This window comes from Thermobia domestica, chromosome 8 (assembly GCF_964235325.1).
Source record: "Thermobia domestica chromosome 8, izTheDome1.hap1.1, whole genome shotgun sequence".
Lineage (NCBI taxonomy): Eukaryota > Metazoa > Arthropoda > Insecta > Zygentoma > Lepismatidae > Thermobia > Thermobia domestica.
In genome coordinates this window covers 250,460,278-250,601,055 of record NC_137461.1, presented here as the reverse complement: position 1 = coordinate 250,601,055, position 140,778 = coordinate 250,460,278, and the positions used below count along the sequence as shown (strand labels likewise).

General features: G+C 35.5%; 1 protein-coding gene across 2 annotated transcripts; it reads right to left on the bottom strand.

Moving 5' to 3' along the window:
- Positions 1 to 27,239: 27,239 nt before the first annotated feature.
- Positions 27,240 to 85,702, bottom strand: Archease (protein archease). Of its 2 annotated transcripts, XM_081769601.1 has the most exons (4): positions 85,457 to 85,690; positions 58,582 to 58,606; positions 36,072 to 36,276; positions 27,240 to 27,615 (listed from the first exon to the last, which is right to left on the bottom strand). In XM_081769601.1, exons 1-4 carry the CDS (start codon positions 85,506 to 85,508, stop codon positions 27,436 to 27,438), a joined length of 462 nt encoding a protein of 153 aa, XP_081625727.1. In that variant the 5' UTR covers positions 85,509 to 85,690; the 3' UTR covers positions 27,240 to 27,435. The 2 variants fall into 2 exon arrangements, with proteins under 2 accessions (XP_081625727.1, XP_081625728.1); XM_081769602.1 differs by lacking the exon at positions 58,582 to 58,606 and having other exon boundaries at positions 85,457 to 85,702.
- Between the last annotated feature and the right edge of the window lie 55,076 nt (positions 85,703 to 140,778).

Below are 140,778 nucleotides of genomic sequence, written 5' to 3'. Positions count from 1 at the left end.
AAGATAAACAGGTAATAATGTCAGACTTTCTTGATGGTTTGCGAAGTTTTCCGAACTCGCTAATAGAGGGAGGATATGGGTGAGTTTCGTTAGAAAAAAATGTTGTAACGTCAGGTTGCCTAATCTGACTCGCCACATACAATTTGCATAATATATTTGCGTCCTTTCTCAGGACTGTTGTTTGCATTTGAAGTTTAGATTTCCTCTGTCATTCTGTTGTTAAATAACACTAAATTACACCTTTTAATTACTGTATGAATTTATGTTTTCCCTTCAATCAACCTCTCTTGTACAAAATTTTCATACAGACATCTTCCAAGATTCCTGGCTTCTCTGACCGACTTCTCTGCATCTTTTGTTGCACATATTTTGCTAACTGCTGTTGTTAATATATCTTCTTCAAATGGGTTACTATAGTTTCTAAAGGAAGCTACAACATCTAAAACGTGTTCTTTATATCTCTTTGCAAAAGCTTTGCTGCTTTCCTTATGCTGTACGTCATTTTCATCACCTGCATCTTCTTCACCATCGAAAACTGAAAACTGTTCTTCAAAGTCAGATATCATTTTTACAACATTTGGCCCTGCAACCATCCATTTCAAAAGTGCAGCAGGTTTGTCAAAAAGTCCTATTGCTCCACCAATTCCTTTAACTTGTTTGTTATTTTGCTCATGCAAATAGTCATCCGCCATTGCTCTTCTGGCTTATGAATTTGCCTTTCATAAATTCTTTATATATAAACGGATGGCGCATCTCCAGTTCTTTCAGTGTTTTGATGAAAACTGGCAACCAGCGGGCATAGTTTGTGTGATCTAAAACAAACATCCAGGGACATATATCTTCCAGAATAGTTTTGAATTGTACAAAATTTCCTTCACGCACACTTTGTAAGAAAGAGAGCAATAGAATCTGTAGTTCCATAGTTATTGACCAGAAAATAAATCGCGGAGATTCTTCATTGCGTAGATTACACCATTCGTTAAAATTTAAATATGACAATCCCTTGAGAGACATTGATATATTTATATGCTTCTTATGCTTCTGTTTTCAAAATATATAGTGCAACCAGTTACTTGGTGAGCATAGCGAGCGCGCTTGACATGAGAGGACGATAGAAGCGATTCAGCTCGTCCAGTTGGTGTTACTCTAGCATCAACTAATATATCAGTCCATGAGATTACTGAGATTACTTAAACATGAGATTACTTAAAAACACATAGTTAACACTTAACTACAATAATACCTTTGGATTTACTTATAAGGTCTGAACACGTCATTCAAAATTTTAAAAACGATTTTTTCGTTGTTATTACAGTAAAAAGCATGTTTAACCCTTTGGGGATTACGGCTTTTTGGGGTATTTTTTAGACTTTCAGTCAAGCAGCTACTGCATCGTCACAATTTATCCTAGATCATGGTTCATACCTCATTCTCTTCAGAATGGAACCGGCTTTCAAATGGTACCACTTGCATGCTCATACCATATACCAGGAGAGGGAAAAAATGATGTCAAAAGAAAATTTCGGAGGGGAATTTTTTTCACACTTTGGGCCCCTCTGGAACGGCCCTGTATGAACGTAGAGATCTAAAAAATATGATAAATAGTACTTGGTATACTGAATGTGTGTGCCAAATTTCAAGTTTCCATCTTGAATACTAAGGGCGGGAGAAATTTTATCAAGAATCCCCACAATGCCCCAACGCAAAACACGATGATCTCAGGTAAAAAATTTCCTGAGACATCTTTATTTACTCTAGGACTATAATCCGCCAATCATTCTCTTCAGAATAGAACTGCCTTTCAGGCGGTACCATTCACATGTCTCCATCATGTATCTAAGACGGGAAATTCCCGAAAAAGGGATTTTTTGGGTCTAAATATCCCTTTTTTCAACTTTTAGCCCCTCTGGACCCCCCTGTTTAACACAGAAATCTAAAAAAATATGTTAAATACTACTCGGGGGACTGAATGTTTGTGCACAATTTCAATCTTCTACGTGCAAAAATATGCCCGCCAAAAATATATATATACCGACAATGTTCCATATTCCCCTATACAGAAGTATATTTTGATAAAAATTCCCTGAGACATTCCTAATTACCCTAGGGTCATGTTTCATAATCATTCTCTTCAGAATAGAACTGCCTTTCAGGCGGTATGACTCACGTGTCTCCATCATGTGTCTAAGGCGGGAAAATCCCGAAAAAAGGGATTTTTGGGGTAAAAATATCCCTTTTTTCAACGCTTTGCCCCTCTGGATCCCCCTGTTTTAACTCAGAAATCTGAAAAGAAAATCTGGTAAATACTACTCGGTGGACTGAATGTTTGTGCAAAATTTTAATTTTCTACGTGCAAAAATATGCTCGCCAAAAATAATGAACATAAGCTTAATAAATGAAAATACATATTTTAGTATTATGACGTCATCACCTCCTATGTCTGGATGCAGGAAGGTGTGAAACCATACGTAGCTTGTTCTACAATGCCTCTGGAATTGAAAAAAAAAAAAAAAAACTGGACGAAAAAGCTCAAATAGGAGAGTTATAACGCAATGTACCATGAAACACCTGTATGGTACAATTTGTACCATGTGATCCCCAAAGGGTTAATTTTGCATTAAAATGGATGTAAATATGCCATAATTCTTTATATTTGTAAATCTATTACCTTAATATTTTTAAAAGCGCGTTATTTGAATTTAGCATGCCAATGAACATATAAACTGGCCCGAAGAACGGCAAAATTGGAGTATTTTCAGTTTGTGCCGCCATTTTGGACGCCATCTTGAATTCTGTCCGACGGGGTGATCATCGGTTTTGTGTCCCGGCGGATTTTCATTCAACATGTTATAATTAATAAATGTGCGAAGTTTCATACTGGTATCCAGAATAGAAATATTTTTGTGCCAAGCGACTGCACTATTAAAAAGAACGTGCCTTTTTCATACTTCTTACACAATAACCGTATGATCACACTTTCTAGATGATAACCTACGATGATTGCATACGTAAATACATCAAGAAACCGTATACTATGGACACACGGCTGTAGGAAGGGGCCGCGGTGGCTCAGTGGTAGAGCGTTTACTTCTGGTGCTTGGGGTCCCGGGTTCGGTCCCAGCCCCGCCAAGTGAACTTTGTGGTGGACAAACACCGTGTGCGTGGGTTTTCTCGGGGTTCTCCCACTTTCTTCATTTCATTCATTTCTCATTATCATCGTCTCCTTTAGCATAACCGGCATAACCGTGGGACGTAAAACTCAAAGATTTCATTTCTGTTTTTACGGCTGTAGGAGAAACAAATGCCTCGCGAGGAATAAGAATCATTTCTTGAAAATTATTCCTTCTTGAAAACAACACTTTGTGGCTCTATCATCATTAATTGTTTAAAAATATCATTAACTGTGTATAAGTTAAAAATATATCTGTGTATAAGACAGATAAATTCAACTTTCTTTTATTCAGCATACTCTCCTGAACGAGCATGACATAACTGCGATTTACTGTAACTATTGTGAAAACCTCCAACGTATATGGAGTGATCATCTCTACACTCTGGACAATTCTCTGTTTGAAGTCATCTGAAAGATATGTTGCAAAATGTGGTGGAGGCAACTGCTCATGTTAGTAACTGGCACATGGAAGGAGCATCGGGGTATTAATTCTGTGACATTTGTGATTAATATGACGCTTACTCTTATTTCCAAAATAAAATTTGGAGTTTTTATAAAGATTCACTATCATATTCTCCGCCCCCTAAGGCGCTGCCTTACCAAAATAGCAATACAGATTTCAAAAACATATACCTTTTTTCTTTCTACAACAACGCCACTTTTCACATTAATTGACCAGAAACAGTTTCTTCCCGTATGTTCCTGCTAAGGATATTTATGCTGAATTTTTATGTGAATTTTCGATGGTAGCTGTAGCCTCATATCAGAGACTGACACATGCAAGAAACATTGGAATATTAATTCTGTGAAATTTATGATTAATCTGACGCTCACTGGCATTTCCAGAATAAAAGTTGGAATTCATATAAAGATTCGCCATCATATGTTTCGTCCCGATGCTCCTCTCAGGTAGTGCGTTACCAAAATAACATCCTATTTTAAAATACACATATCTTTCTACTACAATAACAATAAATTTCACACTAATTGATCAAAAAATGCCTTTCTCTGGTAGTCCCTGCTAAGAATATTTATGGTGATTTTTATGTGATTTTTAGAAAGGGGAATGTAGTCTCATATCAGTCACTGGCACACGCAGGGACGTCGGAGCATTAATTCTGTGACATTTGTGATTAAGCTGGCGATTACTGAAGTTCCACAATATAAAATTTGGGATTTTGGTGACACTCCACCCACTACTTTTTTACGCCCCTTGCTACCCAAAATAGAAACCTTACCAAAAATAATGTTCCAGACGACTATACTAACATTGTGGATGAATGTTATTGTATGTTGTACCCAGTGATGTGCCGTAAACTATAATTTTACGTCTACGCGATTCTCTATTGTAATCTATACGTAATCTACATTACACCTTTTCCCGTGTAGACTATGTAGACAACCACTATCAAATGTAAGGAACAATTTCGTTGCTCGTTTGTTCATATTTCCTCATTCAGTTGTTTTGCTTCGGTGCAGCGAAAGATTAGGGAAACGACTAACATATAAAAAGTAGAGAGAATTATCTAATCTGTATGTTTAATCTGCTCTGCACATACCACTTCCTTAGATTTTCCACTTCGAGCACTGCTTTTATAATGAAATTTACAAAACTAATTCGCACCTGTGGGCTTTCAGTCTTGAATCTGCTGTATTTGAAAATTTTTTCTTGCATATTTTAAAAATGCATAATATTTTTCATTTTCCTTCATCAAGACGAAACTAAATATTCGAAAGTTACTATTCGCTGGTCTAGGCATTTTATTTTGTACGCAATTGCGCAAGGTAACGACAAAATAAAGCTCCTTTATTGTCCACGATGCCATATTAAATTACGTGTTGTTGACATATTCTACATAGTCTACGTTGTTTACATCGTCTACGCATAGTTGACACGTAAATGTAAACTATAGTTTTTTTACGCGTATACGCACATCTCTGGTTGTACCAATAATACTCATGTGCTGGAAATCCTCCAATAATCATTGGAGAAAACTGCTTCGAATCTCCCCTAAAGAAAATGAACTTTTGTGCTTACGCCCCAAAAGAGAAGCTAAATAATGACTTTCTCTCATATGCATGTTAGCTTGAGGAAGAGCATGATTAAAACAAGTGAATTATTATGGACGAATTGGTGGAATGAGACGGTGGAAGGAAACGGGAGAGTCACGAGAAAACCCACAAGCACGATGTTGTCCGTCTGAAGCTTACGTGCCTTGGGAACGAACCAGGTACCCCACCCATCAGATAGTTCAGTGGTCGAGTTCTCGGCTTCGATTCCCGGTGGAAGAGCCTTTGAAATTTTAAATGTCTTCGATGTATCTGTGTTTATGTCCCTCTCGTTCAAGGTTACTGGAAACAACTGTAAAACGAGTATAACTGAGTATAATAGAGACAAGTTGCGTGGATACTTTCGGTGCATCAGAAAAAAGTGGTCAGAGGCACCAGGTTCGAGTTAAGGGTTCGAATTACTTTTAACATCACTTCCACCTTCATATCCTTGAATGTATGTACGAGGTGTGGCAAGTAAATAACGAGACTGGTATCATAAATGTGATGTATTGCAAAGAAAGTTACAATTGACTGTTATCCTCTTCAATATACTCCCCTCCCCTATCTATACACCGCTGCATACGTGCCTTCCATTGTCCAAAGCAATGCTGTAGGATATCAGATGTCACACTGTTCAACAACTATGCCGTTTTTCGTTTCACCTCTTCCATAGACTGAAAATGTGTTCCCTTCAATGCACTTTTCACTTTCGAGAATAGATAAAAGTCATAGGGAGCCAGGTCTGGGTAATACGGAGGATGGTTGAGCACAGAAAAGCGCTTGGCTGCTAAAAACTGCTTCACGGAAAGGGCATTATGGGCAGGCGCATTGTCTTGATGGAGAATCCATGCACGTTCTTCCACAAATCCGGTCTCTTATTCCTTATTCATTCCCTCACCTAAATTAGAACTTTTTTGTAGTAGGGCTGATTCATCGTTTGAGTCTGAGGCACCTATTCAGTCATAATGATACCCCTGATAGCGAAAAAGAAAACGATGAGCATTGCCTTTACTTTGAACTTGCTCATTTGTGCTTTTTTTCATTCTTGGCGATGTGGGAGTCTTCCAGTGCAGGGATTGACGCTTTGTCTCGGGGTCATACTGGAAAATCCATGTTTCATCAATGTGATGACACGTGTAAGCAAGTCTGGTTCTGCTTTGAGTCGTTAAATGGCGTCACAGCAAATGCTCTTTCGAATGTCTTTTTGTTCCTGAGAGGTTTCTCGGGACAATTTTTGCACAAACTTCTGTCGTGTTTAAATTGTCATGCAAAATTTGTCTTACTGTCTCTTTGTTAATGTTCGTCATATCTGCGATCAATCGAATGCTCAGACGTCTGTCTTTCCGCACAAGTTCATTAGTTTTTTCAACATTTTCGTCCGTTCTTGAACTCAAAGGGCGGCCGGGTCGTTCATCATCTTCAACCTCCTTCCTACCTTCTGAAAAGCGTTTGTGCCATTCGAAAACTCCTGCACGTGACATAGCATTATCACCATACACCTCTTTTAACATTGCACAACATTTCGTCGGTGTTTTGTTTAATTTCATCAGAAATTTGATGTTAATGTGCTTGTCAACTTTACTGTTCACCATGATTCCGGCACTACTACAGAACAATTTCCTCTTCATGCAAGCCTGCAAAAAAAAAAAAAAAAAAAAAAAAGAAAGAAAGAAAAACTTTCAGAATCATGAAACACACAGTGAATGCTCATGAATGTTCAAGATAAACAACACATCATTAGCTACCTTCTCCCACGACCCTGAGCGAAGGAGGTGGGCAGTCTCGTTATTTAATTACCACACCTCGGATGTCTGCTTTTAAATTTAAATTTGAATTCACTTGGCTATATTTTATTTTGTCATGACCGAAATCAGTGCTTTATCGTTAATAAAATACTGGAATCGTAAACGTGTGCAATTTACTAAATACATGAGTGTTTTAAACTCTTATTTAATACAACAGTCTTAGAATAGTGGCTTTTGCACTCGTTTCGTAATTTAGGAATTTTGGGTTCGATTCTCGCTGAAGTATTTAAGGAAATTTTTATCATTTGCAATGGTGATACTTATGTATCATAACATAAAAAATATTCCATTTCTCTCGATCTTACAAGTTAGACTTAAAACGACTTTCTTCACAGGGGAAATATTAACAACATGACGTCACATGTCTACTATCTTGATTCGTACAGTTTGTGAACGTAACGTGTTTAGCAAATAATTCATGAATACATAAGGGTCATCCTTAGGGAATAATATGAATCACAAATGTGCCTAAAACGTTATTTTTTCATTGTGGAATTGTTTCTAACTTCTTCCGCTATTATTAGAAATAATAATAATAATATTTTCGTTCACCATTTCCGACGTTTCATATATCCGTTCATCCAAAATTTGTAAATAGGAACTATTCTTTTTTATATTTGTATATATATATTGTTAAATATCAATACAACGCATACACAATCCAAAATCTCTTACCCAAAGAAAGGGCGTTACTATGTATCGTAACAAAGCTGAAGACAAATCCTACTTAGTTTCTGTTAAGACATCCGATGTTTTGATTTTCATATTGTCCAGGATATGACATCTTTTCCCCCTTTTCCTTCCGGACACTAATTCTTCCAAAGTATCTCTTCTAAGGTAATTAATTCTAGACAAGGATCGAAACAATTTCTTTTCTTTTTTCCTATCAAGTTCAGTATACTTATTTGCATTGGAATAGGACGCAATATTGAGGTCTCAAATCTTCAGTAATAATAATAATAATAATAATAATAATAATAATAATAATAATAATAATAATAATAATAATAATAATAATAATAATATAGAAGACACATTCCGTATGAGGACAGATTGTATTAAAATCTGTAAAATCACCCCTAACATTAGGCAAAAGTTACAAAATAGTCGGGATTGAAGAAATGTATCCGTGTCACTAGGACAGCTACAACTAGCTAAATGTTAAACGAAACTTTTCCAGGCAAATTTCATGTACTGAACTCACGAGAGCCCTAAGAAATTTATTTTTAAGTAATGTTTATGCCGGCTAAGCTAAAGAAGAGTTGATGAGAGTGAATGAAATATTGGAATAGAGAAAGTGGGAGGAAGCAGAACCTCGAGAAAACCTACACACACGGCGTTTGTCGAGCACAATGACCACTGGACGGAAGCTGGCTGGAACCATTAAATTCACAACACTTCAGTGATACTACTACTACTACTACTACTACTACTACTACTACTACTACTACTAATAATAATAATAATAATAATAATAGTGGTATTAATTTTTTTAAAGTTGCCTATAAATTAGGCAAAACCTACAGAAAAGTAGGGATTTTCGGGAGGGGGGTCCGTACCTCTAAGACACGCCTCTGCAACTACCCGAATTTTAAACGGAAGAGTTCCACTAAAGTGTCATGTAGAAAGTATTCTACTGTACGTTTTAAGGAAAATAACTGAATATCGTTGAACAGTAAGGCAAATAATAAATAACTTTTAGGATATACAAAATAAATTACAAAACGTTTTGCTATAACACAGACCATAATAAATTCAATGAACTCTGAAATACAAAGTAGCAAAATAGCGTATAAGATTCAGTCTACAGAGCAATTGTTACTTAAAGAATGGGCATACACTATTTCGAGAATCGAGATAAGACGAGAAATGTTTATTGTACTTTTTGTCTCGTCTCAATTCTCATCTCCAAAGCGAGACGATAATTCGATTTACCCTTGTCCCGTCTTGAATGTAAAATATTAGTTCTCCTCCAGATTTTGTTTGTTTTGTTTTAGAAACGAGATGAGAAATTCCTCTTCTCGTGGACAACATAAAACAAAACCGAAATATTCTTGTTAAATGTCACGTTTCTGCTTGTAATGGTATGGCCTGAGCGATAATAAGCTCCTAACTTTTAATCTTCTACAAGCTGATTACTATTATTATTTTATTATTATTACTATTATTGTTCCTGAAGATGTGATAGTTCAAGTATTGAAACATCCGAGTATTCAAAATTTAAAAATAATAAAACGTGTGTCATCGCCGATCAATCGCCACCAAAAATTCTAAAGTAAAAAAATACTTGCCCGATGTGGATTCGATCCAGCTACCTTCATACTTCTAGTCGAGCGCCTTAGCCACTGAACCATTATCACTACGCATTAACTGATTCGTCTTTAGTGTGTTTACAGTAGGTTTCTTTGGCTCCGCTTACAAAGTTTTACATTATATTTCTTCGTTTCAAAACTTCTTTCGTATTTCTTTTATTATGATGTAAGTCAGTGGTCTTTGGCTTTATATTAATAACGTGAGTTGTTCTTAAACCTTTGGTCCACACGTTTGTTTCTTTTCCACAGCAAACTACAGATATGACAGATTTAATTCTCATACTCTGCATTTGTTTCAAAACATTCGCCATTACATGATCAAAGACTGTAATGTACGGCACTATATATCTTTATAGCCGTTTTTTCAAATTTAAACATAATGAACAAAGATTTGCTGTTTCTTTCGCATTTTCGGGGATCCCAAGTGTTTTAGATATCCTGTGATCTTATTGGCCGATACAGATAGGACAAAAAGAGTCATGACCAACATATAGCGGAAAGTAAAGACCAACTGCTGTCGGTCCTTGTACCCGAAAGCGTTAGCGCAATATGCTAGTCATGAAAATCGTTTTTGGCGTGGGTTCAAACCCTGCCCAAGGATTTTTTTAAATTTTCGTAGCACTTTTTTCATTAAAATAGGATTAAATATAATACTAAAAAAAGTTATTTATCGATTCTTTTTTAATGTTTCATAACACTTTTTTCATTAAAATAAACTTCCAGTTTTGCTGTACGGATCCATACTAAAACTAATAGTACAGGGTGTCCAATATACAATGCAACCCGGAGTTTGGGATAGTAGAACTTTTGAACCTGAAGAGATACACAAATAATGTTATACCACAATGAAGCCTTGTTCATGCATATGTTTTTAAACTAGGAAGCAAGGATTGAAATACACTAGGAACACACAGTGTTGCCAGATGTAACCAAAGGTGTAAATCTTTTTTTTTTTTTGGAAAACGTAAATTGATTCATAACTTATACGTATGGATGTTCTATCGTTAATTTTCAGCTTCTTTAGTTGGAGTAGCTTGGAAATTGGAGCAGAAAAAAAGAATTTTTCATTTCCACTGATAACTAATCGGATGAGGCCTCTGTAAGTGGGAACTAGGGAAATCGTAGTTTTCATAAATTAACACTCTGAATTGGAAACCCTGCTGATGTTTCAGTGCATCAAAAGGTGTGTTAAGGATCTGTCTACATTATGCAATTCCTGAAAGCAATGTAGAAACAACTTTCAAATTATCGTAATAAAATTTTTACTTACATGCACCCGGCAACACTGCTATTCATTTCTATGGCTCTATTTAAAACAAGAGGTATACAAGAACAATTCTCGAACTATTCAAGACCTGGAAACAAACATTCGCAGTTGCATTGAGAACATTAAAACTTCTAATCTTCGTAAAGTTGCTGCCAACATGGTGAAACGTGTGAACCAGTGTTTGAATCAAAACAGGGGACACTCCCAGAATCCGCAGTAGAGCTGGTCTCATTTGTGATAGTAGCAGTGTTTCCGGGTGCATGTAAGTAAACGTTTTATCATTATAATTTCAAAGTTTGTTTTTTATTGTTTTCAGGTATTGCATAATGTAGACAGATCCTTATCATACCTTTTGATACATTGAAACATCAGCAAAGTTGCCAATTCAGAGTGTTGATTTATGAAAACTACGATTTCCCTAGTTCCCCCTTACAGAGGCCTCATCCAATTAGTTATCAGTGGAAATGAAAACTCCTTTTTTTTTTTGCTACATAGTTTCCAAGCTATTCCAACTAAACAAACTGAAAATTAACGACAGAACATCCATACGTATTAGTTATGAGTCAATTTACATGTTTTGAAAAAAAAAAAAAAATGATTTACACCTTCGGTTACATCTGGCAACACTGTGTGGTTCCTAGTGTACTTCAATCGTTGATATCTAGTTTAAAAATGTATGCATGAACAAGGCTTCATTTTGGTATAACCATTATTCGTGTATCACCTCAGGTTCAAAAGTTCTACTATCCCAAACTCCGGGTTGCATTGTATATTGGATACCCTATAGTAGTAGTAGTAGTAATAGTAGTAAAAGTAATAATAATAATAATAGTTATAGTAGTAGTAGTAGGAACGGGTTAGAAGGCCCGCAGGGGTTGTTTAGGTTCTGTTTTCTTGCTGAAAGTTTTCTGTACAATTTTTTACATGACCAACTTAAAACAGCTGGCTACGGTAGCGCGCGAATACTGAAACTCATGGGATCGGCGTAAATGTGTTCCGTTTGATTACCTATTTCACAATCTGACACGGGGCCTTATGTATAACGGTTTCATTAGCGTTGTTTACTTTCGGGCAATAGGTATAAAAGTTTTATTTATTTATTTAATTATTTTTTTTACATGTTTTGGGTTACATTACACTCTGCAATTTTTACAAAACTGGTACGGAATAAGAAATTGAACAACAACAACACGAACATTAACAAGTCAAGTTAACTTGCAATTGCATTAAGAGGCCTTATCATTGCGAAATTAAAATACCGCTAATTTTACAGTAATTATGTGATATCTTCAAATAGATAAACGATAAACGAAAAGTGGAACAAGACCTCCCTAGACAATGTTATTTTGCATGATGTACCGTTATCAGGAGTCACCTACCTAACTTTCCTATGCAAGTTATTTACAAACGCGAAAATAAATGCCGATTTTCTAAATGGCTGGAAATCGAAAACAGACAAGTGCGTCGTGATAGCCGTATCTCAGTAAAATAATATTGTGTAGGGAGGTCTTGTTCCACTTTTCGATTATCTTTTATCTATTTGAAGATATCACCAGGGCCGTGCCGTGGGGGGCACGACGGCCCCGGGCGCCGAAGTAAGGGGGCGAAAAATTCGAGAGAGAAAAGGAAAAAGATAGGAAAAATTACTTAGGATATATGTATGGGGGCGCTGATTTTCCACGGCACGGCCCTGGATAGCACATAGGTACTGTAAAATTAGCGGTATTTTAATTTCACAGTGATGGGGCCTCGTAAGTTTCTTCAGTTAACATTAATGCTATTATGTTATCTGTTTCCTGCAATACAATGTAAATGTTATTTCTTTACCCATTACACAGATATATATACGAAGAGAGAGAGAGAGAGAGAGAGAGAGAGAGAGAACCAGCAGAGAGTAGGGATAAAAGAATTTATTCTTCATGTAAGAACACCGACAGTTATCCTTCCTCCTTCATCTCTCTCTCGCTCTCTCCGCTTTACAAGCACGCATTCTCTACTTTTTATACATACACAGCGCGGTAATTTGAAATCGAAACTGATTTTATTTTACATGTGGAGTTCTACAACTGAGATGTAGTGCAAACAAACCACTAATATTTCATGACTAATTCATGCCATGCAACCAAGTGCATTAATTTTGGTTGACAGTTGCGTGTGTAGACATGGTGAGTGTAGATAGGAGGTGCTAATCTGCGTCTTGATTTCAACACGGAACGAACATCAAGTTTTGTGCGCATCTGGTAAGACTGCTACAGAAAGTTTTCAAATGTTGCAAGTGTATGGGATCCGTGTATTTGCATGGCACATGAGTTTCACAGAGGGACGGGAGTTTATTGAAGACGACGAACATCCAAGCACCAAAGACAGTGAGAACACAGGAATTGGTGAAGGAAGTGAGAACGCTCATCACGGAAGGCTGAAATGCAACGCTGCGAATCCTTGATAGGAAGTTCCACGTGAATAAAAACCGCACGGTAAATAATAACCCACGATCTCAACAAGAGGAAGGTCTGTGGTCGTTTCGTGCCTCATTCCTTAACAAATGACCAATAAAGGGACAGGGTTGATCACTGCAAAGAACTTATAGCTACCGCCAATAGAGGCCGTAACTTCCTTCTGAATATCGTTACTGAGGATGACATATGGGTTTCTCAATATGACCTATCGACAGAACGTCACAGAGCAGAGTGGAAGTTTCCAAACTCTCCACAAGCCAAAAAACTGCGCCAGTCAAAATCCAAAATCTAGCTTTTGCTCATTTGTTTTCAATAGTGAGGACATTGTGGTTAAGGAATTTGAGGCTACAGAACAGTGAATGCTTCGTTTTCCGTCAGGTAGTAAAGCGGTTACTCCAACGTATCATACGTCTGAAGCCCGAATATTGGGGTGATATTCAGTGGCATATGCTCCATGACAATGCCCCAAGTCGCAAGGCAGTGATTGTGCAAGACTTTTTCACCAAAAAGAGGATCTGTATGTTGTGCCACCCCACTATTTACCATATCTGGCTCAGTTCGAATATTTCTATTTCCTTAACTTACGTCTGCAATCCAAGGTTCGTACTTTGATGACGCAACGGCCATCAAGAGTGCTACGACAAGAGTATTCAAAACCATTCCACAAACTTCAACATGTTAACTGTTATACTATATCGGACATATTTTTGTCTTTGATAAGATCGTGATATAATTATATTCGTCAGCATCAGAACAAAGGAAATCATGCCATTGTGTCTGAAAAATCTTCTTCGGTGGTTTCAATTCTTCACTACTTTATATATCTTTTTAAAAGCTTTTCCAAGGTCATGCTCAAGTTAAGAACACATGTAAGACAGCTTCGTTGCTTGCTTCCGAATTCTATACTGTTGTCATTTGTTAAAGAGCAATTGCCTCTCATTGACTAGTAAGAAAAACTAGAAAAAGACTAGTAAGAAGTCCTTCTATTCTTTATCCACTGTTAGCCCAACATTTACTTAAGATTCATCTGTATAAAATATCGGTAAACCCATTGCTCGAAACTGATTGATTTGCCTCAGATACTGATGCCGCCAGCGTATAATACACTACTGACGCATTGCTTACTGAATATCTTCCAGTGTCTCGTAGCGATGGCCTCGCATCTGTTCCTTCACAAAACCGAAAAGATGCTAGTCGGAGGGTGTCATGTCGGGGCTGTAGGGAGGATGTGGAAGTGTTTCCCACCCAAATCTGATCTGCTCCATAGTAGCACGTGCAGTATGCGAATGCGCATTATGCCGTTGAAGGATGATGATCTTTCCAGGACGTTTATCACGCAAGGCACGACCGAGCTTCAAAAGTGTCTGGATGTAGCGGGAAGAATTTATGGTTTGTCCAGGCTCAAGAAAGTCAACCAGAATCCAACCGTGTGCATCCCAGAAGATGCTCTCCATAACTTTTTCCTACCGATTGCATTGTCTTTGCTTTCTTCTTCAGTGACGAATTCAAATGGTGCCATTCCATACTCTGTCATTTTGTTTCAGGTTCATAATGATGGAACCAGCTTTCATCTCCAGTCACAATACTCGTCAAAAAATCACCACTTTCATGTCGAAATCTCTGAAGAAGGGTTTGAGCAATGGTTAATCTCTTGACGTTTGTGGTCCTCGGTTAATAAACGTGGTACCCAACGGGCACAAACCTTCCGATAACCTCAGCTGTGAATCATTTCTTGCACCGCACTATGTCCAACATCAAGTTTGGCAGCGATTTCATTCACAGTAATACGCCATCTCCCCTAATCAGCTCATTAACCTTACCTTGCCGCGTTCCGTGGAAGCAGTTCGAGGGCACCCGCTGTGAGGCTCATCTTCGATACTCGTGTTTCCATCCTTAAAATGTTTCACCCACCTCCTAACACTGTTGGCACCTATGCACACATCTCCATGGGCAAGCTGCTGTCTGCGGTGAATTTCAGAAGCAGATTGTTGTTCTTTACGAAGAAATTCAATCACAGCACGCTGTCTAAACAAAACAGCTGCCCGCCATTTTGGAAATCCTGCCTGTGGTCACGTGCTAGCAACAGTGCCAATATGCGGAAAGAAAGAAAATTATAAAGGTCTGTAGATTGAGATGTTATACTTGGTTTCACTTACAACTAAAGATTACGGTTGTGAAAAAATGTTGCTCATGACTTTCGGTATGCCCCTCGAGTATATATATATATATATATATATATATATATATCAAGGAAAACGAGCGAAGGAAGTGAAATGTAAGATTGAGTAGAGTTGATGCAATGATTTTTACAGGTGTAGTTCAGGATTCGATTTTGCCACCATGCTTTCGTTAAGCAGTACAGGCCAAGAGGTACAATAGACTCGTGCTCGCATAGCATCAACAGTGAATACTCATCGGTATAGCACGACACTACATCAGTGACTTTAAAACAAACATTATAAGGAAAATAGCATTGGCCAGATTTGTCACTGCATTTCTTGTGGTCAGATGCGCGCGCTTTTGAAAGTTGACTCTCAACATTAAAATTCATAAAACCTAAATAAAGAAAGATATCAACCTGCGAATTGTTTTAAAAATAACTTCAATCATTTCTCAATATTTTTCTCGCTTTAAACCCCCATCTAACCTGAAAAATAATAATAATAAAAAAGTTTCTCACAAGTTAACTTTTTAAATACTGCATTGCAATAGTGCACGCAGTTTCTCTTACATCTTATTTTTCATTTTAAAATTCAAAAAGTATTTTTGAATGTAATCTTTTCCAACATTATCACACAATACGTAATAATAGCTGAATAAATTTCAACTTTGTATAGTTCCAAAATTATGACGTGATATACAGGGTGGCCCAAAAGTAAGTATACAGTACCATACTGATCAGTTTATTGCATTTTATGTAATTTCTTATTGTTATTCATCGGGTAGACTTAGTTCCTTTATTACTTGTTGTTAATGTGTTTTTACTTGTATCTTAAGCTCGTACGAGCTGAAACAAATAAGCCCATAAACTACAATGTTATACTTGATCAATGCAGGGCCACCCTGTATTTAACGCGACGTTAGAATTAGCCATTAGCAAGATTTCACTATTTCAATTTATTTCAATACTTGGAAATTCTTCTTGATATGAGAAAAACAGATAATTTTATAGAGAATACACTGTTCTACAATAATCTGTCCATATCTAGCAATATATATATATATATATATATATATATATATACAGTGGCGGATCTAAGGGGGGGCTATAGCCCCCCCCTTGACGCTCAGGTATACACTGGATAAAATGGGCTTCAATCCTGCTTTACACTGGGTAAAACGGCAAAATATGGTTTAGCCCCTCCCTTGATCATATCCTGGATATATATTTCTAAAAGTCAGGCTGTTTGGCAACAATGGGATAAGGACAAGCATTGCCATTTACTCCTGTGCTGCAATCTAAGTGTGAGACGCTCTATAGACAGCAGCATAATAGCATAGGCACGTCCTCCAACGTCATTCTTTGGTATTGCTTGCGAGTCTGGAAGTAATTCTTCGTATTGCCTACCCTGCCAAATGTTAAAACACAAAGACTGTGAAAAAGTGTGAAATTCTCTTACCATCATTGGAGATAATTTCTACTAAAACTAGTAAAAAAAAAAAAAAAAAAAAAATCTTTTACAACTTGTACTGACGTGTGTGCTTTATTGCGATATTCGGTTGTTTAACAGTGTAGTGATATACGTACTTGAATCTTGTGCAATGAATGGGAGGAAGGTATGCAATAGGAGTTTCTGATTGTTACAGAGAAAGCCAGAAGCCTATGAAATGGACGCAGGGTTGGGAGCTAAAGATAATTGTGACTACATAATTTCTGATCTCCGGCGATCTAATTTTGCTTCTCGAGCATTCGAAAATAAAAAAAAAATGATTGTGCAGAATGGTCGTCTAACTTCTCCACTTGATATTTCCACTAAAGTGAAAACACGTATTCGACATATTAATACTACAATTCATAGTTATGTGGTTATTCTTCTACAAACAAGTTACATACTATATTCTTTATTTCAAATGATAAGAATATTTGAAACAATGGAGGGTATAACGACATTAATAAAGTACACAAAGCTTTCAAAAACACAATGTCTTTCCCAATGTCTTCTGCAAGCAGTAATTATGAAAATAAATAAATAACCTTTTTGGTAAATTCAGACTTCATCATAACAAAAGGAGTGCATTCGTAACAACACAAATATTATGAAATGTTCCATTGATTTTTGTTTCTTGGACAAACATGAACATTTCAGAGGTCAAAATAAGAGTTCAAATTCTTCAAATAGAGGAAATTACGTATAGCTGCTAACACTAATTACCAAATTTGATCCATTATTACGCAACCATTAGAAAATTCTAATGTGTTCAGTGGATTATCTGATATAATTCAAAATGATGTAAGAGAATATGTTTCTAATGCGTTGCTTTCACATTTGTAAAACTAGTTTTGTTTCGATAATCCTAGATGAAGATACTGATTTAAGTAATTTTTCTCAGGTCTCTGGTGTATTTCATTGCGCAGGATGGTACAGCTGAGGAAAGACCAATGGGTTTCATTATTGTTTCTGAAAATCGTTAGCTCATGCCTTTCACAACATTCTCCATAGGGGTACATCTGTGCTCAAAAATTAGTAGCACAAAGTTATGATGGTGCGGTGGTTTTGTCGAGTCATTTGAATGGACTTCAGGCAAAAGTAAGAACGTCGTAACCTACTGCCATTTCTGTCTATTGTTTCGCTCACAAATTAAACCTTGTATTGTCTCAGGCGACCTCTAACATCAAAGACTTCAAATTGTTTTTCCTGACTAAATTGACTGTCAACATTTTTTCAAAGTTCTCAAAGAGAAGTCATGCATTGCATACTGAAATTAGAGCCGGCTGCCCAACGAGTCTACTACGCGCTGGAACTAAAAGTCTAGATTAGTTAATATTGTATTAGAATATCGCATGGACTTTATTTTATTATTTGTAAAAATGGCAGATTGTGAAAAATGAGACTACGAAGCATTAATGGCTACTCATGGGATTTGCTTCACTAAAAGACATAGGATTCAATTTTATATTGAAGATATTTTCAAGCATTTTTCCTCTCACTGATATGGTATTTTCGTTCGTGCAAAAGAAATCCGATAATGTTTGTTATTGTATTAGTAAAATAAAAGAACTAAAAGCTGGACTTGAGAAGAAAAAAAAAAAAAAAAAAACGTGGACAATTGAAAAATATTAGGATGTTAGTGAGTTAGAGAGAAAGAGGTTAAGATTACATGATCATCTTGATATTAAGATGCCTCATAAACAACAATTCGCAAGGCCGGGACAAACTTAGCAAAGTTTGCTTTTGCTTAACAGTATCTTGTAACTTCCTCAGAAGTAAGTAGTAGTATGTGCGCCTGTGACAGTACCATCCTTCTGACCCCACGAGTCCCACAAAAAATTGAGAGCATGATCTTACAGGAAGATTTTTGCGCGTTTGCCTTTTTGGGAGAGGTGAGGAGGAGCGTTTCTAATTTTTGCTCATCTCTTTTAAGTCTCAAGATCATATTGATAGATCCAATATTCGTCCCACAGCCATAATACGAGCAAAAGAAAAAAAATCCTCATCTGGCTCCAAAAGATTCAACTAGTGACTCGAAATGTCAGCCATGCTTGTATCTGAAGAGTCACGAAACGCGTAACCCAAAATGCTGACACCTCAGACACGTGTAATTCTTCATGAATTATTTTCTACACACTACCATTAACTGAGCCCACTTTCCTGGGTTTTCTAGGTTCAGCTTTTCGATTTTCCTCACTGTGTCGGCATCGTGTGTGACTGACGGACGTCCAAGCCTTGGCTCATCTGTAAGGGACATGTGACCTGTTTGGAAATTCCTCTTTTAATTCATGACAGTGTCATAGGATGGTCAATCACCAACATACACGAGATTAATTTCATCATGAATTTGCCGGGCACTGTAACCCTTCAAATACAGAAACTTAATACGCAAGGAGCTTCTATCTTCTCAATTTTGCACCTTACTGATAACTAGCGCCATCTGTAAAGAAAGTAAAAACATACATGAATAATATTCACTAAATCACACATATAAGGTCTAAAGTCTACACAGAGCAAGTTACATCAAAAAACACTCAATAACTTCTGGGAAATAATTAAAATTTTCCGATACCCCCTCGTACATGTTTTGGTACATTTTGTCCCGAATTCAGTTTCTGGTGAAGTTCATTGAGAAAGACAGAAAAAATATGTAAAAGATCACCTGCGCCATCTTGGAATTTATTCTTTGATTCCAAGAATAGCAGAATTGCTACATGTAAATTATACTTTCATCCTGTAATGAATTTCTGTTTACAAGTAATATTTGATTTTGCTTTAAAATTAGATTCTCTATTACTATACTTTTGTTGAATCCTGAATGAAGAACATAAGTAAAACTTGTTATAGCATTGTGTCAATTAGTCGTATGTAAGAATCTAAACTACCAATAATGAGAACAATTATTCGTGTGTTAGTTCGCAGCATATTTCAAAATGAAACGCAAACGTCCCTTCTCATACATTTCTTGTATGTGCCACATGAATGCATCAATAAATAAACGTTTTGCTTAGAAAATTTTAATGATGATTAAGAACTTTACAGCATTTATGTAGCATAAAATTAACAATGGATTTGTTTACGGTTATAAAGTGATTTTCCCGAATAGTCTCTGTAAGGAATATATATATATATATATATATATATATATATATATATATATATATATACGGATCACAAAGCATTATTCTACAAGTCAAAATAAAGCCATACATATATTGTATACCTTTCAAGTCCTCGTCTGGAAACACAAATTACACTATGTGGCAACGTCGCAAATAAAGAACCATAGATTAGATGTACCAATCTATCAAATAGTTATATCGATTCTTTCCAGATAGTAGCTAAAGTCGATATTGATTGACACTAGCATGACTTACTAGTGTAGCAATTGATTCAACTGTTTATTGTATTCGTAGAGTAAAGCTAATGGCTCTAAGCTAATCTGCGACGTTGCCACATTGTGAAATTTTGATTCTCCATAGCGGCCAAAGGAAGCGGTGGGCATACCAATATATAACATTTTCACTTTGTCGAGAATACCGATGTCTGCTACACACGCTTCCTCAGTATAATGAGAGAAGCGAATTTACGACTGACAAGGCTTACGGACATTATGTGTTTGCTTCTGTTTCATAAATACATACGAAATTAAATGTGCTAACATGTAGTGGATGTCACCAGACCCCGTTCGGCCGAAACTCATTGGAGAAAAACGTGATATAGACTGCGTTCATGTTTCTACTATCTGAGGAAAATTTTAATGTGTTGTATCAAATTTATGTAAGTAATACAGACGATGCAAGTTTACAAAATATGGAAGCAGTGTTTACAATATTTCATTCAGTGTACTATATAATATTTCATTTTCATATCAATCAATCCTATGACTTCTTCCAGATATAAATACGCGAATCTGATAATTACCAAATACGGTGTTCCCACTTACTTGGCGAGCAAGAATTCCCTGACTTTTCCAGGTTTCCCAGCTCACGATTTACAAATTTCCAGATCTAAGTATAATGTCAAAATTACATTTTTCCTGAATAAGGCGTTCTTTATCTACTATGCATGTACATGTAAACAGGGTGTGCAGATAGAGAAGTCTTGCATAACAAACAAACTTACTTCATTCCCCTATCAAATAGCAGGGCAAGAAAAAAAAAAGAAAGAAAAAAAAACGAGCTACAATTCTCAAGTATTCAAGTTTCTCCAAGTGAACAAGAGAAACAAGAACAAAAGCAAGTGCAATTTTTGAATGATAACAGTGTTCACATTGATATCCGTTTGAGACTTGATAGAGCTTTGCACGTATAATAACGATCATAAACTTCTAGAACTCTGTTGCTAGGTCGTAATGCCTATAAAGGTGCACCAAACTGTGCACCAAACTATGGCGTCCAAACACCGAAACTGATTGTTTTATCTTTATTGTCAGTGAAAGCAGTGCTCTGAAACATTTTTCAAGTGAAAATATTAAACCATTTGTTCCAGTTGCAAGACTAGCCATCTCTTTCAGGCATTTATTATTATATGAAAAATGCCTGCTGTAGCGATATAAACGTTTAAAATAATGAGTTTTGGAAAGTAAAAGTCCATGCTTAAAACACACAGACTTTTCCAGGTTTTTCCCAGATTCTCATGAAATTCCCTGATTATTCCAGAATTTCTTACAAGTAAGCTGAATTCCATGACTTTTCCAGGTTTTCCAGGTCGGTAGGAATCCTAAAATATCTGCAAGAGTGCAAAATCCACCTATCTGCATATTGAGGTGTTTTGCGTGTATTTTTTCTTTGCAACGGACCTTTCGAGATTTGCACGTAGTTTTCTGCGATTACTGTTTTTCTCAATGCAACATGGTTACACAAAATGCGTTGCTTATCAAAGAAGTTCAAATGAGTGACCTTCCCAGACTTTTCTGAAGGTTTGGATTCTGGGTCGAAATAATGAAGCTAGGAACGTAGTTACCACACATAACAACTCTATGGAAGAAACGCAGAAATTCGGTTTACGTTCTAGGTGACATTTCCAATAACGACACATCTAAACCCAATTGCATTTCGATGGCTGACTTGGTCAAACGATCTAAGGCATTATACTGGCTATCGGAAGACTCTCGCGGATTTGGATCCCACTTAGGGCAGGGATAATACGTAACAGGGGTTCCCATCCCTCCAACAGCTTGGGCGCAAATATAACATTCTCCCGCCTCTCAAAATGTACCTTACTGTTTTCTAATTTCTATTCTCCAATTTGATTGTATAATTTTTAATTAAAAGTTATGCTCTCCTCCCCCCTAATATTCTCATGGCGTAACGTGCGCTACAAAATTCACCTGTGAGTATTCATGTTACGTATTATCCTTTTACCTATCATTAATTACTATTACTAATTTCTCATCGTCTTTTTAGCGTAAAGGGCAGAAACATGGGATATAAATACAACAAAATACAATATCGACTGCACTTGTCGTTATTGTGGAATTTCCTAGGTAGTAATTCTTCGGTCCTCTCGTAACATGGAGTCGATAGTATTAAGGTTACTATGTTTTGACACCATGTCCTATTGAAGGCATATCGCTTACAAAATTTCTTTTGTTTCTTGAAAACTCGTGAACATCAAAGAGCACTATCTATAAGGTCCTTTTATGTATGTTACCAGGCGGTCTTCTTCACTCTGAATCAAAATAAAATGGCTGCCTTTTACTCCTGCTTTATATCTACGTTAAGAACCATAGTGGACTACTTCACAAGCACATGCAAACAATTATAGACATATTACTATATCGCTACACGAATATACATTAGATTTTCTCCATCCATTTACTTTCTATAGAAGCAGTATGTATATTTACTGAAGATGTAAGAAAACTAAAACAAACGCTGCTGTTATCAGATTTAAGATTTGCTTTTTGCTTTTGTCCTGTCTCAAACCATAACACTGTTGTGTACAATCAATATATGAATACCGCTTACATTATATATATGCGCGCATGTTGCATCATAAACATTGAAATTTTACAAAATAAGATAAATAATAACTTTTTGATTAGTTACACAAAAGTTAATAAGAAAATTTGAATATAATAAAATATAAGCATCATATTACATAATTTCTCACGAAGATAATTTAGAATTTCTTTATTTAAATGACAAGTATAGCAGGGCAAATTAAACATAAGATAAAGTGAAAGGTTCATACAAAATAAAGTAATGAGTTTTATTTCAGTTAATCTCTTCCATCAAGCCAATGAGTTTTCCTACTATTACTCCGACACTGCTTGGCTAGTAATATTTAGGACAATGGTAGTATACAAAACAAATATAAATGCAGGTTCTGTCGGGTTGGATCAAATTTCGGTTGAAGTAATTCTGTTTCTTCTTTGATCTGTTCCAGCAATTTTCTTTTAATTGGGGCTGAAGCCTGTTCGGATTTCGGGGGGTTTGGATTATCCGGGAAATAATATTACGTACTTATTTCGTCATTGAATTTGCGGTAAAACAACGACTGAGGTTAGACAGGGTGGCCCAGTGGTCGAAAGGGCAGTGACCTTGACTGGCGGGTGTACACTCATGTCCAAAATGATTGTCGCATATCTATAACTGTCTTCTTGTAAGAATATAATTAGATAATGATTTTGAATAAGCATTAAGTCTAAAAATGTTAAAACCTTAAAAAAACTAAATTTGTGTGATTAAATCTTTTTTTTTTTTTCATTTTCCAGCTGTAGTTTTTTTTTTCTCCTGAGAACGTGTTCGGATTTGCCGGGTTTTCGGATTTGAGGGGTTGTACTGTATATATATATATATATATGGGTGATTCCACGAAAAAGGGAAATTTTCTGTCACGGGCATTTCTTCAAACTACTACTAGAAAGAATCACCTCATTTTTATTTTGTTTGGTAGTAACCGTCACAAAGTAGGTATGCCATGCATAACAGTTTGCAAATATAACACGAAACATACGTAAAAAAATAATTATTACCCAATTTCTCAACACCGTGGGCTGTCACAGACTACAGTTGACTGATTTTAATCAATAAATTACAACTAAAGTCGCAAATCAAACATCATTTAATGGTAATTAAATGCAAGAGAACACTTCAATGTTTCGGTTTTGTGGAAAGTAAACCTTTATAACGATTATTTTCGGAAGCTTGACTATGCTTCGTTTCTATCACCTCTATTTCGTCTCAACTCCATGGCAATAGAAAAAAATATCATTGCTCTCAACAGATAGCATGGTCGTCCACATTGGCAACACCCACAAGAAGACAAGGCAGACATGTTTGACTGAAGAACAGAAAAAGTTGCGTGCATGTGTTAAAAGCTATAGGAAAAATATTTTTGTGTGTGGAAAGCAGGTGCGTATATTAATTGATACTCAACACCATGGTATTTATTACTGAATGTATTTGTATGGTATATACCTTCTTTCCCTTGAGGAACCTACGCCTTAACGTAGAAAATTCATACACAATTACTCACATGTACTGGTTAAAAAGTGGGCCGGTAAAGATAAATTATATTCGATTTTCTCAACTCCATGTCCATCTGAAAACTAAGGAATCCACGGTGTTGAGACAAGTTCACGGAGTTGATAATCCTATAGTGTTTGTTATGCTCATGCTCTTCCAAATATTTGTTCTTTCAATATATTGATAGAAATAAAGCTCGTTTATGGTCTAGTGACTAGTATGCTCGCCTTTCGTGCGTGGTTCTGGGTTTGTTTCCCGGTGGAAGCTCAAAAATTAAAGGTATTTACTTCGCACAGTGAGGCAATTGAAAAACTCATTTGAGTAGAAATGTACTGAAACCTGATCGCGTAGACCATCGCAACGGTCGTAGGAGCCGACACGCTGACCACGTGTCATTCACACTCAAAGGCCGGCTGGTGGGTTCTAGCCCATTTAAGGAGTGTTTTGCGGAAGTTCAGATTTGGGGCTGTTAGGTAGCCGGAGGTAAAACTTCAGTCAAGTCAAGATGGATGGTATCTGTTTTTAACCTATTGACGTCTTAATCTTATGATCAGCTAATTGTTTTCGTTTCAGGGATTGTCGAAAAGTCTGAGGGCAATGTAGGGACAGTCAATTTTATGACGCGGATCGGGAGGAATTTCTCCTGGCCTACTAAACCTGACGTTTAAAAAGCGTTGAAAGTTGTCATTCTGTGTAGACTAGAACAGCCCTTCCCTGTTTCCTCAAGACATTTCCTTCATTGGAGTGGAAAATGAGGGCTACTTAACAAAGAACATCGAATTATCCAAAGAAAACAGAAATGATGAGTGCCTTACACTGTCATTTAGTGTGCATTATACAGGGCGTTTCGAAACAATACCGACAACGTTTGGGAGGTGATTCCTAACACCAAGATAAGATAAAAAGTATAGACCAATCTGGGTGCACAAATGCTTCCTTTCGCAGTTATAGGCTGCCGAAAACATGAAAAAAAAAAAAAAAAAAAAAGAACTTTAAAGGTCCATAGCATAAAACTATGTTACCTACCGTAGTCGGGGCAGACTTCACTTAGGAACTAGTATGTGCGCTATCCAAATATCCATGTTTCAGAATCTTGCGGTATTTCCACAACAACTTTTATAGAAGTAGTTGGTGAGTACTTCAGATTATACGCCCGTAGCCAAACTCCCTCTATAAAAAGTGCTTCGTGAGTACCTCAGGATTCTGAAACATGGATATTTGAAAAGGGCACATATTAGTTCCTAAGTGAAGTCTTGACCCGACTACGGTAAGTCCCATAGTTTTGGAGTTATGGACCTTTAAAATTCATTTTTTTCATGTTTTCGGCAGCCTATAACTCCGAAAGGAAGCATTTGTGCACCCAGTTGTCTATACTTTTCGTCTTATCTTGGTGCCAGGAATCAGCTCCCAAACGATGTGTGTATTGTTTTGAAACACCTTGTATATATACCAAATATACAAGTACACTTACCAAATGTTTAAAAAGTATTGCACTTTCGACGTGTTGACTTGATCACACAGAGAAGACAGACGGTTTACATAAGCTCAGAAAACAAATGAAGTAGACAATAGACAGGTTTAGTGACTACTACGTCTGTTTCGTAAGCTTATGTGAAAAGTTTGTCCTCTCCATATGATAGTCAACATATTGAAAGCGCATTAATTTTTCAATATTCGATAAGTGTATGTGTATTTCTTTTTTTCTTATATGTATACTCAATTTTGGAACCTTCATTGTATATATATTCATATGTTTGCAGTATTTTCTGGAGTATTTTTGTATAACAAATTACGTGTCATCTAGTTTGTTAGAATTTTACACAACATAAGGAAAATAATTCTAACTTACAAAAATTATTGGAAAATTATTTCAATTTATATGTAAATTATAAGCTTAATCACTTATAAACAAAAACTTATCACCCAGATGTATCACGTTTCTCAACTCCACAGCAATTTCAACTCCGTGTTAACTAATCTCAACTCCGTAGCCTATGGTCTCAACTCCGTGGGTGCTGAAAAGTTTATTATTTTTTATTTACTACACCAATAACGATTCAGCTCTGCTGAACACCTAATTAACATGTACTTAGTAGTAGTAAGTGCATGTGATATTTTTATCGAAATAGGCGACCATCAACGGAACAAAAATTTTCCAAGTGAAAATTTCCCTTTTTCGTGGAATTACCCATATATATATATATTTTCTAAAAGTTTTATTTTATTTATTTATTTTGTTAAGGCTTTGTGGACCATTAAGCCCACTTAAGACTAATGTAAGCTTGCATTTTTCTGCTTAATGAATGACATAGCCGAAAATCAATTTCTACATCAAAGATTTTAGTGACACATTGTTCATGTGTTTATGGATTGAAAATTAACAATTTTTCAAAATCAGTACAAGTTAATCCCACAAACAGAAGTAAAAAAGCGAATCCACTCTAAAAATTGTCCCTGAGCATAGAAAGTATAGCCAATACTGAGCAAAAATGCTTCTGGACTACAAATATAGTCCCAGAAGTTGGATACTAGTTACGGGTTTGCTACAGGTATACCTAAGACATTGTGCAAACGCATTTTATTTATTTCTTGAAGTTTAGTTCTTGAAGTTTAGCGTCCCTTTTCAGTGTCGAAACCATATGAGACATGGACTCACAGTTTAAGGTGGAATCGGAACAACCTACCTTATTGCGTTCAAATTTTAATGTTTTCCCACCGGCAATTAAAAAAAAATGAAAAATGAAATCTTTGAGTTTTACGTCCCACGGTTATGCCGGTTAGGCTAAAGGAGACGGTGATGATGAGTAATGAATGAAATGGTGGAATGAAGAAAGTGGGAGGAAACGGGAGAGCCCCGAGAAAACCCACGCACACGGTGTTTGTCCACCACAAAGTTCACTTGGCGGGGGCTGGGATCGAACCCGAGACCCCAAGCAACAGAGGTGAACGCTCTACCATTGAGCCACCGCGGCCCCCGGCAATTAAATCGGATTTAGTAAAAAAGTTTCAATTTGCAATGAAAGAGAGCACTTCAAAATAATAATCAATCCTCAAATATAAATAAAGAATTTATTACTTCAACACGAAGTACATAGCACTTCGACAATTGTCAGTTTACGCGCAACTCTGTACAAATTTTGCACACACACACCTCTGGAACACACTTATGTATATACAATAAAAAACAGCAGTGTAGTTATGTATAGTACACAGTTCATATACACACAAACCAGAACCAATGGAAAGTCAAATATCAATGATAACAAACACTTCATGCTGGCCTTCGTTGTCGTGAACTTGCATGTTCGAATAGGTGATAGCCTTAACTTCTGATCCTTGGGGGTGCTTACTCAAATCAAATATCTCTCCATAACCTCGCGCTTTGATTCTAAAGTTGGCACGGTCAAACTCCAAGATCTGCACCTTCTGCAAACAAAAATAAGAAAAAGAAAAATTGTAACAAGCAAAACATGGTAATACATCAATGTTCGCATATTAACACATTAATTTATATAAAATATTGTTACCTATGTGGTGCATCAACGGTTATTAGTTTTCTACTATATATTCCTCAAATACAACTGTCTGCTTATTCGTGTAGCCCTCCGGCTTCCTAATTCTTTGCTTTTGTCTGTCTTTCTTCTTCTGTACAGTAAAAAGAGGGAGTTTAGTACTTTAAGTCGAAATTTAGTAGATAGTATGACTGTTTTACTTTTCTGAGAAGTGGTGAACTATATACAAAATTTTCATCTTCCTTGTAAAAACAGTGTTATTCAAATCCATCAATATTGAAGTGGTGGTTTAGTGAAGTGTGCTGAATCGAATGCTGTATAAATTACGATGCTGTGTGTTAAACTGAATGTTGTGGAAATTTCGGTGCAATGATAGTGTGTATAAGATTTTATTGTAGGCTGTATTACAATTTATGACTTAGTCTCATTGCTTATCTAAGCTACATTTATTAAGTAAAATTATGTAGGCACATGAGAGGATGTTTCAAATTAGCAAAAAACTGGTTACTTACCAATAAATCCTCTCGTGGGAAAAATAAATATTCTCTAAACTTATCTGAACAACAAATTAGTTCCTTCTTTAGTGGTAAGGTAACAAGAATTAAAAAAAAAAAAAAAAAAAAATCCACTAAATAAATACAATGTGTTTGAAAATAACACCGACAACGTTTGGGAGGTGATTCCTGACATCAAGATAAGACAAAAAGTATAGACCAACCTGGGTGCACAAATGCTTCCTTTCGGAGTTATAAGCGCCGAAAACATGAAAAATTGAACTTTAAAGATTTATAGCTCCAAAACTATGAGACCTACCATAGTCGGGTCAAGACCACTTACGAACTAATATGTGTACTATCCAAAAATATATGTTTCAGAATCCTAAGGTACTCACGTAGCAATTTTTGCAGAGGGAGTTTGGCTACGGGCGTATAACTTAAAGTACTCACTTACTACTTCTATAAAAATTATTGCGGAAGTACCACAGGATTCTGAAGCATGGATATTTGGATAGGGCATATATTAGTTCCTAAGTGAAGTCTTGATCCGACTACGGTAGGTCCCATAATACCCATCTATACTTTTTGTCTTATCTTGGTGTCAGGAATTACCTCCCAAACGTTGTCAGTGTTATTTTGAAACACCCTGTATAACGTGAGATGGGTACTAAAAACCACAAACAGAGCACAGTGCGAAAGAAAGAAATGAGTTGAAGGCAGCGTGGTGTTTATGTTACGTCACTATTGCCAGATCTAAAATATACATCAAAGGTAGGTAACCAAATATTATCAAAGTTGCCAAAATCCAGATTTAAAGCCGGTTTATAAGCACCCCGGACAAAAAATTAGTCACCCCAGCGCGAGAGCAAGGCTGCGTCGGCAAACAGGTACAGATAGCGTATTGGTCGAATCACATAGCCAAAGTGCATACACTGCCTCCAGGCGATCAGAGGGCATTACTGTGGAGTGACACAGAACCGATCGAAGCGGTGTGTGTGTGGCAAGATAGGGAAGAGCGCGGACGTGACGGAGTGGCAAAAAGGGGTAATCGTGTTTGGCCGTGCCCATGGCCACACAGTGATGGAAGGTGCCCGATTTGTTGGTGTTTCGCGGCGGACTGTTCAACGTGTCTACAAGTAGTGGTGTAACACACGTTGCCATGAAACACGACGCCAGAGCTGTGGTCGGAAAAAGATCCTCACAGATCGGGCCCGAAGACGGATTTCCAGGCTTGTGAATCGAAATTGCTTCCAAACCCGCCAGGAATTACTGCAGTCCATGAATGCAGGCCCAGTCCAACCTGTCAACGAAAGAACATTGCGACGGGAACTGCGGGAGTCGGGTACCTCGCAAAAGGCCACTGCTCACACATGCACAAAAAGTTGATCGTCTGCAGTGGGCCAATAATCATCAAACATGGACAGTAGCAGACTGGCGCCGTGTCATATGGTCTGACGAATCACGATTTTGCCTGTATTGGAATGACGCCCGACGTCGTGTCCACCGACAGCCACATGAAGCATTTCTTCCGCAGTGTATGGAAGGTCAGGTGCAGGCCGGAGGTGGGTCTGTCATGTTCTGGGGGTGTTTTTCGTACCATAGGGGTGGGTCCGCTCATTGAGGTGTCCACGAACATGAACCAGCACGTTTATTTGAACATCCTGGACGAGCAGGTGTTGCCCTTCAGTCACTTTCTTCGCAATGACTTTGCTATAGACACCCCCATTTTTCAAGACAACAACAGCAGGGTTCACAGAGCTGACTCTTATGTGACTGGTTTGAGGAACACTCAGGTACCCTACCACACCTCGAATGGCCCGCAAAATCGCCCAATTGAGCACCTGTGGGACCAGTTGGAACAGCGGGTGAAACGTCGACATCAGCATCCCCGACGTTTGGTGGAATTGCGTGATCTGATCTTCCGTAAGTGGGTTCAACTGGATGTGACGACCTTGCAGACTCTTGTGGACTCAGTTCCCGACCGCATCCAGGCGGTTATCCAGGCCAGGGGCGGCGCTACACGGTATTAACGTAAGTACCAAGGGGGGTGACTAATTTTTGTCCGGGGTGCTTATGTATGAATAAAGAATGATTCTTTAATTTCCCGTTGGGTTTTTGTTTTTGCTGAACCTATCACATTAATCTCCTTTATATTGTAAATGTTGTTTTAAGTGAAGCTGCAATCCCGACATACCCTCTTCTTGTGACTTTTTGATTGTCTAATGTGTTCTGTGCTATGCTCGTGGTTTTTAGTACTCATCTCACGTTATATTTATTTGGTGGTAGGTTTTCCTTCTTACATACCATATTTCTCTCATCCATTTTTATCCTTGTTACCACTGAAGAAGAAACCAGCTTGTTCCTATACGTTTGGAGAATATTTAGTTTCCCACGAGAAAATTTATTGGTAAGGAACATTTTTTTTGTTACATTTATCCAGGTTTAAATGAATTAAGAAGCATTATAATTACATGGGCGCATGAGGGGATATTCAAAATTAACAAAAAATTGGCTAAAGGAACACGCGTGTGAAGGAACATGTTAGACAATCAAAAAAGTCACAAGAAGGCATGTCGAGTTTAGCGCTTCAACTAAAACAACATTCACATAATATAAAACAGGTTAAGGTAATAGGTTCAGCAAAATAAATAAATAAATAAATAAATAAATAAATAAATAATAATAAAAAACCGGGAAATTAAAGAATCGTTCTTTATTCATAAATACAAACCTGCATTGAACCTTGATACTGGCAACATTGATCGAACTTGAGTACCTACCTTTGATGCATACTTTGGATCTGGCAATAGTGGCCTAACATAGACACCGTGTTCATTTTTATTCAGTTCATTCTTTTTTTTCACTCTGCACTGTTCATCTCAGGATCTTTTTTGTACGTTACTTTTATATAGTGGTATGTATTCCTGGTTTTACTCCTTTGATCTCCTTTCCGTTTTAATCCTTTTTACCTTGCCACTGAGGAAGAAACCAGCTGAGAGTTCCGAAACGTCAAAATCTTAAAATTTTTCAAGGGAGGATTCATTGGTAATTTTTTGTTAATTGTGAATTAAGAAGCAGTTTAATATGTAATCCGGAGAACTACATGAATAAACAAACAGTGAGATTTGCAAAATATATAGTACGAAAATAATAACCAATGAAGCACCGCACGAGTGAAAAACATGGTAAGTTGATCACATCTGTAAACTGACCATCTACTTAATTTTATCAAAAAAAATCTCTAAATTGTCTGTCTTTACTGCCACAAAAAACGGTTATTTGATGCATTGGTTTATTAATATCATCTTTGGAAAGAACAGATACAGATAATAAAGAAACGTCAATTTGTACTATTGAGCCTGATGGCAGAACTTCCTTTCTTTGTCTTTCTGCGATGAACTTTTGTAAGTCAAAAAATTTCTGCAAGGTCTGCAAAAATTTTCTGCAGAAGAAACACTTGTGATTGTTAAAAATACACTTTACGCGAATTAAAAAACAGTTCAAATTATATTTATGCGAGTGGTCCGTACATTTAAGACACCTACATATAGCAGGCATGTTTTTATACTTTTCTGTTGGCTATTTTTTTCCTTCCTCTGGCAATTTCTCTGAACAGGCGCGGCAAATTTTCTGCGATCACATCGCAGATCGCGGCATGTTCTGTTGTGGGGCTATTGAGAGACACGAGTACATATTACGAGTGTGATTCAATAATATACATAAAAATAAATATAAACTTCATTGTTTGGAACAAAAAGAACTTAGAAGTTCGTTTCTTTTGGAACGTCTTATAAACTGATACAACAGCTGGACACGTTATTATAATGTGTTCCTTCTTCTTTCTATCGAATCTTCTGGGTTCTGATTTTGTCATTTCCCTAACGAACGTGGTTAGAAAGAGCACATCGTTGCTGTCTTTATACAAAATGAAACATTCACTCCTTCTATATTCGATACACATTTTTCAGAGAAATCACGTGATTCATCTTTCACGTCATTTTTGCTTTTCAATTAACGATCCAGTATTCTATTTCTATGAATTGTCCCTTCGCATTGAATGCCTTCAGTACACAGAAACACACATAATGCAATTGTTGTGTAAAATCCATCAAAATGGATGTTTGATTTTGATTTATCCTTATCTTGACAGACGAATAATTACATACATTACCTCTAGCCTTAACATCAATTTGCCCATCAAGTTGAAATGTAGGGTCATTCTCTTGTCCACAGTAAATCTCAATTTTGTGATCTCGCATGTCACTACAACACATATGAAGTTTATATCCTCACTTTTACGATTTATCTTTCATATACATTTTAATATAGTGTGTTACCTTAGCGGCAAGCACTTACTTATCAATCGACAGTCTCTCACTCATGAGCACAGAGAGCAGTTTTTCGTCTATATACTCCAATATAAGCCTTATTTTACATAACTTGGGCTCTTGGTATCACGATTATTTTTTTTCGCACACTGTTATTGTAGGTTACCCACTTTCCATCACTGGTGATCAATCGCTTTAGAAATGGGTTCGAGTTCGTTACGTTTCACTAGAGATTCGCAGACAGAAAGTCGATCGAGTCTGATCATATCGCACACGAAGATCTAGTTTCCTTTTGTAGCCAGCCTCTCCAAATGGTTTGACACTGTTTAGTGATGGATGTTTTAGGTCATTGGCGATACCATTAGACTATCCTTCACTTTAGCTGTGATTGGTCGCCCACTGCGAGGAGCATCTTGGCTATCGAAATTTCCGTAACGAAAGCGATGAAACCATCTTTTGGCTGTTGCTTTTGATAATATATCTTGCCCATAATCAGCACAAATTTCTTCACGGCTTGCGTTGCATTTGCGCTTTTATCGAAATAAAATTGTAAAATGTTGCGGACAGTTCACTAATCTTCACGGTGTAATATTTTAAGACTGTGAAATCTTAAGACACTTCTTGTTCTTCTACTAGCTTCAACTGTCAGCTGTCAAAGGACGTTAGGCGTGACTCGCTGGTTTACATTCTTAACATTCTTTATTTATGTTTCTTGTTAGCCTTCCCTGCTGGTCCACAAGATAGTGCGTGATCCCGGGTTCGATTTCCGATAGGAAAGCATAAAAATTTAATTTCACATTCATTCACTTTCATTAATCATCCATTTCCTGCAGCCTAAAAGGCATAATCGTAGAACGTTAAACTAAAAAACATTATTCATGTTTTTTTATTCACCATTGGTTTTCCTGCACTTTTATAGACCAAGTCATCATATTAGTTTCATCTTCTTCCTTCCAAATTCTGTTTAACATGGCGCCCACTTAACATAGCTACTTCTGTACACTTTTGGAAAATAAGTCTTTTCAGAATTATACGCTGTAGAAATTTATAAAAATAAATTTTAGAAGCAGAATATCGACATTCACAAACTCTGCAGCACCTCCAAAACATATTTTCATATATGTGAGTAACTAATTTCTGGATTAATCTTCTAAAATGAGTTATATACCGTTCGAATAGCATATATGGAGACAATTCGTAATAAATTAGATATTACAGGTATATTTGTAAGTGTGTAATCACTTATTTAGTGATCTGTTTAGCCTCGTTGTTATTATTCGTATTCTATACACTTTATTTGTTAAAGTGTGTAGTGAAATAGTTCATACAAAAAGACAAATACCATCAAACAACCATGCCGACAAGAGTCTTGAACTGGAACACGAAATGCAAATAGAATTTCATATAGATAACGTAATTTGTACCGTTCTCATAATTTTCTTAAAACATATGCTTTGCTATGTTTCTTTGAACGAGAAAATCATAGAAGCCACGTTCTAAGTTTCACTCTGAAAACAGAGTAGTGGATGAATCCTGTAGTATTTCCAGTTAGAAGCAATTCTGATATGTATAATTCAAATCTTGTAATAATTCCTTTCATAATTTTTGGAATTACCTGAATTAAGTCCTATACCTTTCAAATTAAGGCGCTACAAACAGATATTTCGTATCGACTCACTAAAGTTAAAGAACAATCACAAAATCCAAACAAGAAAACAAAAATATGATGTAACCACTTTCGCCGACACTTTATCAGACTGGAAGCGAAAATAGGAAGAAAAGAGGTAATTATATAGTAGTACGCCTATTTCCTTCCTGAATCATGATTGTATTGCCAGATTCAAATGAAGAAAATTTGGTACAGAAAATAAAAATACGGAGACGAGAGTGAGTAGTTTCTAAAGAGTGCAAGGGGAAAAAAATTGCTGAACGTTACTTGCCAAAAAGATTCAATGTCAAACTGTTTGTGTTGTACTTTTCGTTTGTCGTTGCCCACAAGGTGTCATTGGTAATTAGATGAGTATATATTACGATGCTAGTGCACTGAACATTTTGTGTGTCGGGCACTATAGCATCACGTAATAGACAAGAAGTGATTATGCAAATTAAACTTCTTCTTTGTATTAAGCTAATTCTAAAAGTATACTGTCATCAATACAGATAATGGTGGCCGTTTAGACAGGCCCCCAACCCATCCTCTCTCTTCCGGATTTCACCAAAATACTCTCAAACATTTGCTTAAGTTTGTGTACAAAGCAATTTTAAGGTATTCAAAAATTAATTTGAGGGGAAGGGAGTGTCTAACCGGCAGCCACCCATCCCTGTCAGGTCTCAATTGTTAGCGCATTGCTTGTGCACGCAAAATTTTAGGCGCCAGAATACCCACCGCCGCCGTTTGGCTACAAAATGGTCTCAATCGTTAGTGCATCCTTTGTGCACGTAAAATTTCTTTTATGTACAAAAGGAAGTGTGACATTGGTATATCTCTTTCAGGCGCCAGCCTCCAACCCCAATAATTGGCGCCGAAATGATTTTAGTTAGGTTTTGGGTCTAGTCTACAAAAGACTAGGGTAACTGGAACCAAACTTTAAGGATACATGGGTCTTCGGCCTAATAGCATGATGCAACACTGGAAATAAGAAATAAATTTAAGTTTCATGTGATTATACCTTCGCAGTTATTACAGTTATGTTAAATAGCTTATATCATTGAGTTTCTCCTAAAATTCTAGCCGTGTTTGAATATCACATGATCCCCATTTCATTTCTTTTTTGAGTGAGATCCAACATGGCGGACAGCAAGATGGCGACCGTTCACCTGACACGCACCATAAAGGTTCCCCCTCGGCATAATGTGTTCCTACAATTACCAATTCTGGCTATCTACACTTGCTTTATTTTATAAGGAGTGGCAAGGGACTTTTGACTTGACCTATATGTATTTGTTGGGAGCGTTTGCACATATATATATAGTTTACAATGCACGGTTAATCTGCTACCTAACTCCTAGTTATACCTACTCAACAATTCAAGCGACTTTTAATGGTAAAAAAGTATGAATTCTTGGTTACAAAGTAGGAGTAAGTAAGATCACTAATATACATTCTTTCTACATACTCTTACATATCTGGACTCCTTTTAGCAAACACCAGGTGGTACTATAATTTGGACAATGTTTACAAGAAATATCTGTGTCTGTTAGAAGTATGTGTGTCACTGTTCGGCGTATATTTATAATAAATACACAGTTTGTTCCACTATCAATTATTATTGATGACATACTTTTTGGCGCCATAAACATGGTTTTTCTTTTCTCGAAATCTACGCATGACGATTTAATCCCAAGTATGTAATTTTATTTAGATCGAGGTAATCTATCGACTTACATACTTCATCTTTATACAATATTACAGTTAGACAAAGATTAAAGTTTTATACAGCTAATAATAATAATTTTCAGATATATTAACCACACTATGTACTGTCGCATTGCTGTAGTAAATTTAAATCTACACAAGATATGCTTTAGTAAATATTCCAACTTACCCGTGCAATGAAGAAGGGTTCCGCCGAAAAAACGAACAAGAATTCATCTAAAAAGTGGAAAAGTAACGAAAGCATATCATGTCCCTCTGCTTCAATGTCCTGAGTTTCTTCAATGGTCACTGTTTCAATTTCAGTCATATACGCGAACATCGCCATTGCACATTGTTCGAAGGCCTCCTCCAGTGTATCACCCCATGCATGTAGCCTAAGAAATACAAGAAAAAGAAAAGATGTACTATTACAAGACTCTGCTTCACACGAATATTATTACATCTGCATTAGAAATGACTGAAAACATCACTGAAAATTTTCAATTTCTTGGCTCATGTCATTTTACGCTTAATTTTCATATTTTCTCTTTGTCTTTCTGAGTTTTGTTTTGAAATACTTTTTAAATCCAGTTCCTAATTAATAGATAGATACAAGGCTGAGGACAGAACAAACTAATTTTTTCTGTCAGTAGGAGTATAGTCTGTAAGCTTTCCTCGTGTACAGTTGATGTTCAGTGCTGCCGCACCCTAGGTGGCACAAGATGTCACCGAAGTCAGTGTTGAGCTTATTTATGATCAGTCCCAGGACAGTCAACAAACCTGATAGTTTTCTGTGTTGTCATGTTTTAGGGACATGCAGCTTGTGTGTATGTACACTCATGTCCAAAATTGTTGTCGCATGTCTATAAATATGATGTAAGGATATAATTTGATAACGAATTCGCCCTTTATTTCTTATAATGTTAGTTTGTGTATAATCGGCAAAGACATGTATGTGGCAAATTTCATGTCAACAGAGCAGTAAATAAGAACAATAAAACGAAAATAAAACTTTCTTGCCCATTTTACAACATTTTGTTTTACTCATTCTAATTTTTGTATTTGTAATTCTTTTCCTATGAAATTTACCATAAATATACATTTCCCGATGATACACATAGTATCAGTATTAAAAGTACCCTGCAAAACCATTATCGATTTATATTCTTACAAGACAGTTATAGATATGCGACAATCAGTTTGGACAGAGGGTACATGTCACGGACTTCCATTTATGATTTTTTTTAAAAAGGGAGTTTGGTTTACAGAAACTCCTTTATACATTTACTCTGTCCGTTAGTCCGTTCGTCTAGGAGACAAACAATAACAAGTACTACTTGATGGTTTAGCATCAAGTTTGACCAGAATGTAGAGGATCAAAAGTTAGGAAAAAAGTTCGTTGATTATGGTGATAGAAATCAATCATTTCCAGTTTTACGTAGATTACAATGGAGTAAAAACGGTAATAGATAGCGAAAAGTGGTTTCCTGCAATCGGCTGGAAGTCCAGAGAAAATATTCAACCACCAATTTAATCTCTCTACAAAAGCGAAAGTGGCAGGAATCAACCTGTTTTGACTTTAATGTTGGTCTATATATAATAAAAACGGTAATAGATAGCGAGGAGAGTTTTTTTCTTTTTTGCCATCAATTAAGCGTACCAGAACATATTCCATTTCCATTCTAATCTCTCTGCTAAAACCGGAACTCAGAGAAATTTACCACCCTCTCTGGTTTCAATATTAACTGAGGAAATATCACGCCATACAAAGCAAATTCCTTCACGTGGTGTACATGTGACACTGTTCCTTGTTTTGTTATTAACTCTGGGAACTGAAACTAAAGAAAAGGAAAGGAAAACATGTTCTTACTTTATTTTTGAGTTTAACGTCCCAAGCTTAAAAGACGATGATGATGATAATGAATGAAAAGATGAAATAATACAGTAAGAAATGGGAGAACTCCGAGAAAACGGGTGTTTGTCCAGTACAAATCCCTCTTGGCGCCAGCTGGGATTGTTCCAAGTACTCTAAGTACCAGACATGAGCAATTTACCACCTAACCAGCGCGGCCTCTTCATAAGTTGACAACCTTGAAAATTTAACAAAATAAATAAGCACCAATGCTCCCATCTGCGTTAGGTCGAAATGAGTGTTGAAAAGTACGTGATTTTTAGTTCATTTTAAAAGGAATTTCAGTTGCTTCAAAAAGTTTCGGACATAAGGCAACATCGACGGATAAGTAGTGCCAATAGGAGGGTGTACATTAGGAAAACACATATATATTGTACGTTTCCCTATATATTGTACAAGTCTCGGTATTCACAATGTTTAACTTTATAAAAGAAAATTCGTTAATCAATCACCTTCATATCAGAGGAAAATTAAAAAAAAAAACAGAAATCGAAGAGAGATAACGATACGAAAAGCAGGAGAAAAAAAAAGAATGATAAATCTATACAAATATAAAATTCCAACGGGTGATATATGTTTGTTTACTCAAAATCCCTCAATCAATTTCAATTAAATCACTTCTTTTATAATCTCAACACGTTATATCGTCACGTTTTGATTCCAGGAATCTGACCAATTGTCTAAAAGGTAAAGCAATGTCCTGAAAAAGAGAGAGACCTTTTTATTACGGTATTCTATTGAATTAACTAGAATTAATAACAAGAGAGGTTGTATCATGTAATGTACACAGTTTTTAATTACTGTCTTATATATAACTGGGGAGACGGCATTCTATTATTACTGGCCCATTTCATCTGCAAGCAGACGACTGGAAATTTTCAGGAAAAAAATACACCTACTCGACATTTTTTTTTTTTTACAAAAGTTATTGTAGTTTTTATTTAAATCTTCAGAAGAGGGAGGGGGAGTGAGTCCTCATATTTGATAGATTTCAATTGCAACAATGGGGATTATGTGAAAACCTCAATAAACACATGAATTATATTGTGTTAAAGGATTTAGGAATTAGATCTGGGTTTTCGGCATTTATAACATGTTAGCCCGTCACGTATGAGGGACGACGTCCCTCGGCGATCACACTATCCAAAGAAAGGGAAAGAATAAAGGACTGGGAAAAGAAGGTAACGGCTTGGGACCTATATATTAGGTACCATTCCAGCATTCGCCTGGTGTGAATGAAGAAAAACCAGAAAAATCTCACTCAGAATGGCTGGGCTGAAAATGCTTTCACACTTTTTTTTTACCGAGTGCTCCCACCGGAAATCGAACCCGGGGCCACTCGCACACACACACACACACACACACACACACACACACACATACACATACATATAGAGGGTGTTCGAGAAGTCTTTCCCTGATTACAGAAATTGATAACTCAGGCTAGAAATAAGATAGAAATATGAAACTGGTGTTGAATTGTTTACAAACTATAAAAGTTTTTGTCTGTGTTAAGTTTGTTCTGCTTTACCAAGTCTCATTTTTTTTTTTTTTTTTTTTTTTTTTTTTTTTTTTTTAGGTTTGTAGTACGTAAGTAAGAAGCCCAAGAAGCCATGCCAACCAACCAGGAGAAGGCACAGTGTGTCCTGTGGTACCATGAGACACGATCACCAACCACGGTGCAGAGACAGTTGCAGACAACATTTGGGAGGACTTCACCTGATGTCAAGAGGTTCAGAACCCCCCAGGGAGGTCAGGGAGTTCACCACAGGCAGTCCAAAGGTGAATGTTTGGTGCGCGTTATTGCACGATCGAATTATCGGGCCATTCTTCTTCGCTGAGGATACCATCACATCTGCAGTGTACCTGGATATGTTGCAGCTGTATGCTGTTCCTCAGCTGCTTCAGTATCGCCCCGATGTCGTTTTTCAGCAAGACGGTGCACCACCTCATTGGGGTTTGGACGTCCGTGCCTATCTCGATAGGACATTTCCTGGGCGATGGATTGGTCGTGATGGACCAACAGCTTGGCCTCCACGCTCTCCTGACATAACCCCATTAGACTTCTTTTTATGGGGTTATGTCAAGGATGAGGTCTACCGAACACGTGTACCAGATCTTGAAACCCTGCAGTAACGCATAACCACAGTCGTTGCATCGATCCCTCCAGTGATGTTGGCTAATGTGTGGATGGAAATTGAATATCGCCTAGATGTGCTACGTGCTACCAAGGGTGCTCATGTGGAAGTGTACTGATGTGACCAAAACTTTTATAGTTTGTAAACAATTCATCACCAGTTTCATATTTCTATCTTATTTCTAGCCTGAGTTATCAATTTCTGTAATCAGGGAAGGACTTCTCGGACACCCTGTATATATATATATATATTGTGGAGGAGAGGTCCACTCACTGGTTCTTGATTGATTTTAAATTCAACTACTGCAAAGGACTGGTTGCGAAGCCTCAAAAAGTATACAACATATTCCATAAAACGCTAATATTTTTGCGAAAGGTATTAATCATACCTTAAATCATCATAAAGGCTTGAATCATATATCTTAATTGGAGGGGGGAGTAATTAATACTAACTTAAGGACTAAATTCACAGCTTTCTCTTGACTTATTTTAATCTCAAGCTCTGTGGATTGTGGAAATCAGTCAAAAGAAAATATACGTAATATTGTATCAAAAGCCAATGAGTTTGGAACTCTAAAATAAAGTGGAGAATATTGTATCAAAAGCCAATGAGTTTGGAACTCTAAAATAAAGTGGAGAAGGGGTGGAGGTATTACTACCACTTGATTCTTTACTGGTGAATGATTGGAAAGCCTTAAAAATATACGACATATTACACCCGTTGTAAAGGAAATTATTGTTGAACACATTTTAGTAAATTGGAGAGTGGGAGGAGTAAGTAATCATTGTTGACTGATTTTTATCCCAAGCACTGGAGATTGCGGAAAGGAGTCAAAGAAAATGTGCATTATATTTCATGTATACGTACAAACTGGCAACATGGAGTGTATTTTACCCCCTTTTACCTCTTATACTTGATGATTTACAACCACAAACAATAGAATTATTTCTGCATATTAAAAGAAGGTACATACCAAGTTTCGTTAAAATCGGATCGTTAAGTTTCACGAGAGTTATTGTGGAACAGACAAATGGAAATCAAGTCAAATGTAGAAGCTTTACTAAAGCTCGCTTCATGTTAAGATGTATTTCATTTAAATTAAGTATGTATTTTATATATGTGTGCACGTTACCAAAGAGTTGGACAACAGAGTGACATGTTATAGGTAAGAACAACACTGACTGGTACACAATTATTACAGATGAAATTCGGGTCGTTTGGTTGTCCCACGTTATTTTCCTCAACTTAATTCTTGCAAGTGATCGTGGTTTGCCAGTTCTTTTTCTTATGTTGATCACTCTGTAGCGACTGGGTTTACTAAGGCTTTACTAGTAAATGTTAGCAAAATAAAGAAATTACGTTTTTTCAGGCCTACATAAATCTGCAGTCGACTTGACGTACTTTTAACTTACATTTTTTCTCCTACATTCCTCCTTGATTTTATACTTCCTCTTCCTATTTGGATTTTTGGACCAGAGGTTTTTCCATTGAATTAAATACTGAGTTATTGACTTTTACCATAAACCATTTAGACATAATTGTCACATGCAGTGGCGTATTTACGATTTTGTTTCGGGGAGGGCTTTGCTACTTTCGGGGGGGGGCTTAAGTCCGGAAGCCCCCCTAAATACGCCACTGGTCACATGCAACATTATGTATTCACATTTTCAGGTTACGGAATCAGGTTGGTTTGTGGAAAGATGAAAATACATTCATGTAAATAATTTCATTACATAAAGTTGCAATATCAGTATTTGCGATTTCGTCTACACACACGTGATGTGATGTTGGGTTTAGCATCCCTTTCAGCAGCAAGACTACGTGAGACGTGGACCTGTAGCTTAACGCGAGATTAGAGCCACATGTGCTTCTGCCCCTGGAAATCGAACCCGGGTCTCTCATGTAAAAGGTGCATCGTCTACACACGTGTTACATAAAATGTTTACATTTTACAAATTGAGACAGACAATAATATATATTTTTCTGTTATATAAAAATCAATAAATTAAAAAAATAAATTAACAAAATATAAATATGACAACGTCCTTTTGTTTTAAGTCTGTTTACAGCCAAACTTTTTCCTAGGTTTTTCGGCTAAAGGAATACGATAAGCTTGTTTTTTGACTTTAGAAAATGGTAACTCAAGAGCAGGGTTAGAAAGAGAATTCGAAACCCCAAAGGATTCGAACTCGAGTAAATTAATTGACACAGCCGGACGCCAGATGTAGCATATGCTTAAAAGCTTTTCTATTTCTCTTATATGTTATCGAGAGAGCAGGAACTTCCGTTGTATCAATGTAAATAATATAATCAATGCATACTGCTAGTTTCGTCAATATTTGCCTTCGACAGTGATATTTAAAGTCAAACATACAACTGAAAAAACAAATATATCGAAACATGACTACACAAACTGTGGTTTCGTCAGAAAATTTCTTCTGACTTTCCTACCGGAAATCAGGCCCGTGTAGAATCGTGTCTCTGGTTCGATCCCAAACCAAATGATTTTGTAGTAGACAATATCGTTTCCGTATGTTTACTCGGGTTCTCTCTTTCCTCCTACATTATCATTCCACCAAAGCCTAAAACACATAATATTGGGACATAAAACTAGAAATTTCATCTTATTTCACTTTTCCATGTAGCAAAGAAACACGCGCTACCTACTAGACCAAAGCGAAGGATGACCATCTGGGGACTTTGCTGGACATACCACTTGCGACAGTGTACGTGAATATTTTTCACGCCATGTACGAATGCTTTGAGATCTGTGATAACGGTAGATGTCATCTTGAAACATGGAAATGTCTACTGCATACTCTTTATTATGATGTTAAAGAAATGATAACATTCAGACACTGCATATGTTCTGCTGGTTCATCAGATTAGGATTAGGAATTAGATTTCTGGGCTTTCGACATCTATGGCCATGTTAGCCCGTCTTGTATGAAGGATGACGTCCCTCGGCGATCATACTATCCGAGGAAAGGGAAGGAAGACAGGATTGGGGAAGGAAAGAAGCGACCTGGGACCTGTATGTTAGATACCATTTCGGCATTTGCCTTGTGTGAATGAGGAAAACCCACGAAAATTTCGCTGCCCTGGAAAAGCTTTTTACACTTTTTCTACCAAGTGTCCCACCAGGAATCGAAGCCGGGACCGCTCGCACCGAAGGCTAGCACATTAGTGACTACCCTACGCGGGCCCACGCTAGTTCATCAGGGTTCACAATGAAATTCTGGTATTGATTTCTCTGAATTGCCGTGCCTAAGTTAGTTAGTTTTTCCTGCCTGCAACAGTGCAAACATTATCACTTATGGTTACATTTAAGATTTTCTCTTCTTTTTATCGGTCTCCATCATTCCCATAGCAGTCCAACGCTCTCCTTTTTATTTTTGGAATACAGTATAAGTTTACTGTAAATACTTATTATGAGTCAAACATCTCGGAAAATATAATAAAACTGTACATCAAAAAATAATTATAAAGTAACAATATCTTTAATATATTGTAATTCTGAATACACTCATATACATAAACTAGTAAACGAATGTTGTAATTTGGCCTCTCTCTTTGATTATCTGCAACCAACAAACCTAACTTATTTTCTTCTTCTTTCAGAGCTTGAAGTTTCTCTTATCATCTTTTTGAATTTGCCTCGATTCTTTGAAGTTTTCTTCAACCCTTCTGCGCACAGCCGCACCCGGACAATGATGTTTATGGGTCTTGATGAATATCGAGTTGATCTGGAGTTTGGACTGCCCTTTTAGGAATGAACCCTTAGCTGGAGACTTGGATGACTAAGCTTCCGCTCCCACGAAATGTAAACTTGTGTATGCGCATCTCTAGCCAAACATTATTTTGCTTTCTTTATTTTTTACAGACTGAAAATCTTTGCAATACATCGTACCTGTGCCTTCAAAGCAGCGACTGTCTATGTTGAAAGAGATCTGAATACGATACGATTCTATCTTCAAAATTATAAGGAATTTAATTTCCATGAATGGTACATGCAAAGGAGTGAATAAATTATAAAAAACTTAATTTTATTGCGTAAAATAATAGTCTATCTTTGTAAATTTGTTTACATGATATATAATGAAGAACACGAGTAACTATCCAATTATTGAAGTGAGAAAAAAGAAAGTAACATTTTCAAAAACCCAGAAAGTTTAGAGAAACGGTTTCAGAACATTTCTGAGAAAGCACGCTGATTTTGATACGAAATAATTTCTTGTTGACTTCTTAAACACTAATTAAATTGGTACATTACTACAATATATTAGCATTATCTTTTCATTAGCTACTACTTTTTATTTTTTCTGGAGGGCGGGGAGGGGCGATTTTTCGAGTAGCTTGGAGGCCTCCTCGCGGATTAATCCGGCAATGGCTATTGGTAACGTCTTCCTCTTGTTATTTCTATTGAGTTAAATTGCTTTGTCACTGATATCTCACAAATTCAAATAAATGATGAAAGATATAAACAATATAAAGCTTACCTTTACCACTTCAGACGTTGGTAGAAAAAGCAGTTTTCGTTGCTTTGGATCACTTTCGGCTGAGACAAGTGCATTACTCTCTGCTTCTTTGTGTTTCTGATATCCGGATTTTTTTCTTTCTTTCGCTTTTGTGTTAATCGTGTACCTTTTCTCGACTCTTATCATTTTCAGATTCTAAAGAAAATCAAATTCGTCAAATGAGACAGTTCTACGCTTAGAATATTGCATATAGAATATAATCTTTACTACAGTTTTGGCGTCACACATATGCAGCTATTTGCATACTGTACGTTCTAACCACCTGCAATGGTTCACAAACCTAGCGGAATTGTACTGAAACTAAACTAGAATACTCCGAATAGTGTTTACTTAGCTATAATGGAGTTTATTTTTTAACGCTTTTCAATTCTACCTTAAACAAGAATAAGTTCGGACACAATGAGCGCGGTTCTTTTTATCTTCTCCAGGATTTAGATGGTAGTGAAATTAATCGGTATTGCAACTTATTTCTTTTTTTAAAGTATGGTTTTATGATTGTAAAATGTATTTTCTAAGGATTGGAAAGAGTGAGAGCTAAAAATTTCTTCTGAGAGAGGTGCAGACTTTGACAAAGGGGATTCTTTCAGAAAAATCCCGTTTAAGGGATTTTTTCTCCTCAGGTACATGATACCGTTATGGGAGTGGTACTGTTTGAAAGGCTGATTTATTCCAAAGAGAACGAGGTACGTACGATTCATGGTTTTAGGATAAATAGTTATAATACTGCAGATACTTTAGTAAATAAATTGACTAAAAATGTGTAATGGGGAAAAAATTGGAAATTTCTTGACACATCTCTATTTATCCTAGAATCATAATTATGATAGTACCTCGTTTTATTCGACATGGCGCTAGGTGTCAAGCGATATGACTCGGATGTCCCTATCATGTGCCTGAGGAGAGAAATTTCCGAAAAAGGAACTTTCCTGAAATAATCCATTTCCCCCACTTTGGGCGGGATGTTCCCGCCTCAGGTACATAATTGGGACACGCGAGTGGTACAATTGGAAATACTGCTTCATTCCAAACAAAATGAGGGTCGAACCATGATCCTAGGATAAATAGGGATGTGTCGCATTTTTTAAATAAAACTCTAAAGTTCCTTTAGTCAAAGTTTGTGACGTCACTGCCCCAGGCATCGCACGCGTGACTGCGAAATGCCCATGAAACATGTTCTTTGATGCTTTCACGCTTGAATGAATGCAAAATAACCCGGTGTGAAAAGCTTTACTAGAGATTTATAAAGCCAATTCCAAAGTTCTACCCCATGGTGTATATATATATTCGACCGATGTCAATCGTAATAATTTCAAGCCCTAGTTTGCTATATTGGCTCGATACGAGCGTGTAGAAGGGTAACGTTTTTACTGAAATTCACTGCTCTATTACTCTAAATATAGTTGAAATGAAATGAAATCTTTGAGTTTTACGTCCCACGGTTATGCCGGTTAGGCTAAAGGAGACGGTGATGATGAGAGATGAGTGAAATGGTGGAATGAAGAAAGTGGGAGGAAACGGGAGAACCCCGAGAAAACCCACGAGCACGATGTTTGTCCACCACAAAGTTCACTTGGCGGGGGCTGGGATCGAACCCGGGACCCCAAGCGCCAGAGGTGAACGCTCTACCACTGAGCCACCGCGCCCCCACTAAATGTAGTTGAGTCTCAGTTATAATCTTTTTGTGAGATATTCCTATTTGTATAAAGAACATTCTGCAAACTTTTCAGTTGCTTTCATTCAGTCCCTTTTTAGATATTGATCTGAGAAAATTGACGTTAACAGGCTTTCGGTCATTTTGGAACAGCTGTAGAAAAAAGAAAAAAAAAAAAAAAAGGAATGCAATCTCAGAACTAAAACTTACACTGCAGGTAGTTATATAAGTATTGAACACATAGAACACAGAAATAACATATCACTAGTGAGTCTCCTTTCCTTCATAAAACTAATAGTCTTCAAAATTAACAATTGATACATTTTTTCCGAGTTTTTACAGTAGAGTTTGACTGACTGTTTCGCATGACAGAAAAATTAAAATAATGTATACTTGAAGTTCAGTTTGTGCTGAATACACTGGTTTCTGAATTATTGATATTTTTAAAAATAGCTTCAACTTTTCGGAAACCACGTTTTTTACAATTAAAATTTGCCCAATCCCCATTTTACAAATGGCTGCAAGAAAAAAACTATGGCATATAATTTTTTATCAAACAGTGTTTTGTGACTCATCTATCTATAGGGAACTCATGCTAAAAGAAAAATCAGGAAAATTAAAAAAAAAGTCATTGCCTGGGTGATTTAAAATGGATTGACCCTGATCTATCTATCATAATCTGGGTTCTTGCTCCCCCCCCCAGTTTTTACCTTCTAGATCCGATACTGGGGCCCTTTCGTATTAAAGACCCATATGATCTGTGTAATCCATACATTTCCCTAGGATGAATTATTCCACGTAACACACGCATAAGTATAATTCAAATTATATTGTTTTTAATGTTACTATTAGTAGCATAACTAAGATCGCGTCCCCCAACCCGTCGCAATATTCGCAAATGGGCCCCCGTCAATATTTGTGCACTATTGTTAGGTATACCGAATTAGAAACCCCATCTTGCTATCCCCCTTCCCCTTTATTGACTCAAACTTTAAAAAATTATGATTGCATCAGCAATGGAAACCTCCTCCTACCCGAGCTTTGAGAACAAGTGAAAAAATAAATTAAAAATCACAAGTTAAAAAATAAAGATTTGTAAGAAAGGAGTGGTGCGTTCCCATTGGGATTTACTATTTCCCGTGTACTTTATATATATATATACGATAAAAAAAAACTATCTCAATCTAATGCTTTGTTAAATCCTAACTTTGTAATGTCTTTGTTATTCTTGGATAAAGCATGGAGAATATTCCATGAAAATCCTCCTACAGTAAGGAAACCGTGTTAGACATGGAGTTGGAAACGCAAGTTGTGGCGTTGGAAAGAACCGGATCCCCTGAGTACAGCACTGACGTTAGAAATCGGTCCCGTGGCCCGAAACCCAAGAACTTGGGCCCCACATGTTCAGGCTCGAGTCTCTTCTATTCGATATCAAATATATTGGGCTGTCCCTTACTGACATACAGCATCACAATATTGTCTTGTAATGTTCGATTGAATAACACTCAGGCAGGATAATAAGGAAACTTACTTTTGTGAGCAAATAGCATGGAGAATATGGCATGAACATCCTTTGGGGCCCGATTTCTTAGGCTTCGGGCCCCGGGCCAGATTTACGACACATCGGTGTGCTCTGGGGAATCCGACCCTCTCCAATGCAACCACCCACGCCCAAAAACACAATGCTTCATTGGTGAATAGAAGAGGCTCGACCCTATACTTTTGGGTACGATATCTGAGGACATCAGGCCCTGGGCTCGATTTTTGACATCACCGCTGTACTCAGGGGACCACGACCTTTCCATTGCCATCTCTTACGTCCAAAAACTACATATTTCATTGATGAATAGAAGGGATCCAAGCTCGAAACTTCGGGATCCGTTTTCTGACATCACCGCTGTGCTCAGGAGACAATTATTTATCGCCACCACTCGCGTCCAACAACTCCATGTTTAACAAGGTTTCCTTACCGTAGGAGAATCAGCTCCATGCTCTTTATATGTTATCGATTGTACATCACATTATTGAATACATAAATTATGGACGAGATCACATTAATAACATACATGTATTTTTGACTTTTTTTCTTATTGATTTTACAACAAACTAGGCTATGGGTTGGGCAGGGCCCCTTTCCCTAGTGCTCCCTCCCCTCGCTAGCACTGCGGACCTGTTAGTTACGCCACTGGTTACTATGAACGAGAACGGAGTTTTGAATTAGTTATAACTAATCGAGCAATATCTTAAGTGATTTTGCAGAGGGCAGGGCCCACCTGGAAATTTCCGGGTATCCGGGCGGCCCAGTCCGCCTCTGCTTCTGCGGGCAGCTTTTAAAAAAACTGTTGTGTAAGATACAAAAAATTTCCCTGACTTTTACAGTTAGTGAAACACCCGTTCATGTTCACATACGTCTGTATGACTGGACCGAAATCATAATAGGAAAAATACACTTACACCATTACAGAACGTCCTCCACCTTGAATCACATACTGAAGGTGAAATACTTCCATCACACTTTCGGTGTACTGGACGCTTATTGCAACTTGTCGAACCAAAATACACGTTTCCAGTTCACTACAGTTAAATGAATGTGTTCGTAAGCCCATTCAAGACGAGCAGCATTATATTTGTGTTATCTATATGCATATAAATAAAATGGAAGCTAATGATATTTAACGGCTAACTTCTCCTACACCACTGCACCAATATTGATGATTTTTGGTACACGACGGCACTCTGGCCCAACTATGTTTTCTGTATGTTAGTTTTTCCGAGGTAGTTCCATAGAGGGATAAAACGACCTTAGCATAGGCATTTCAATGACAACATTCAGGTTAATTGTTTATTTAATTTGCACATCAACCAGTTTTCTTTCTTTCTTTTCTAAACACATTTAAACTGCAGCAACCATGAAAAATTCGATCAACGGAAATTCTAATGTTAAAATATAGTAGATACCTCCTTTGTGGCCATATAGAATGGGGGACAAGGAGGTTGAAATAATTTTCATAAACCTATTATCTCTATGTGGAGAAGGGGTATTTCAACTAGTTTTTAAATAAATATCTTTGAAATTATACTGTACATAAATTGTCATATGATTTTATCCAAACTCGATGAATATATGAACTTCCTGTCTCTACACAAGAAAAGTAATTAACCTTTTATATTCCAATTATTAAACTCTTTGCAATAATTTCAATTTCTAGAGCTGCAATATTCCTCAAGTATTAAAGTAACAACTGACTAAGGGAATTTACGTATTAGAATATCCCAGGTATAAATAAAACTATACAAATTTCTAAAAGAAATGACTAATCTCCCAAAATTTTTGTTTACTAACGAGGTTTGTTTACCAACAAATTCATTCCCTTTATTTTTTGCTTAACGTGCCACGATTATGATCCGAGGCTAAGGGAGGCGGTGATGATAATGAAAGGAATGGTAGAATGAAGGAAGTAGTAGGAAACAACCCGGAAAAACCTACAAACACGGTGTTTGTCCAACACAGAGCCCATTTAAGATGAGCTAGGATTGAACCAGAGCTCAGAGGGTAGCGCTCTACCACTGAGCCACATAAACTTATTTAAATTACTATTCAATTAACACTATCGCTGTCAAATTATACATTTTTGTTGTTACTATGTCATCACTTAAATTTTTCAATGATGGCAAATCATACAAGAGTCACTCCACTGAAAATTGCCCGATTTACTACAAATTAGTTGTATGACCATTTTTGAAAATTCCAATAATTTGCACATATTGGTATGTTTCTTAAACACAATGGTCTGATTAGATATACAGGATTCTATTCCATATGCCAACGGCGGCCATATTTCCAACATGGTGTGCATCAAATCATGAAAAAATCAGGATGCATGCATGCAAAATATAATGTCTCAAAAATGAAAAGCGGCACAGAAATGAGACAAACACCACTGAAAAGGAAATGATGGGTCCCAAATGCTATTTATTATTATTATTATTATTATTATTATTATTATTATTATTATTATTATTATTATTACCATCTCGATTCTAAATATCTCAAATAATACCGTAGACTTATTAATGAACATAACCTAAGCCGATTTACAATTTTTAAATATGAAAAGTCTGGGAAGCAGCTCAGCTACGAATGTCCTACAATGGACTTTTCTCCATATAATTCACAGTTTCTCCATATAATTGCACCAAGTATGAAAGTGTAGAAACGAAAACGATGATTTTATAAGCATGAAATGTGGTCGTATACAGAATTTTGTCAATTTTTGCAGCACCTGAATATCTCTGGTGGGGGAAGTGCGAAAATTTTGAAATACACACTAAATTACGTTTAGTTCTTATTGCACTTACAGTACATATAAAATTGGTGTTCTAAAGTTCGCAGGTACACAAACTGTAAAGCTGATAAGTTACGAATAATTTTATGTCAAAATACAGTACAATGACATGCATTTTGTGCAGCTTATAACACGTAATACGTCAAAATGTAACTCTATATGATATTCACGTCTGATTAATGTAATGGTGATTCTGTAGAAATTTCATTGCACAATTTTTCTGTAATATGATAGTTCCTTCCCGTGGAAGCTGTCAGTTCTAAAAGTGCCAATATTCGCAAAACATGTGACAAAGATAACTATGATGCAACAGCTAAATTCACAAATGATGTTCTTAGTTCCGTTAGTTTGAACACACGAACGTTTAAATCATTATGATCCAGACTGATATCTTTAGCCACTGTTAAACCCATCACTGTTAATCATAAACACAAGCAATGAACTCATGAATGTGAAAATTAGAACAGCGAAATTCCATTGGCATCGATGTCTTCATATTCACTCGAATTTGATAGAAATAACACTAGCTCTGAGCAAAGCACAATGTTTTTATTAAAATATCGGTGTGTAACAGTTACACATTGATATTTTAATAATAAATTGTACTTTGCTCAAAGGTTGTATTATTTCTATTCTTAATTACTGAAGCAAAGATAACAGGAACCAGACAGTTATAGAATTTGATGTCCTGTAACATCGCAGATTACTTGTGCTTAGAGGTACCAATCGATGTTATGACTCAATATGAGCCACAGATTTGCATTTGGCAAATCTTCGCTTAAGGATAAGATTAGTTTCTACAGCTTCCGTGAATACACATATTTAGCTGATCTGTGAAATTTTCTGCACAAAATACAAATCTACGGGGGTCAGAATCTGGTTTATGTATATTCTTTGGGAATTCTTGTTGGCTGTACTACCTACATCGTCACACAGGACTTTGCCGTGAGCATACCTAAAGCAACTCCACTCACCTGAGAGACTAGGATCAAATTAGTCATGACAAAGGTTAAATTATTTCTGTTTTTGTACTGCGCAGCTACTCCACCACTGAAATTAATTAATTTTGTGACTGAAAGTAAAACCTTCTTCAGATGGTTTAGGAGTTGTATCTGAAATGTATACACAGCAAAGGTGTTGTGTTGTAAATGACCACTCATAATACACACAATGTATCAGAATAATGTATCAAGTAACATACAATAATACACAAAAGAATGTAAACTGATTTAAGAATTTACCCAATGATAACTTTGTATCTCGTCTTGAACTACTTTAATATACATCAGCCAGCACTATGCAATCAGTAACACCGGAGCTGACTTTATACTCCTTTAGATTGAGATTTCAATATATAGTGATGTTGCTTCAAGGCTATCAATTTCCGTATGAGATTTCCAATGAATTCACTAGAACCTAAAAGAATGGCTGTTGAAGTGGACCTGCCTGTAATCAACAACTGTTTAACAATAACTTATTCACTTATTTCGTCCATTTCGACATTAAGCACGTGATTTATAATTTCTATACCAGAGCAGCTCCATAATATACTCGTACCTATTTATATCCCATGTCATCTGTTCTAACAAATCTTGGAAGTCAACATTTAAATGTACTCCTTCTAATACACACTTGACATTTTGATGGCAAACACACAAACTGTGTGGGAACCTACAGACCTAGCAAGAACGCCCTTTTAGGTCTAGAAGTACAGAGTATGAAGAGATCTTTTTGAATCATTGGACACATACCTTTGAAACGAGATGCACAGTTCTTTCAACTTTTTATATATATATATATATATATATATATATATATATATATATATATACAAAATCCTTTCTTTCCTTCACTCCATTCACTTTCACTGAAATGGAATCCTTATCTCTAGCAAAAATCCTGTTATTCTCTTCAGTGATCTTTATTATTTTCGTATTTAACTGTTTTCGTCCTTTTTTTCTCAAGATCTGGGAAGACTATATTATGAACATAGTTTCGGCAAACAAATTAATTTATAATGAAGGACTTTATGTAACTGTCTATATGCAAGATGGATGTTTGAAATGTTTTCGGAATAATGCACAAAATATTGATTTACATCTTAAAATTATTTTCTTCTTAATATAGTATCCCGTGACACTAAAATACTTGATCCAGCGATATTCTAAAGTCTTTATGCCACTGCAGAAATCAGATTCCTCCAGATCTTCAAAGTATTCTTCCACTCAAGCTTTAAGCTCTTTGTATGAAAAAAATCGAAGTCCACCAAGGTATTTTCTCAGCGCCGGAAAGAGGTGAAATGAAAAATGAAATGAAATCCTTGTGTTTTACGTCCCACTGTATGCCGGTTAGGCTAAAGGAGATGGTGATGATGAGAAACGAATGAAATGGTAGAAAGAAGAAAGTGGGAGGAAACCCATGGACACGGACGGAAAGAGGTGCAAGGCTGATCGGGACGAATCTGGTGGATGTGACAGCGATTCATATCCAACTATTCATTTTAGCAATTGCAACTACATCCGTATGGAATAAGGCTTGTCGTGTGGCTGGTTCAAAACCTGGCGTAGTACTCACCGGAATCTTTTACAGGTAGAAGATTGTCAACGAAAAATGTATCCTTTGCACTCTAAAAAACTCAAGAAATTACTTTCCCAGCAGACTTCACACATCGGATGATTGTGAAGAACTAGGGTGTTTTCATTGTTTTAACTGGTTTTGTTTCTAGAGTATGGTAGTGTACTTATCTACTATTGGTGGTTGTGCATCGAGCACGAAATCAGTTAGTTTCTTTGAATGGGCTAAGTTGTCCTTGAGATTTGCTTTTTTTTTCCCCTTCTTTTTACTTGTTTCTGGTCAGGTGTCAGCACTTCCGGCGTCCATCTTGCGGAGCGTTTATTCATGCACAATTCTTTGATCAAAATACTTAATACCTGTTCATCTAAAACTGAGAGAATTTCTGCAATGCACACATCTTTAATCGGTGATCCAGGAGTCCCATATCATACACCTTGTCAATAATGTATGAGGTAGTGACAGGTTTTGGTCGTCAACTTTTGGGTCATCTTCCAGGCTTTCACGACTTTGTTTCGCCCGGAATATTTTGTAATATCATTGTGTATTTCTGTGTCTTCCCTCTTTTTCATTTTTTTAAAAAATCTTTTTAAGAACAAAAATACGTTCTCTGCAATTGCACAATTACCTGCAGTAACAGTTGTAAGTTGCTGATGCAGACAATATTGCAAAGTTGGGTAGCCGCAGTGGCTGAGTGGTACAGCGTTCACCTCTGGTGAGTGGGGTCCCTGGTTCGATTCTACCTCGCGCCAAATGGGCTTTGTGGTGGACAAACATAGTGGACGTGATTTTTCTCGGGGTTCTCCCATTTCCTACCACTTTTTTTATTCATTTTCATCACGAGTCTTCTTCGGTCTACACGGCATAATTGTGGGATAAAACTGAAAGATTTTATTTAATTTTTTTAATATTGCAAAGCTGAAATAACGTACTCGGTCTGGGCCTAGTGCTAGAATCTGTGGGTCATTCTGACAACTTATCTAATTGCCTCGTACACAATATACTCAAACATTTTACTGGTAAACAGAATCTTCGTTGTGTTGAACATTTCACTATTAGTTAATAAATTGATGCTTCTGTGAAAGCTGATATCTAAATATTTTTCAGTGTGCAAGTCGTAAGTATCACAGGATTCACTGAGCAAGCCAAATCACTTTATTTTTATTGCTTTTCTTCCTTTTTCTAATGTAAGACTGCAACATGTATACCTATATTTTCAACTATGAACCTACAATGTTTCTGCTCCACTTCGTATTCTGTTTAGCAGTATTGATTGTTATTTAAGGTAGTTGTATTTTTTGAATTTCTTTTTCTCTTGTGGTTTCTTCACGTTCTGTGCTATTATAGCAAAATAATTTACATTTTAAGGCGCGATCACAATATATATTGCGTTTCACGTTGATCATTAAGACACAACGATGTTTTCTCACTTGTCTCACATAATTTATCTGGCAAAATTTGTATAGCGTTACAATTTCTTCGTGATTAATTTAAACTGTTGTTTTCATCATTTTCTGGTACGTAATTTGCATTCCATGCTGACTTCTTTTATTTTAACAAATGCAATTCGTGGTTTGGACAAAGGAATCATAGGACAGACTTATGAAAATAATATTAGAAGGCACTTATTTTATAGTTTGTGATAAAAACACTGTGGAGAAAGCTGTACTTTTGAGATTCCGAAGCAATCGTCCCGCCGTAAAGATAAAAAAGAAATTATTATTTTTTTTTTAAAGAGCGTCTGGTTACGTACAACTTTTAGTCACGATTCAACTTTCTTCTACATTCTGACGATAAAATGATAAACTGGAAACCATAAAAGTGTTTATTTAACATGTCTAATTTTTTTTTTTATTTATTTATTTTGTTCGCAACTATCATGTAACTACAGAGTGGCGCAAAACCTAACTAATGAAGAAGCTGGAAATTGCGTACAAGACAGTTCCAACGATGGATTTCAAGTCATACTCAGCAAATAACGATTCGCAATTGCTAATAGCTTCGAAAGTCACAAAGTATCAATTCAAAATAGCAATCGAAGTTCTTTTGTTGATTCTGATTCCACTATACCAATAGCTGTAGTGTGCTCATTCCCTTAAGATAGCACACACCTAGGACGGATTAAGAGCTTTCATTGAATATGGTTCATTAAACCCTTCATATATATGTATATGTATGTATGTCCTAGCTTCAATTACCCGCTGCACTAGGAATAAAATAAGAAAAAAATTAGTAACATGTTCCGTTAGTCAGTCACATTTTATTATTATTGAAGCGCTCTCCGATATCGGTCATTTTCGATTTTATATATATATATATATCCCTCCTCCAAGTTGCCGAGATGAATTTGGATTTAAACGGCATCGGAATTGTCACTTTTCATCTCGGTGGCCCCGAAAACTATGGATTCGACACTAATATCGGTCATTTTCCATTATTATATATATATATATATATATATATATATATCCCCCTTCTTCTTCTTTAAGTTCCACTGTCAAAGTGAAATGATAGAAACCATTCCAGGCCTGAACCTCATCTATGCTGAAAATTTCATGGAGATCGGTCAGGTGGTTTAAGAGTTATTAAGTCACAAACACAGTGACTTATACCGCAACAGTTCACAAGGTAATCAATTATTATTATAATAAATTACAAGTTCAATATGCTCAAAATTATTGTACTGTTTACTTAAGATATATAATGAAAGGTTTTATGGTCTATGTAAAATCGAAGACTCTCAATTCATTCTAGCTAACCCACTCATGTTCCTTCTTCACGTCAATCACCTTGTACTGACTGTAAAATCAGTTACCCACTTCAATCATTACATCACAAGCTTAAGCTATCAGTGTCGACCACACCTGTCGCACACATTATTCTACGCCTGCCAAAAGTCACTGTCAACCACATATCTGACAATCTTACATAAATTACATTATAAAATTCAATACACTAGATATCGGCTATAGACAGTCAAGGAAAACTACCAACAATCAACAAGGTAATGTATTAATAGCTCTTCCTTTAATTGACGAGTGTACCAATTTCTAACAACTACTAATTTAAATTGTAAATAACTACTGAATGAAACGACATAGAGTTATTATTTAAATTTTAGATATGACTATTTTCCTGCTATTTATTTACATTTTCAATTGTTTCCCCTCAACTTGAACGATTTTACGCAATCTTATCTCAAAAAAATTGAAATCACTTTGTGAAGAACATCCGCTGAAATAGCAAGAACTTTACGTTCTATAGATGACTTTAGCTTTCCCAAAGATTACGGATTGTTGTGATAAACCGATTTGCAAACCGTCTGGTATGGATTTACAAACATAAAGTGTCGCGTAATTGTCAAATTTTATAACTTCGTTGCAGAGAAAACTACTTTTAAGTTTAGTAGGTAGGTTTGGTACCACATTACTTTTTGTTTGTTTGCACAGGAACATATCTCTGAAGCATTCAGTTGGGAACGATATTGAGACAGAGTCCTACAAAGATATTCTTCAGTGTTTTATGTTAATGCAGGGTTCCCACAAGAAAGTGAAGATCGATTTCCCTGACATAAATTCTTTAATATAAATTAGAAGATATGGGGTATGTTCTATCATACACTTTTTTAACGTCCTCCTCATCCTCATAGCCGTTTAACACACTCCTTTAATTACCATTTACATTTTTGTTATGTTCAATATAAGTAATTGTTATTTACACAAAATTTATCATGTAAGTATATCATGTATATAGAGCGTTCACCTCTATATAATATATACCGTATCATGTGTATAATATATACATGATACAGTACCTTGACATTGCAAATTAGACATTTTTCTTTTGCTTGAAAAAAAACAATAAAATATATAACATGAAGTCAAGAATATATTGCCAACTCTCCCTGAGACCTAATACTATTAATCCTAAAATGAAATGAAATGAAAGCTTTAAGTTTTACGTTCCACGCTTATGACGTCTAGGCTAAAGGAGACGATAATGATGAGAAATGAATGAAACGATGGAATGAAGAAAGTGGGAGGAAACGGGAGAACTTGAGAAAACCCATACACACGGTATCTGTACACCATAAAGTTTACCTGGCGCGAACTGGGATCGAACCAAGGACCCCATGCACCAGAGGTGAACGCTCTACCACTAAGCCACTGTGGTCCACCATCAATAATAATATTGTCAATTCTGAGACATGTTAATCCTCACACTTACTTTTTTTTAAAACAGAATTTTGTTTTGATTTCCGTTTTTGAATTTGATCTACAAGAGAGTATTGTTCTTGTTTGTAACATTATTCCATGTATTTATTCTTTGCTTCCAATTTCTTAACTTCAGCACTTTGTCTTCTTTTGTCACCTTTGATTTTACTTTCCTCTGCACTTTTGATTCGTTTCTGTTTAAGGTATTTATCATAGCGTCTCCGAGCTGAACGAACTGGGAGACGCATTCTTCGATCAACAGGAACAGATTCTACACCTTCATAGTACATAATTGCATCATGTATCCGTTTCTGTGCTACTACAAGATCTTCGATTTGGTTTTCTACAATATGCGTCTTATTGACTGAGATCCCGCCCTCCACTGAGGCATTGCCGTGGGATGAAATTAAACATTTTCACAACTTCCACAATCAGAATATTCTTGTTTTTTTGGACATTATCTTTACAAAGAAGTCATCTAGCCTGATGCCCATTTTCTCTTCGTCTTCTCTGAACTCAGGAGAACCCTAAATTTCTGTACAGAAAGACATAAATTGACACTTTGCTTTCTCAGCTACAGAATCAGATATTTTGTTAAGCTCATGCAAAGTTTGTAGGATGCGTTTCATCTTAATTGGAGTAAGTTCTGGATTGTTCTTTTGTAACCTGGGGTCCAAAGCTGACAGAGCTAATTTGTGCTTCAGAAGGCTCCTTTCCACAATGTTCTTGATTGTGCCCAGCAAAAAGTTTCGACAGTCAAGCCTGAAAGCTAGTTTATCTTTCTGATGTTTTCATTACTTCCAGTAGTTTTTCTGTCTTAAAATCGATGTCAACGAAAATGACAAGTCATACTTCGATTTCTGCTTTTACATGATCACTTATCTCCCTCTCTCTCACACACAATACCTCAATGCCTCAGCAATAAATAGCAACACTGCATCACTGTCATCATGGGAATGCTGTACCATTGTGGTCCTCTTCACATGTCAATCTGTACAACTGACAGAGAAGAAACCATTTTAGATTGAAAAAAATAAACTTACATGTTTACGTTCCCTGACTTTCCATGACATTTTTCGCAAAATGCATGATTTCCCTGACTTTCCCTAACATGTTTTCATTTCCCTGACTTTCCAGAATGTGGAACCCTGTAATGTCTTCAGTACTTTCTGGTAATTTGTTTTCCATTTCTTATCTTACGATGTTGACATAACTTCGTTCTTATCACTAGAAGAAAAAAAGCAGATGGAACTATATTTGATCTCAATAAATTTAACCTGATTTACAGTCATTAGGTGAATTATATAACTGAAGATAATATGTTACTTACTGGACATCCGCTGTATGGTCCAAATCTGTAAAGTGAAAAAGAAAAGAAAATGTAGTCCTATTTTACGATGTATATATATATATATCTATTTATGTTATAAAACGCATTAAAAGTCAAACTGTTCTGAAAAACAGAACAGAAGCCAGATGTTCTCTGGATTCGTGCAGTGAATATAATGTGTAAAATGAACCCTGTAACCCAACAAGCGACTCTACACTTGCCTGATAAGATGTAGTAACAGGGTGTCTACTATAATTCCAAAATGAAATTTCGTGGCCTTTTCTTTACCAAACACTAAAATATCACAATATTCTCAAAGAGAAAATTTAGGTGCGAATTAGGCCGTATTTTCATGCATGCGATAGACGCGTGCCTTGCTTGCGATTTGGTAGTGTCTAGAGCCGACCACACACATTTTTTGTGGTGAATTTTGACGTTATATAGAACAACATTTTCCAGTCTATACTTATATTTGTAATAAAATAAAATAAAATAAAAAAAAAAAAAAAAAAAAAAAAAAAGAGCTAAATTTCGTGACCGATAGACACCCTGAGTAACAACCGGAAAAGCTTTTAGAATTCACCGGAACCAAGTTGCAAGCAGTACCTAGAGAATATATGAACTTTCGCACATGAGGGGGGGGGGGCTCAGTGGTAGAGCGTTCACCTCTGGTGCGTGGGGTCTCGGGTTCGATCCCAGCTCCCGCCAAGTGAACTTTGTGGTGGACAAACACCGTGTGCGTGGGTTTCCTTGGGGTTCTCCCGTTTCTTCCCACTTTCTTCATTCCACCATTTCATTCATTACTCATCATCACCGTCTCCTTCAGCCTAGACGTCATATGCGTGGGACGTAAAACTCAAAGATTTCATTTTTGATTTTTTTCGAATATGAATATAATACATCTTTTTTTTTCGTGTGATTTTTATTTTTCATGAAGGACCCAAATCAATTCGATTTTCACCCTATGCTTGGAAGTGGAAACTCTTGTAACAAAGTAACTCTGTGGATACACTCAGAACAGTTTGAATATCTTCTTGAAATTTTCAAAGTATGATTTTTGAGAAAATCAAATTCAAAATTTTCGTTTTTTCGAAAAAGAAATCATAAAAAATTTATAGTGTAATATACCATTAGAACGCTCTTTCCATCTATATATATAAAAGAGAACGTACAATTCTTTGTCCGCTCATCACGCTAATACGGCTGAACCAATTTCTTTCATTTTTGGGGGGTTATTAGGATTTGGACCCTAGATGGTTTTTATCATATCACTTTAATTTTTAATTACCAGTGTCTTGAGATAATTGACCATTCAAGTGTCCACAACGTACAAATCCTTTGTTATTAGTTCATCATAGGTAAAAATAAACGTATTTATATGCAACCCGCATGACCGTGTCACTCGGCGGGTTAACATAAATGACAGGCGATATACAGCGGAAAATAGCTTGAATCTTCTGTTTAAAATTTTTTAATTGATTTGCTTATTTTTACAGACACTTTTACAATATGCCAGCACCGGGATGACCGCAGCGAAGCGGGGCGGGTTAACATAAATGACAGGCGATATAATGTTAAGATTTACTGCAATCTTCTATGGTTTTTATCATATCACTTGAAAGCGAAAAAGTAAAAATTATCTAAGTAACAAAGTTTATTGCGTTCCGGGGTGACCGCAGCGAAGCGGGGTGAACGCTGCTAGTAAGCTTTAAAATAAAATTTTAGCCAACAACGTCTTGGTCATTTAGGTCAGGCGCAAACGAAAATCAAACAAATATCACTCATGCAGTTTTTGATAAATTTTGAAACTGGTTCATGAATGAAGTTGAGCCTTCCGCTTGTTCTAGTTATAGCGTTTAGAATATAATATCTCACTGTAACATGCAAGAGTCGATCTGACATGGAATGGCCCTGACGTAATATGATTCAAGGACTAGACTTTCAAGGAAGGGCGCCGTTTTTGTGAAGATTTTTTTGACGTCTTTATATTGGCATTTTTGAATCATGTAAATGCTTCGATAACCCAGAGAACAGCTGTATTCTCTTCTTTAGTACCCCAAAAGTGTCACTATTTCTCTTGGTCATAATCATTTACGGTCTACCCGAACTCTTTAGTGCCATTCAAACCTATAATACCACGAAAATATCATCCCGCTAACGGAACAACTAAATGCTAACAAACACTATATATCGAAGGACACCACAAAATTTAATTATATAATTAGCAATAGTTTTGACCTAAAATTTAAAATCAATTCTCTGGTGCATAGCACTAAGTTAAAGCTATCATCCTTAGATGTAATTATATTTGAATTAACTATTTTAAATTAATTCTTTGAATGTACAGAACATTGAACACAAGAAAATAAATTTAATGATTTTGAGATAATTCAATAACCAAAATTGTAAAGTTATCTTTACAAACGAACTGCTTTCGTTTTAAAATAAGTGCTACAAAGGAAACTGATGGACTGGTAATGGGTAGCCCTCTACCCCCGGTATTAGCTAACACTGTAATAAATTATTAAACATTTTAAATTCAAATTCATAAAATACAGTATTATAGATATGCAGATGATACTCTTGACATCCCATATTATATATATATATATATATATATATATATATATATATATATATAATGAAGGAATACGACAAAATACATCTAAAAAGAGTTAGAAATCAAGAAGCAAATGCATTTCTGGGATATAACTATTTCTAGAGTCGATAATAAATACGTGTTCACACGGACACCGTTAAGAAACCTAAAGCAAATACCTTCTATTTTAATTAAATATCGCCACATTTATTACGACTGAATGCAAACAGTGAGACAACAAAGGACTATAAATTTTCAGAAAGGAGAAGTAAAATTTGCAAAATTCTAACAATTGGATTTCCTCTCCATTATGGCCTAGACTGACATACCAATATCAGAAGGTAACATTAACCTGCTGGTTTCGAATATCTCTCAAAGCATCAAGAAATTTACAAAAACCTTTAATGGAATTTTAAAGTTATTTCGTAAGCAACAAAGTACATTCAGGAATTTAAGAGGTAACGTATGTTTCTAAATAAACATACATAGGTGTAGCCAGAAGAAAAATTGGCACTAGAATCAAATAACACATTGAGGATGTGAAATAAGAGGATACAGCTGTTTCCGGATTACCAAAGGATTTACAGGATTCAAAACATGTCGTTAAGGAGGTGAAAGTTTTTCATAAAACGTTGCCTTTTCTTGAAACATTAGCCTTTGAGTCACATTAAATTTAAAAACAATTAAATCTGGTAATAGGACATTTTGACAAACAGTGGGACCAACATCACAAAGAGCTAAGCCTAGTAGTTGTAATTTTGATTTGTGTCTTAACCTAGTTTTTTTCATTAAATTTTGATTATACGTCATAAAGTAAATAAATAAACTTTAAAAATAAAAAAATAATTAAATAAAAATTTAGCATACTTTGGGCCTGGTAGAGATAGTGTCTTTTTATTAAAAAAAATGTCAGAAAAGTATTGAAGTATTATATTAGATACGTTGCCTAATAGTATAAAACATGTTTGGTAATTTTGCATGAAATGAAATGAAATCTTTAAGTTTTACGTCCCACGAAGCTAGGCTAAAGGAAACGGTGATGATGAGAAATGAATGAAATAGTGGAATGAATAAAGTGGCAGGAAACAGGAGAACCCCGAGAAAACCTACGGGTACGGTGTTTGTCCACCACAAAGTCCACACGGCACGAGCTGGGATCGAACCAGGGACCCCAAGCACCGGAGGTGAACGCTCTACCACTGAGCCACCGCGTCTCTTATGATTTTGCATACAACCTTATATATAATTATGAAAACGGTACATGACAACAGTAAACACCACGACAAAATGAACTAGGACGTTCGAGAAGAGGTGGTTTTAATTTACCAGGCTATCCCAAAAGTTCTGCGCCATACAAAAGGAAAATGGAACACGAATATTAGAAACAAACTTTTATTCAGGAAAGTATATGCTATCATGTTCGATGACCTTCATCCAACTTTGAGACAACAGTTCAATCTAATGGCGATACCATATGACAGGTTTAGAATTGAAAAACTCGCGATACGCAGCATGCACCTCATCATATGAATTGAATTGCCAACCACACAAGAAATGTGTGAGAGAGCGAAACCAACCATAATCTGAGGGCGCAACATCTGAACTATAGGCAGGATGAGGTAATAATTAAAACACGTCAAGTTCAGCTAGGGTGTTGGCACAGCCATAGCTAGAGGGAGGTAAGCTGGGCCGTCGCCACGGGCGCTGATAGCAATAGGGCACCGAACGAGCAAGAAGAAAGAAAAAGTGCTGGAAAGAGACGCGTCGCTCCGAGAAAGTTTTGGCGTCCTATTAAACCAACATTGTCGTCGGTTTGCAAATAAATAGCATTGTTAAAAATTTTCTTGCTCATTTCGTTCGCAATCCAAATGTTTTAATATGCGTCATTACAAGTTTTTACTCTTACTCAATTATTATATATGATTTGTTAATGACGATGTGATATACAAGATGCCGAGAAATGACTTATAGTGTACGGAGGAGCGTTTTCAACATCAGAAACGATTAAAGTCTGAAATATGGGCTCGACGTGTTGATGGTGGAGTCTGTTTAGTTAATCACGCTTTTCTACTCAATCGGATTAATCACGACGGTGAGAATGAAGGTATGAAAATGAGAGGAGTGAAGAGATATGCAAGCTGCTGTTTGCGCAGGAATATTAAAAATGAAGGTAAACATTTTCGAACTCCAAGTAGCTGTAGAATAGGAGCTTAAGGGCTCAGAACTTAACCTACCGAATTTTGTGTTTTTCAAAGACTGATCACTGCCAGTATTATATATTTTTTTTTATTCCATTGACACATAAAATGCTTCCAATTTGAATGAATTTAATGGGATAATTTCTCCACTAACTACCTGTATCTCCAGGATATTTTTTGCGTACGGTACGTATCTAGTTGTGGGTTAGGGTAGTTTTAATAGGTTAATTAATAAAACGTAACCGTAAATTCAGAACTTTCATTCATTAAGAAATTAAGTAATTTCTATTATTGCAAATATATACAGTAGCCAAACTATATTTTGGATTTTAAATACAAACATTGAACATATTCTTCACCTCCATCGATTAATATTGAGAAATTCGCAAAGGCGGCTCCTTCTGAATTTCCGTCCCATTTCACAGAATATTTTTAGCGTAAAAAGATCGAAATTAAAATGCTATTTGTGTGGTCACAGAGAGAATAAAATTTTAAAAGTTTACAATTATTACTTGAAATTAATGCCGTCACTCATTTCGAACAGTTTAAAAACACATAGTTTCTAATGTATTGAAATTTAATTTTTTATCGATATTATGAAATGTAAATAGATGTACATTTCCATAACTGTTCTCCAAGTGCATTTGTTTACAACGAAAGGTAGTTTTGTCAAGTTTAACAAAAAAAGTCCATAATATGCCTCTTGAAAACACCTCTAATTTGTAAAAGAATACATAATGATCACTTTTGACTGTTGCAATGGTCTGTCCAAGCAGCTTGATAAAAAATCACCGTAGGGTAAAAACAAAAGCTGTTTCTCTTATATGTAAAAGAAAGAAAGAAAAAAAAAAGCTTGGTAACGTGAGTGTAGGGGCCCCGGATTCTACTTCGCCCCGGCGCTGAAATCTCTAGCTATGGTTCTCGGTGTTGGTCACACTTCGAGACCGACGACTCGGAGCATTGTCAATTTGCAGCAATAACCTCTTCCTCCTCGTTAATGCCGGATATTTCTCGTTCAAAATGTCATACACTCGGCGTAATTGTTCAGAATACAGTTCACCTGTTACAACACGACCCTCTAGAACAAACTCAAAATGAATTATGCTATCAATACCCCACCAAACACACAGCATGAGCTTTTTCCCAAATATCTCCTGTTTTACATTGGCTAGGGCTTCCTATCCTTTTTTTTTTTTTTTCACCCACTGTTTACGTGTGTCAGGGCTTTCTAAAAGCACCCACTTCTCATCTCCTGTTACAATGCTCCTCCAGAAACGAAGATCACGCGGAATTTTAACAACGTCTGGCAAATTGCCACTCTGTGCTAGGCCTGTTCCTCTGTCAGCTCATGAGGACTTTGTGGGGGCTGTTTATTGACGTAATCCATGGCATGCAATTAACGGTTTACTGTCGATTTGGATGCCCCACCCATTCTTGTTAACACACGTGTATTCAATTGTGGTTTAGCACTTAACAGCATCTTGCAGATGGCCGTTAAAAATGTCCACCGGAGGTCTACCCTTGCAGAGTTTGTCCGCGAGGCTTAAATCCCCAAAGTTGGTGAACCAACGTAAAACTGTCGATCGATCCAGTACTGCTTTGTTCTCTATACGACAAATTTCCTCCGCTGCAGCTTTTGCAGTTAGTCCTTTTTTCCATAAAAATCGTAGCATAGCTCGAATTGCAATTTGGTTCTCACTCATGTTGTCCTTTTTGACTTTATAGAAACACTCGCCAAGCACGCAGTATTTGCCTTTACTTGATCCCACGAACCTGTTCTCTATGCCTGCCAGCAGTTTTCACAGGTGGTACTCCCATGCGCAAAAAATATTGCGCGTATACTGTAACTCACAATTTTTCGCAATTATTCCATTTTCCATATGTTTATTGGTAAAATTCAGTTATTAGTACGTGGAGATAATAGAAAGCAATCCATCTAAGGAGATATTTCCAAAAAATATAATAAAATAATAAAAATATAAGCAAAAAACAAAATTATGTTCGGTTTTGTGTATACTGGCAATAATGTTTTCGAGGGAATTTTTGGAGTAGCACAGCACGATTGCAGAGGGAATAACAAGATTAGTAGAAGAAGAGCTGAATGAAGGAACTGGAAATTGGAGTAAAATATTGCATTTATTGGCTTAAATCTAGGGTGTAAATTGTCTGCCAAATATAAATTAGCTTCTGTAAGCAAGATGTTATAAGGAAATATATAAACAAAGAGAAAAACTGTTGTCTTAAGTTTGGAAGTGACATGCTCTATAGCCATGAGCATTTATTTCTTAAGAAAAAGATAGGCAACAAAAGAAAATCTGTGTGGTCAAGTGGGTAGAGTGACGGACTAGTAATTCTTATACTGTTTTGACACCAGATCGAATCCCATCCGGTCGTTCAATTTTTTTTTCTTTACAAAACATTGTAGAAAGTGTATAATTTTTATGTTAATACGAAACGAAATAATATAATAATGAAATAACTTTTTGTTTTTCTGATGACGTATTTATTCAGAATTAGCTTACTATTTATTACTAATAGCGATTGTTTTTAGTTTATGGTATGGTATGCTTAACCGTTCCCTCTCCGTTTTTACACAGCTTCAACTCACTGCGAGTGTCTGTGAGTCAGGAACTGGAAAAAACAAAACAAGAGCAACCTGCAGCTTTACACACAGCGTGAGGAACACAGTCACAGCGATAGCTCGTTGTCATGAAGAAAAAAAAACTGTTCTAGTGTTTCTGTGTGTGTGTTTCTTTGACTCTCTCTCTCTCTCTCTCTCCTTTCGTTTCATATCCACAAGTGCAACAAATGCAAGTCTGTGTGAAAAAAAAAATCAAGAGTGCTTTCTTTAAACAAAACTAAATTTTACAGCTCTCTTTGTGAGGAACGCGAAAGCTTCCAAAAGATGTCATGAATATTAACTATAATCGTACCGAACTATACAGTAGCGTGAAAAACTGATAATAAAATGATGTAACATGCATAAGCTTTTTTTCCTAGAGTAACCACACATTAAACATAACAAATTAAATTTTTGGGATTACAAATTATCACATTACGTGTCGGTGTAGGCCTATTCGTTTTCACATTCGAGCGACGAAAGAAGAAAGTGTGGTGATAGTTATGAAAACCGAATACCAGATTTCAATAAATTCAAGTTACATGGCTCCTACATATCGAAAAAAAATGATTTTTCGATGTCTGTCCATCTATTTGTCTCTCGGTTCGTCACGCTTTTACACGCACTCAAATAGAGGCCATACTGTTCAACGTATCTGCACCGAATTCTAGACATAACGTTTTAATAACATAATATCTTTCGAATTTTATGTCCTTCGACACCAAAAAGCAATGGTAATTTACTGAAGGATTAAAATTTAAAATAATTCAATTTTCTCAAATAAAAAAAAAAAGCTGTGACGATTTATTTACTTTTGATAAATATATATTTTATTAACAAATCTCCACCACATATGAATAATTTTTCTGAAAAAATATATATGGTGTAATTTACTGTATGGTATGCGTTCTTTTTGCACAATTTTCTCAACCACATTTCATAAATAAACGTATCATTAATTACCTAACAATATGACAACTCGTTCGAAGGAGTAGCTTAATCTTAGGGTGGGCTTTCCCCAGGTGGTTTTCCCATTAACGCCTCAGGCAATTTTGTTCATATTTCGTAAAGAAATATTTCATTAATAAACTAACATAGAGCATAAATAGTTTATTCCGATAACATACAGAAGAAGTGGTTTTCTCAAGGGTTGATTTTTTTGGACAATTGTCTCAGTAATAATTAATTTCCAGTGAGAGCTAGTGTATCTTCATTCAAGGCATGTGACACGTCGGTGCAAAGAAGAAAGTGTTTAAATAAGCCTAACCAAGCTAATCAACAAAAGAAATAATACAATGTTACGAAATTATCGTAGAAACGTTGTTAATATTACGTAGGTTCGACTGGAATGTCCAAACAATTGTCAATTCCAAAGGTCTTTGTTTTCGTCCGGCGGGAGCTCATGTGGTTCGGATTTCACGTTAATCAGTAGGTCCACGTCTCATATAGCCTCGCTGCTGAAAGGGACGTTAAATTCAAAATCACATCACACATCTTTGTTTTCGCCTTTGTTTTAGCTCATAAATGTCTCTGTTCATAAGCTCCTTAGTGGTTAGCGTACGCGCCTTTGGCGTGGAAGACCCGGCGAGAGCTCACGTGGTTCGGAGTCCACGTTAATCAGTAGGCCGACGTCTCATATAGCTTCGTTCCTGAACAAGACGTTAAACTCAAACTCAATGTCTTTGTTCATAAATGTCTTTGTCTATGGTTTTGCATATACGTGGCATGGACATTAAATTTTGATTTCTACGCCATATGTATCTAATTACATACACACCTATAGAACGAACACAACAAACTTGGAATATCTACATTGTTTGCGTATGGAAAATAATCACGCTCTACTGTACAGGACAGCCGTGTGTATGGAATTCCATACACATGGCAATCAACGTATTAAGAAATGTATAATAATAAGAATTATTATTATTATTATTATTATTATTATTATTATTAATAATAATAATAATAATAATAAACAGAAAACGATACGATCACTTACATAATTGATAAATATAAGTTAACATTTAATAAGCATAAACTGCAATGGAATTAAGTTGTTTCTCTCTCTCCCTGAACGCTACAGCCCTTATTGTTCTAAGGCGTAGAAGAGAACTTGTGGCACCCACGATTTGGGGCGGTGTGTGGTCACAACTTGGTATCCCTTTGTTGTTAGTCCTAGCTTTCTAGACGGATGCAGTTATTACCGGTAGAATATACAGGCAACTAGACTTTTGTATTACTATTAAAGTAAATAATTACACTCATTCCTTCAATGTGATACTTGTGGTTGCTTAACCGTATACAGACAGCTGATCCATGGAAAAATCGTTAATAATAATAATAATAATAAATAACAGGAACTCGACAAATATTCTTGCAAATAATAGGAAAAAGTTTGCGTCACACTGTTCACTTTGCTGGACACACCAGTGTGGCGCGTTATACTGACTGTGGCACACTGGAATATAGGATATGTTTTTTTTAATTTTTTTTTCCAACTATTCCAACTGCTTCAATTGAAATGGATCTATAATATTAAGAGAATGAATTTAGTCTTCTTACCCTTCAATTTAGAAATAAGGTTCGCGAGAATTTCATAAAAGAATAATATACTCAGAATTGTATATAGTAGTTTGTTTTATTCGAAATTACATACTTCCTGCAACTGTTTTTTGATTGAAATGATTTGAAATGAAATTTTTAAGTTTTACGTCCCACGATTATGCCGGATAGGCTAAAGGAGACAGTGATGATAAGAAATGAATGAAATGGTGGAATGAAAAAAGTGGGATAAAACGGGAGAACCTCGAGAAAACCCACGCACACAGTGTTTGTCCAGCACAAGGTTCACTTGGCGCGAGCATAGATCGAACCAAGGACTCCATGCACCAAAGGTGAACGCTCTACCACTGAAACACCGTGGTCTCTGAAATTACTTATGGAACTACCGAGAACTATGCTGTAATATTTGAATGTGTTCCAAGTTTACAATAATTAGTTTAGTTAAATTCATTATTAACAATTAAATAATTGCATTCATTATTAACAGTTAAATGCTGCTGATGCAAAGACTTAAATCTAGCGATACCGCGAGCGTAAGTATTAAACAGATGGATTTTAAAGAACCTCCTGAGCTGGGGGCCCTGGGCTCCATTGGCTCCGCCCTTAATCCGCTAATGCCTATAGATTATAAATTAAAGGGGACGGGCCGGGTCCGTTCTAAAAATTCCGGCCCGTATCCTGTGTATATGCTATCTGAAAATACAGTAGAGTTTCGCTTATCCGACATAAAACAGGCAGGCAGAACGCCGGATAATATGGATGTGTTAAGGAAAGACCTATAAAAAGACAAACTATGATATAATTTTACACATTACGCATCTAATTATCATCTTTGCAAGAAACAAATATAATGCATTGACTCAGTGACGTATCCAGCGTGAGGTCCTGGAAGCTGTCCCTTACCAAACCTCAAGCACTTTTTTAATAAACCTTTTTCCCTTTTGAGTTTTTTTTTTTTTTTTTTTTAAATGTCAGATTACTTTGAGTCAGTGTCCAAACTGTGGACAATGCGTTGTTGTTATAATTCTAACAAGTAACACTTCCCAAGTGTAACACTCCGATTTTGATAAAATTTGGCAGGTAGATACTATACATAAAATAAACAAACAAGTGCTTTTTTATTTTATTTTTGCTGAAAAACGGTTTTAGGGGGCAAAAGCCCTCACCCAAAATTTGAAAGTTGACGCTCGAAAGGCAAAAACAAGTGGACCAAAGTGAACGAAATTGTGAACAGATATTGCGGACATAAAATTAGGGAATACGTGTTTTGTATTTTCCTGGAAAAACGGTTAGGTGGGGCTCAGATCCCTCCAAACCTTTGATCATGAAATATCAAAAGTGCTAATAACAGTATGTCAGAAGTGCCTAAATTTACATAAAGAAATGGAACAAAACTTTGTGTTAGGACAATAAGCAAAAAAATAAACAAATTCGGCTTTTTTATTTCCTGCGAAAAAACGGTTTTAGAGGACAAAAGGTCCCCCCCATGAATTCTGAAATTTGACGCAAGAAAGGCAAGAAAAAATGTACCGAACTGAATGAAATTGTTCACAAATGTTGTAGAGGTAAGATGAGGAAATACGTGCTTCGTATTTTCCTGAAAAGAGAAAAAAACCTTTTGAGTGGACCGAGGCGTTGAGTGTCGGAAGGATTGGACCGAAGCGAATGAAATTGTCTGTAAATATTGGATATGAAAACTAAAGCCTCTCGTGTTTCACAAGTGTCTCCATCAGATTTCTTCAAATTTGGCAGATCAACAACAAGCACAAACAGTATAGCGTATTTTGTAGTATTTCACGAGGCAACTTTAACCCTTACAATGTTTTTCCGCATAAACAAAAACACGTGCCGATTAATTTCCTGTTTGCTGTTGATGTGCCAAAATTGATAGGGACATCTTTAAAACACGAAAGTCCTTATTTTACATACAGTCTATACAATATCTACACACAATTTCATTTGCTTCGGTCCACTCCTTCCGGCACTTTTACGGTAATATTAACTTTTTTTTGGAGGGGCTCTAGGCCCCAACACTGTTTTTTCATACAAATTAAAATGCATTTCATTTATTGTTTTGCAAATTGTCCATATACGAAGTTTCGTTGCAATTCTCCATACTCTTTAGGAACTTCTGACGTATACATACTTATTTGCACTTTTGATATTTCCTAATCAACAGCTTAGAAGGTTCGTGTCCCACTCAATCGCTTTTTTCCAGGTAAATACGAAACACAATTACCTCAATTTACGTCTAGAATATCTGTGCACGATTTCAAAATTTTGGGTGGGGAATTCTGCCCCCTAAAACCAATTTTTCGCAGAAAATAACCTTTTTTTTTTTTTTTTTTTTTTTTTGCGTATTGTCCCTACACAATGTGTCGTTCCAATTCTTCATGTCCTTTAAGCACTTCTGACATACTGTTATTAGCACTTTTGATATTTCACGATCAAAGTTTTGGAGGGGTCTGTGTCCCACCGAAACGTTTTTCTTTTTTTCAGGAAAATACGGAACCCATATTCCCTCATTTTTCGTCTACAATATCTGTGCACAATTTCATTCATTTCGGTTCACTTCTTCTTGCCTTTCGGGCGTCAACTTTCATCATTTTGGATGGGGGATTTTGTACCCTAAAACAGGCATTCGTTTAGTTTTTGCGTATTGTCCATACACAAAGTGTCATCGGAATTCTTCGTCCTTTACACACATCAGACATATTGTTACTAGCACTTTTGATATTTCATGATCAAAGGTTTGGAGGGGTCTGCGTCCCACCTAACCGTTTTTTCCAGGAAAATACGAAACACGTATTCCTTCATTTTACGTCTGCCATATCTGTGCACAATTTCGTACACTTTGGTCCACTTGTTTTTGTCTTTCGGGCGTCAACTTTCAAAATTTTGGATGAGTGCTTTTGCCCCCGTAAAACAGTTTTACCGCAGAAAATAAAAAACATGTATTCGTTTATTTTATGTGTAGTATTTGCCTGTCAAAGTTTATCAAAATCGGAGTGTTACACTTGGGAAGTGTTACTTGTAAGAATATACCGTAATGCCATTGATACCAGGTGGAATTAAAGAACACTTTTAAATGGGAGTACAATTTCGTTTCCGGTCTGTTTATAACATTACTGTATTAGAACGATACACTCATTGCCATTTGCTATTTTTGTTATGTGATATACGTAGCAGACAGTTTTCCTTACATGTCTCTAGAAAATATTTTTTTGATTTCATGTGAGTTAGAATTAAGTTTGACCGGTTCATAAATGACAAGTAAGAAACGTTTAAGAGAAATACAGAACTGTTGCATTATTATTATTATTATTATTATTATTATTGATATTTTTGAAACATTAGAATTACGTGCTTACGAGGATTCGTGTTGGGCCCCCTCCGAAAAGAAAAGCTGGATATGTGCCTGCAATGAATGATAGACGTATGAGTCAAGGTATAGACGAGCGTGCTAGGCGATCGAGTCCGGAGCATCAAAAACAGACTAAGACCACAACTTGCAGTTCTTTTTGCCGATTGATGCTGCTTTTTACCTGCTATGATATGTCGGATAATAATGTGAAATAAACGAAGGTCAAGACAATGGCGTATTGGTGTTTCATGCACCTAAACCTGTAAACTATTTGTGCCGAAAACATCTTTCACTCACTAGCTAAATTTGAGGGTATGATCGCTCATCTTGACTTACAAAGTATAGTCTTATAAAGAATATATATAGCATAATAAAAACCTTAAGACCAAATTCAATGATTTTCTATAGTTTTCTTTTTTAATAACGGGAAACTTGTTTATTTCATCACGATAAATCACGTTTGATACTAAGATGTCTGTTTCTGACTATATATATTTTTCATACTTTATTGGAGACAATTTTTTTTCAAGAAAAGAGGATGATAAAGGAAGCTATACAACACCATAAACTGAAAGCAATCGGTATTACTAATAGTACACTAATTCTAAATAAATACGTCATCAGAGGAAACAGAAAGTTATTTCCTAATTGTATTGTTTCAGTTTTATTAACATAAAAATTATACACTTTCTACAATGTTTTGTAAAGAAAAAAAATTGAACAGGACCGGATGGGATTCGATCTGGTGTCAAAACAGTATAAGAATTACTAATCCGTCACTCTACCCACTTGACCAAACAGATTTTCTTTTGTTGCCTATCTTTTTCTTAAGAAATAAATGCTCATGGCTATAGAGCATGTCACTTCCAAACTTAAGACAACAGTTTTTCTCTTTGTTTATATATTTCCTTATAACATCTTGCTTACAGAAGCTAATTTATATTTGGCAGACAATTTACACCCTAGATTTAAGCCAATAAATGCAATATTTTACTCCAATTTCCAGTTCCTTCATTCAGCTCTTCTTCTACTAATCTTGTTATTCCCTCTGCAATCGTGCTGTGCTACTCCAAAAATTCCCTCGAAAACATTATTGCCAGTATACACAAAACCGAACATAATTTTGTTTTTTGCTTATATTTTTATTATTTTATTATATTTTTTTGGAAATATCTCCTTAGATGGATTGCTTTCTATTATCTCCACTTACTAATAACTAAATTTTACCCGTAAACATATGGAAAATGAAATAATTGCGAAAAATCGTGAGTTACAGTATACGCGCAATTTTTTTTTTTTTTTTTTTTTTTTGCATGGGAGTACCACCTATCCTACCAAAGTTTTATCTCATGCAGGTCAGTGTGCTGATAGTGAAGGACTTTTGAGATAGTCTGGTATATTCAGTGCTTTTCTATGAACTGAAATGTAAATTAGGTACATAAGAAAAAGAAGATGAAATTTATGAAGATTTAGAAGATTTGCAGTAGATGATCCTACACTGAAAACGGCCACAATAAAGGAAGTGGTTGAAATATAGCGGACAAGTCAATAGTACACAAACACAAGGTAACGGAGCTTTATTTTATTTATCTTCTGTTGTTTTTACTTGTGAGTCTTCTGCTATTGCCTTACGAACTCGTATTTAATTACCGACTTTCCATTTTCAAAACATGTACAGCTCACAGATGACGAGAAGAACCCTAGCAGAAGTAGTGTGACGTAGATATGGGCTCGCCCAGTTTTCGCACGGGGGTTTCAAATGACACCACGGAATAGCACACAGATAACTACCAGGAGTAGCAGACGACATCTAAGTATAGACCACTCCTCGAAAACCGAAAATGGACTTGACCGTGTTGTTGATTTTTCCCCGCTACCCCTCTTTTAGGGTTCTTCTCGTCATCTGTGAGCTGTACTTCAAGTTCAGAGAATGCAACCTTGACTTATCGCACATTAGGCATATGCAGTGGTGCCATTCAGCTGGTTCACTTAAACCGATTGTTAGATATTTTCATGTTCGCAGAATAAGTTGTTAAAATTGTCTCTCCACCTCTAGATCTACGACTTCTAAAAACATATTAAGTCTCTAATATTAATATTGAGAACTTAGTATTTTTGGGTAAAATTCACCTAAAAAAAATCCAAAAATATACTTCAAAACTTGGTTTGAAATTATATCCATAACGTGATTATAATACTTTCTTCAATCGTGTTTCTCAGTACGCATCTAGTTTCAGAATTGGCTTAAAATACGTATTTATGAAGAGGAGATTTCCAGAGCAGACTGCCATAGAAAAAATGTTTGAGAATCATGCATACACAAGATAACAAAAGCTTGCCTCATGAATTTTGTTCGCGCTCGATCAAATTCACTGTAACAACGTTCAACCATAATCTGGAAGAAAAAGCAATGCTTACATTTCTTTTGTCTTTTTAGTACACACTCTCGTATTAGTACAAACAAATTTTAAAATGTATTTTTCATGTGTTTCTTGTGCAAATCGAAAATGCTTCATTTAGCAAGGAATATTGCTAAAGATATCATATAAGTTATCTATTTTCTGAACACTACATTTGATAATTACACTCATGCAAACGGAAAAGCGTTGCATTAAAAAGGAAACAAAATTTTCTTTTACTGTAATTACAAATACACACTTCGGACTTTTTATTTATTTTTGTAATGCCATAATTTGAATCAAAGAACCTACAACTACAAAGTAATAGTACATTGGCTTTTTTTTTTTTTTTTTTGTTTGTTTGTTTTATCATTTTGTTCAAATCACAAGTCTTCTTTCTGAATGTTTCTTCGTTTGAAGAAATGGTGCACCATCATTAATTTTATTGCTTGCTTCACACCTAATCTGTTTCGAAGTTTGAGCCATATTGGTCCTACAGAACTGAAGATTCTTTCAATGGCCGAGAGCTGGCTGGACCATAGGTGTTCAAACTCGCGAGCCCGATGCTCATGAGCTCTGCATTCACGCTCAACCGGGCTCGGGCTCAATAACTGAGCGCGAGCCGGAGTCCCAATGAAATAAGTGAGCGCGAGCCCAGTTGAGAGAAGTGAGAGTGAGCCTACTTGAGATTAGTGAGCGTGAACCCAATCGAGAGAAGTGAGTGCGAGCTAGTTAACAGAAGTGATCGTGAGCCCGAGTGAGTGCAAGCCCAGTTGAGAAAAGTGATCGCGAGTGCGAATGAGCGCGAGCCCAGTTGAGAGAAATGACTACGAGCGCAAGTGATCGCGAGCCCGAGTGAGTGCTTGACCAGTTGAGAGAAAAGAGCGGGAGCCTGAGTGAATGCAAGCGCAATTGAGAGAAGTGAGCGTGAGCCCGAGCGCAATTGAGTCCGAGCCTGCGCTCACTTCACACTCACGTGGACTCTTTTGCTTCAGTCAAAAAGATAGGAAACGCATTTCATGTGCAGAATCGAAAAGGAAAATTGAAACAACTTTACAAAAAGAAAAAGCACATTCTTGAGGTCTGGGTTGTCATTTTATTATTCAAAGGACTTCAAACACCTTCGATTAAAAAACTTTTTCTTGGTTATTATGAGGGGATGGTATTTGTTTTTGTTGGTTTAGTAACAATTTCCATGAGCCAAACTTATTATTATTATTATTATTAAGATCATAGAGTAAGGAAGCTGTTTGACCTTGCAAAGTAGGAAATTTATATAGTAGCAATTACTGAAGCTGTGCGTTCATAGAAAAGTCGAGCGAAATATGTATTATTTAATTGTAGCTTCTTTAAATCAAAATAAACAAGAGTAGCTCTTAAGAATGTTGAATACTTACACCATCATGGTTCGTGCGAAATTTAACTACTATATTATGTAATTATGATGTTCCAGGTACATCTTAGATGACATATCGATGTTTGAAAGTGGTGGGTGAAAAAACGACAAAACTTTCTTGGTTACCTTTATGCATTACTATTTTTGGTCTTTGTACTGCAGACTAGGTTCAAAATATTAAGGATATGGTTAGATTTCACATTTCTGAACCTACTCTAAGGCACTTAACCTATTTTATTTTATTTCTGTTTTATCTTAGTGTTATAATTTTTGATATATTTATACTTGAACCTCACTTTTTAAAGCCTTAGCGTGACTGAGATGAATACATCCAATGCTGATATATATATATATATATATATATATATATATATATATATATATATAGATGATGATCAGAAAAATGGAAACACCTGTAGTTGGCAACACGTCAGATGTATGGGTTGGCAGTGGTGTCGTGGCGCCCGCAGCGCCGGACCGCTGGTGGTGGTGTGTTAGGTCGGTCTCCATACTACGTCAGGCGCAGTGGAACAGCAGTGGCCAGTGGCTGCAGCAGACGGAGGTAGTGTAAAATGGGAGACCTCTCAGATTTTCAAAGAGGGCAAATTGTTGGTGCGCGGTTATGTGGAGTGAGTGTGACGGCAGTAGCTACTGTGTTAGGTGTGTCGCGTGGGACAGTGTCGAAGGTGATGACGGCCTACAGAACACACGGGAAAACCACATCGGGGAAGCGGAACAGTGGTTGGAAGAAAATCATGAGTGACAGATCACGCCGGGTATTAAAGCGCATTGTCACGCAGAACCGTTGTGCCACTGCGGAGCAAGTGACGGAGGAACTCAATCAGCACCTCCCCCACCCTGTTTCGACAATCACAGTTCGCCCCGAATTACATGACATGAACTTACGGGGTCGTGTTGCACGGGCCAAACCGCTCATCAGGGACCATAACGCTTTCGCACGCCGCAAATGGTGCCGCGACCATGCAACTTGGACCGTTGAGGACTGGAAACATGTGATATGGTCGGATAGGTCATCCTTCACCCTATTCCCAACCACGGACCGTGTTTATGTGTGGAGAACGCCCAAAGAAGCTTATGATCTGCAGTGTCTCCGCCCAACTGTGAAACATGGCGGCGGCTCGGTGATGCTGTGGGCCGCCATATCATGGTTTTCATTGGGTCCTGTGGTCCCACTTAGCGGACGAATCACTGCCAACGATTATGTCGCAATTTTAGGAGACCACTTGCATCCTATGGTCCGGATGTTGTTCCCGGATAATGACGCCATCTTCCAGGATGATAATGCACCCATTCACATAGCTGGCGTTCTTGCAACGTGGTTTGAGGAACATCGTTATGAAGTTCAACACCTCCCCTGGCCCGCCCAATCCCCAGATCTCAACATAATTGAACATCTGTGGTCCGTCTTGGAAACACGACTCCGGCGACGATTTCCATCTCCATCCTCTCTCACAGAACTGGCCGATGCTCTGCACGAGGAATGGTGTAAAATTCCACTTGCTACCATTCACGACCTCTATGCCTCCATCCCACGTCGCATCAAGGCTGTTCTGAAGGCGAAAGGTGGCTCTACACCATATTAATCTGGTAAGTTGCAATTTCGTTCAGATGTTTCCATTTTTCTGATCACCATATATGATTGCGAAAATTCGTAATAGTTGGTTTCCTGCTAGTTGGCACCACAAGCAATATTTTTATATATTCCATTTCAACAGGGCGGAGCTGGAGAGCCCACGCAATGTATCCGTAAAGAGCAGGCGCAAATCGATGGTGGGATGCACATTAAAGAATCCAAGTATGAAAACCATACACCAACTTTTGCTAGGATGTCACTACAGGATAGCTTTGGAGTCAAATTGCACTTTCTAACAGATTTTGTACGTTTACAGGACTTAATGTTTCCTGCTTACATACGCATAGTCCTTCTTTGCCATAACCTCGATAGCCTCATATGTTAAAATTCAGGGCAAAGTAAACCCGCAGTTTTTTTTTTTTTTTTTGGTTTTGTTTTGTTAAAAAGAAATCTTGGTTCCCGGTATAAGCCTCAAAATTGGCGCCATTTCTTACGTGCTAATTTCGGCAAAATGTTAAAATGTTTTATCTCTGGAACGGTTCAAGATATTTGCTGCTTTTAATTTTGATTTCATGATTCCTCATCAGTACCACACAATAATACATACCCTGAAATGAGAACTTCCACTTTGGAGTTGAACAGGACTTATAAACAACTGAAAAATGTTGCCATACTTAAAATCAGTTCAGTTACCACATTCTCATATAATAGTCTCATAAAACCAAAATCTAGTCTTATTTGACATGGCATTCTAATTTTGTTTGAAGATAAGTAACAGACATAGCTTTTTCAAAACGTATTACCGTTTCAAAAGCATACTACTTCTGTGCACTCTGCTAAAAACTGAAATACGCAAGTCAATGAACTAAAAATATTTTCAACTGCATCGGTATCTTCAACCAACAGAAATTGGGCACCCACCATCGTTAAAATATCACAAACTGTAACTGAGCACTGGTGGTAGTGTTCTGTTTTGGAGGTGGAAATATATTTCCTACAGCCGGTCCAAGTAGTAGCACAAAGTTCACGACTATTTCATTTAACACACAACTGATATCTATAACCTCTCCAAGACCAGTCACAATCATTCCTCTTTGCAGGTTGTGAAACTGAATATTCTCCTGCCTTTCCTGAGATCTCCGTTGAACCAATAAGATTTCTTGTGTCTTGCTATTTCAAGTTCGTGCAATATAAGTTCGCCCATCACTGTGACTTCTAAATTCCTTTGACAGTAGTAGTTTGTTAGGACTATTCTCCTATTTTCTGTTGGCGAAATTTTTCAACTTCCTCTTTGGACAAGATGAGTGCTGTTGATGTGTATGATTTCACCGCTTTTGTAAAATCCTCGGTATTCTGAATTACAGCTGTACTTACGTTGGAAATAATATCGTTTATAGCCTGGTGCTTCAGCAGGACCCTACCCACGACGAGTAGCACTGTATACTTACTCCATTGGCACAAGTGACATCGTCACTCAAACAACTGTTAACGATTTTTGAAGTGGCTAGGGGCACCAACAGAAATAATGGTGATGTTTTCTGCCTGTAATTGCAGCTGTAGAAAAATTGTGTGTATTGTCAATAATCTATGTACTGAGTCATGTCCTCTATCATCACTTACAACTGCAACACTCGTGGTCTTCTTTTTAAAATATGTGACTGCTGTAAAAACCGAAATTTGGTCATTACTCCAAAGATACCCCTGTACTTCTTATGGCACAATCATAGACCAGCTCTGACAAAATCACTGTGAAGCAAAACAGAGTTATTCAGCCTTTACACGTCCCTTCACTCCTGCAATGTATTGTTCTTCAACGTTGGTGTATTACTATTTTCACTGCTCATTTCTCAAGTTCGTCAAGGAAGGTATCAATCCCAACCAGGGTTGGCTGGTTTAAACCAGCTGGTTTTTTCAGAAAAACCAACTGGTTTAAACCAAAAGACGAAAAGTGTTCGTAAAAGTGTAAATGTTCGTAAAATCTTGATGAACACACATTTGTGGGTTATCACGTTTCACTCCCATATATTATTTGTACTATATTCAGACCTACATTCCCCATTCATTACTCAAAGAGATTATACTAGAAAAGCAACTTATTTTTTTTTTTAATAAGTTTGTGAATGTTTCGTTTGTAATTTTTTAAAATAGTTTGTTGTCATTGTTATTCAATTGCAATCAAAGAAAAATTCTAAATTTTGTTTCGTTTTAATAATATTTACTACCGATAAAATACATCGAAATGCCGTCGTTTTTTAGGAGGGGGTCATATAAACCCCACGAGGCATATATTGAAATCAGAAGTATCTTTGGTATCTATTTATGGATAAATGGGTCAGAGCCAAAGTGCACTAAAATAATTCGTATCTTTATTCACTTTTCTGACTGATATGCAAATTAAATCGTTGTATTTCTTTTACTTGAATTAATAAAAGTCGTAGTGAACTAACTTGTACTAAATTAGTTCTTCTGTACTCTGCAGTACTTTAAAATTGCCCATATGTAATTCTGTATAATGGTTTCACTTGTACAACTATGTATCTCTTTGTCCTTCTGAAAGGACTCTTGACAATTATATTAACAAGTATGTAAAGATCAGTGTAACGTATTTTCATCAGGAGTCCTTCGGAAGACGTATCGCATTTGTGGCCAATTAGTCCCGGTTTCGAGTTCAAATGGAGGACAATTTCTCTTGGATGCACGCCGAGAAGCGGTTTGGAATTCGCTTTTTAAGCTTATGTGACCCCTTCCAGCATAATTCGGTTGTTGCATAATAACACCCAAGCGAAACAAACTTATTTCTGTGCATATGTGATATAAACACACAGAGTAAATTATTTAAACCAAAAAATCTGGTTTAAACCCCCCAAAAAAAGTTTTAAACAAAAAACCGGGTTTTATGGCTTTTCAATAAAAACCATGGTTTTTTCCAACCCCGATGCCAACGGTTTTTTTGTTGAGTTTATTTTCCTCCTATGTTGCATATCTAACCTCTAACTTCAGAAGTCATCTCCTTTATTTTACAGACGAAATTCTATAAGACTTCGGACACATACGCATAGCATAGTTTGGAAGTCTAAAAAAATCTGTGTATAAATTTTGTATGTGAATTTACAAAATGAATCGAGATGGAAACATCTTTTCCGATAATCGAAACTAGAAAAAAATAATCTTCGAGAAGTGAGACGTGACGTGACTTACAAAATTTACGAGGTGATACAAGGAAACCTTATATCTCGTTTCGTCTCGTGGACAGCATTATATTAGAATCATTTATTATTATATTGGTAATAGTACTCGATCTGTTACATAACAGACTTCAGCGTTTATCGAAACTTGAAAGCGTCTATTACAGTATATTTCTCTGGTTTCGCCACAGTCCATAGTTGTTATTTATATAGCGCTTATTATTCCATTGCTATAGTATTAAATGAATGTTCAAGGGAGACGTTTATACTTGTTGTATTACATTGCCCTAGTTTCGCGGCAAATATGTTTATTACATCTGAGTTACGGGACAGTAAAAGAGAAGTGTGTGTTGTAGAAAGATTTTTTTTTTCAATTGACAAAAAAAGGAAAAATATGATTGACCATCAGATCCCTTTCTTGACAATTTCGAAAGACATAAAGCAATGTTGCTTCCTTAACACCACTGCAATTACTTATCTTCACGGTTGATACAATTCCGACACTACCTTGAGGAAATTACGAGCCACTGTCTCGTTTCTCGTAGAGGCCTTGAATAAGTAATAGATTTCCCTTATTTTTTCTACGTTTGCACCAATACACTATCCTCGAAGAAAGAAAAAACATTTTCCACTGCCGACTTTAGCCAATCACATTTTACGTCAAACACGATGTTCATATTTGAATATGTAACTGTTCCTCCATTTCTTTATTTTCAATACCTTTCTACATTTGCCACACTTTCTGCTTAATTTCAACAACCGTGCCGCTCTATAAAACCTAATATCTCTTCATCAACATATGTTGTTATATAACCCAAAATCGAAATGTTACATCCCTCACATGAAGTTTCCAAACTTCAATGCAGGGAACTAATTTCCTTATTAGTTCCCATCTCCCGATTAGTAGATGGCTCCACTCAAAATAACACCAACAACGCGTTGCTTCTCACTTCTCAAAATATCACATTTAACTTATTTAGGTAGCTGAATTTCACGAAAAATACCCAAATTCACCAATTCTTTTCTATAAATTTTACGTATATTTTATAGTTCCGGACCTTCTCTCTGCCACTTAACCCATAACAAATTTCTGCAGACGACAGAATTAAATAATAAGTAATACAGCTATATATTATGTTTACAAGTGTAAAATCAAGTTGCAAGTGCTATATGACGGTTAAAATAAGTGAGTGCACATGGAATATGACTATATTAGTTACTATTTTCAGCATTTATTGCGAAGTTGGTCGTCCACCTGATTTTCGAGGAGGAAAAAAAGCGTAAGGATAGGTTAGGTCAAACACAAATGAACATGCTCAAAAATGTTTTCTTCGTTGCTGCCTTCCGCCAGTTGTACATTTCACCGTGTGACTTACCGTTACATGGAATAGTACAACTTTCTCCATGCGCACTTTGTTGAAAAGATTCATTAATCCATGACGTTCACACAATTTCAAAAGATTTTCTTGCACAGTCCACAATCCAAGCATGTGGTAGCCTTGCGTCAAGTACTTCCTTCCGCCTGCCAACTAATTCCATGTTATAATCGCTTAATAATAATAATAATAATAATAATAATAATAATAATAATAATAATAATAATAATAATAATAATAATAAACAGATCATTTTTGAGTTTGTTAAAGCAAATCTTGAGATCAGTTCAATTATGAGGTGATACACAAAAGAAATATACACATTCATGTTGAAATATTCATGTGGAGTATGTGCTTCTACATTTGAGCGGTGAGTTTGGCGTTTTATAGTCTTAGGAAATGTGATATCGACATAATGGGAAATAGCAACCTCTTCAGCCTTATTAAAGATCTTGCTGTAATGATCACTGCTAACACGGTACTGATTGAGTAACTGTATTACATTGTCAACCATGGTATAGCATTGATGAAACTCCACTGTAGGATTTAGAAGTTGACGAGACAATGTAACAGTCAGTCCAAGAATTATACCCACGATATGGAGAGTAATGGTAAAGTCAAACCTTAAAACAGTAAAAAGGAGAGCAGCAGAATTTGGTAATGGAACTTCTTCATCAACAGACTTCATGGGAGTTTCGAATACTAGGATATGGCCATTCCTACTACAGAACGAAAGTCTGCAGAATCACCCGGTGTATTTCGAGACATTAATACAAAACTTCCTCAGTTACCATCGCTAAACAAAAGGTCTCCACTTTTACTCTGTGGGTGTCTATTTACAACTTAGTTCGCGATTTGGCTGTTAAGGCCATCGACACTCGTAATTGAGATCAGCAGCTAATATCTAAAACAAAACAGAAGAGGAAAATAATCCATTTCCATAACTCAGATGAAAACTTACTTCAGCAAGATGCTCTGCATTTTTAGAGTGATTGACCTCAAATTCCTCTTGCTCTGACATTTTTTTTGAGGGGGGAAGCTTCAGCCCAAAAGCCCCCCTTTAAATCCGCTACTGACCAGGGTTGGCTGGTTTAAACCAGCTGGTTTAAACCAAAATCGAAAAATGTTCGTAAAAGTGTAACTATTGGTAAAATCTTGATGAACACATATTTGTGGGTTATCACGTTTCACTCCCATATATTGTTCGTACTATATTCAGACCTAAATTCCCCATTCTTTACTCAAAGAGATTATATTACAAAAGCAACTTTTTTATATAACTTTACGGATGTTTCTTTTGTGATTTTTTTTAATAGTCTGTTATTATTGTTATGCAACAAAAGGAAAATTCTAAACATTGTTTCGTTTTAATAATGTTTACTATTGATAAAATACATCGAAATGCCGTACTTTTTTGAGGACGGGGGTCATACAAACCCCACTGGAGGCAATTATTGAAATAACAATAATCTTTGGTAACTATTTATGTATAAATGGGTCAGAGCCAAAGTGGACTCAAATAATTCGTATCTTTATTCACTTTCCTTATTTATATGCAAAGTAAGTCGTTATATTTCTTTAACTTAGACTAATAAAAGTCGTAGTGAACTAACTTGGACTAAATTAGTTCTTCTATACTTTGCAATATTTTGAAATTGTCCATATGTAATTCCGTATAATGGTTTCACTTCTGAAATGACTCTTGACAATTAACAAGTATGTAAAGATCAGTACAACGTATTTTTATCAGGAGTCCTTCGTGAGTGAGTCAGCAGACGTATCGCATTTATAACCCAATTACCCCCGGTTTCGAGTTCAAATGGGGGCAATTTCTCTTGGATGTAAGCCGAGACGCGGTTTGGATTCCGCTCTAAGCTTATGTGACCCCTTCCAGCATAACCCGGTTGTTGCATACTAACATCAAGGCGAAACAAGCTTATTTCTGTCCATATGTGATATAAATACATACAGCAAATTATTTAAACCAAAAAAACCTGGTTTACACACACACAAAAAAAAAAGGCTTAAACCAAAAAAACCTGGTTTTTCGGTTTTTTCAATAAAAACCATGGTTTTTGCCAACCCTGCTACTGACTAGTACTAGTATTGGTAATAAATGCTGCTTTTATTCCGAAGTTGGTTGTCCGCCTAGTTTTCGGCTAAAAGCATAATAATTGCTTCTTTTTTGTACTAAAGTTTAATATTTAATTCAAATAGTATTGCCGAACTAGCGCAAGCGAGTGAAGGTGGGTTAGAGCCCCGCAGGGCATGTTGTCTTCTGTCTTTGTTACAGCTAAATGGGAAGGGGTACTTGTGTTCTAGAATCTTGCCGCCATCTTGGTTATATTACTAACCTTACATTGACAAGTATAACTTTCATCACGTTTCTTTAGTTATTTGCTTACCACATTTTCTACAATTTATTTTTAGATTTATTAAGACGACTTTTACTTACTATTAATAGATTTTCCGGGTTAAGTTTAGAGTTACCCCTCCGCTTTTTATAAAAATCAGGAAAATTTACAGGAGAAATGAGATAAGAAATGATAATTTAAAGTTTTTATTTGATGTTTAGGAATGTGAGTTCGGCAGGAGAGTTATGTTTAATGCGAGAAAAGATATGTGGAAGTTAGTACTATTTGTTGGATGCGGAAGCATTCGCGGAAGGTTTCAGCAGTATGGTAGTTGTAAAATATGGCGAATATGGCGAACAGGTGTAACGGATGCGCAAAAATAATGAAGAAAAACTTTTAAATTTTTGTGAAGCCCACGGAGTACTGAAGTTGCGTGAAATGTAACAATTTTTAATACTTTAATCATTGTTTTTTGTATGTTGCAAAGTACAAGGGCACTTTCAGACTGGAGGGGCAACTCCAAACTTAAGCCGATTTTCCTGTCACCAGACATGTTTACAAAACAAATGCTCATTATATTTCCATAATCCTGATATGAAGTAACGGTAACTCTTTACTTTGGGCAAGGCAGTGATACACTGTCAGTACATATTATTGGCAAGCGAGTGTTAGCGAGTAAAGGCGGGTTAGAGCCCCGCAGGGCACGTTGTTTTATGTCTTTCCTTCTTGGGAACTGTAAATATAATTGCAGGAATCGGTTCAGATTCACTGCATATTGTCACTGCGACAAACAGTTCCATGTTTAGAACCGTTTATATAAGAAAATAAACACAACTTTCGCTCTTCTTATACATTATCAAGCACACAAACAAGCAAATTATTCATTTTTTCCCAATAAATTTTCAAAATTTTGCCAGAAACGGACGACCAACTTTGGAACATAATTCATAAATGCTGGCCCCCATTTGTCCAATATATGACTAATTTCTTAACAGCTATTTCGAGTTGTGTACCTAAACTTAACCTACACGTTAGTGGCTTAGAAGTTTTGGGAGGCTCTTGTAAAGTAAATGTATATGTAGCTAATTGTTCAATTACACGTAGGTCAACATAAGTAAATCTTACAAAATTGTAAACCCTAAAACGGTGCTTGGTGTCTTACGCTGTGTACAAGTATCACAAGCGGTGTACTGGAAATGATTTCCTTACAAGCAGAAGTACTCACATTCATATTTGATAGGTGGAATTTTCAGTTCCTCTTCTGTAAACGCGCCCATTGATCTGTTTCTGTACTATCTAGTTGAGTTGACACTTATGATATTTACACTTGTTCCGTAATTTACATATGAAGTTTAAACAGTTCAAAATCTTGCACATGGAATATCAATTACACAATATTGCACATGAACAAAAGAATATCGAAATAACCTAATTCTACATTAAACAAAGAAATAAAACATTACGTATAATAGTCAACAATTTAATTTAAATATGAAATCATATCTTCTTAATCTTAATTTCTCTATATTATTCCATCTATCGTAATTTAAGTTGATTGTCAAATTAATCCAAGTATTAAGTACAAACATTAACATTTGCCTGTTGAATTTGGTTATTTTCTTTGGGTCTAAGACAAATCTGCCAATTACCAAATGCGCCAATCGTGAAAATGGACAAATCTGCCAATGGACAAATCCGCCAATGGACAAATCTGCCAATTACCAAATCTGCCAATTACCAAATGCGCCAAACGCGAAACTGACCAAATGCGCCAATTGTGAAAATGGACAAATCTGCCAATTGCCAAATGCCGCAAACGCGAAAATGGCCAAATGCGCCAATTGCGAAAATGGACAAATCAGCCAATTGACAAATCAGCCAATTGACAAATCTGCCAATTACCAAATCTGCCAATGACCATATCTGCCAATTACCAAATCTGCCAATTACCAAATGCACCAAACGCGAAAATGACCAAATATGCTTATCGTGAGAATGGACAAATCTGCCAATTGAGAAATCCGCCAATTACCATATCTGCCAATGGACAAATCGGCCAATGGATAAGCAGTGTTGGGAACTAACGTAATGCAAGTAACGCGTTACTTTTTAAGTAATGTTTCCTAGTAACGCGTTACATGTTTTCCAAAGTATTTGTAACGGAAACGCGTTACAAATTTTTAAGTAACGTACCTAGTTTGCGTTACTTTTTTCGCGTTACATTTCGGATGAGTAACAACAGTATATATCTTTCCGGAAACAAATGTTTCTTCCCTGTAAGTGAATTTCTCAGAATAAAACAATCGAGCATGAACTACGTATGTCAGTTACCGACAGTCACAGACACACGGAGAAACAGATAAGTTGGTAGTACCACTTGCTGTTTTTTTGAAGATGAGAACAGCCTTAGGGAAATCACGTGTACTGATTGCAAGCACCTGGAAGATTTTGTCGTAGATTTTGACATTTCCAAATCAATACATTCAGTGAGTGAACTAGGAGTGCAATGATACCGGTACTCTATTTGACTTTGATTGGTGTGGTTTTTGTAAAGATGGAGAACGAAAATATTTTACTGTTCGAACATTTGAAAGAATACTTTTTTCTTAAGAGCTGAAGATGATGGTGGACAGAATTTAAAAGTAAAGTGTCTGAAGTGCCCTTTTTGTGCTACCTTTGTTCTTTATTTTATTTAAACCTTGCAATATTTACATGTTGCACTTTCTGTCGAAGTCTCTTTTGACTTTTTCCCATTTCAGAGTATAGTGAACTGTCTGAAAACTGGTGTAAATGGTAAATTCTTCTGTTAAGCTTCTCTTCAAAACATAATGTTAGCTTCACATTGGAAATATTTATTTTATTCTTAGAAAATAAACTTTATTTTCTCATATACAAGTGAAATATCTTTTAGATACGGCCCTTCTAATCGCAGGAATACTAGACAAAACAAACTCTCTATTAATAGTAGTTTCTGACTCACTCGAGTCCAACCATCAACAAATGTAATAATGAATATCTTTCACTTTGAAGGTATATACAACAAAAAGTATAGACTGGTTGGCATGGAACAATAGTAGATTTTTAAACGTACACACGAGAATTTCAGGAGAGCGATATGGTTGTGTTCGTTGTATGACTTTATTAACTAACTTATGGCTTGCCCTTCTGAGGTCGGGAGTTTGTTGAAGGAGTAAATATAAAAGAGATTTCTGTTATTTTTTCTTCACCCTCCATGTTTCTTTTATCATACATTGCAGGACGTAACCAAAACATATCCATGCATCGTATCATTGAAGCGTTTTGTGTTTTGTATATTAAAGTGTTCAAAAATATTTGACATATTCGCATTTGTTCATGTGATCTCAGGTTCAATTATCGGTGGAACATACATGAGAAAATTGAAAGCTGAAACAATATGAAAATAGTATTTGAAAGTCAGGAAATTGATATTAAAACTTTAGCTATTTATTGGGACTGTAAGGCTGTAGTTAAGGCTGTAAGGGTAATAATAACCCTCACGTTTCGTGAAGATATACTACTTCGTAATTGTTTATTTACTATAAGCTACCAGATACATCATGAGAGGCTATTTTACACTGTAGTAATCAACAGATGAAACATTGGAAAATCAATGGAAGGAAGGTCTCCAGAGCCTTAGATAAAGGTACTAACCTAGCATTTGCCCAGTATAACTGAGGAACAACCCTGGAAAATCCTCAGTCACGATAGCTGGTCTCCGAATTCTAACCCGGTATTATCCAATTGCGAAGCAAGAATCCTAACAAGTAGCCTGAGCTCGCTCCGTATTATTATTATTATTATTATTATTTAATTAACGTGATGTTTTAAAATTAGTGCAAATTAAACCCTACTTTCTTTATTGCTGATGTTATAGTTAATAAGCCTACGTGAGACATCCGTCCCCCATCAAGAAAGAATACTAGAACTGGAATTCAGGAAGCGGGATGAAGAGATTAATGCTCTGCTTAATATAGTCATAGAAAGATTAATAATAATAATAATAATAATAATAATAATAATAATAATAATAATAATAATAATAATAATAATAATAATAATAATAATAATAGGTCTAATAACAGCACCCACCTACCCACCCAATATCTCACCAATACGTCCGAGATGGCAAATTGTAACTGCAAAAGAATGTTACACAACATGTTTTCTCTGGCAAACTCTTCAATACAAGCTAAAGCATGAAGTGGTTGATATTTCTTTGTTAGCGATGAAGTGCGAGTAATATGGATAGCCAGACACTACGCAGGAAATTATTTCGGGAGGGGCCCTAATCTTTTCGGGGTCCAAATACAATTTGAAGCTAAATTATATTAAAATTTGTAAAATTTCACCTGAAATTAGACTAAATTTACAAACAAGTCGGGGAGTCAAGACCTTCAGGACCCACCCCTACGTATATCCCTAAGGATAGCAATGAAACTAACCGTTAAACAATGGAAGTTTATTGAAATAAGTAGACAGCTCCTGTTGCTCCGAACCCTTAATTTGCCAGCAGAGCACATCGGGTGATAACGTATTTCTTTGAAACCCGAACCAATCTTCAAAAACTAATTTCATATTCGTTATCAACACCCTAAAATTAGTAAGAATTGGTTAGTTTTATCTCCGAAGCATTTTCACTGTTGACCAGTGTTTTTAGAGCAAGTTTCTCTTTATGTAGTTAATACGTTTAATGTGGATTAAATATGAGCCAAGATTAGTTGATATAAAAGGAAAATTAGTATAATTGAGTTCACTTTTCATCTATTAGTAAATACACATTAGTAACTGGTGTTTGGTAACTTGTATGCTTAGTGCATAAAATAATTTTGTGATCCTGTTAACAGATCCTTAAAGTGAAAAATATTAACTGTTAACAATCGGATTGTACCTTTTGTTGCTTGATTTCTCTTAACACTGACACACATATTTCCAAGAATGACACGCGTAGTCCTAACAGTCTTCCAATGACGAGACATATATCATTCCATTGATAATATTGAGGTAAACAAAATGTCATACTTGCGTGTAAAAACCCATGTAAACTTTTCTAGAACATGTAATAAAATATCCTATTCGTAGATATGAAAATTGATGCTTTGTTACAGCTACTTACTGATATAAAAGTGAAACTGAATTATATCGTCATTAACCATGCGCGCTGATCTTGGGGATTGGCCTTCCTGGATGTAGATATCTTTATTCGAATTTGTGACAAGGAACTACACATATTTCAATGCCTCCCCAAAGTTATACAGAAGTCGTCGTCGCTGTCATTAAGATCTTTATTACACCAACTCTAAGACTATATTACTCAGTTAATGAGATATAGTCCAGAATGTTGGTTGATTTTCTTCCTTTAAAAATAACATTATATATGTATAAATCGATAAATCACATCGAACCAAATAAAATGAGATGCTCGATGCTGCACTACAACTGAATCTTTCGTTGCCAATAATCAGTGACAGCTTTCATTCATTATCTTGGCAGTAGCGAACTAGTAGCTTGCTTGTCTTTTCGTAAGGTGAGACACATACACTTTTTCGAACATGCTAGTTGTAATCGTATGTAATAACAATCAAGTTAATTAAAAGGTCTTGGTAATAAGTATTTTCGAATTGGTTAAAATGAATCCGAACATGTTTTCGGGACGGGTGATTTGAATAGGAACATCAAAATATAAGCCGTCACTTTAGAATCTTTTAAAAGAAAATTACAAAAGTGTTTACTTAAAATATTAACTTTATTTATTATTTACAAGGCTATGAAAAAATATTTCTTCACATTCTTTCAAATATTACAACTTTCACAATTACAAATTGAAATTTCTCACTCAGTACAAGATCGTACAAAAAATAAATACCAGAATTTATAGTTGTAAAACAATTTCTTCTGTTATAACTTTCGGTTTTAAATTTCGCGACTGTAAATCAGGTCAAGGGACAAAAGTTACTTGTAATATGGGCAAAGTTCCTACAATCTAAGAACCCAACAAAGCTGACTCTCAGTGAATTATATGAAAAAAAGAACTAAATTTTCTAAACTTTCTAAATAGAGTACTCAAAAAAGATCTCAAGATACGTGTTTGTAAACAAGTCATGATTATACTAACTACTGCTTACTTATTAACGATGTTATAATTGCTATAATAATTGCGTTTCTTCTTACTTTCCTTATCCATTTTCTGTTAAAGATTATAGCTTCTTATTGAAGACTTTTTATTATTAACTTATTACCAAATGTATTCTTCTACTTATAATAAGGAATACATATATTGGTTTATTTCGAAAATATAAAAAAGAAGCTGACTTCCGCTTAATGAATTAGGTCAGCCATAGACAGGGCTGCTCGTAGATTTCATGGTCTTTCACACAAATTCTATGCGAGGTCCAAGCAAACTTGTGAAATCTCCATCCCCGTAAAGGTCGTCAGCACATTTGTAACTTTGTTTTTGTTGAAATAGTAAAGTAACAATATTTATAAGGTTCAAGTCCTTTTTATTTTTCTTCCACTACTTTTAAAGGGCCTGTGAAACATCCATAAGGTGTCTGGGCCACAACCCTCGATTTTGATGAAACTTTGTAGATTAATAGGACACTTTGCAAAACTAATTTGTCGAAAAAGCTGTAGTTTCTGAGATTCGATTCAGAGCCAGTCGATTCATTAAAAATGACATTTGCCGTGATATCTCGGGAACGGTTCCACCGAGAACAAGCAAACTTTGAAAGCCATAGTAGATACATGGTAGCTTTAAAACTAATTGTCTGCACCTACGCAGAGCGTAAGGATACACTATCAGGTCTATGATCGCGGTCTATTGGAACACATCAGTGTGATGCAGGCATCTATGCATCAAAGAAACATGCCAAAATCATAGCCCATAGGGTTACCTATATATAGTTAGTGTTGCCACGCTCGTCTCGATAACGAGCAAACACTTCGAGACGAGACCTGTCTATTATTTGAAAGACGAGACACGCGACAGTGTTGTAAAGGGACGAGATGCGACAACCCCAATATCCCGTTTCGTCTCGTAGAAATACTATCCAGTTGTATAAAGCAAAGGCTAACGTAAGAGATCCACGACGGTAGTTACGCAGGCTTGTTCGGATCACGACTAGCATATAGTCGGTTTTCCCTTCATTTTTATCACGAGTTTTCTCTTAATGTTCTACGAGACGACACGACACCAGGCACAGGGTTCGAGACGAAGACACGAGACGACACCAGCATCTCATGTTTGCGACGAGACTGTTTCACGCGACGAGATGAGACAACACCAAATGTTTCGTCTCATGGCCACACTAACTATATATAAGTAAATCCTACGACCTATGATTTTGGCACGTTTCTTTGAAGCATAGATGCCTGCATCACACTGATGTGTTCGAATAGACTGCGACTATAGGCCTGATAGTTTCCTTACGCTCTTTTAATAGTGTGTTACTGTTGTGTAACATTGATGACTTACAGTACTTGCTATCACTACGCCCCGAATATGGCGACTATTAAGGTTAATTATATGACTTCTACACAGGTGTAATGGAAATATATGACTGACAAGCCAGACAAAGTGCGTAACTAGAGGCGGGTGTCGAGGGGAAGACCACCGCAACCAGGATTGGCAAAGTAATTTACTTGTTACGTATTTTACATAAATTACGCGTAATTTACTAGTAATATACGTCATGTAGAAAACCAGTTTTTTACGCAGACGTAGAAAACATAGTCTATTTCTTTCATTAAAAGTAAGATTATTGTGAATAGTCGGTTATATTGTAAGCTTAGTTTTTTTATTTAAGCATTAAAACATTATTATCTGCTAACATGATGTTGAAAAGTAATGATTTCATGCCAAATCATAGTAATAAAAGATAATTTTGGATAGCCCCTCGCCGGCCCACTACTACTTTCCACCTATTAGCACACACACACGCACAACCACCCAATATATAAGCACACACATTAAAAATATGTGTTGGTTCGGATATGTTTGAAAGTATCAAGTAACCTTTTGATTATAATAATTTATTGTTATACCTTTGCAGCTTTTATTATAAAACTAGAAACATTTGAGTATACTTTGAAACTTCTATTAGAAAAGAAAAAGAGATTGACTATTAGGCTCATTTCACCTTCATATTACACACTACACACACACATAACTGATACGAAAAATACTGAAGAGAATATTGAAATAATGAAATTTTAGAATAAACTAATTTGTTTTTCTTTCACGTCCCAACGATACTATATATACCACTTCACTTAGCGCTGGGAAATATTGAGTTTTCGATGTAAAAGTTATTAGATTCTCATTTTAAACACACACAACTGAAAAAATATAAAAGCACCCAACAGAACATTATACTACATTTTTCGGAATGAACTCATTTATTTTGCTCTTTTCTTCCAAGTCCAACAACAACACTAAATATATTACTTCCCTTAGCACTTGACTATCACTTGAACTTTTAATGTAGGAATTTTTCATGCTCATAATAAATAGACAAAACTGAAGAAAATACTCAACAGAATATTGAACTACTTGTTTCTTCGTTGTTTTTGGAAAGAAACAATTTCTCTTTCTTCCTAGTTGGAATACTGAATATATTTCACTTGGTTCCAATAACTCTGAGTATATCATTTCATTTAAAACTTAACCATTATTTTAATTCTAAAAAAAGATACATGCCATTTCCATTATAGTTTAGTACAATTCGAACACAATACTCTTAATCACACTAATATTCATAACTTGGGTGGTCTTGTAATTTGAGGGTGTAGTATATTTGAAGTAGTTTCTTCGAACGTTCGAAGCTGAGCCGGTTCCTTCTGACGTCATGGACAAAGGACCAATTTGAGAAAAGTCTTTCAATTTGCGCTGAAGATGCTAGGATGTTCATTAACTTCATAGCAAATTCCTACAACTCCTTATGTTGCCAAGTAGCGAAATACCAGAATGTGCGTGGTGTTGTAATTCCCTTCTTCATAATTTCTTCAAATTTTCCACATTTTCCCCGATATTGCTGGTAGCTAGTTATTCCTGAAGGGCCGAGTTTTTCCAACAGAAACTCCTCTACTTGTTCGTGATGCTTTTCTCAGACATTGCAGAAAGTCGTCACAAATGGAGACCACGAAGGCTTACCATTGTTGTTGTATTGCACAATAGTTTCTCCCACGGCTTCTCTGGCATAAAACTTTTCTCGATTACAGAGGGTTTACAACATGAAACATGATGAAATGGGTTTTGAACAGTTACGCGTACAAACCCTATTATACAATGCTACTTTACAAAGCCAATACAAAATTCCCAGTTTATGCTTACGGATTAAGTTTTGCAAAGTCCAGCTACATTCCATACAATTTTAGGAAAATTTTTTTAAAGCTCAGCGCGTAGAACGTTTTCTTTTAATTTGTAGACCTGTTTCTAATTTTTTACGTACTTTACGTATTTTACGTAAATTACGCGTTTTTACGCGTATTTTACTCGTCACTTAGAAAACCTTTCTTTACGCGTAATTAACCAACCCTGACCGCAACATTTTCTCACCTCAATTGCTTGAAAACGCTCACCTGTGAGTCTAGTTTTTTTCTTGCATTATGTTATATTTGTCATGTAGTTCAAACTAAGCAAGGGGAAAATATATCGGAGTCTTCACGTTTTCGAGATATGCGCATGCGCACAATTATTTTCGCATTATGCGCAGTTCTGCGCAGGTGCAGAAAATTCGTTTTAATTATTTTAATTATTCGTTTTAATTATTTACTATCATGTATCCACTATGGCTTGCAAAGTTTGCTTGTTTTCCGTGGAGCCGTTCCCGAGATACCACGACAAATGTCGTCTTTAATGAATCGACTGTATCTCAGAAACTACAGTTTTTTTCGACAAATTCCTGCTAGTTACATTAGTTTTGCAAAGTGTCCTATTAGTCTACCAAGTTTCATCAAAATCGATTGTTGTGGGCCAGACACCTTATGGATGTGTCACAGGCCCTTTGAAAATTGAAAGAGCTTTTGTGCAAAGTTTATCCCTCTCATAGTTTGCTACTTACATGATGGTGCACCACAGGCACTTAATTGGTAATTTCAAACTTGAAATACTCATAACTGAATAGACAAAATAAATAAATAAATAAATAAATAAATAAATAAATAAAGGAAATAAACTGGCTCCCCAAAGACACGTTTTCCAACAATATTTGCTACGGTTACCCCCTTCGCGGTCATATTAGTAAAGAAACGCAGTTTGTCCTTTACAAGATAATATTTCCTCGACATACATTTACATTCTTTTTAAGATTGAATACTATACAATAAGCTAATACATTACTCACATATTTATCTTCATATTCTCTTGTATTTCTTTCATTATAATATATTCATAGGCATGTTCAGCTTGGTCCTTTGGAACAAATGCTATAACTTCAATAAAAGTATCACAAATTGCCTATTTATAATACAGTATATATAAAGTATATATATTCTCTTATTATTTGTGTGAGTGTTATTCTCTTACACACAATTTTCACTTTATGGTTTTCAATGAATAGCTTAGGTTCTCTAAAATAACGATGTGTATTGCATGTTCCTTTTTCTGTACTTATAAATTAAAATAAATGTATGTAAATGTATTTATAACTATAAATTTATTTACACAAAACTTAACATTTAGAGTCATATTTCTTTGATTTACATAACTACTGTAGGTATATATTTTTCATTAGTCATTTCGATAACCTGAGAATAGATATAAAGTATAAATTTATAAAGTAAGTAGTCGTAACTTCGAAATCAACTTGTATTCTTCTTCCATTTCTCACTCAGTCACCTTCTTTTAGATAAAAAATTACTTTTTTTTACAATTGCAAACATAATATAGAGTCAAAATGACACATTTAATGGCATGTATAAATATTATAATGTCTTACGAATGTACGTTAAAATGTCATACATTAAAGCTTATACGTACCACGGTCTTGATAAAGTTATTAGAACCCATTACATGTCAATAGAGGCATCTTAGGAAGAAGGGCAATGCATTATACAACATTACCTATAGTTGTCTGATATATAAAATCCTTAAAACTCAATCCCCACAATATTTATATTGTAAATTTACAAAGCGGTCACAAATTCACTCTCATGTTATGCGTAACAGTGAGAAATTCAATGTACAAAGACATAAACTGAAGATAGTGTGGAAAGGGCGAAGAAAGAATGGAAAGGAAAAAAGAAAGAAATCTCCGTAACAAAAGAAGGGTAGGAAACCCTGTATCGTGTAAATGAGATGCATGGAGTAAGTCGTGAGTGGGAACCCTTCACACCTGGTAGGAGAATATTCATGAAGCTATCAGCTTATATCTAATTACATATATATATATATATATATATATATATATATATATATATATATATATATAATACATTTCTTTCGAAACCTACAAGGTTCAACCAAACTGAAAAAACTTTTATATCGGACTTCCGAAGAAAAATAAAATAAAGTAAAATAAATACATGACCGTGTTTATTATATATGGAATTCCCAGTCACGACCCCCTTTTCAGTTTTATTAAAATAGAAAAAGAAGTAAAGAAGAGAAGAGAAAGTTGGGATAGGAAGAGAGGAAAAATAGGGAAAGTAAGAAGATGAGAAAATAGGGAAACTGTTACTGGATATTTTTAAGAAATATAGTAAAAGAAAGTGAATAATTATCGAATTGGGATCATTTCCAATAGCTATTGGGTGAATATTTGGTATTAAGGTGATCATAGGTAGACACATGTTAACCCATACCTCCCAGACCTAGATCCATTTAACCCCAACTACCGAATTATCCCTATGTAGCTCTGAGATAGATGAGAAAGTTTAATTTAACAGTTTATTCAATATTTCAGAAAGTTCTCGACTAGTATCCAATACTTGAAGGATAAATGATGAAGTTGATGGCATGCTAGAATCGACCACGGAAAAAAAGATCAGAATAACATATATTTGTCGAAGATTTTGACTCTCGAAGTTCTCCCATGATGATCGTTCGTTCAGGTTACTTCGGTCTGTTTTGTTTCCTTTCTAGAGCCAACTTAAATTAAGTTAGCATTGACTTTCAACGACTTTAATTGCCAACTACCATTAATTATAGTAAGTCACACATATATGTCAAAAGAATTGGTGCACTTAATACTAAACCTATATTTCACTCACACTCACATTCATACAGGACAATGTATACTTCAGGTTGCATTTAGTTGAATTAAACTAACCTAACTACATTTCTATAGACATTTATTACATTTCAAGAAAACTCAATTCGACAGCACAGGAGAAATTTCGATACATGAAAAGAAAATAATACTAGTAATAACAATATGGTTTATAGGCATGCATAGAAATTTGTTACTTTTCAATATCTAATAACACATTTCTCTTTGTAGAAATATTAAAAGTCGAATTACGTTAAGAAGTCGACAAAATGAAAGACGAAGAGAGAAAAAATCAAAGGTCAACGTTGAACATATTTAAAATTCAGTACAAAGAATACATATCAATGTGAAAGAGGAAAGAAAAAAATATAATTGGGTAATCATTTTTCTTTAAAAAAAAACACTTTGGTAGCATTTTTATTGAGTCTCTGTCCCAAGACTAGAAATTTCGACAATTTTATGAGTCCCTTTCTCACGTCGATAATAACTCCTTTATCAACTCTCTTTCTGACACACAATCATAGTCAACGTCTTGCGAATGAAATCAGAAAAATAAACACACTGCTGAACAAGACTGCACTTATTTAATATAAAAAACACATTTACACGTGACGTTTCGATCTTCTAGCCAAGATCCTCATCAGACGTACACTGAGTGATACAAAAAATTTACTCAAGTATATATACACATTTCATCTCCATATCTGCTCTCTCATTGGCCCGTTCAAACAGCCAATCAGAAGCGTGGAAATCTATCTGAACTGACCAATGGGACAACATAACATTTTACCAGAAAGAAACAACAAGGAGCAAGCAACCATTGAATACATTAATTCATATACATATTTCTGTATTTATCAATAATATTTCTCCATTCTTTATTAATGGTGATACCTTTGGTCCAATTCATTAAGTTTACATCCCCTTCCTTTTCTATCCACCAGGCCTCTTTCCACTTTCTCGGCCACAATCTTTTTTCCCGTTCCAGTACAATAACTTCTTCCCAGTTAACATCATGTCCCTTTTCTTTTACATGTTTAAAGATTGCGTTAGTTTCTCTGCCATATTTCACATCACTTTTATGTTGTTTAATTCTTTCTTTCAATAATTTCCCCGTCTCACCAATATATTTCATATCGCAATCCTTACAATTTATACAATAAATGACACCTTTCTGATCTCTCTTTTCTTTTTTCTTCCCTTTGCTTTTGACCATGTCCAACAACGTTCTGCTACCTTTTCTATACATTTTGACCCCTTGCTTTCTTAACATCTTCTTTAAAATCTCGGTATCTTCTCCTAACCCTATAATGCCTTTCCATACCCCCTCATTGTCCTCCCCACTTTTACCTTTCCCCGAGACCACAGATGCTTTAACGATATCCCGTTTACTATAACCATTCTCATAGAGCTGTCTTTTAAAGCTTTCCACATTCTCTTCTACATTTTTGTTACAAATTTTGGAAATTCTTTCTAACATATTTCTTATGAAATTAACTTTTGTACTTCTATCTACATTACTTCTCTTATTACAATAAATACCAGCACTACATTCTTTTTGATACCATTGATTCTTAATGCTCTTCCCTTCCTTACTCATTAAAATGTCAAGATAACATAATACACCTCCCTGCTCTGTCTCTAGTTCTAATTCTATTCCCTTCTCCTTATCTTCAATACTGCCAACGAACTCTATCAACTCTTCTTTTGATCCTTCCCATATCCCAAAACAATCATCAACGTATCTACATAAAAATCGAATCTTTTCTTTCCCCTTTTCTATCACTTTCCCCTTTTCGAAAAAAAAAAGATTGTGGCCGAGAAAGTGGAAAGAGGCCTGGTGGATAGAAAAGGAAGGGGATGTAAACTTAATGAATTGGACCAAAGGTATCACCATTAATAAAGAATGGAGAAATATTATTGATAAATACAGAAATATGTATATGAATTAATGTATTCAATGGTTGCTTGCTCCTTGTTGTTTCTTTCTGGTAAAATGTTATGTTGTCCCATTGGTCAGTTCAGATAGATTTCCACGCTTCTGATTGGCTGTTTGAACGGGCCAATGAGAGAGCAGATATGGAGATGAAATGTGTATATATACTTGAGTAAATTTTTTGTATCACTCAGTGTACGTCTGATGAGGATCTTGGCTAGAAGATCGAAACGTCACGTGTAAATGTGTTTTTTATATTAAATAAGTGCAGTCTTGTTCAGCAGTGTGTTTATTTTTCCAACTCTCTTTATACCCTGTGATTGGTGTCCATGAGAGTATTTAATCATTTGTCTTAACTACCGACAAAAAATAGTTTTTTCATATTATATATATTTTCCATTTCGTCACTTGACGCACTTGGTATAAACATTCAAAATTTATTAAGATTTAAAAAATATCGAATCCAGTTCCAGACATTGGGATCATATTTCCATAATACTATATGATATTTCAATGCAGCTAGTTCTCTGGACCTATCTAGGTCCTGTATTCACATTACTAAATTATTAACCAAAATCAGTTCATCGAATTTTTTTCTTGGTCTAGATCGTGTAGACAAAAGATTCTAGTCACTGAACTGACGAATGACAAATAGTTAGGTTTCCGATCGTAGGGAAGGAATTGGGGCACACTGTTTCATAGTTTACTGATTTCACTATTGCCTTACAAAATAACTTTAGATACGGATTAGTTTTTTATTTTTTTATTTTTTATTTATTTTTTACGACCTGCTACTTGTTCTATTTACATGCAATATTTAACATAGTATTAAACTTTAATAATCACGAACATTAATAACAAATCAGTAAAGTGTCATTTATCACAAATTACTCGGTAATACTTTACAAATATCGGGTGTCAAATATCGGGTGTCAAAATCTATGGCAACCTAAAACAACCAGGGTAAATACCGAGCCCTTTACATACATATTCGCTTATATATATATATATATATATATATATATATATATATATATATATATATATATATATATATATATATATATTACTCAATATAATAAATTTTATTGTAATATCAACCTTAGTATTTCGTCGACACTTAATTCTATCGTAATCTTTTCATATTCAATAAGTATTCACACTTTCTTGGCTCAAAATAAACAAAAACCCTGACTAACAAAATTCTTTTCTTTCAATAAGGTTGCAACATTGAAATGTATATATAAACCCGATAGTCAATAATAATACAATTTTATTAAGATCCGCGTATAGAGAAATGGTTGATATTATTTAATAAGTTGACACAAGAAGTGGAAATACAGCAAATAGAGCAGGCACGTAAGTTTCCAAACTATGTAAGCACACATATATAAATGTATATTCAGAGAAAGAAAGAAAAAAATCAAGATTATTTAAAATTAGTGGGCCCAAACTACTAATACATACACACCATATAACCAATCAATAGAATGAAACCAGAAATCAGTAATCAATGGATATAGTTTGTACGATCGATGAACAACAATTAAGTTTCTGGGAATCTGAAATCGTAGTGTACCTTCTCGTCAGTCCCTCCCATGGTGGATTGAGTATCGTGAAAAACAGTAGTAAGTTGTTCTGAAATACCGGGAAATAACTCCACGAATTGTATCCCTCAATGTCTCAGTTAGTACATACGATCGAAATAATTGATATGAACATTGTATGCTTTCATGAGTTTCAGAATCTGGGGGGAAAGGTTGAAATTAAAAAAAAATCTTTAGAGAAGAAGTACAAGGATAGGTAAAAAGAGAGGAGACAGAACACTACAACTACGAAATATAAGTGGTCGAATTTATGTATACAACTTACTATAACCAAATATTCTCTTTTATGCCAAAAGGGGTTCGGCTTACCAAATAAATAGCCGAAAAACAAATGTCTGCAACGACGAGACGAGTCTGTGCCCTCGATGGGATTTTCGGAAAGACAAAGGCTTTAGGGAAATCCCACCACTCACCGTATCCGGTCAACGCCATTGAAGACCCCGGATTCCAACGGAAGGTTAGAGAAGGCTCTAATTTAGAAATTCAAAAAGGAAAAAAATAATCTGACCTCTTAGAAACTAAGAAAGTCCAGAATACTAATGAAACTAGAGTAAAATAATAGCTAAGATATCCCTAACTAGATATTTGCCAACATAAAGAAAATTAAAAAAATAAACTGAATTTTGGATCGGTGATTTCAGTGACCAAACATCACTGCCCTGCGCAGACATGCCAAGGTCTGGGATGTCGTTAATTTCCATCATCTAATTAAACTAAGAAAAGAAACGAAAAATACTTAAGAGGGTCAGGGGTCGACATCCGGGTACGCAATGGACATAAATATCAAGGGTGGATAACTTAACGAAATGTTCAATATCTACAATTTGTTATCTGTTACGGTTACTATTTTGTAACCCATTTCTGCACCTAGTTAATAACGTTATTGGTCAGTGTAACTTTTAAAATGGTACGCTCTGAATTATGTTACGCTGAGTAACGTTACTCAATGGAACATTCTGCATTTTGGTATTGTAGTTACGGTCACCAAGGGATTAGCGTTACTCGAAATACCCACATATGTCGTACCTGCTTGAGATTGTTAAGATAAAACTGGTTCCACTGAACACCAGTTTTCTCTCGAATCCAAAGGGTTTTGTTCCTTGATTTTAGTGATATGAAACGTATTGAAATTCTGCAGAACATTTTTGTGTAAGTAGACATATTTTTGTTATCATGAGTACCATTTCTATGTTTCTCTTTTCTTTATCGGTTACCTTTTGTACCTGTATTTAATCCTCTTCAATTCTGATGGTCTTGGAGTTACGCTTGAGTAACGTTTAAATATCCTTGGCGACAGGGAGTCTAAGGTTGGCTTTAAAAGAATCTCCATTATACTAGTAAATAAATTCCACGTTTTTCAGTCTGTTTTCTTTTTCCTCATACTTAAGTTTCAGTAAACACCTTAGGCCCTCAGGCACATGTCCTTTGAGAATAGCATTACTTTGATTGCTCTGTATTTAAAAAGAGGAAAAAGAGAAATGATCAAAGAGTGAAGTTTTTAATGTATCTTTTGAGGGGTGCACCAATAACTACCAGTAGGCCTACATTTGAATTGAATTGGATTTTTTTAAATGCCTTTAGGCACCTGTGGTGTGAATGAGGAAATGCCCTGGAAATCCTAAGTATCTGTTCTCGGTGAATCCCTTTGTTGAACTTTTAGAAAATTGACTTAAACTATCGATTTTGCAAAACTTCCCTTTGATTTAAGCCCAAATCGAAACATGACAGAGGAAAATTTTGGAAAGTGTTGCTATTTTCACTCCTAGCTTCTCACTTTAGGTAGTGTATATTTACAAGGAACGGGGTACACGTGCACCTTTGCACCTTTAAACATATTTCTATTTTATCTTATTTTTGTAAAAAAAAAAAAAAATCTGCCAGAGAAAGAAAATTGTCAAAAAGTGCTACCCATTCAGAAGATTATTTTCTTCTCATGTGAATGTTTTGACTTCTCGTGGCAATGTGGTAATCTGTAGTTTATTTTGTCTCATTTTCTCCCTTTGATTTGTAATGTTCGTTGTTTTGTTTAAATGCTTATAAGTTAACTTGCGAGAAAGTGTCATAGTCGAAGGTTGTACTACTTGTAGAACTGATATTAAAAAGTAAATAAAAGAATTATCATGGAAACAAATTTTTCATGTTGTATTCAGAAAACAAACATAGGGTTCTTGCGGTTCTAAATTGCGGTTCTGAAATTAATATATCGCAGGCATTCGTTGATATAGTAGCCTACATGTTGGTTTTCACCAGGTACATTCGTGAAGTGTCCCCTCGAGATTCGTGTAAAATTGATTTAAATACAAAGTTCTCTGCTGTCTAATGTGTATTGTACTAAATTTAGCTGCCCATGCCGGTAATTGGCATATTTATGGGCCTTCATATATCCGGAATTCTATCATACACTACCATAACGCTCGGACACAAAATTCATTTTAGTTTATTTAGATGTTACTCACTGGACATGAATATGGGCATATGAAAAACAAATTGGATCAAGTACTGCTTCTGACACATGTTACCCATCCCGGCCGCCATCTTAGATCCGCCATATTAGATTTTACTTTTGGTTTTTCAAATGGAAATAGGTGCAAGTGTTACATCGGACATTTACGTTTACATTCACTGGTGTAATGTATTTTACCGTAGCTTGTACCATTTGGAAGGTATTACATGTTCATTCCCTCCAGCCACTTTGCGAATAGACATTGCAGGTTAATATCAGTTACGATTACGTTTTTGATGTTGACAAATCAAAACAATTTCTAACTGGTAAACTCCTTACAACATAGGTGTCATAATCTTATTACATTTCCATGAGTGATTGTTATTACTTCCATGTTATAACATAATAAGGAAGTATTGTATTCTGTCAAAATGCCTAATGTAGATCCAGATACGGCCAGATTTGGGTGAAGACCTACCATTTCCGTATTGACATCTGTGTGTCTGCATGTATATAAGTTCAGAGAATATTTCATCAACGATAACACATAAAAGATTGCATATACACACGGGGCCCTGCACAACTTTCTATTTGGTTCAATATGAAGTGCTTGACATTTAATGGTATATACAAGCTACGATAAAACTCAGTACACCAATGAAATTCCGAGAAAAGTTTACATTAATTTGATGAATCATTTGAACATATTGCCATTTGAAAAACCGAAAGTTAAATCCAAGATGGCGGCCAAGGTGGGTAACATATATCAGAGAAGGAGTACGGTACTTGATTCAATTTGTTCTGCATATGCCATTCATGTCCAGTGAAATCTAAAGAAACTAAAAGCAACTTTGTGTCCGAGTGTTATAGTAGTGTATGATTGAATTCCGTATATATATGAAGGCCCATAAATATGGAAATTACCGGTATGGGGCGCTTAAATTAGTACAATACACATTGGGCCACGGAGAACTTTGCATTTGAATCAATGTTACACGAATCCCGAGGGGACACTTCGCGAATGTACCTTGTCAGTCTCCGTACAACTTGGAATCGCTTAACATTAGTTTTACGGGAAGAAAAAACGACATCATTTGGAACAACTTTCCAGTTTCGATCACCTGTATTTCCTCCTTATTTATTCGGTGTAAGGACTTCAAACTTATTTTGTTGGATCTTGCTTATCGAAAGGTTTTTAAAACTGCCTTACTGCCCCCAAAGTCTGAAATTCAGGGTGGAGTGGGGGCGGATGCCCTCCTGTCCCATTGACGCCCCTATCTAGCGGCTGTCATATGAAACTATCCCACGGCCTTTAACGTGGTTTTAGTTATACTTATTGCGGACTCTTGACTGCGAAAATATTACGTTTGGAAATAGAATTAATTTGCTGAGCAAACCTGAACCTTATTGAAAATGGACTTGGATCGCTAGTGCTCTGAACGCCTCAAATATTACTTTTCTTCAATGAATTATTGACTTAAAAAACAACCAATTACATAGGCTTGCAGAAAATATTCTAAAGTTAGCACAACATGAAGTGTGCTTCAAACTATCATTACTTTTCGAAAATTTATTATTTTAAGATAATTTTATTAGTATGAGTGTTCTGAAATAGTAATCAGATTTTTGCAATTAAAAATCACACCCGCCTCCATGAAACACGAATTTAGCCCCTAAGAGCATAATTAGGAAATTTTCAGAAGCAGTAACTCCGAAATGACTTGTTTTAAGGGGGTGTCTACCCATCATCAGAGGCTTCAGAATCTCCATAAGGTAACATGTAAAATTTAATTCGTAAATATCTTACAAAATACTGCACTTAGAAACTTGCAATTTTCTATACGGATACCAAAGAGCAATACAAAGAAGGTGGTTATCTCAATTTTAAACTTAATGACTTAGATTAATTGTAATAATTACTTCCGTAATTAGGTAATCACTATTGCAGGTAAAGGATCAAAAGACCACTTTCATACTTCACAAATTACTACAGGTGAAATTCTTTGAAGAACGCATGCTGGGGAAGGATGCATTGTGGCAATTTGAACAGCGAAACTCATGTCTATCCCTCCATTTTCATAATCATTTACGCCTTGAGCAGTTTTCCTTACCACTCCCCGCCCCAGACGGCAACTACATGAATTTGTCTTTTCGATGGAAACTGGAGTGAAGTGTCAACAAAATACTTGGTAGAACAAAGATAATGATCTTTGAAACCTCAGTATCGAACATATGTTTCCGATTGCTTTTCTACATCTTTTTTTTTTTTTCTTTCTTTCTTGAAATGGATGGATTCTTCTTCCAAGCAGTAGCTTTCACCTCTCTGCCACTCAAAACTATACAACGAAGAAAAGTCTAAATGTTTCTTATTTACCTATCTTTTGTTTTCTGGAAGGATAGGTTTCATTTCATTTTATATTATTTATCATAGAAAACAGACAGTGCGACGTTTCTGTGGTTAGAATGGATTAATTGTATGCAGGGGTGGCAAAAACCAAGTTTTCCTTGTTTGGTTTTTGAATAACTAGAATTTGGTTTACCTACTCCTTTATATATTTACCATACCCGTGTGTGCACGTGTGTGAAAAAAAAAGTAAAAGAAAAAACTAAAGAACTGCTTGATGGATCATCACCAAATTTGGTCAAAATATAGTCAAGAGTAAGGAATTTTATTTGTCATTAAAACCACCTACCCAAACCGGAAGTGATTTAAATAAACCATTTCTGGTTTGACCTTTGATCACCATAGATCGAAAACGGCAATATGTAGTGACATCCGGTTTTCTGCTTCTTAAGAATATATTTAATCTCTATTATTAACTCTACTACAACCTATAATGGTTCAAATCAACTATAATTTCTGCTTTCAATAAATATTGATCTATATATAGCAAAAACGGTTAGAAAAAATAGATGAAAACGGTTTCTTCCAATCGAGCAGCTTTCAAGCGTCTCAGGTGTACCTTTCATCTCCTCTTGTGATCTTCAATTGAAAGCTCGGTTTCAATAGTGATCTCCATAGAACAGGAATGAAGCGGGTTTTTCCTTTCTATTCAGCTTTCTAAAAATAACCACTATATTCTGTCTTCCAAAAGATGTGGAAATCAACTACTTCCGATTTTAACTTTGATGGCTATAGAATAAAAACTGTAATAGATAAGAAGCGGTTTCTGCAATTTATTAGGCGTTCCAAGAATATAATTCGTCTCTAGTCTAATCTCTCTACTAAAACCGGAAGTGGTAGAAATCTACTACAATTTCCAGTTTCAATATTAATTGTGAAAATATCGTACCACAGATACCAAACTCTTTTGCGTGATGTACACGTGGCACTGCTACTTGTTTTTGAACCATTTTCTTTATCTTGTGGATAATCGTGGCCTCTATTTTCTTAAATAATAAAATAAGTCAAACTCGAGGCCATATGTAAACTAGTTTTGCAAATGATTTACCAGTAGAGCACAAATTATTTACTAGTCTGCCCATTCATTACTGTTCAAGATTGAATAAGCCAAACCGAGTAGCGTGTCTGAACAAAGGAGTGAGTTAGGGAAGCTAATACATAAGATTATTTGCATGAATAAAACCTACTTTAGATTTGTAATAAGGGATAAGAAATCTTAAACATCTGAGAGGTTATTTGGTTCACACAGTTACAGTTAAGAAATTGATAAGAGAATAAGATAGATTGGGCTAGAGCCAAAGTTGGGATAAAGCGGGAAGTATAAAACACATTTTTGTAATGAAAGTCTTGATTCTGAGCGAAAACAGCTAGTTGACCTTTGACCTCGAGTTAGACCGGTTTGCGGTCACTTCTTAAGATTGAGACCGAGATCAGTCGAATGAAGGGGCCGTGGCTACAAAACTTTTAATTTATTTAGATTACATATGGATAGAAATAAGTTTTTTCTAGCCCGTTCTTATGTAACAGGGGGGTTATGAAGGACGGGGCCTACAGTTTACAGTGGGTTACAAACCATTACTCGGTTTGAATCGGAGAGAAATTGTCCTCTAGCTGGGCTCAAACCTGGGACCCCTGCCTGATTACAAAAGTGACAATTCTACAGACTCATCCACGGAGAACACCTGATAAAGATATATTGTACTGATCTTGCATGTACTGTACTTGTGAATATTTTAAGAATCACTTTACAAGAAGAGAGAAAAAAAACTGCACAAGTGAAATCAGTACAAAGTACCGAAGATATACTTTATTCCTCCAAGATAGTTCACAGAGTCAAAAATTTAGCGACCTAATTTAATTTGTATATAAATATAAGAAGTGAATAAAGATATGAATCAATTGAGTTCACTCTGGTTCTGAACCATTTATATTATTTTATTGGTTTAAATCAATTGTTTGTTTAACATACACATACAAATTCTATGAACTTCAATAGGAAAATAATTTTGGATCACACACAGCGGAACAGGGATGGGCACCAGTCGAGCTAAAACTCGACTCGACTCGAACCTCGAGTCAAATTTAGAGTCGAGTCAAAGGTAATTTTCTCGAGTGGAGTTCCGAGCCGAGTCACTGTTTTTGACGTTGAGTTTCGAGTGAGTCGAGTTTGATAAATGGCTTGCTCGTTCAGCTCGTTTTAACTCGTTTTGAAATAATCGTCTGATTAGACTGGAAAGCAAAAACCATGAGAAATGTAAGCAGTAGTGTGGAATACTTTTAGTGTTGCTCACGACAAGGAACACTACTCGCTTCACGTCTCGTCTCGATAACGAGACGACAATAATTTTTTATAACGAGACAGCCTCAAGTGTTATGAGCATCAATATAAGTATATACTGTAGCTCTTACTATCAAAGCTGAGATCTGCACGTTCGAATTTTTGAGCTCAAGCAGAAGCCCAACCCGAGTGGTGATGTCAATCGGCTCGGCACTCGGTTCAACTGAGCGAACAACTCGAGCCGGCTTGGTTCAGATGAGCCATCGGCTCGGCCCAATTGTGCCAATGGCTTGAGCCATCTCAGTTGAGACGAGCCGTCGACTGGCACAATTGAGCTTTTGGCCCGAGCTTGCTCGGTTGGGATGAGCTACCGACTTGGCTCAGATGATTCACCAACTCAGCTGAGATGAGCCATCGGCTCGAGCCAGCTCCGTTGAAACGAGTTCATCGCCTCGGTTCGACTCGGCTCAACTGAGCCAATTGCTCGAGTTGGCTCGGTTGGGTGAGCTGTTGGCTTGGCTCACTTCTCGGTTCGGCTCGATAGTGAATGAGCTATAAACCAAGCCGCTCGAGCCACTGACAACCCTAGACCCGAGCCGAGCAGTTTTGAACATGTTTGACCGGCGCCCTATAAGTTTTAACAATTTTTGGCTCGAGCCTGAATACCTGCTTCTCCGGAACTCAAACCCAGATCCTCATGAACAATGTCCTTGCCTCCTGAAGACTTTTCGGCGACCGAGATCGGAAGTCAACTAGTTTTAGTATTGGTACACCCCGCCTACTTTCTTGGTTATACATAATGTTATAATAATAATAATAATAATAATAATAATAATAATAATAATAATAATAATAATAATAATAATAATAATAATAATAAGTAGTAGTAGTAGTAGTAGTAGTAGTAGTAGTAGTAGTATCATTGACCTATTATCTATGTTGGATACTTAAAAATAGTAATTGAAACTACACACGACTCAACTCGATTCGAAATTCGACCTGAATTCGAGTCGAGTTGGAGGAAATTTTTCGAGCCGAGCTCAAAAATGTCTGCTTCGAGTCGAGTCGAGTTTCAAAGAAAACTCACTCGTATCCATCCCTACATTGGAATAGGCATAAAGTTCGTGACCCGAGGTCTCGCTATGTATGTTCACAGGGTGTTCGAAAACGACATCAAATTACTTAAGGAAATTAATACTTACACGAGAACATAAAATGAAAGTTACGGGTCACCGTACTAAAAACATTCTCGCTTAAATTTCTTAGGTTAAATCATATAATATTGCTGTCAAATACAACAAAACTTTAAGACGTTTTTGGAAAACTCCAAAATATTGCTCGAGTTGTTGCTTTCTTGTACCGTTACGACCAATTTTCTGTGGACAATATATCTGAAATAACGCAACTGTGCACCAAGGTTGGTCTATAGGCTTTTTCATGTTTTCGTCCGAGTATTCACATCCCGAAGTTATTTCCTGACATCATGTGTGTATATATTATATTGGCTTATTTTCGAGTAACAAGATCTAGAAATGTTCGAGGCCCTAGTTCCACTTATATTTATTACCATAATGAAAACTTTAAAAAAATCGTTCACGTAGTCTAAATTATATTACATTACTATGTCCGTTCTTCATTAGCTTGGTTGGTTTGGTGGGTTTAGAGTTTAGTGTCCCTTTCTGTACCGATGTTATAAGAGACGTGCGCCTTCAGTGGAATCCGAGTCCTTAGTGATCTGTTGATATTTCAAGGCTCTTCCGCCGGGTATCGAACCCGAGATCTGTGATCCAAAGGTGCGCGAGCTAGCCACTAGACAGACGAAGGGAAGGGTTATTATATTTTTTAGAATGTTACTTATGTATGTTTATTCACGGGAAAGTTGGTTCATCGGGTTCAATCCATCGTTTCAATCTGTTGAATTTAGCTTGAAGTAAAGCTGATTTTTTTTATTACATCCAGAAAAATTTGTGTTGAATACCTAATGTTGCCAGAAAGTAAAAGTAACTACCTGTCACGAATTTCAAATCCCAGTTACTACAGGGAATTCTGTAGTTTATATCCATGAAAACGTCTCATACAAACTTAGTGCTGCAAAGGAAAGCTAAATTTCAACCATGATCTGTATCAAATTGTTGATCCTCCTCTTCAAAGTATATACTCTCCCCTATTTTCTATTGTGGCGGCAGTGTTATTACAAAGAGTTGGAACGTACTAATATGAAATTAGTGGTTAGCAATAATTATCTAACTAGAGTTACTAGTAATGAAGAAATTGGCGTTCTCTACCTGATCTTTGCTTTCGCAGTATACATCATACAGCATGAAATCGCAAGAAGCAAATATTTCAAATTGTCTTGGAAGCAAATATTCTTTCTTTGTAACATTTACAGAAAATCTATCCGCTCTGCAGAAAAGGAGGAAAGAAATGGGATGAGGGTGGCACCCCGCGGCGTTCTACCACACCCATTAGAAAAGGACTTAAGAGGGGGAGGGAAATACCTGCCTGTCAGCAGGACATCTGTTCGCGAAAATCACATTGGAACACACAACCTTCAATATATAGTCCATTACAATGTTACTTTAAAAAGTTCATTACTCGTGATCTACGTCATTAAGCGTGAAATTGAAACAATCATTTCATTTCTATTGCTTTTCTGTGTACATATGAAAAATTTTTAAGTTGTTACGTACCATATTTCGTTAGATATTCATGAAATAAAGTTTACATGTTATCTTATGGGGACTGAGAAACCAGTGGCAAAAGGTATAACATCGCCTTAAGGTTCCTGTGAACTCCCCCTTGTCCGAGCACTTCGCCTTTTCGCCACCAGATGCTCACTTTTTCATTTAGCAATCACTGCTGGTACCTCTACTGGGAAGAACTGAAAGATCGTACCGCTCAGTTTGAATGTGTCCAGGATATCCACACTTGAAGTGGGCGGGGAGAGGAATCCAACAGTTTTTCTTTTCCTTCGTGCACCTGCACTCAGTCAGAGTCTATTTATACAAGCCGTGTTGTTCAGCCGCAGGGCAAAACCTCAACCATTGATGAGTAACATAAATCTTTTCTTTTTGCAGGTAGGAATAGAGTTTTGTACGAAAAACGGGAATTAGGTTGCAGAGAACGTCATTCACATCGCGTTGACAAATTATCTTTCGTACGTTTATCACATGAAACCCTTTTCTTTTTTTGATTATTACCAGAATATGAGATAAAAAGAACCTAAATGGTTCTTTGTATACAGAAAACAGACAAACAATACTAATATTTTCTTACATATCAGTATTATATGATTTGTTTTCTGAAGTGTATGATGCATGAAAAATGGACAAAATGAATTTTGACTTTTCTATTTGTCCCTATCCTTCTGAGTAGAGAGAATGATGTGGCGCAACTAAAGGGCCTGCAGGGCCCGCAACATTGAGAGGCCCAGAACAGAAAGAGGCCCATTTCAGTTTCGAAGTTAAACTTTATAATGTTAAGATGTTAAAAATTATGTGATGTTCCAACTATACCTCATTTTTACCTATGAAGACGGTAACACCTGAGCGATTATTTAGTAAATTAAATGCCAACAAAACTTTTACTGACCAGCGAAAACATTATGACCACTCGCTACTTTTTGAACGAAATCATCGGGCTGAGATAAGAGCTACAAGGCATAACACAACCGCGCGCCAAACACGACAAGAATCTCACTCGATTAATCAGTGTGATGCTTGTGCCTTGAATGGGGAAGGACGACGATATATCAGGGTGACTAAGTGGCTGGGAGCTTCATTTCGGAAACAACGCGACTTGTCGAGTTTTCGCGATCTGCCGTGCTTATGTATTTCGAAGATGGGAAAAGAACAGTGAAACCAGCATCGAACCAAACAACAAAAAGTGGGACGACCACACCTCATTAAAAATGTCGGATGTCGTAGACTCTCGAATTTGGTATAGCAGAATAGACGAAAACTATAGCACAATATAATAATAATAATAATAATAATAATAATAATAATAATAATAATAATAATAATAATAATAATAATAATAATAATGTGCATTTTTTTGCATATGAGCAAGTTGTGACTCACTAGATAGAACATAGAAAGTCAAAACTGTTCTCTGTAAATTTTACGTGACTCATGAATGTGGAAAGAGGGGGTCCGTTTAACATTTTTGCGGCGAGGCCCATTCGTCCTTACTTACGCTACTGAGAGAATGTAAGGTAAAATAATAACACCAATATATATATATATATATATATATATATATATATATATATATATATATATATATATATATATATAGAGAGAGAGAGAGAGAGAGAGAGAGATAATCCTGGCGCAACAGTCCCTTGTGATCTGAGCCTGCAGCGGGCTTATGTTAGTAGTAAGCACAACCACACCCAACGTCGCCGGCTGTCTAGATTGAAGTCCGCTATCTTTTAGTTTCCCAACTTTTCTCTCGATATTTGGTCAACACAGAAATGTTTGAGTGCCACACCGGGAATTAATCCCTGGACGATGCACGCCGTATCACTTTCGCTAATCATTTGGTAAAATTCAGGTTAGGGTGGTACTGAATTAATTTTGGAATATGCCATTTCTCATAAGGTAAAGTTCAAAAGTATTGTGACATAATTAAAAAGCTCATTATCAACCACGTATTCTTGCCTCTAATATCTCTAAAAGTTTTCGAGTTATGTGTCAAAAATGGTTGAAACACTTGAAGTTAGTTTAGTAACTTGAAGAAGATAGTGGACTTATACATACATGATTAGAATTGCTCCAATTTTTATTTTTATTCTTCTTTCTCGTAAAGAAATACAAAATCATAATTTCAACCATTTTGGTACATTTTTCATAATTTGAAGCGCGAACAGCCGGTTTCTTTCCTTACGTTTTGAACTTGGGATTTATATTCTCCTTGTCACTTATCGTGAAAGTCATATAATAACATGGGTCACAAAGCTAGAATATCTTATGCGACAGAGGTAATGACAATTTTTGTCATTTCATCTCTCAAGATCTGTTAAAGTTGACATTTATTGAATGATATCGGTTTTATAATACGAATAAATTTTTCGCAATAAGGTGCGTATAGTGGTCGTAAGAAATGTCAAAAGCTACCACTGACCTTTATAGTTTGACTCATGCTTTTTCGATCAATGTATTCCTCTTAAATTTTGCAAAGGACAGTATCATTTTAATTATCTTAACCTAATTTCCTAAAGCATCTCATTCGTACGCTAAAAGAAAGATTTCTATTTTTTATGTATAAGAATTCAGGGGATGCAAATTTATTCAAAATTCCTTTACAATTAAAGCCGCCTAAACAGATATTCCTTCGAGATTTCTGTATTTTGAAAACAATTCACGATTTCAGTTCTTTGTATTTACTTGTTTCCATGTTTATTTATATCAATACTGTATGATCAGTTCCCAGAATTATGTTAGTTCCCCGGTAAATCCATTTATAACAAGCTCCAAATACTGCTACAATTTTAATGTGGTTTCAGGAGAATCTGCATATCTCATCCTTTTGTTACTCTCTATATATTCATCTACTACGTAAACAAGCATCAGTGAAAGAAAGAGGCTGAGAGCTAACATGTGCTCCGTGAGGAACGTTGTCATACCTTGCACTGATATATCTAGAGAGTCTAGTGTTGCCACGAGACGAAACGAGACAAGACGAGACTTCTGGCTGTGTCGTCTCGTCTAGAAAAGATGTGTCCGTCTCGTCTCGTATCGAATGGTTCTGTCTTGTCTCGTGGCAACACCAGAAAGGCTGAGGCCCACCAAAGAGCTGTTAAACCAAGTGGTTAAAATTATAACTTTTAACCTAGTTTGGTTAACAGAGCACAACACAAAACACGACTGCAATCCTCCAGCAACGACTGCTTAGTTTCGACTGAACCCGTAATTACTTCGATAGGAACATTTGTCAATACCGTCAGTACAGACGAAAGGCAAGATTTCCCCATTTTTTCTGATATCCTTTTTTCAGAACCCCTGGCGCCACTTCAACAAATAAGGAGGCCTATGTAACTTTCCCATTTAAAAAATGGTTTATCTTCGAATAACAGCATAAAAGAATAAAAAAGATAAATTTTATTGTCAAATCAGAATCTTTTTCGAAACTCAGTGTCGAGAAAGGCTGACACGTTTCTGTCTTGGTTCGGAACGAGAAAGACCATGAAACAATAGTTAGTTACTGATAAAATTGCCACTTCTACACATACTTGTACTTCTATTAAAGGATTTTTATACGTAGAGGCTTTATAAGGATCTCCACCAGCCCCCGGAATAAAATCTTCTGAAACACTGATCTCAATGAACGCTTTACATTGTATTTGAATCTGGAGCACTATCACAAAATAATTAAACTTGAATCGATTGAAAAATGGAAGTGAAAGCTGTTTGTAAGAATCATTTTTAAAAAGTGCTTTAGGTATTCCCTGTTCTTTGTAGGGTTTGAAACGTTGAATCATTTGGATCATTTGAAATAATAAAAGATGGTATACATTTCGAAGGCAAATAATTTATTCCGAGTTAATAAATTTTTAAGGAAATTCAGAAACTGTGTTTGTATTTTTGGAGACACGAGACAAGATGTTTTACGAAACGTTTCGTATTGTATCGTGTCTCGCTTCAAAGAGTCCTGTCTCGTCTCGTTGCAACACTAAGAGAGTCTTACGCATTATCTTTCCAAGAAAATGAGCTAGAAACTTGAAAAGCACATTCAGTCAATTGTTATCATAGAATATACTATGGGCATAGCCGCTGATGTGTAGAAGGTGACACAGGCGGAATTTGTTTTTGGCGAGTTGGAGCCGTGGGGCTCTATTATTTGGATTGGAAACATTGGTTCAAAAATATTTTACATTTAGCATACATACATATACACATATCATACGCACACACACACACATACGTACATTTGTGTTACATATACTTTAATTAATGTGTGGATCTAAGGACAAGGTCCGGTTCGCCCACCCAAAAACCGCCTCTGGGAGGTGGATTGGAAGCGCACCCCTGAAACATAGAATTATGCTAATCGTAATCTTCTGAGATAGACTACCCCCCGAGGAATAAGTAAATAAATAAAAATAGTTTATTAATGTTTATCTTCAGTATACGATTAATTGAAAAATTTTAGTGTCTCAACAATGAGAGCCATATACAGGTGATCCTGCGTTCCTGGCGGAACTTCCCTAGTTGCGGACAAAATTTCATACTATAAACTCTTTTTGGCTCTCTCCCTCACGGTAGTTTTTTTTTTTATCTATTATCTACTCCCTTGGAGTAACTGTTGCTCTGTATTTTCACGGGCTTACAACCGTCAGAATGAATATCTTGGCTGCCTTCCCAGCTAGCATGCAATAGATACATGCAATAACAATCAAATCCCACACAAACTACTCTACCCATCAAATATTTTAACATGAAAAGTTCTTCTACGCAACGTATTTCGTTTGTTTAAAATGGAATAGACCTAAATACATCTTTTTTTTTTAATGTTCTTCTGGAGATTCGATAGCGAGACCGCTCACATCAAAAAATGAGAGAATTAATGCTCTGACAATCTGGTAGAAATACAACATGCCATATGTACATTACTGTGATTACATTGCTATTTATTCAATGATTATTTTGCTTAGAGTTTTCTTACTCTCCAGGGTACTCTTCAAGGATATACAATTACTCTTCACTTATGTCGCGAAAAAATATTCAGCTTGGAAATTTATTTCGAGAACTTCTCATTCCCTAATACATGTTTATACTCTAATTTGTGCGTACAACCGACAAACTTACACAGAATCTCAACAGAGTTCAAATGTGAGGTGTCTGCTGTGAAGCAAAGGTTAGCTATATGGGAGGGGATTTTAGAGTACAGTTCCAGGAACACTGTTGGCTTTTAGAGTGTAATTCTAGGAACGCTGTAGGGGGCCATCCCGCTCCACCTGAGACCAAAAAAACAATGAAAAGAAATCTGGCGGCACACAACTAATTCACACTGGTTACAAAGCAGGCACAACAAAGTTCTGAATGAAATATGTTTATTTTTTTGCTCTATTCCATTTTCCGAACAATAACATTTACCGATGACTTGTTAGCCCCTCCACCACAGCCATCATGAAAACAAATTCAATCGGAATTTGGCCAGCTCGTTTGATCACGAATAATTATCGTTTGATCAAAAGCATAATGACGTATTACACACAATTTGGCTAGGGCTTGTTAGCCCTTGATAATCGGCATGTACCATTCCATAGACATTTCAATCGTAAATAGGTAAGCAAAGTTTCGTTAGTTTCTGGTAGAAAGTATGACAGATAAAGTTGATTGTTTATTTAACAATGGTGGCCTCTAACAATGAAACTAACAACAACAACTGAAATCGACAAGTACCATTTCATAGATAACTCAGTGGTAATCCGATGGGTGAGCCAAGTTTGGTCAGTTTTTGGTACAAAATATAGCAAAGTTGATTCTTTGTTTAACGTTGGTGGCCTTCAACAATGAAACTAACAACAATATGTGGAATCAACGCGTACTATTTCCTAGATATTTCAATCTTAAATGGGTGTGCAAAGTTTGGTTAGTTTGTGGTAGAAAGTAAGTAAGATAAAGTTGATTGTTTATTTAACAAAGAAGAAATCCAATGATTGTTTATTTAACAATGGTGATCTTCAACAATAAAACAAAAACAATATGTGAAATCGACACATACCATTCCATAGATATTTCAATCTTAAATGGGTATGCAAAGTTTGGCCAGTTTCTGCTAAAAAGTATGGCTGATAAAGATGATTGTTTATTTAATAATGGTTTCCTCAACAAGAAAACTAACAACAATATGTGAAATCGACACGTACCATTCCTTAGACATCTTAATCGCAAATCAGTGTGCCAAGTTTGGTTAGTTTGTGGTAGAAAGTATGGCAGGTAAAGTTGTTTGTTTATTTAACAATTTAGAAATCCATCGATTGTGTATTTAACAATGGTGGTCTTCAGCAACGAAACTAACAACAATACATGAAATCGACAAGTAGCATTCCCTAGATATTTAAAACTTAAATTGTGTGCAAAATTTCGTCAGTTTCTGGTAGAACGTATGACAAAGTTGATTGTTTATTTAACAATGGTAGCCTATAACAATGAAACTAACAACAATGTGTGAAATCGGCACAAACCATTCCATTGATATCTCAATCGTAAATGAGTGTGCCAAGTTTGGTTAGTTTGTGGCAGAAAATATGACAGATAAAGTTGACTGTATATTTAATAATGGAGAAATCCAACGATTGTGTATTTAACAATGGTGGTCTTCAACAATGAAACTAACAACAATATGTGGAATCCACACGTACCATTGCCCAGATATTTCAATCTTAAATGGGTGTGCCAAGTTTGGCCAGTTTGTGGTAGAAAGTATGGCAGATAAAGTTGATTGTTCATTTAACAATGGTGGCCTCTAACAATGAAAGTAACAACAATAAGTGAAATCAACACGCACCATTCCATAGATATCTCAATCGTAAATGAGTGTGCCAAGTTTGGTTAGTTTGTGGTAGAAAATGTTACAGATAAAGTTGACTGTATATTTAATAATGGAGAAATCCAACCATTGTTTATACAACAATGGTGGCCTTCAATAATGAAACTAACAACAATATGTGAAATCGACACATAGCATTCCCTAAATATTTCAACTTTAAATGGGTGTGCAAAGTTTGGTCAGTTTGTGGTAGAACGTATGACCGTTAAAATTGATTGTTTATTTAACAATTGTGGCCTCTAACAATGAAACTATCAGCAATATGTGAAATCGACCCATATCGTTCCATAGATATCTTAATCTTAAACGAGTCTGCAAATTTTGTTTAGGTTGTAGAAAGTGTGGCAGAAAAACTTGATTGTTTCTTTAACAATGGTGGCCTTCAACAATGAAACTAACAACAATATGTGAAATCGACACATACCATTCTTTAGATATTTCAATCTTAAATGGGTGTGCAGAGTTTGGTCAGTTTCTGTTAAAAAGTGTGGCACATAAAGTTGATTTTTTATTTAACAAGGGTGGCATCTAACAATGAAACTAACAAAAATAAGTGAAATCGACATGTACCGTTTCATAGATATCTCAATGGTAAATGAGTGCGCCAAATTTGATTAGTTTTTGGTAGAAAGAGTGTAAGATAAAGTTGATTGTTTATGTAACAATTTAGAAATCCAAAGATTGTTTATTTAACAATGGTGGCCTTCAACAATGAAAGAACAACAATATGTGAAATCGACACATACCATTCAATAGATATCTCAATCGTTCATAAGTGTGAAAAGTTTGCTTAGTTTGTGGTAGAAATTATGACAGATAAAGTTAATCGTTTATTTAACAATAGAGAAATCCAACGAATGTTTATTTAACAATGGTGATTTTCAACAATGAAACTAACAACAATATGAGAAAACAACACATATCTTTCCCTAGATATTTTAATCTTAAATGTGTGTGCAAGGTTTGGCCAGTTTCTGGTAGGAAGTATGGCAGATAAAGTTGATTGTTCATTTCACAATGGCGGCCTCTAACAATGAAAGTAACAACAATAGGTGAAATCGACACGTACCATTCCATTGATATCTCAATCGTAAATGAGTGTGCCAAGCTTGGTTAGTTTGTGATAGAAAGTATGGCAGATAAAGTTGATTGTTTATCTAACAATGGAGAAATCCAACGATTGTTTATTTAACAATGGCGGCCTCGAACAATGAAACTAACAACAATATGTGAAATCGACAGGTACCATTCCCGAGATATTTCAGTTGTAATCCGATGGGTATGCCAAGTTTGGTCAGTTGGTGGTAGAAAGTGTGGCAGATAAAGTTGATTGTATATTTAACAATGGTGGCCTTCAACAATGAAACTAACAACACTATGTGGAATCCACACGTAGCATTCCCTAGATATCTCAATCTTAAATGGGTGTGCAAAGTTTCTTCACTTTCTGGTAGAAAGTACGGCAGATAAAGTTGATTCTTTGTTTAACGATGGTGGCCTGCAACAATGAAACTAACAACAATATGTGGAATCAACACGTACTATTTCCTAGATATCTCAATCGTAAATGAGTGTGCCAAGTTTGGTTAGTTTGTGGCAGAAAATACGACAGATAAAGTTGACTGTATATTTAATAATGGAGAAATCCAACGATTGTGTATTTAACAATGGTGTTCTTCAACAATGAAACTAACAACAATATGTGGAATCCACACGTACCATTGCCTAGATATTTCAATCTTAAATGGGTATGCCAAGTTTGGCCAGTTTGTGGTAGAAAGTATGGCAGATAAAGTTGATTGTTCATTTAACAATGGTGGCCTCTAACAATGAAAGTAACAACAATAAGTGAAATCAACACGCACCATTCCATAGATATCTCAATCGTAAATGAGTGTGCCAAGTTTGGTTAGTTTGTGGTAGAAAATATTACAGATAAAGTTACTGTATATTTAATAATGGAGAAATCCAATCATTGTTTATATAACAATGGTGGCCTTCAATAATGAAACTAACAATAATATGTGAAATCGACACATAGCATTCCCTAGATATTTCAACTTTAAATGGGTGTGTAAAGTTTGGTCAGTTTGTGGTAGAACGTATGGCCGTTAAAGTTGATTGTTTATTTAACAATTGTGGCCTCTAACAATGAAACTATCAGCAATATGTGAAATCGACACGTACCGTTTCATAGATATCTCAATGGTAAATGAGTGCGCCAAATTTGATTAGTTTTTGGTAGAAAGAGTGTAAGATAAAGTTGATTGTTTATGTAGCAATTTAGAAATCCAAAGATTGTTTATTTAACAATGGTGGCCTTCAACAATGAAAGAACAACAATATGTGAAATCGACACATACCATTCCATAGATATCTCAATCGTTCATAAGTGTGAAAAGTTGTATTACTCTTTGGCAACAAAATTACCAGTTCCTAAATGCAGTATTTTTTAAGATATTTATGAATTAAATTTTACATGTTATCTTATGAAGATTCTGAAGCCTCTGATGATGGGAAGACATCCCCTTAAGCTGTAGGTGATGTCTGACAGTGGCGTAGTCAGGGAGGATCACCCGGCTCAAGCTCCCCCCCCCCCCATTAATATTGCGATGTTGAAAGTGGATTCCGCTTACATATAGTATGTTCTATTTGTGATCCTGATGTTAGGACTTTTCTTTTCAGTTCCCGGCGTAAGCTGACCGGATGTTGTACTTTTACTCCAGATGTACTGTAATTATGTGTGTGTGTATGTAGTACTTTATTCCTCGGTAACTGTCAGCTAAATTTAAACCAAACTTGATGCGAAAATACCTAATCATCTAAGGAATAAAGATCACTACATGTGATGGCCGAGCTCGGCCGGCGATAGGCTCGGCTCGGCTTGCCTTGTATATTCTATTTTATTTCTCCGTAACTACTGGCTGAATATAATCGAAATATGGTGCGCAGATAGCCCATTGTCCAAAGAATAAAGATCGCTATACTTTACAAAGCGACAGGGCAAAGGACAGGTTCGCCTTTACAACAACAAAAGAACTACGAATATATTTTGTTTGACGGAAGGTGAAGGGGCTGAAGTATAATCTTGGGTGTGAGAATGTATTCATTTGGTCCTGTACATTATCAGTTATTCGCTTCAAACGCCATATTTCTTACCTTTTCATGCCGGCATATGTAATGACTTCTATATATTGATTTGCTATATATTACAGGCACGCCACGAAACCTCAAGTCTGAATCCAGCATCAAGATCATATAGTTTTTTCTTTTTCTTTTTTCTTTTTCTTTTTTTCTTTTTTTTTTTTTTTTTGCAAGATATAATTTATGCAAATGTCTATCGCCAAACTGAAATATTCAGTCATCATTGGCGATCTGGCGATCGAAAATTCCAACCTGGCGACCAATTTGGTACATGGTTTTTAGTAGCATGTTGACCTAACTTCTGGCCCACTTTTCCCCCCACCCCCTAACTAACAAAAACTATGAAGCCACCACTGACCATTGTACTTTAACACAGAAGGATAGCATAAAGCCCCCTAACTAACAAAAACTATGAAGCCGCCACTGTGCACTTTAACACAGAGGGATAACCCAAAGTGAGATTGAATATGCTTTTATGACATTTAAAATCATAAAAACTTACACCTAAACTTACATCTAAAACTTACATCTAAAAACTTACAATCTAAAACTATTTCTCTTCTATCTTATAGTGTCCCCATGGTAGAGTATCTATCCCATTCTTTAAAACACATCTCTTATCATCCACACAACTTAAAGCTAGCTTATTTACTTCTATACTGTACAAATCGTGCTTATAACTTCTAATCAAGTTCATCTTCTTATAATATTCTTTTTGGCTAATCAAACAGTCCTTATATTCGTTAAATGTGAGTTCTTTATACACAACACTCTTCTTAACACCTTTAGCTTTCTTACAACACTTTTCTTTATCGAACTTACCTTTAAAGTCTTTATCTGTTAAATCTATTTGAGGTGCTTTTATACTGTACATCTTACTTCTTAAACCCACAAACTCTTCTATGATTGTGCCTTTAATCTCATCCTTCATCTTACCAAGTATTTTCTTATTGATTTGCGGTATCTTATATTTGTTATCTTTAGGGTAGTCACTGGTATCGAAGTAATCAATGTAGTTTTTCATGTCCTCGTACACATCTTCTGTTTGAATATGGTATATATAGCTATCAGTATCTGTATAACATACTTCTATTTTGTCTTGGTATTTTGGTTTCATCACATTGTAATGGAAGTCGTACATTAAATATTTGGATAGATCTAAGATACTCATTCCAACATATATTGGTTTATTGAAAGTTAATTTTGTTTTATTCATTATGATCGCACATAGATTCTCAGTATAAATAATTCTATCTTTAAAATTTGGTTTAGCAATTAGTTTTTCCACTCTTGTTGGATCACATTCTATTTTTATAGGTTTACATCTCTTTCTAATATTTTCCATAGTCTTTCCAAAAACTGAATTGTTCATGAGCTTATAGAAGTCTTTTTCAAAGTCATTTGTTGCTCTAGTTCTCATCTGCGTGTTTAAATCAATATATTTCTTTAACCAATCTGATTGTTCGAACTCTATTACTCGATGTATCTTGGTAAGTTTTAATCCAAGTGAAAGACATTGTTTTAGGTTTCGATAGTGAATTACATATTTTTCTTTGTCATATAGGGTTGTTAAGAGTTTTGATTGTTTTGAACCAGGTGGACACATGTTTTGAGGTGCTAATGGGTAGTCTTTGTGATAGTCATGCAATTCTTTAGGATATTCAAGATCAACTTCTAATATGTAACCAGTATCAGAATCATCAGGTATGTTTGTGAAATCTATTTCTCTTATCTCATCTTCACTTAACCATCTGAATCCCTTATACGGCATATATTGACTCATTGCCCACCCATACAAGTTATTGGCATCTAGATACATTAAGTAAGAATCTTCTTTATTCTTATTGTAATCTTCCATATACTTATTGTTTGCTTTCACATATCTTTTTGAGCATTGACTAATCCCACCTCTTATACCTTTCTCTACCATTAATACCATATCGTAATCAGTTAATAACTCTAGTTTTATAGTTGTCATCTTTAACATTGCATCCCAAGCTAAACCTGGTGCTGTCATATACCAAGCTGGATCGAGACCATAAGCTTTAAGACATGTTTCTCTAAAGTTCTCAAACACATCTGCTAATAACAACACATCGGTTTTTAGATATAAGTCATGGTATTGTCCGAGATTCTTAATTTTAAATGTTTTCCACACTTTCTTTGCATGCTTATAATCCTCATCGCTTATATGTGTGTTGTTAAGCTTGTTGTAGAATGCTTCCTTTGGTGGTAATTTTCTTTCTCTAAACCTATCCCAATTGTTAACATAATCGTACGGATAAACACCTTTTCTTGTTACAAGGTTAAATTGTTCTTCATCAGGATAGAAGTGTTGTGTGTGCACCATTTGTTCTCTCGTTAGGTTTGATGATAATTTGTCTAAACTACATGCCATAAATCTAAATGAATCTACGAATTTTAATTTAATAGTTCCAACTTTTTTACTGAATGATATGTAGCGTTGCTCGTTATTAGGTATTAATTCTATTGGTTCTTTATTACATCCTAGCTCTTTTATAAACAAGTGAGAGTCATATCCAGATAAGTTATGTATAATCACTGGTACGAACTTAGGCATTTTAACTTTTAAGTTACAGTTGTTACATAATGCAGCTACAAACTCTCCTGTTATATGATCGTGATGTTTAACTTTATGGTTTTCTGGCGTATATTTTACTTTACAGTAAGAGCAGGATTCGGATTTGTTGAACTCTTTTCTCTGACTTTTTGTTAATGGTAATTCGTTGTTTTCTTTATATATGTTCGAAATTTGTTTGGCTTCTTTCTTTAACATTCTTATGAACTTCTTAGCTGCATCTTTACCTCTATACACAACAGGATTTGTTTTACTTCCATCACTTTTTACAATATAGTAACAGAACCCAGATGGTTTGTGCTGCTGATATTTTTTAGTATATGATTCATCTTCCGGATAACATTGTTTACATCCCATAACCTTATGTAGCAGACATTCAAAATCAGCGTAAATCGTAAATGGCAACTTCATCGTAAATTGATAGTTTTTAAATTCAACGTATGTATCTTTCGGTGGCATTTCTATCTTAACAGCTTCGTGAGTGGAACAATCTTTTTCGTGTTTATCTAATGCACATTGTGAGTAAAAATATAACAAGCATCTATCACATAAGTATTTTCGAGCTCTCCATTTAGTTATTTGGCTGCTTACTAATCTACTTAGATCTTTAATCCAACAATAGTGTGTTTTAACTTGGTCTTCATTTTGTTCTTTTACATATAATAAATTCACATGGATGTCTTTCTTGTTTTTAGTATGATATAAAACGTATATTGTATATTTTCTATCATCACTATATGTATAAACGTTAAATGATATATTGAGCCGTCTTTCAATTTTTGGGATGTCACTTAGTTTTACAGGAAAATGAATATCTTTTAATATTGTTTCTAAGTCTTTAACAACTTGCTTGTACTTTGGTGGTCGTTGTGGATGTTTCTCAACAGGATGCAATGCAGAGGCAATTGAATACAAGAAACATTTTTCATCTTTGTTCTTTACATTGATAACAGCTTTTTTCTTTTTAATTTCATTTGGTAGTTCTATGTATGATGATCCTCTATATGGCGCATATTTATTAAGAGCTAACTCTAAGTAGTTTATATTTGTAAGAGCCCATCCAGAACCTCTAGCTTGGAACTCATCCATTCTTGCTCGTAATATTTGTTTAGCATCACTTAAGAATTCTTTTAGATTGGTTGATTGGAATACCTCTTTGTTATTAATGTTGAAGTAAATGTCTTGAATCTCTTTACCTTTCTTATATTGACAGCTTATTAGGAGATTAGCCTTTAACGATCCATGTTTTTGTAAGCTGATGTTCAATCTATTTATTAAAGCTTTTGATGTTGAATTGATATATTGTTCTAGAGGATCATGTTCTTTATAAGTTGTTGTAAATTTCCATGTTTCTAATCTTGATTTGAATGCTGTGCTTTTAAGTTTTACATTGATTGGTACTGATTCAACTTTGATTCTTGGTTCTTCAATTACTTCTTGTTTAAATGGGAATATATCTCTAATCTGTCTCCTGCTTTGTTCATCGTCATATTGTTTAAGAAGGTCTATCAGTTCTGCTTTTCTTAATCGGGAATATCTTCTGATTCCCCTCTCTTTACATTGGCGCCTTAACTCTACTACGGTAAATTTACTATAATTATTCATCCTATTTATTATATAGAAAATCTTTATTACTCTTCAATTTTTATCTTCACCGGGTTATTTCAGTTCATTTTCATTTATCCTAGTACAACGCTTAACATTGTACACCCCTGCCATTGTCTACATATTACGCGTTGTATTAGAACACGGCTTTCATGGGATTAACCCATCAAAGTCACATATACACATTTAAAACTGAATCATTTTTGTAAGCTTACTCATCATCATCATCATCATAATCATCACTACCATATTTATATTCATCATCACTACTCAAATCAGATGTTTTTTGTTGCATTACTAATAACTCTTTTTCCTTTAACAGTATTTGCTTCTCTAGTAGTGTTGCTAAGAGTTTAAGATCATGATGAATTAGTTCAAGTCTATCATGTAATAAATCAAAATCTTTCTCCATATTTGTTATATAGAAAACCAACAAAAATGAAATAAATTTAAAAATCTAAGAATAAAAACAAACATGACTAGTGCTAAGGAAATATTATCTTACAAACCTATATTTGATTGTGTATGTAAATATTTAGATATTGGTGGTTACAATGATAAGGACAAAATAAATTTTAGCGTGTCCATAGGTATGTTAGATCATTTGTTCAAGAAAGCCACTAAAGAAAAGAACTCATTTCTCATACAAAACATTCTCTATGCAAACGTTATGGACTTATCCGATGAGATATTAGATTCACTAACTAATGAGCAATGGTTATCTATAGGCTACGATGATTATGAGGAGGAATATAACTATGATCACATTACAGAAGATTTCATACGCAAATATCTGTCGAAAGTTAATTTGAGTGAAATATGTTTATGGAAAGAGTTATCGGAAGAGTTTATAAGAGAATTCACTGATAAAGTTGATTGGGAGATTATTTCAGGAAGCCAAGACTTATCAGAAGACTTTATAAGAGAATTTGCAGATAGAGTTGATTGGAAAGAAGTATCGTATCATCAAAAGCTATCTGAAGAATTTATTAATGAGTTTATAGATAAAGTTGATTTTGATGCTATATCTTACAAAAACGAACTCTCTGAAGCCTTTATACGAGAACATGCAGACAGAGTTAATTGGTGGTACATATCTGGAACTCGTCAATTATCAGAAAACCTTATAAGAGATTACGCTGACAAAGTAGATTGGGAAATGATTTCAATGTCTCAAAATTTAACAGAAGAATTTATTGCAGAGTTCAAAGACAGAGTTCATTGGTATAACATTTCAACTTATCAAGACCTCTCTGTAGATTTTATATATATATTTAGACATTACGTAGATTGGAGAGCCATAATAAGAAAATATCATAATAATCCTGATTTAGGTAGTATGTTGAATTTAGCATTCGATGTTATAACAGATGGTTTGTTTAACGCTTGAAATTGTACTTTGATGGATTAAACCATAAAAGTCGTAACCTATCATACAAGCAATCTATACTGTTAATCAATTCTTCTTCTGATAGGGGGTGTCCAAAACTCATACCCCTTACCTTTACGAATCTCTTATACTCAAAAACAAATCAACAACAAACTCATCGTCGTATTCTCCTTCAATATCCACGTGACAACCATACGAAACAACACAGCTGTATTTTTCTTTGACTTTGTTTAGGAGGTTGACCGAGTTTGGATCTTTGGTTTCTGATAACACTGACATTCTTGGGTACTTTTCTTTAAGACACTGAAGTCTTGCTTTGATGTTTCGCTGCTGAACCCTTCCAACCCAATATTTGTATGACTCGTAACGCCTAACCTGATCGTGTTTGTCTATGTCGTACTTGTCTACTATGTCTTGAAGCTGGCCAGCTGTGAGGTTCTTTTTAATAATAACTAGCTTGTGTACTTTCCCTGGATCTTCTGTATGTTCAGCTGCTATATCTCTAAGTCTTGTGTTTTCTATTCTTAAATCGTTCATTTGTTGTTCTATCTCTTCTACTCTTGATTGTAACTCTTCTTGGTCTTCTTGAATCTGTTTAAAATTAGAAACGAAATAGTCTTGGATAATATCATAGCACTTGTCATAGAAGTCTTGTGATACCCATAAAGCAATAGCGAGAAATATCTTTTTATACATATACGTTCCTGAGACTAGATTGTTTATTTCGTTACCAGCTAGTTTTATTGTGTAAAATGAGTTTCTGAAGTCCCCAGAACCCCGGGAACTTCGAAGTTTGTTGTAATACTCAATAAGCTCCTTAGAGTGTTTGTTTTCTAACCAATGATCAAACCTCTTACCACCACTCTGACACAGCTTAGTAGCGTTAAAGTATCCTGTACTCTTATCTATAATCAACTTGAAATCACCGAAGATACCATACCAATAATTGTCTTTAATCTGTTCGTAGCAAATATCGTTTAAACTATGTTATGGGGGTATCGTTTCGTTACCCCCTTATCTCATTTAAACCAACCTTTTATGGCATAATAACCATAAAAGACAAACATCTATATTTACACTACAACATTACTCTTATCTATCCAACTATTATGCGAATCATCAAACCCTAGCCATTTGACATATACTTTGTCACCTTTCTTTCTCAACACCTTTTCTACCAAGTATTCATCTTTGTGTTTCGTCTTTAATAGTTCTGGTTCGTAAAATCTACCTTGCACATCCTCTTCTTCTAAATCTTTAATTCTATAGGTAGGTGGATTAGATGGAATAACTTCACTAATAACAAATACTTCTGTTGACCAATTAGGTGTATATCCTTTCTCAAATAACCCTTTCGACTTACTTATACGAACATGATCACCTAACTTGTATTTGGGCTTAACACGCTTATATTCTTTTCGATACACTTTCTCCAATATTACTCGCTCATTCTTTTTGCTAACTTCTATAGGTTTTAAACCAATTGTTCTATGATTTTGATGATTATACTCTTTAACTAGTGTTGGTAATATCTCTATCCATTTGTAGTTCCCTTGTGTTGTGAACCTTTTCCACATGTTCTGCTTAAGCGTTCTATTGAATCTTTCAACCACAGAAGCTTTCTTACCACTATAGGTTGAGTAGTGATTAATCTTATTTTCCTCCATTAACTTCTTAAACTCTTTATTGTAAAACTCTTTACCTTGATCTGTTTGTAAGTTACTAGGCTTTCTCGTTCTTAATATGGATTCGAATGCTTCTGTAACATTCTTCCCACTCTTATCTTTAACAGGAACAGCAAACGCATATTTCGAGAACACATCTATAATCGTTAGCAAATATTTATCACCTTTATTGATTTTGGAAACGCCTTTTAATACTCCGCTATCCATTTCTACAAGATCAGCCTGCCAAAGATCATCGATACCTTTTATAACTACGCTTAATCTGTCAAAGTTTTTTCTAGATGGTTTGTGAATTTCTTCTACAATGTCTTCTCTAACACCTTTACCTTCTTCTAGTCAATCAGGTTTTTTAACGAATTGAGTTTTAGTAACACCACATACAGAACAAATACCTTTCTTTAGATATCTTCCATTCTTTGTTTGTTCAATTCTAATAGTATCTTTCTTCGTATCTGTCACTTTCTTACACTTAACACAATACATCCTGTTTATTATATAGAAAATCAATAACTACCGTTGTTTAATATTATGCTTTCAACATTCTCACCATCATCATCACTATCTTCGTCTTCTCTTTCTACATGCATAAGAAGCAATAGTAATTTACCATGTTTGAGACCAGAATCTTTAGAAGGCCTAACTGCTAATAGATCATTTGTATTAAAGTGCAATGGAAAAGTTTCAACTAGAGAATCATTTAAATATAGATCTATATAATACGTATTGTAAGATGACTCTATATGCATTATCCTACCTTTATAAAGAAATTTGTATGTGATAGATAGATTATGTATTAAAAAGAACGGAGTTTTAACATTTTCTGATATCAATCGACTATGAAGCTCTATAACATAACTCCGTTTGATGAAGTTAACCTCTTCTTTCAACATAGCAATATCTTTTCTCGCAACTGTATTATCTAACTCTGATGTCATTTTAACATTACCAAAGATATCCATATTTATTATATAGCAAACGTCTTTAGGAAAGCTCTCTCTCTATGTACATTACAACAAACAATAATTGTCCTTCTTCCATAGCAGAATTTTTATTTGGTTTAATCGTAATTATATCGTTCTTCTTAAAGTCAAAAGGTATATCTTTAACCAAAGTATCACCCAAATATATATCTAGAAAGTATTTATCCAAACTTAAGTCCATGTGCATTATTTTCCCGTTATAGAGAAATTTGTAACCGTTAGAGAGATTAAATATTCTAAAGATTGGCTCCTTAACGTTTTTAGCTCTTAACCGATATAGTAGAGGCATGGTTTCTTTCTGCATAACCAATCTAGTAGTATCCATCCTGATCTTTTGAAAATCTACTTTCTTTATGTATGTGTCTTGTAACGTTTCTAATGTATCTTCAAATCGTTTTCTATCGTTCTGTAATTGGGCTTCTATTGATCTAAGTTGACTTACACTAACAATATCATTTAAATTCTCCAACAATTTTAATTTTTCTTCGCTAATATCAACATCACCTTTTCTATCTTTAACATTACCAAATATATCCATTCTCATTTATTATACAGAAAATGTCCATCCTAGTTTTTCAAAACATTTCTTTAACATCTCTATTTGTCGAGGTGAGTGTTTAAAATCAATATCAACATGAGCATCATGCTTTTTCAACAGATGGTACAATACGCATTTTAGGTTAATAAACAATGCTCTTTCCGGATACAGCTCCCTAAAGACCTCGTGTAAGTTTTCGAAGTCGTTTATAAGTGTTTCCTCCATATGTTGTAATTTTAATGGTTTTTGATCGGTAAGGTGATAGTGTATTAAATAGACATCATCATAATATTTTGTGTATTTGTTTTCCTTTAGTACTTCTAGAACATCTTTTGTTGATATTAAATCTCTTGGTATATCTCTAAGTTCATCATTTAATACCTTGAGCACCTCTTCGGGAATAATTCTATCCTGTAAAGCTTGCAAACGAGATAACTGTAACTTAAATCTTTTTGTAGTATCGTACCATGGTTTTCTCGCACAAGCAGCTCTCATTCCTTCATTAGTATCGTAAACCCAACCACTCTCTACAGAACAATCATCACAAATGTAACCTTTTGTTAACGACTTACTACCACAATTACTGCACTCTAATGGTCTAGAGCTATAATTCGACAACAAGTCCTTTAAGGTAATTATTGGACGTAACTTTTCCAACTCTTCTTCTGTGTACAAAAATTTTGGTATTAGCATTTTCCACAAATCAATAACTGTATATACGTTGTTTCTATCTCTTAAGTCTAACTCGCTAACATACTCAAAATACTGATAAAAATTATAACTATCTAGTGAATCTAGTTCATCCTCATGCTTCTCAAAATAATCTAAAAATCTATTGTGTATAGCTTCCATATTTATCTTAAAGCAAAACTTTTATGGATACAAACCATAAAAGCACTTATTCATTTTTAATCATATACATAACGTCGCTAAAAGAATACCCTTGATTTAAAAGATTTAAAACCTTAACACAAAGATGACCACATATAACTGAGTTAAAGTCTTGTATTCGTTCGTCATTGTAAAAGAAGTTTTCGGTACCAAGATATTGTACTAGTTGTTTAGGAGGAACACCACCATAAGAATCGAACACATACTTTGTGTTGTTATCTTTCCAATAGCATATCCAATGAGTACCAATGTTTTCTGATTTATCAAGGTTAACTACGCCACACTCATTTACATAAGGTTTTTGTGGAAGTTCATCACTCATAAATACACCTCTAAATCGTTTTATCTTTAGTTCTTTAACCAACCTCTCTATATCGAAGTTGGTCAATGGTTTTAGTTTTTTGACTTCTTTGGTTTACCTGCCCCTTGCTTTCCTTCCATAGCCATATTGTGTCTTTTTTGTTCTTCAAGTTCTTGTTTATTCTTCTTAGCATCCAGTACAGTTTTAGTAATCGCTGCTGCACCACCTGCTAATGAACCAACTGCTCCTAAAGCTGCTAGAATGGCTGGAATTGTAAAAATAAAACCGCCAATATGCTCTTTCTTAATCTTTTTCATTTGTGCAGTAGTTAAAGTTAAATCCATTCCTTTACCTTCTTTAATTTTCTTAGCTTTATCGTTAAGTTGTTTCTTTGTTAATACATGATCAATATTTAGATCCTTTAGTTCGTTATAAGGAACACTAAACATACAACCTTTAATAGAACACATCTTCCTATTTATCTAAGAGAAAATCTTGGTTTGTAAAAGTACAGTTGTTGTAGCTCCACCAAAATCAATTAAGGAATCATTCTCATCTGTTATCCTTATCTCAAAATTGTCAACCTTGTCTTTGGATATAGGGAAAAATAATGGATAAGTGGGCTCGTAAATAATACTATGTTTGAACTCAGCATCTGTTTTGAATGATGCTATAATTCCTGTTTCTCTATGTGTGTATTCTGTATCTTTAACAAACATGCCATCTGCTATATTACAGTGAACATTTATAGTATCAAACGGATGAAACTTTGGCAACTTACTTCCAATATGTGTTTTGTTCTTTTCTAAAACTTCAAAAACATTAAACCCGAGGACAGTGCCTATACTCCCAATTGTAACATCATTACTATCAGTTTCAATTTTGACTCTATTTCTTAAATGATCTTCTGATAATGTTATGTTGATGGATTGAGATTTTAAATATTCATTAAGACTGTTTAAGCTGTATTGCCCTTCTGGTATAAAAACTTGTCTATCACCATATGAGAAACTGTTTTTTTCTGTTGTTATGTTTGGAGTTAGATATGTACTGTAAAACCCAACTAGTCCTATACTTAAATAGTTGCTCTTGTTGTCTAATTCGTAATAGAGTTTCTTCTTTAAAACAGAAGTATCACTCGTTAGCTTAAATACCTTAGCCATTTATTATATAATAAATGAATGAGTTTGATTTACCTAGAGATATTCCAAGAGAGAAAGTAATCAAGTTAATAGAAGATGTCATTCGAAAGTTAGAATGCAGTTTAAAGAAGAAAAAGAGAAAACTACGAATTGTTAAATATGCATACTACACTTTGATCACGTTGTCGGTTATTCTTTCTGCAACAACTGGGTTTATTAATATTTTTATACCTGTAACAATTTACTCAATATTAACAACATCTCTTGCAACTGGAAGTGCTATAATAACAGGTTTGTCTTCGAAGTTAAACATAAGCAAAAGAAAAGACGAATATAAAACCATTGTCACTTGTATTAACTCATTTAAAGAACAGTTAGAGATGATAATAACATTGAATGGGGAAATGGATGGTGAATATATAAAAGATACGTTGCTTAAGATTAGAGAACAACTTAAAGATATAAGATCATAAGATTTGCCCCGCTGTATTCGGAGGTCCAAAATGTTCTTAAAGGGTGAGCAAAACGCTCACCCTACAGTTCATCCTCAAACTGTTTGAAAGGGGGCCAGTGCTGGTGGCCCCTGATTTTCTCTATAATAAATGAGTAAGAAAACTATTAATTGGGATGTAAAAGAGATGATAAAAGAAACAACAGCTAAGAAAAGAAATGGAGAGCTTATACCTGATGATGTTCGTTGTCTTATCGTGGGTCCCTCGGCGTGTGGAAAAACGTTTTTGCTATTTAACTTCTTATTACAGCCAGGTTGGTTAAACAATAATTACTTCTACATATATTCTAAAAGCATGAATCAGCCAAAGTATGAGCAGTTAAAAGATCGATTTGAAAAGGCAGAACTAAAGTTTAAGAAGCAAATAGCAACGTTCTTAAGCGGTAATGATTCTATTGTACCTATTGATGAATGTGAAAAATACTCTGTTGTTGTGTTTGACGATTACATTTTGGAGAATCAAGATACTGTTAGAAATTACTTTACAAGAGGTAGGCATAGACATTTAGACTGTTTCTATCTTGCACAAACATATTCAAAAGTACCTAAACAGCTTATAAGAGATAACGTCAACTTCCTATGCATATTCAGACAAGATGATACTAATCTTAAACATGTGTATAATGAGTTTGTTGGGGGAGATATGTCTTATGATAAATTTAAAGAGATATGTTCAAAATGTTGGCAAGAAGATTATGGTTTCATAGTAATTGATATGACAAGGAAGGTAAACAATGGTAAGTATAGGAACAAGATAAAACACTTCTTAAACGTTTGATGTTTATTGACGTTTTACGTTTTAACGTTTGACGTTCTTTGACGTTTATTGACGTTTATTGACGTTCTTTGACGTTCATTGACGTTTGTTCTTTGACGTTCATTGACGTTTGTTCGTTTGCTATACAATAAATGGATGAGAAAGAAATTGATAAGAATATTAAGCTGAAGGAGTTCTTGATAAAGGGCTTCAAATCTTGGAAGAAAGAAAGAGCAGGTATATACGATAAATTTAAGACACAAGAACAGCCTGTAATTGATGCTATTCAAAACTTGGGAAGTGAGATCAAAGAAGTAGCAGAACAAAATAAAAATCTAATAACTGAACTTGTTCCAGTTGTACATAAGACGGCTTCAATAGATCCTAGTCTACTAGAAACACCTAAAAAGATACCTTATGATAGTTCTCCAAGCAGTAGTGATACACCTATAACGGGAGAAATAAAACAAATGAGAAAACAAATTAAAGACAAAGTGGAAGGAGTAGAACCTTTAACAACAACACAGTCATTTGGTAAGATTGCAACGAAATATTATAGTAAAAGAAATGATACTGTGTTTGGAATGAGAACTGTAGAAGAAGATGGAAAAATAATAAATAAGATAGGAAATTTGGAAGTTAAAGTGAATGGTGATGATTTGATAATTAATGGTAAAACTTATAAAGGAACAGAAGGTCTATGGGAATTGTTAACGACGAATACTAATAAAACCATTGAAGATTATGATGATGATGATTTTGAACAGTACAAGGAAATAATAATAGACTCAGATGCCGCCTTCCAAAAATATAATCGAGATAAAAAGGTAGCATCTAGTAGAGGTTCAAAGTACATTAATATTATCAAGCCTATTTGGGATAATTATATTAAACCAACTTTACCCCCAACTCCTAAAAAGAACACGACGCCTAAAAGGAGTGGTGAAGGAATTAAACAATATACAGAGATACCTAAAGAATATGTATGGATGGATGATGTGAGAAAGTTAATTGATCGGTTAATAGTTATAAATGGAGAAGAAAGGGCTGGAAATCATAACTTTTACAATGAGAAAGTAGGTATAGTGAGTATGATTAATAATAAGCTTTCACAGTTTATTCCTAATGATCCAAAAGGTATAGGTTATTTGATTAAGATCTTAAATACATTACCGCCACGATTCTGGAATGATGAGAAGCTTGGAAAAGGACTAATGAATAAGATCTTAAACATGAAGGGGATACCAGAGTTACATATACCTGGCTTCAGATTTTGTGGGCCTTTTACGAAGCTTCAAGAAAGGTTAGAAAGAGGTGATGAAGGTATTAACCCATTAGATGAGGCCTGTAAAGAACACGATATATACTACAGAGACAATAAAGATACAGAGTCGAGACATATTGCAGATAAGGAACTGGAAACTAAAGCATGGAAAAGAGCATTTAGTAGTGATGCGCCAATTGGTGAACGATTAGCTGCTTTTGGGGTTGGTACTGCTATGAATGCTAAGGTTAAGTTGGGATGGGGGTTATAAGTTTCAGAAAATTTTTCCACGGTCGACTTTACGACAATGCTAATATTTATATAGCTTGATGGTGTTTACCATAAAGCGCTGTTTCAAGATTTTCTTTATAATAAATGGATATTGAGAGTTATGAGTTACAGAGTTTTAAAGCTAACACAAGAACATTTAATAATTTGAATGAAGCTAACAAAGATATTGAGTTCGATTTCAACGTGGGGGATGGTTTTATACACCCACACAAAGCAGATTGTCATATGACTTTTGAAGTTGTTGGTGCATCAGCTGGAGGAACATTTGGTGCAAACGATACTATAAAACTTGTAGATAACTTCTTCCCATTCTTCTTTTCTCAAATTGAGGTTAGAAAGCATGGGGTTGTTATAGATAAAATCGAGCTACCTGGAATTACATCTACAGCTGTCGGAACATTAAAGATTTCCAAGCCAGAAGTTGAATATTTAAAACAAGCAGGATTTGAAACAGATGATAAACTTGGTCTAAGAAAGAACTTTAGTGTTTTGTATCCATTGAGATTAATTCCAGGCTTCTTAAGTGATTATAAAGAGGTTATGTGGAAAGGCGGATTGAGAATAACATTTACAAAAGCTAACAACAATAACGATGTCTTGTACAAATGGACTGGATCGGGAGCAGCTCCTCACGATGGAAAAATAACAATAAAAAGTATGGAGATAAGAATGCCTATTGTTGAATATGAGTCTAATTACGAAAACAAGTTAAAATTGAATATTCTTAAAGAACCCAAAATCATGTTTTCATTCCATACTTATCAATGTGTTCAGAAGACTGTTGTAGGTTCTTTCTTGGAGTTTGATGTTACTACTCAATTTAATTCTAGACAATTTGATATGCCTGATTTCGTAGTTGTAATGTTCCAAACTGATAGAAGTGGTAAACAAACAGCAGATGCAAGTAAGTTTGATCATTGTAAGGTAAAGAATATCTATCTTAAGAATGGAAGGAATGAGGTATTTCCAAAAGAATCAAGAAACTTAGATATTGCTAACAAGGATTATTTCAAGATGTACGAAGATTATACTGCGTTTAAGAGAATAACATGTGGCAACACCGAAATGTACTATGGCCCTAAAGAGTTTATAGATAACAGGCCAATGTATGTGATTAATTGTAGTAAGAGGAAGAATGTATCAGTAAACGAGAGAACAAACATAAAAATTGTTGTAGACTTTGCTGAAGTTGTAGCTGCTAATACTATTTGTTATGCGATTTTAATTGGGCGAAAGAACTTTACATATGATCCTAAGAATGAGAAAGTAGTAGAAGAGTTTTAGTTACTTAGCAAAATATCAACGGGCATAAGGGTATCGAAAAGATACCCTCAAACTGTTTTCATTAACGATTGTTTTATGGAAGTTTTTCCATCAAACGAAATTGACGAAAATGATTAAATATTTTTGATTTTCTATATAATAAATACGATGGCGAGTCACATTGAACTTTTAAACAAGCTTGGAAGTCTTGAGCAAAAACAAGTTATTGGATTAAGAGAATTAGAATTAAATACAGAATATAAGATTGTGAAAATAGAAAAGATTAAAACTAAGTTTGGGAAGAGCATTTTAGTTGAATGTGAAGAGTTTAAGATATTTCTTCCACCTAGATTTACAAAACACTTAACAGATAAAATGATTGATGAGATCGTTAAAGATGGAATAAAAATCAAATACACTGGTCTAAAAGAAAACTATCCAACTGTTGAGTTCTGTATGTAAATCCAAAAATGAATGAAAATGAACAAAAATATGTTGTCAGAACCAAAAAATGGAGTGTTTAGAAATGGATCCTCAAAAAAAGTTCATTCTTACTAATAACTTTAATGTAATTGTGAAAAATGTGCAAACCGAAGTTCAAGTGGTTTTTGACATTAACGGCTGTCTATTCAGTTTGAATTACGATCAGTGGACAGAGTTTAAGAAGTCATTGTTTCCTATTGAGAACGAGGTTAACAGAAGATTCCATTATCAATATCCGAACTTGTAATTTTAAGTATGTTCTAAGTGTTTTATGGTGATAAAGCCATAAAACTAAGACCTTTGGATATACACAATGCATAAGGAGAAGCAGTACTTTTGAATGTCATTCGAATTTTAAAGATACATGTATAAATAAGAGATTTATTTGAGTTTTTGTAATTATATCCTTAGAGTTATGCAACTTATAAGACATTCGATAGATAGGAAATTTATTTGTCTATTGACTGCCGTTTGAATTTTGAAAATCGGTTAATAAACAACGGAGATATAACAAATTCGGAATAGTATCCTTAGAGGTATGCAACCCACAATACAGTCAAAAGCTGGCAAATTTATTTCTCTGTCGAATATCGTTTGAATTTCAAAAATCGGTTAATATTCGGTGAAGTTACAGAGAATTTTAGAAAAAATCAAAATTTCGGGAATTTTTTACGGGTTTATTTTTGAGTTTTCGGAAAAATGTTATTCTTTAAAAAAGTCTTAGAATTTTATGTAGATTATGCTAGTATTTTTTATTTTTCAAATTTATGAATTTTATTTTTTGCAGTGTATACCAACTCATAATTTTTTATCAGAAATTTGCCAACTTTTTTATTTGATGAGTTAGCACATTATAACTATGGGGACGTAAGACTACCCTATTAAAAATATTTTGGGTAAACACTATAATATTGGGCAAGTGAGTTGGCAACACTGACATTTTTTTCTTTTTTGAACATTGATGTTTGCTAGCTAGGTGGACATTCTAAGAAGTTACTCAGCTACTCAGTAGATAGCGCTGTATATCATGTAGTTTATCACTTTGCTAATAGATGGCGTTGCTTGTAGAAGTATTTGTTCATATATAAGGACCAATTTTCACTTGATTTCTTGAGCGTAGTGTTAGCCGAGCTCGCTCGCTTGCAGTCTGGCCAGCTGTAAGTAGTTATCGGCGTGGACGTCGCAGGTTCGAGTCGCCTCCAAGCCAGAAGAAGGATTTTCACTCTCTCATCTATAAGCAGCAAATCAGATTGAGTTGACGTGAATGGAGACTAGCGCTAGTCGGGAAAAGAAAACGAAGGCACAAGAGAAGCAGCGGCAAAAGCAGCAGCAGAAAGAGAAACGGAGGCACAACAGAAGCAGCAGCAGCAGAAGCAGCAGCAGAAAGAGAAACAAACAGAAAAAGGAGCCTGAGAGGCAGCCCAAAGCAAACCAAACAAACAAATAAGAGAAAGGCGTAAGTCCTCTCAGGTCCACCTGTGCACAGGTTTTGCTGCTTTTTACTTTGAAAATTTATTTATGTTAGAGTTATTATAATTTTAAATGTCATAAAAGCATATTCAATCTCACTTTGGGTTATCCCTCTGTGTTAAAGTGCACAGTGGCGGCTTCATAGTTTTTGTTAGTTAGGGGGCTTTATGCTATCCTTCTGTGTTAAAGTACAATGGTCAGTGGTGGCTTCATAGTTTTTGTTAGTTAGGGGGTGGGGGGAAAAGTGGGCCAGAAGTTAGGTCAACATGCTACTGTTTTTGTTTTGTATTACTTAGGCACCAGACAAGGGTTGGAAAAAAGTTTTATTTTTTTTAAAAAAAAAAGAACAAAACGTGTTTAAAACATGAAAAAAAGATGTTCAAAACGTTTTAAACGTTTTAAAACACAGACGAAAAAAAAAACATGTCAAACATTTTGAACAGTTTAAAACACGATTTTTAATATGTTTCAAAATCATGTAACAACTTATTTCTTAGGACTTTTTGCTCCTTACTAGCAACCGACCTTTTCATTTATTTTATCCTGATTAATAACACTGTGCTGGGTACAGAATATTTCAGTATAGATTAGTAATTCTCAACTTATTTCATATTCCAACCCCTTTTTATTACACCCTCTTGCCAGTGATTCTCATAAGTACTTTCTTGGTTGTAATTAGCTTTTTAGGTAGATTTTAAAATCTACCTACTGTGGAGATTTCACACAATCTATCAATATGCATGGTGAAACAAAAGTCCTCACCTTCCTTGTGCGTTGAGAACGGGTTGAGGGAGAATGATGAAACTTTTAAGTGGTCTGACACATCAGATAGTGCTATCAAACATCATGGCTGGCATCTTTGATTGGAATTCAAAATTTCAAATACAAATGGAGTCATGTTACGTGTTTTAAGGCTAGAACTTTACCAGAAACACGCTTGTGCGGTTACTTTAGCCTTAAGGTTATTCAGAACGTCCAAACAGTTTGTGTCTAAAACGATAGATGGCGCCACCGTCACCAATGTTAACATATACAACTAATAAAATTAAAACAATCAAATATAAAATAAACAGTTCAAAAATTAAGCAAAAACGGATATAATCTGGTTAATGGACGTTACAAAATCTAGGGAATGGTACGTGTCGATTTCAGATATTGTTATTAGTTCCATTCTTAGAGGCCACCATTGTTAAGTAAACAATCAACTTTATCTGCCGTACTTTCTACCAGAAACTGACCAAACTTTGCACACCCATTTAAGATTGAAATATCTAGGGAATGGTACGTGTGGATTCCACATATTGTTGTTAGTTTCATTGTTAGAGGCCACCATTGTTAAATAAATAATCAACTTTATCTGCCACACTTTCTACCACAAACTGACCAAACTTGGCATACCCATCGGATTACAACGGAGATATCTACTGAATGGTACCAGTCGATTTCACATATTGTTGTTAGTTTCATTGTTCGAGGCCGCCATTGTTAAATAAACAATCGTTGGATTTCTCCATTGTTAGATAAACAATCAACTTTATCTGCCATACTTTCTATCACAAACTAACCAAGCTTGGCACACTCATTTACGATTGAGATATCAATAGAATGGTACGTGTCGATTTCACCTATTGTTGTTACTTTCATTGTTAGAGGCCGCCATTGTTAAATGAACAATCAGCTTTATCTGCCAAAACTTCCTACCAGAAACTGGCCAAACCTTTCACACACATTTAAGATTAAAATATCTAGGAAAAGATATGTGTCGTTTTCTCATATTGTTGTTAGTTTCATTGTTGAAGATCACCATTGTTAAATAAACATTCGTTGGATTTCTCTATTGTTAAATAAACGATTAACTTTATCTGTCATAATTTCTACCACAAAATAAGCAAACTTTTCACACTTATGAACGATTGAGATATCTATGGAATGGTATGTGTCGATTTCACATATTGTTGTTCTTTCATTGTTGAAGGCCACCATTGTTAAATAAACAATCTTTGGATTTCTAAATTGCTACATAAACAATCAACTTTATCTTACACTCTTTCTACCAAAAACTAATCAAATTTGGCGCACTCATTTACCATTGAGATATCTATGAAACGGTACGTGTCGATTTCACTTATTTTTGTTAGTTTCATTGTTAGAGGCCACCATTGTTAAATAAAAAATCAACTTTATGTGCCACACTTTTTAACAGAAACTGACCAAACTTTGCACACCCATTTAAGATTGAAATATCTAGGGAATGGTATGTGTCGATTTCACATATTGTTGTTAGTTTCATTGTTGAAGGCCACCATTGTTAAAGAAACAATCAAGTTTTTCTGCCACACTTTCTACAACAACCTAAACAAAATTTGCAGACTCATTTAAGATTAAGATATCTATGGAACGATATGGGTCGATTTCACATATTGCTGATAGTTTCATTGTTAGAGGCCACAATTGTTAAATAAACAATCAACTTTAACGGCCATACGTTCTACCACAAACTGACCAAACTTTACACACCCATTTAAAGTTGAAATATCTAGGGAATGCTATGTGTCGATTTCACATATTATTGTTAGTTTCATTATTGAAGGCCACCATTGTTATATAAACAATGATTGGATTTCTCCATTATTAAATATACAGTAACTTTATCTGTAATATTTTCTACCACAAACTAACCAAACTTGGCACACTCATTTACGATTGTGATATCTATGGAATGGTGCGTGTTGATTTCACTTATTGTTGTTACTTTCATTGTTAGAGGCCACCATTGTTAAATGAACAATCAACTTTATCTGCCATACTTTCTACCACAAACTGGCCAAACTTGGCATACCCATTTAAGATTGAAATATCTAGACAATGGTACGTGTGGATTCCACATATTGTTGTTAGTTTCATTGTTGAAGAACACCATTGTTAAATACACAATCGTTGGATTTCTCCATTATTAAATATACAGTCAACTTTATCTGTCGTATTTTCTGCCACAAACTAACCAAACTTGGCACACTCATTTACGATTGAGATATCTAGGAAATAGTACGTGTTGATTCCACATATTGTTGTTAGTTTCATTGTTGCAGGCCACCATCGTTAAACAAAGAATCAACTTTATCTGCCGTACTTTCTACCAGAAAGTGAAGAAACTTTGCACACCCATTTGATTGAGATATCTAGGGAATGGTACGTGTGGATTCCACATAGTGTTGTTAGTTTCATTGTTGAAGGCCACCATTGTTAAATATACAATCAACTTTATCTGCCACACTTTCTACCAAACCTTATTTGTATCTTATAATACAAATATATTATTAGTGGTGAGCTTATGTCCGGGGAGCTTTTGTCCGCTTTTGCATTAACATAGGTGAGCTTAATGCCGGTGAGCTTATGTCCGCGACCCGAAAATATACACCAAGTTTTGACTTATAAATATTTTACATAGTGTATGTTGAAATATTGTTTTCCATGTGGCCTACATTTGTAAACTTTCAACATGAGATTGATTTTACTAACTCCCTTCCCCCTTTTATACTTGATGAATTGCAACCTCAAACAACAGCATTATTCCTTAAGTAAAAGGCACATAGCACGTAACCGGACTCCGCTAGTCTACCGTAAGCTTTTCCATTGTCTCAAGATACTGAATCAACGCCGGAAAATTACTTCAGCTCCCACTGGGAATTGAAACCAAGGCCTATGTGGGGATCCACAGGATTCAGATTCCTCCCCACAAAACTTCGCAAGTCGACGAACATTTGTGAACTTTCTTACTAT

Bases quoted from the DNA above. Each gene is read 5' to 3' on its own strand.
- Archease (XM_081769601.1), bottom strand. From the start codon at position 85,508: ATGGGCGCGTTTACAGAAGAGGAACTGAAAATTCCACCTATCAAATAT. The intron at 58,607-85,456 runs GTGAGTACTTCT...TTCACTTTACAG, and splicing joins TCCACCTATCAAATATGAAT to ATTTGGACCATACAGCGGAT. The intron at 36,277-58,581 runs GTAAGTAACATA...TGTATTTCTTAG, and splicing joins GACCATACAGCGGATGTCCA to GCTACATGCATGGGGTGATA.